We start from the raw sequence: 124,653 nt of genomic DNA on the forward strand, positions 1-124,653 counted from the left end.
GTGGGCCCAGGCAACAACATTCCAGTCCTATGGGATTAAGATCTGGAAGCTGTACCTGGTTCTGTCAATTCACCCATCTGGGCACCTTGAAGTCAGGATCAGGTTATTTGAAGCCACCCCAACAACATAAGTTTAGATATGAACCTTGCTACTCCTAACAGACGCCCAGGGCCCCTGAGGAGAGAGTGGGTAAGCAGCAGCCAGAAGTAGAGAGGTTTCTGTTCTTTCCCATTCTCAAGCCTTCATGCAGGGGTTTTCCCCAGTCATTTTTTCCAAGCCTCCTTCTCCTTTCCAACAGCCCCTTTTTCTTCCACAAAATGCTAATCCAGCATTCCCTGCCCAGATGCAGGTCTTCACTTTCCTATTCCCTTTCCAGGTTGGGCAAACCCAATCCCTGTTTCCACCTGGGGAAGACAGTTTTTGGGTTATTTGTTAAGTGTTTACTATGTGCTAGGCACTCTTCTACACACTTGGGTAGATAGAAAATAATCAGGTTGGACAGAGTCCATGTCCCAAATGGGACTCACATTATTAGTCTCCGTTTTACAGATGAGGTAACTGAGGCACAGAGAAGTGGACTTGACCAAGTTCACACAAGCAGACAAGGGGCAGAGGTGGAGTTAGAACTCAGGTCCTCTGACTTCTGGAGTCTGGAGTCTTTCGACTTGGCCACACTTCTCTGCTTTTCAAAACCCGTCTCCTGGGTGGCACTCAAGAGTCAAGGAGACCACCCTGCTTTCCTCCCGGGCAGGGGAGCACTGTTGGCAAAAGGGGCTTGTGTCTGCTTAGCAAATTCCAGGGAGGGTGCCAGGGTAGAGACAGAGGAGAGGAAACCTGAGAAAGGTGAGAGGGAGGAATTCCTACCCTGTGCACAGGTTTGGAGAGGAATCCAGGCAGCAGAGGTGGTAATAAGGAGAGGGAGCGAATAATTTTTACTGGGTTTTTTTCCTCACTCACAATAAAAGCAAGTCAGAGTGTTTTTACCTAAATAAAATCACATGGCAGCCTAGGGAAGAGTTCAGCAATGTGAACCATCATATCCAAGATTCTTTTGTTCTGAAATGTGATTCTGTGATGCAAAAGCTGAGATGCAGCATGGGCCTAGGAATCAGAATGACCTGAGTTCTAATACTGCCTCTGCCACTTGTCTGCTTTGTGACCTTGGGTAAGTTACTTAATTTTTCTGTGACTCAGTTCTCTCCTGTGCCTAATGGAGATTAAGACTGTGAGCCCCATGTGGACAGTCCAAATGATTTACCCCAGGACTTAGTACAGTGCCTGGCACATAGTAATTGCTTAACAAATACCATAAAATATTTGTTAGGATGAGAGTGTCTGGATTCACTGGAATTATTCTCTAGGTCTAATGGTTCCTAAAGCTTCCACCTGTTAATGAATACCAGATAACAGATCAGGAAATGTTTCAACCTTGCCAGATCAGACTCCCTAAAATGTCAATTTTACTATGTAGGCAATAGTGTTTTGGCTTACAAAACTTAATGAATAACATTATTTTAACTGTATATATCTTTGACTTAGGATCAGTTCAGAATGTTCAACTTTTCACAAAACTTTGTGTAATGCATATAAATCTACCCAGACTATCTGAATTTATTTTTTTTATATCCAGTTTCTTGCATTTCATTGAAATAATTTGGGTTTTTTTAATCATCATCTAAACAAAGGCCATTATTGTTCAAATAAGAAATGTACTTATATTAGGTACTCATATTAAACTGAGTTGATAGTGAGCTTGAACCATAACAGGGGAAGCAGCGTGACCTAGTGGAGAGAGCACAAGCTTGGGAGTGGGAAGGAACTGGGTTCTAATGTCGGCTCTACCTCTTGTCTGCTGTGTGACCTTGGGGAAGTCACCTAACTTATCTGTGTCTCAGTTACTTCATCTGTAAAATGGGGATTAAGACTATGAGCTCCATGTGGGATATGCATTTTTCCAACTTGATTAGCTTGTATCTACCCCAACGTGTAGAACTGTGCGTGGCACATAGTAAACACTTAACAAATACCATTTAACAAAACAACAAAAACAGAAACTTAGATCTAGCTGTTATGTGAACTACATTTTCATTGACATAATTAATGCAGCTTTGTTTCTAAAGATCCTGAAAACTCCAGTGAATGTTAAAATCTATTAATTACTGTTGAGCTTCCAAAATTTTTGACTGGTAAATAAGATTTGATTTCCCTTTTGCTTGAAGAAATCATAACAGATCCAAGGAAAGGAATAATGCAATGTTTGTATGAAAAATGATGGAATTCAATAACTATTGGATACATTTCTAGTTGTGAACTTTCAGGAATGTTTATACCCCATGGTAGTTTTCTGGGTGTGGGAATGAATTCTATTAAACCTACAAAGAGTTAACAAATGATCACTTCTTGAGAAAATATTCATTTCCTTTATAATGGGAGGTTCCCCACACCAACAGAAATGAGTCTAAAATTTAACATCAAAACCTCATTTGGTGGCAACGTGAATAATTGATTAACTTTTATTTTTCAAAACGGCTACTGCTGAAATAAAGGCATTAATAATCCATAGCAGAAATTAAAATACATGAACTCGAAAATAGTATTCAAACCCAATTAAACCTACCCTCTTTACATAACCGCATACACTATTTGTGCACAAATTACCCCACTGTGCACCAGGCAGACTTCCATATGCAAATCAAGTACTTAAATGTCCTTCTCCCAATTGGCATTTGCTATCTTTATTGACTGGTGAAACAAAAGGAAATAAATCTTTGGGTGCTCAGCTATTCATAAACATTTGGGGCTGCCCATTAATGTCAGTAGGCCAGTATTCACCGAGCCTGCCTCCTCCTCGACTGGGATCAGGAAAAAAAGTTTTGTTTCTCTTGGCTGCTCCAGAGCTATAAAAGGGCCATTGTCATTCATAGGCTGGAGCATTCATCAGCTAAACCATTAGCTAGAGATCAGTCATTCAGTATAATAGAAAGAATGTGAGTGAAAGTGGAACTTTGTCACAGGCTTGAAGTCTCCTACTCTTGAGCCCTGAACCTTGAAAAGTGTCCCTGAGAGCAGCTGTCCCGCTGGAGTTGGGAGGGCTGAGGAGGGGAAAAGGTAGGGGGCAGAGGGGAGGGTGGGGAAGATGCCTGCTTGGGCCAGAGATATTCCTCATTCCCAGCGTTTCAAAGGAGTGGGGACATTCAGAATCTCAGATCTGGAGCCAGAGGGAAAAGGGATAAGAAATTCATATTTAGGTGGCAAGGGAATGAGAATGCTATCGATCTCTCTTATTGTTTATCCATTACAGAGCTAGGTGTGTAAAAATGGCCCTGGAAGGGCACACCAGAGACTCAGAGCCAACCCCTAGCACCAGCCTATAAATTGGAAGGGGCTCCCTTGAAGGTGAAAGTAAGTGAAGCGTTGGCCGGGTCCCAAGAAAATACTTCTCCCTCATTTACTGATGGCATCATGCTAATTCTGGCGTGACTAAGTGGCATTTGGAGTGGGCAGTAAGGCTCATTGACACCCAAGTTGCAGCTGAATGTTGCCATGGCCTCTTCAGCAGTTAGTCTCCAAAAAGCCACTGCATAAATCAAGTGGAGTCATATTCTGAAGGAGTCCTGCTTATTCTCATTTGTGATGGGGAAATGGATTGCAAATTAATTTTTTTCAGACTCTCATTTCCCTGGGGAAATTCATTGTCTGCAATAACCCTTTCTTGAATTGCCCTATTCTAGTAGCGGTGATCAGTTGTCAGAGCCATCCACCCCTCACCCGCAAGTCCCCCCTGACTGAAGGTACAGGCGGGGACCACAGAGTTTCTCTAGATATCTTCTACACTCGCTCCTTGTCAACCTGCTGTACTCTCATCAGCTTTATTCACCAGTGTTGGATGGGGCATTTACATCCGCTTCCGCACTATTGGGGTGTCTCTACTGTTCCCAGTAATTAATATATTTTGTTCATATTGAAGGGAGAACTTTCTGAGGGCTTAGTACAGTGCTTTGCTCACAGTAAGTGCTCAGTAAATATAATTAGATTTTCCTGAAATCCACCTCATAGTTCAAGTTGATTTGTTCTGAATAAAGTCATGCTCATTCATATCACAATGGGGAAATGGATTGCAGATTAATATGAGGCAGGATCTCATTTTCCTGGGATTTTAAAAATCTTTTACCAGTGTATTTCTGTTTGAATTATGAATTTTATTTTGGGATGAACAAAGTCAACTTGCATTTGTAAGTGGTCAAAGGAATCAGATCAGAGTGAATGAAATCTCTCACCTTGTTTCTGTTAATAAATACCTTTTTTCAAAGAAGTAGTCCATTAAGAGTTGGCTGGGGGAAGGATGAAGATTGGTGAGGTGAAAGTAGTTGATAAAATCAGATATGCTATTTTTTAGATGCACCACGAGTATATATATACTTTTAGCTATGAAGTGGAGCACACCCAGAGAAAGATGTCAGAGTGCTTTGCATTCACAAATTTGGCACTGTGTTCCTGCAGGACCCTATTCAGTCAATCAATCAGTGATATTTATTGCACACTTACTGTGCGCAGAGCACTGTAGAAGCACTTGAGATAGTGGCCTAGTGGATAGAGCACAGTTCTGGGTTCTAATCCCGGCTCCGCCACTTGCCTGCAGTGTGACCTTGGACAAGTCACTTCACTTCTCTGTGCCTCAGTTCCCTCATCTGTAAAATCAGGATTAAGACTATGAGCCCCATGTGGGACAGGGACTGTGTCCAACCTGATTAGCTTGTATCTACTCCAGCGATTCCTAGCCACAAGGAGCTTACAGTCTAGAGGGGGAAACAGACATTAAAAGAAATTACAGATAGGGGAAACAGCAGAGCATAAGGATATGGGCATAAGCGCTGCAGTGCTGGGAATGGAATAAGTATCAAAGTGCTCAAGAGTTACAGACCCAAGTACATAAGACGACACAGAAGAGAAGGCAAATAGGGTAGGGAAACGAGGCATCTAGTCACTTTTCACTTGCCATGATTTGAGCTTGGGGGTGTGAAGGAGACAGTCCATGATAGGTAGACACCCAGGGTTGGGGACTCCCAGTGGATAGGAAGTGGGATGAGGCCCCCTTTCCATTCCAATCTAAAGATAATCCAGTTTATGAGTTTCACCATGTAAGTGTAGGATAAGGAGACCTGAATGGAAACACACCTTAATTCATTTATTGCTCTTACTCTTACTGTGACGAGTAATTATTAAACACTTGCAACGTGCAGAGTACAGATGTGAACGCGGTGGGATTCAGCGGGCATCAATTCAGCCATGTTCCTTGGCCCACAAGGGACTCTCCATCCAGTGATACAATGAATCAATCGATGGTATTTACTGAGCACTTACTGTGTGCAGAGCCCTGTACTAAGAGCTTGGGAAAATACAGTACAATGAAGTCGGTAGACTCAATCCCTGCCCATAAGGAGCTTTTAGACTAGAGGGGGAGATGGACATTAAAGAAATTACAGGTAGGGGAATTGAGAGAGCATAAGGATATAGACATGGAGGCTGGGGGACTGAAGGTGGGGTGAATATCCAAAGGGGGACACACAGGACAATGAGAATACAGTTCAGTCAACAAGAAAAGCTGGTCAAAATTCAACAATTCCCATTTAAAATATGTAAATTAATTACTACCATAGAGGCAGGCCTCAGTCACCTCACCATTGCAGGAAAAAGCACCCTGAGGGAGAACCCATCACAGCTTTCTCAGCTTTCTAGATGCATAATAGCTTTTTCCTCTTGTCCTGCACACCTGCTAGTGGGGGGGGGGGGTGAGAGGGTGAGGGGAGAATTTGGGCTTCCATCCAAGAATGGTTGGTCGGGGGATGGGGGTCTCCCCTGCTCTCAGCCCACCACCTGCACCCTGGAGCCTTAATTGTGGGATGCTCCTGGCTGCAGTTACCACAAACATGCAGACATCTGTAAGTGTCTCTTCAAAGGTCTGGGAGCATCTATTCTTGGAATGGTTTTGCATCTGCTAACTTGTTTGGTTTAATCAGAAAAGTCTTCTAATTTGTAGCTTGGACATTTGGGCGGAAATTTACTGTAGTGGTTATCTTTCCATTTAATAATAATTAATAAGAATAAAAAAGCTTGTTTCCATGACAACCCCAATACAACAGTATACACTTGCTCTTCAGCGTCTCTGAAATATGCAGCCCCTTCTTAAGGGAGCATCTTCAATTGGGAAGGCATTTTTTCCCTTGAATACCTGATTCTGAATGTAATAAAAGTCTGTTGATGGAGGATTGCTGGGGAAGAGATTCAGGAAATGAGAAACCTGGGGCCAGCCTTCACAGCTGCCATGGGACAGCAGTGTAGCGGTATATAAGTGATCTCTAGGAGCCTATGCCCAATCCCACAGTAGTTAGCTCTCAACGAAGCACAGCCTGTTTATTCCCTTTGAAGGTTGCTATGCAGAGATACAGGAAATGTTTTGCTGCTCATGAAAATCAAGCTCACGGGAAGCATAATGCAGAAGTTTCATGGAGGAAATCTAGAATTTTTCGGAGGACTGACTAAATGCTGAAGGCAATAAATTTGTGCATTCGGTGGATGGATGTGACCACCAGGATAGTCTAGATACCATCGGTCCAGGGATCTTCCAGCGTGCCATGTCTGAGGGTAGGAGGGCCCTGGTCAGGACCTGGGAAAAACTCTTTGATTCGTTGGAGTGCTTATCCCCCATTTTGTGCTACTTCCAGACCCCCAGTGAATTCTGTTTTGAGGGCCTGGGGACCCAGATAGAGAGAGTGCTCAAAAAATCAAGGTTCTTCATGAATTTTAAAAGGCCTAAACAAGTAATAATAATGTTGGCATTTGTTAAGCACTTACTGTGTGCAAAGCACTGTTCTAAGCACTGGGGTACTTGAGCACACACACAAGCAAATATGTGTCTGTCCTTTTTCAAGCCCAAATTTTCCCCTCCCCCTCTCACCCTCACGCCATCCACAGCTGTGTAGGACAAGAGGAAAAACCTTTTATGCATCTAGAAACCTGAGAAAGCTGTGATCGTTTTTCCCACAGGGTGTTTTTCCTACAATGGTGAGTTGCCTGAAGCCTGCCTCTCAATTAGTAGTAATTTTTTTTTGAGTCCTAACTCTGTACAGAGCTTTTTTGACCGGGGGAGAGGAGGGTAGTAAATGATATTTGTTAAGCCCTTACTTTGTGCCAGGTTCTAAGTACTGGGGTAGATACAAGCTAATTAGTTTGGACCCAGTCCACGTCCCACATGGGGCTCATATTCTTAATCCCCATTTTATAGTCGAAGTAACTAAGACACAGAGAAATGAAGCGACTTGCCCAAGGTCACACAGCAGACAAGTGCCGGAGCCGGGATTGGAATCCAGGTCCTTATTCCTAGGACCATAAGATGAGGGTTTACCAAGTGCCATCCACTGATGAACCTGGTTGGAGTTTGGAAAGAATGTTTAGGACACTTTTTCTAGCACTGGTCTCATTTGGGGTGAATAGAATATTTCTAAATAGGACTGCTCAAACACCCGGGTTACTGTGTACTGCTACTTGCCTTCATCATCAGTCATCATTGCTATTTATTGAGCGCTTACTCTGTGCAGAACACTCTTGGGAGCGCTTGGGGGAGTACAGTATAACAATGATCAAATGACCAATTAGCCTCCTACTTGCGTTGGACTCTTTTTAGGGACGGGGAAAGAGGTAATGAAACATCAGTAAGACATACCTCTAGGTTGTTTCTCCAAAAGCTATGATGGTTTGAGCAGAGTCATCCATACTCTGTCTCCTGGTCCCCTTGTGATCAGCAGCAGGCATGCAGACCCCTAGATTTCCACATCTCCTAATGCCTAAATTCCTACACAGGCAGCAGGAGGCTCCTAGCAACTCAAGCTGTCACTCTTTCTTCTCCCTGTCGTCTTCTAAACCCAGGCACCGTATAAGAAGGAATGGGAGAGGCAGGACTACCTGGTTTTTGTTGTTGTTTACTTAAAAAAAATAGTATTCGTCAAGTGCTTACTATGTGTCGGAACTTTTCCAAGAGCTGGGGTAGATTCAGGGTAATGAGGTTGGACGTAGCCCGTGTCTTTGATGGGGCTCACAGTCTTAAACCCCATTTTACAGGTGAGGTAACTGAGGCCCAGAGAAGTGAAGTGACTTGCCCAGAGTCATGCAGTGGACAAGTGGTGGAGCTGGGTTTAGAACCCAGGCCCTTTCGACTCCCACGTACGTGCTCTTTCCACTAGGCCATGCTGCTTCCTTAGAATTGGTAAACACCTTCCCGGCCCAAAAGGAGTTAGTCTAGAGGTGGAGACGGACTTGCCCAAGTTCACACAGCAGAGAGTGGCAGACGCTCTGACTGTTATTTTCCTTCTAACAGGTCAGATTTCAACGTAATTGCCTTTCTTTTTCATGTTTTTCCTCTGTCGTCGTCCACTCCCCTCCTTTAATTTAATTTTTTAGGCGTTTTGCCGCTCACATTCAGGATAGAACCTTTTTTTCCAAGACTTCTGTCCTGAGGTCATTCAAAGGCCAGACTCTCTCTGGCCTGAGGATTTCCCTCTCTTCATACCAATTCTTTCAGCTTGCAAGGCAGCCAAATGTTTCCAAGCCTTTAATTTTCCACCTCGTACAGTGCTTCCGGAGTGGGAAAGGCTGGCCCAGTGCAAAGATGTCAGGACAAAGGGCAGGGGAAGGTGGGGCAAGGCAGCAAGTTGGAGGCTCTGGGTAGGGAGTTTCCCACATGCTTTTATTCCCAAGTCACATTGACAGAACGTCTTCAGGGCTGGAGCGTGTTCAGACCAGGTGAACCCGTCAAAGGGCAGGGACTGTATCTGTTACCGATTTGTACATTCCAAGCACTTAATACCGTGCTCTGCACATAGTAAGCGCTCAATAAATACTATTGAATGAATGAACCCCCGACCTGAGCCCTGAATAGAAAGATTCTTGGAGCTGGCCTAAGGAATTGATTTACATTCTTAAAATTGGGCATCAAAATTTGGTCACTTAATCCCTAGTATTTAGTCAGTAAGTTAATTGTATTTATTAAGCGCTTACTGTATGCAGAGCCCTGTACTAAATGCTTGGGAGAGTATAATGCAACAATAAAAAGACACATTCCCTGCCCACAACGAGTTTAAAGTCTAGAGGGGGAGACAGACATTAATATAAATAAAAATAAATTAAATTACAGATATGTACATAAGGACTGTGGGGCTGCAAGGGAGGATGGATGCCTACTCTATGTAGAGCTCAGTATTAGGTGTGGTGAGCAGAACCCTACACTGAGAAGCAGCATGGCATAGTGGATAGAGCATGAGCCTGGGAGTCAGAAGGACATGGATTCTAATCCAGGCTCCACTACTTGTCTGCTCTGTGACCTTGGGCAAGTCACTTCACTTCTCTGTGCCTCGGTTACCTCATCTGTAAAACGGGGATCGAGATGGCCCCACATGGGATAGGGACTGTGTCCAAGCCGATTTGCTTGTATCCACCATAGCACTTAGTATAGTGCCTGGCACATAGTAAATGTCTAAAAAATACCATAATTACTGTAATTACACTAACCACTTGGGAGAGAACAGTAAAAGTGGAAGATGCATTCTGAGTCATCAAGAAGCCTACAATATTTTACATTGTGTGTCAGATAGGTGTCAGATAGGCATACATTATTTACAAAGAGTGAGAGCAGGAGGAAAGCAACAAAATAACTATTGATAGGAGTGTGGCAGATAAAGATCATTAAGTGTTAATGAATGAAAGTTGAGATATGCCCAAGTGCTAGGGCTAGGTGTATGAACACTGCCCTCCTCATAATTTGCAAAGTAGAGGGTCTTAGAGGCAAATGACTCCTTTCCCTGGATTGACCAAAACAAGATGGAAGCAGACAGAATCTGCTTCTTCATGTACCTTTGGAATTTTCCTCCCTGTGCTTCCATGTCCTATCATTACACGTGTATTTGATATTGACCCCACTCTCAACCCCACAGCTCTAATGTACATATCTGTAATTTATTTATTTAGATAAATAGCTCATTGTGGTCAGGGAACGCGTCTGCTAACTCTTCTGTAGTGTACTCCCTCAAGTACTTAGTACAGTGCTCTCCACTAAATACAGTTGATTGATGATTGATCAATGTCTTCTCCCCCTCTAGAGTGTAATCCCCTTATATACAGGTAACATGTTTTACAACTCGGTTGTATTGTACTCTCCCACCTGCTCAGTACAGTGCTCTGCACACAGAAAGAGTTCAGTAAATAGCATTGACTGATTGTATATTGGTGTGCTTACCAATCGTCGTGGGCTGGGAATGTGTCTGTTGTATTATACTCTCCAGAGCACTTAGTACAGTGTTCTACACAAAGTCAGTGCTCAATAAATATGATTGACTGACCGACCAACTGATGATTCAGAGAGATATTGATGTTACCAAGGTGTAAGCCCTGTACAACTCAGATGGCTTGAATCACATAATTCTAGGAACATCCTGATTAGGCATCACTAGGGAGGGGTATGTAAACATCCCACCCTTCTTTCATAGAATTAGGCCAAACAAGAAATCAATCAGTGGTATTTAGTGAACTATATTAAGCATCTGTGAAAGCACAATCAAAGCAGATGTGTAGTGTAGCAGATGCTCCCACCGTTCTCATGTGGCAAAAGGGGAGCAAAGAATGGACAGGATTTGGGACAGCATTTCAACCTATTTTGCCACCAAATCTTTTCCTAGAAGTAGTAAAAGTACAAGCGGTAAAATTGACTTTCGCCATCTCTCCTGTCCTTGTCCCCGCTCTCATGGAGCAATGAAATGGCCAAAAGTTAGGGAGGAAGAAAAGAAAGGTGTCTGGAGAGTTCACAAACTGGATACCCAGATCCTGAATAATCAATTGAAGCTGATTATCTGGGGGCCCCTGAAAGGCATTCTTGAAACAACAGATCATCTAACAACAGCAGGGAGGTTCGTTGACCATACATAATAAGGGGCTTGGTGTCATTTGGATTAAAAATCCAGACTGCCCAGCCTTTGGTGTGAAGAACAGGACTGCCACCGAGGGAGTAACAGACCCTTATTATGTTGGCAAGCATTTCACATTCTTAAACTATCTGTGATTCACATACTTAGAAAAGTTCGCAATTGCTCAGTGTATTTTGGAAAGAACCAAAAAATCCAAGCTAGCAACGAAACTTCTGTGCAATGTCTCCAACAGCTAAGTTCAAATAACGTGCAGAGCGGGTCGAATTGCATATCTCAAGCATCCCTGAATATAACTTAAAAATAATTTAAAGGCTGAATTTTGAATGAGTAGGAGCAGTGTGACCTAGTGAAAAGAGCTGGGGCCTGGGTTCTAATCCCAACTCTGCCAGTTGCCTGCTGTGTGACCCTGGGTAAGTCACTTCATTCTCTGTACCACAGTCTCCTCATTTGTAAGCCTGTAATGGGCGGGGAACATGTCTACCAACTCTGTTATAATGTTATATTGTACTCTCCCAAGTGCTCAGTACAGCACTTTGCACACAGTGTGTACTCAATAAGTATGATAGATTAAAATAGGGATTCAGTGACTGTTCTCCTCACTACTTAAACTGAGTCCCATGTGAGACAGGGCCTATGTCTTACCTGTCTAATTTATATCTACCTCAGTACTTAGAACAGTTCTTGACAGTTAGTAGTTGCTTAACAGATATAATAATAGTAATGATAATAAAAATAATGATATTTATTAAGCGCTTACTACATCAAACACTGTTCTAAACGCTGGGAATAGATCAAGGGTAAGCAGCTCGGACATTTTCCGTCCCCCAGAGGGCTCACAGTCTAGGTGTTTCTATGTGGTGCTTTCATTACCAAAGTGCCTAACATCAGTTATTTACTCCTTGCACCACTCCTGCGAGGTAGGGTTCAGGTATTATTATCCCCAATTTACAGCTGGGGAAACTGAGGCATGGGGAGGTTAAGTGGCATGCCCAAGGCCACACAGGGAATGGGTGTGCGGCAGCTCTCCCAGCACGCCACACTGATGAGAATCGTAGTAACCATTTTAAAAATGGCGATTCAGGACCATGGAATACCAAACTTGGAATGATCAGTCAACAAATATCCATTATGAGGTCATGTGCTCTGGAATACTGAACTAAGAGTTTGAGGTTCCAAGCACTTGGTATAGTGCTCTGCACACAGTAAGTGCTCATAAATGCCATTGATTGATTGACATTAAAGAACAATTGTAATGCCTTCCTGACTTCCAATCTAATGGCACAGAATGCTCAGTACTAAACACACTTACTGTGGCTCAGACCTACCAAAATTTGACTTTTACGGAACCGGATTTCACTAGTTCGAAGTTTAAATTCCTTTAGTAGAACTGTAATAACGTTTGATAGATTTTCAAAAAAATCACAGGAAAGATACTGCGCTAGTAAGGTTGTCTGTCGCGTGAGGCAGTGTGGTCTAGTGGCTCGAGCATAGGACTGGCAGTCAGGAGATAGGGGTTCAAGTGCTCAGCAGATGCCATTTTTTAATGGTATTTGTTAAGGGCTTACTATGTTCCATTTGAAAAATGTCATTTGAAAAAACCAAAAAAAAACTCCACTGAAAACACCCAGCTCTTCATTTCTTTCCTCTAAAACCTTGGGCAGGTAAGGACTGCATAGGTGCTAGAGGAGAACTCCACTGTGCTTCCGAGGAAGATCCAGAAATACAAGCAGTATCGCAGCAATTAGAACCTAAAGCCTCATTAAAGTCACATCTCCTCCAGAGGCCTTCCCCTATTAAGTCCTCTTTTCCCTGGTTTCCTCCTAAATAATAATAGTAATAATAATAATAATAATGTTGGTATTTGTTAAGCGCTTACTATGTGCCAAGCACTGTTCTAAGCGCTGGGGTAGACATAGGGGAATCAGGTTGTCCCACGTGAGGCTCACAGTCTTAATCCCCATTTTACAGATGAGGGAACTGAGGCACAGAGAAGTGAAGTGACTTGCCCACAGTCACACAGCCGACAAGTGGCAGAGCTAGGATTCGAACTCATGAGCCCTGACTCCAAAGCCCGTGCTCTTTCCACTGAGCCACGCTGCTTCTCTAATAATTATATTACTTGTTAAATACTTACTATGTGCCAAGCACTGCTCTAAGCCCTGGGGTAGATACAGGGTAATCATCTCCTCCAGAAGCCTTCCCCGATTAAGTCCTCTTTAACCTGGTTCCCTTTTAATAATAATAATAATAATGTTACTCGTTAAGTGCTTACTATGTGCCAAGCACTGTTCTAAGCCCTGGGATAGATACAGAGTGTAATCAGGTTGTCCCACGTGCTCCCACTTTTAAACCCCATTTTACAGATGAGGCAACTAAGGCACAGAGAAGGTAAGTGACTTGCCCATGGTCACAGAGCAGACAAGTGGCAGAGATGGGATTAGAACCCACAGCCTCTGACTCCCAAGCCCATGCTCTTTCCACTGAGACACGCTGCTTCTCTAGGAATAGTCACACCTGTTTAGGTATGCAGGGGAACCTGTGAGGTCATCCTATAAAGCAGACCCAAACTTCTAGATAGTCCCGAGGCCAAAACCAGCCCAGAGATGAGTGAAGCTGGCCCAGATCCCCCCGGGGGGGGGGGGCAGCTTCTCAGTCCAGACCCAAACCCTCCGGTTCGGATCCAGACCGAGCCGGCTGCCGTGACAGGGAATGCTTTTTTAGATCCCCAGACGTCATCCTTAAGCATAATAGGTTTCGTCCTTAATCTGGAGGGAACACAGTTTCAGATGAGAGAATAATTCAATCCCCATGCCTTTGAATTCTTGATCTCCCTACTACGACTGTCAATTAAGGAGGCCTTTTTCTGCAGCGAACCCCTTTATGGAAGGAATTTCAGCACTGCCTGCAGTGTCAATTAATTTTGCATGAACTGCTGCCACACCATTAGGTTCTAATCTTTTCATTCATAAATGCATTGTATCACGCTGGGGTCACACATGACTTCTGCATCCCACCCTGAGGATTTATTTAGTACTCCCTCCCCCCTCCCCATCCCACTTGCCCCCCTCCCCAGTTCCTGCAGCTGTGTCCTTTCAATGACTGCTTTATACTGGCCAAGAGAGTCCAGTACTGCTGCCAGGGCCTGGGCTCCGGAGGAGCGTACAGCACCACTGCCCTCATCCGCCTCAACTACCCACTCAAGTACTGATCCAGTCAGAGGGGGACAGTGGAATCAAGTTTTCGCCCCGGCCCAGAGCCGGTGTCCATCCCCCACCAAGGGTGGGGAACGTTCGGTCACGTCTGAAGCATTTGCACGATTCCAGAGATCGCCTCTAAAGCTTGTGCTTGACAGCCTTAGGTAAATTGGCGGTGAAACGGTAATCTTTCAAGTTTTGATTCTGAACAAGGCCCGCCGACTTGACTTGTCTAACTGGGAGCCAGCTGGACAACACAGCGGAGCCATTATTGTCTCCAGCTCCCTATTTGATCCCGTGCGAATCGAAGAAGGGGCCAGGAAGGGGGAGATGCTATGCTAATTGCATACCAATTAGGACTTTTGCATATTCTGGGTCATTTGTTCTCTATGAGACAGATCTATTGAAATAGAGAGACCTGGAGCCTACATATCTAGAAGATTTCTTACTACTTTTCGGTACCTGTTCTTCTTCCTATTGAAAAACTGTGAGCTTAGTACAGTGCTTGATGCATAGTAAGTGCCTAAGAAATATCTCAATACCATAATTAATTGTGCTTTCATTTATGTAATGTCTATAAGTGCTTTGCTCTGAACGATGCAAAGTTATCATCATCATTGATATTATTATTTTGGGGTTTTGGTCTACGTGGAGTTTATCCAGAGCTTAACTGGGGACTTTATGACCAACCATGTGGAGTTACCAAGATTCATCAGTCAATCAGTGGTATTCGTTGAGCACTTACTGTGTGCAGAGCACTGTATTAGCGCTTAGAAGAGTACAAGAGAATTGGCAGGCAAGTTCCCTGCCCACAACAAGTTTACAGTCTAGTTGGAGAGCTAGACAGATGGATATGTACATAAATGCTGTGGGGCTGATATCAAGTGCCTAAAGGGTACAGATCCAAGCGTGTTGAAAATCCATTAGTGGATTTCAGGAGCTTTCAGGTGGGAAATTGTAGGGTCTATTTGATAGTGATTTTAAAGACTAATTAAAATATGTTCCTTGCTTTAATTGTGGCGTTACCAAGTTTTCTATATGAATTGAATTCTGATATCTCTACATAAGGAAGCTTTCCCCGTAGCAGATCTCAACTGCTCAAATGCTTTCAAGAATGAACAAGACCATTAATTAAAAAAATAAATAAAATTGGTGGGTACTGTTGAACAATACTTCAGCTGAAAGTCTTGAGTGATTTGTGTTTCTGGATTTTGCAGTGTTCCTATCTGCTCTCTTTTTGTTGTATTAATATGACTTTGTGAAGAAGTATTATCTAAAATTTACCTCTCCGCACAATATTTACTGTTCTCCCTTGCTGCCAACAGAGGTACACAGGTAATAAAATGAACAAAACCATTCTTTTCACAAACTACTTCTCACCCTTGTCAAATAGATAAATGCTATTTACAAGGTTGCCTCAATTTAGGTTCTCATTGCTTCCTGTTGCTATCTGACTTCATTCAATAAGAACTTTTGAGTTACATACTTAAAACACTGTCTTAATATTTTTTTAATGGTATTTAGGTGCATACTATGTGCCAAGCACTGTTCTAAGTGCAGGGGTAGTTACAGGTTAATCAGGTTGGACACAGTCCATATCATACAAGGGCTCATAGTCCTAATCCCCATTTTACAGATGGGGTTACTGAGATAATTTAAGTGACTTGGCCAAAGTCACATAGCAGACTAGTGGCAGAGGCTGGATTAGAACCCAGGTCCTTCTGACTCCCAAGCTCTATCTACTACGCCATGCTGCATCTCTGATTATATTGTATCTATCCCGGCATACAGCATAGTGTTTGGTGCATTGTAAATCCTTCATTATTATTAGGGCATTTGCTTATTTTTAAATTTTTAAATGATATTTGTTAAGTGCTATGTGTCAGGTGCTGTAATAATAATGGCATTTGTTAAGCACTTACTATGTGCAGAGCACTGGAGAGGATACAAGGTGATCAGGTTGTCCCATGTGGGGTGCAGTCTTCATCCCCATTTTGTAGATGAGGTAACTGAGGCACCGAGAAGTTAAGTGACTCGCCCCAAGCGGCAAGAGTCGGGATTTGAACCCAACGACCTCTGATTCCCAAGCCACTCTTTCCACTGAACCACACTGTACTGAGCGCCAGGGTAGTTATAATAATAATAGTAATGATGATGGTATTTGTTAAGCCCTTACTATATGCCAAGCACTGCTCTAAGCACTGGGGTAGATAGAAGGGAATCAGTTGGCCCCCCCGTGGGGCTCACTGTCTTCCTCCCCATTTTACAGAGGAGGGAACTGAGGCCCAGAGAAGTGAAGTGATTTGCCCGAGTTCACACAGCTGACAAGTGGAGGGGGCGGGATTAGAACCCACGACCTCGGACTCCCAAGACGGTGCTCTTTCCACTAAGCCACGGTGATTATCTTATAATCTATAAGCTAATAAGATAATCAGGTCGGGCCCAGTCCCTGTCCCACGTGGGACTGACAGTAGAGGGCCGTGTGCTTTTAGAGTGGCCCCTGACACTGGCTAAGAGCCTTCTTCAGCCGGCGACAAGAAGCATTAACATGACCAACGAAGCCGCGCTGCCCGGCCTGAGGACGAGGAAGGAAAGGACACTGAGTGAGGATGTCCGCCTTCCCCCCCACCCCGGGAGGAGAAACGCCAGGCCACCGCAGCCCGCCGGCCGAGGCGGAGGGACACCGTGCGACCGACAGGCGAGGCGGCCGGGGGGGGGGGGGGGGGGGCGGAGGGATCCGGCCGGGGGGCGGAGGGACACGAGAAGGGGCCGAGCCTGGGAGGAGGCATCGAAAGGCCCAGGGAAGGGGCGGAGGGATATGGAAAGGGAGCCAGGGAAGGGCGGAGGGATACGAGGAACACGAAAAGGAGAGGAAAGGAAGGCGGAGAATATGGAAAGGCGGAGGGTTTGAGGGAGAAGAGGCGGAGGCGAGGAACAGGAGGCGGGGTTGAGGATCATGAGGCGAGGCTGAGGATCATGAGGCGGGGCTGAGGGACATGAGGCGGGGCTGAGGGACATGAGGCGGGGCTGAGGGACATGAGGCGGGGCTGAGGATCATCAGGCGAGGTTGAGGGACACGAGGCGAGACTGTGGGACATGAAGCGGGGCTGAGGAGCATGAGGCGGGGCTGAGGAGCATGAGGCGGAGCTGAGGGACATGAGGCGGAGCTGAGGAACATGAGGCGAGGCTGAGGGACCCGAGGAGGGGCTAAGGGCAGCCCGTAAGGTCGGGAGGCCTGAAGAGTGAGGCCGAGGGGGTGGGCGACGTTGGCCATTTTCCTCCCGCAGCCCTCGCGTCCCTCCAGCCGCTCCCTCTTCCCGCCCGGGGGTGCGGGCTCGTGGTCCCTGCGGGGGGCGGGGGGCAGGGCCGCCCCCCATAGCAGCCGGACGCCTCCTCCTCCCCCCGCAGCCCCCGAGCCTCAGGGACCCGCGCCCATCGGCAGGACCGACCTCGCCTTCGGGGACCACACAGGGGCCTTCTTCCGCCGTCAGTCGTATCGGTGGAGCTCCTCCTCTGTGGAGAGCACTGTACTGAGCGTTTGGGAGAGTACACTACAGCAGGCACATTCCCTGCCCGCCAAGGATTTACAGTCTAGAGGGGGAGACAGGCATTCATATGACTAAATTACAGTCGTTCATTCAATAGTATTTATTGAGCGCTTACTAGGTGCAGAGCGCTGTACTAAGCGCTTGGAATGGACAAATCGGCAACAGAGAGAGATAGTCCCTGCCCATTGACGGGCTTACAGTCTAATCGGTGGAGACAGACAAAATCAATAGCAATAAAGAGAATCAAGGGGATGTACATCTCATTACAACAAGAGCAATAAATAGAATCAAGGGGATGTACATCTCATTAACAAAATAAATAGGGTAATAAAAATATATACAAATGGGACGAGCACAGTGCTGAGGGGAAGGGAGAGGGGAAGGAGCAGAGGGAAAGTGGGGGAAAGGGGCTCTTAGCTGAGGGGAGGTGAAGGGGGGGTGGAGGGGAAGCAGAGGGAAAAGGGGAAGCTCAGTTATGTACAAAAGTGCTGGGGGAGTTTGAATAAATTGGGCGAGTAAAGGCGAAGCTGAAGGGAGTGGAAGAAAAGGGAAGGCTTCTTGGAGGAGGTGTGCCTTCCACCAGGTTTTGAAGATGGGAAGAGTGATAATCCTACGGCTGTGAAGAGGGAAGGCATTCCAGGCCAGAGGCAGGACTTGGGTGAGAGGTAGGCTGTGAGATAAACGAGAGAGAGGTACAAGGAGTAGGTTGGCATTGGAGGAGCCCTTCCCTTCCCCTCACCCCCAGTTCTTCTCCTCAGGTCAGAAAGCAGGGCTTGGTTTGGGTGGTATTTGTTAAGCGCTTACTATGTGCCAGGTACTGTACTAAGCCCTGAGGTAATAATGTTGGTATTTAAGTGCTTACTATGTGCAGAGCACTGTTCTAAGCGCTGGGGTAGATACAGGGTAATCAGGTCGTGCCACGTGAGGCTCTCAAGTAGAAGATAATCAGGTTGGGCACAGTTCCTGTCCCACATGGGGCTCACAGTCTTAACCCCCATTTTACAGATGAAGTGGCTGAGGCACAGAGGAAGAGAAGTGACTTGACCAAGGCCTCACAGCGGACAAGTGGCGGAGCCAGAATTTCAACCCAGGCCCTTCTGACTCCCAGGCCCGTGCTCTATCCATTAGGCTAAGTTGCTAAGGTTGAGCAGTGGGAATCGCCCCTCCCTCTCCCCCAATCCCCAAAAAGACTAGAGTGATTTTTTTGGTGGTCATAGGAGCCTGGGGTCCACTAAGAACTGATAAGAATTGTTGGCAGGGGTGAGGAGGGGGAGGGCAGTTAGCAGAGCAGTTCCACATTCTGCAGAGATAACACCCGATATTCCTAGGGTTCATTCATTCAATTGTATTTATTGAGCGCCTACTGTGTGCAGAGCACTGTTCTATCCATTGGGGGGAAATTACAACTTTGGATAGTTTAAAATTTTCAGTCACTGGGGAAGGAATAGGGAGATATTAATCTAAAATTGAATTAACTGGACATAGATTGTGGTTACATTGCTGTTTCCTCATTTGGCATTGAGCACAGAGCGCTAATTGGGGCAGAAATAGGAGACATCTTCTTGTAGAAGTCTGATAATTGTACCTATCAATTAACCCCTTATACTGAAAAGATTTCTTTTTTTTTCAAGTCTGAGAAGGAAGTCTGGTAATTGGGAAGAATTGGAAAGGTGGTTACAAATTTTTTGAGTCTTGTTAGAATGTTACATATCCCATTTGTCATTCATTTACTGCATTCCTCTTTGAGCTATTCATTGTATGGCACATATCTTTGAGGTATGCAGTTCTATGCTTAAAGACCATAAAGCCTTTAGAGTACTATGCTAAGGAGACTGTTCAACCCCAGAATGATTATTTTTATTGAAGTGACTGTCATGCAACTGAAATTAAAAGAGTGAAAGAGGTAATTATTTATGAAGTTAAAAGCATAATACTGAAAAGACTCAGGACTAGCTATATATTAAAGAATTCCTCCTTTCAAATTAGATCCAAGTATAACTCAGGGGAATAATACTTAGCATATATTAGTGAGCATGTAGACTTGGAGAAATCTGGAGATGTTGATTGTCTGATGGATTTATTGTTCTGACTAAAACAGTTGTATGTTATAACTTGATTTCAAACACTGCTCTTTTCACATGTCAATCATTCGGTCGTATTTATTGAGTGCTTACTGTGTGCAGAGCACTGTATTAAGTGCTTGGGAGAGTACACATTCCCTGCCCACAACGAGCTCAAAGACTAGAAGTGAATGGATTTCTTCTTATAGTTTTTCTTTAAGACATTATTGTACTGTATTTGGAGCTTGCCACATCCTCCTCAGTCTCAGATTATTTTGTTTTGCCCCTAGAGTTTAGCAGAGTGTTTGGGACGTAGTAAGAAAATAATGTTGGTGAAGGAGAAGGTACTAAGTGCCATGGGATAAACTAGTGATTTGCTGCAAGGTAGTGCCAGAGAAAAAAACATTAAGCATTTATAAAAATATTTTGAAAAGAAAAACACGAAATTCTAATCTTTAATCCTAAACTGTTGAATGGAAGAAACATGAAGTTTAAACAAAGGGTTTTGTAAACGTTAACTTTAGGCTATGTTATTCCTCAGTGAACACTCATGAGAAGGGCTCTTTCAAAGGGCTACGATTCTATAGAATAATAATGTGGTATTTGGGTAGATACAAGATAATCAGATCAGACACAGTCCCTGTCCTGTGCAGGACTCACAGTCTCAGGGTGGAGGGAGAACAAGTATCTTATCCCCATTTTATGATGAGGCAATTGAGGTGCAGAACATTTGAATGACTTGCCCCAAGGCACATAGCTGCCAGAGCTGGAATTAGAATGCAGGTCTCCTGGCTTCCACTCCTGTGTTCTGTCATACTGCTTCTTTACCTCTCTGCCACCACAGTAGGTGTTTAGTTTTGACGTGGCGTGTCAAGAAGGGAAACATCCTCCCTCCAAAGTGAGGTTGTTGGGAGCAAGGGAGGGCACTGAGGGAGAAGAAAGAAAATATTTGATTTAATGTTGTGGTTTCTATGTTTGACTTTCCAACCAGGCATGGTCACGTGTTGGAAATGTGTGATGTGGTAGAGCCTCGTCCTAGAAAGCAAAACTTTAACAGATCACTATAAGGTCAAACTCAAAGAATAACGGCCAGGGTGGGGCAAGACATCCTTCCAGGAGGTGAGTTGAACAGAGTGCCGGTCCTGTTTTTTTTTATTTTTTATGGTACTTGTTAGGCGCTTACTATGTGTCAAGCACTGTTCTGAGTACTGGGGCAGATACAAGTTCATCTGGTTGGACACAGTTCCTGTCCCATGTGGGGCTTACAGCCTAAATGGGAGGGAGAACAGGTCTTGAATCCCCATTATCTAGTGGAAGAAACTGAGGCATAGAGAAATTAAGTGACTTGCCCAAGATCACACGCCAAGCACCTGGCAGAGCCGGGATCAGGACCTACGTCTTCTGACTCCCAGGCTTGTGCTCTTTCCACTAGGCCATTCTGCTTCTCAAAAGCTTCTCTCTATTTCATGGCCTGTTTTTCTCTTCTTCCATAACACATCCCTAGTCTGATCCATCTTAAGAATCCTGGTTGGAACAATGTACATTTTAAGGAGGGGAAAGATTTATTACTTACCAAATTACAGCAAATATACAATGTGGAATTAAACACAGGGAAATGCTGCATTTTAGATTGTTTTATAAGAAGAATAGCAACTATATCAGCATGCGATACGCTTGGCAGCCATTTCTGTAGTGCAGGCTATTGGCTCAATGTAAACTCAGCATGAATCAAGAACCTCCTGCTATTGTTAGGATGCCCCTTCCTTCCCTTCACCCCTGGCCCTAACATTCTCTCTAGGTAGATAGCTCTTTATTGGGCAAGGCACTAGAAAAGGTGTCCTAATCTCTGCAAACGTCTAGGGTGAACCAAGACTTTCACAGGGATGAATTCTCAAATCAGTTATATTGTCTTAAAACATGAAGGGTGGCTATATGTAGCTTTTTGGGGAGAAGAGATCTGTAACTCTTCCTTGGCTCAAGATAGGCTGTGAATAATAAAATTAGCTCTAGTGCTTCCCCCGTCCATCTCCCTCCCTCCGTCTCCCTCCATCTGTTAACTCTCCTCCTCTTCCCTCCCCAGCTCGGGGATCTAGTCACAGGTACTAATGCAGCCACAGGCAAAGAAGCACACATCTGCAGCTTCCTTGTACTTTGGAATTGAACTTCTATATACTACTGTATCATTTTAAATCTGTGACAGACTTCATTTAGTACACTGCTTGGTATAGTGCTCTGCTGCACATAGTAGGCTCTGCCTAAACACTACTGATTGATTTGTTCGAATCCACTCTTCAGCCTCACTCTATTTTATATCTCCAATCCCCAAAACCAAATTTTACAGACAGGGAATTCAAAAAGGACTGGATCGAAACTTTGTCATTTGTCATTTTTACGTGCTCTTCGCCTCTCTCCCTGCCCCAAAGCACTTATGCATATAGCTATAGTTCTGTTTATATGTCAGTTTTACTTGCATTGATTGTCTTTCTTCCCCCTGTGATTCCTTTTTGGACAGGGATTGTCTCTCTTTTATTGCTTTATTGCACTTTCCAAGCACTTAATACAGTGCTCTGCACATATTAAGTGCTCAATTAATGTGATTGAGTTAATTTTTACATTTCTACTAGTCAGAAACATGTCTAAAAGAGCTGGATCAATTTTTTAAGATTTAGCTGAAGAAATTTAGTCATGTAAATGATACCTTTTTTGAGTATTCTCACCAGGGGTTATCTTCAGAGATGTACATTCATAATATCAATAAATTGATAAACACTGACATTGTTATCCAAATTTTCATCAGATTGAAGACAGTGACAATGTCTTATTTTCTGTTTTGCAAGATGTCTAGGTAATTTGCCTAGGAGAGCTCTGCTCCGCACACAGACAGCAAAAGACACTTGAGCGAATGAATGAATGAATGAATGAATGAATGAAATATTTTAAAGTTTAAAGAATAGCTTCTTTTGTCAAAGTCTGTGTGAAATGTCATAGCCTTACTGAGGTTTGGAAATTAACCCATTACAAATAGTTCAGACCAAGTTCATTTCACTTGTAGATTGCAGATGAATTGCAGGCTATAGTTTAAATTTATTCACATGTGCAACAAAACTACACTGGAGATGTGTGCTTATAACGCATAGTACTAGCGTGGACAGGTAAGTGTGCTTTCTAGCATTTTGATTAATTTACTTAGGTACCCTGTCTCATTATTCTGGGTTTCAGCCCATTGGCAGGGAAATAAACTTGTATGTTACTTTATTGATGAACAAAAATAGTGTAGTAGAGTATGTCCATATAGTTGTGACAATTAAGGGACAAATCTAAAAATTGAACCATTAAAAATGTTATGGTAGTTTTTTAAACTTGTTGAAATGAAGTAATAAAAATCACTTTTATAAAATATATTTTTATAATTTTTAGTTAAACAAAGTCCCACTTATTGCCCAGGTAGGCCTTTTTATTAGATCTAGCCCCTAAAAAGGAGAATTATGTATTTTCCTACTTCCTACGTACCATGTTTTGGGAAACATAGAGAGAAAACAGATAGCAAGAAGTAAATGAGTGTAGACATTTATTTTTCTGATTTAAACTACTTATGTTTTTTCGGTCCTTTGTTTTATGTCTTTAGTTGCTCACGACAAGAATGTTCTACAGAGTTATCAATATGTTCTGATATGTTAAAAAGCTCAAAGATAATCAGCTTCAGTTCTGGAATCAGTGCTTATTTAGGATATTGTTCTTATGAGAAAATTGATTCAAGCAATTCAGGAACCAGTTGTGACATAAGTCCCAGGACTGCCTCTACAAGTGATCTAGTGTGAACGAGTGGACTGAAAACTGGGCCATTATCCAAGTCAGACTCTGCATAACTCGTTTCTCAACTGTAAAATGAGGAAAGTAGTAACTTAGCTTATTCAGTTAACTTTTTGGGGAGATTAATCTAGAAACAAAAATGAATACAACCTGGCCATGTCCCCATGCAGTGTACCTGCCTGAATTTATATACTCTTTTGGTTGAACGCAGAACACAACACTTGTGCATGGCAGTGAAAAGTTTTATCCCTCTGACCAACACAGTGCTCTTCCCACCACGTAAACACACTGCCGGCATAGATTTCTTATAAGCCTACCCTCGTCCCCCCAAATAATGGAGCTTGTAAAATCCTTATGGTTTATCATGATCTGAAACATTCACAAGACAAAGTGATTTTTATTATCATAATGGAAGGTTGTGCTTCATGCAACACACTGATATTAGAGAGCCTCTTGCTCAGTTTTTTTCCTTCTAATTTTTTTTCTACTAATTTTTATTTTAGGACTGAGTGGTTCTCAGTGTACTTTAAGGCGGTTTCAGTTTCTGCTCCGATCTCGTAGGATGCCTTCAAGAAAGATTTGTCTCCATGAAGGTAGATTGCATCAGGCTAAAGAGTTATCGGGTAAGTTAAAGAATGTTTCTTCCCAGTGATCGTGGTATTTCCCAAGTAAGGTCTTGTACGTCTTAGGAGCTTTAATTTTGTCAAATTTCATAAAATGATTACAGAATGGAAAACTTTTTTCTTCCAAAGATTATTTCAACTAATGTTGACAACCAAATGTGTTTCAGGAATGAAGTTCCTTTTCTTTTCCTGCCAAAAAAGCTCTGTAATTATTTCTGAGTGCCTGGTCACCCCATGGTGATGTAGAAGGGACAATGCTCCTCTGTATGGACCAGGGCAGGACATTCCAGGGTTGGTCAGAGGGTCACTATCTTCTAGCACTCCCCAGGAATCTACAGGACTCGGGCACTCAGCCCAGAGTTTCCCTATTTAGATGGGGCCCTTTACTAAATCCATTACCCTGCAGCATGGTTACAGGATCGGCTTTTGTGAAGATAATTGCTGTTTAGGGGAGAAGAGAGAGCAATTGCAGTCTTAGTGGCTGTTCATAGTTTCCAGTCACAAACGACAGTTGAGCTCTCGTCCAGCCAAGGCAATTCCAAGACCAAGAGCCTGGGCAAAGGAATGAATTTTAGTGCTTGTGGTTTGCACTGTGCTACTCACACTGTCTTGGCCCTGCCAGTTACTTTCCCTTAGGGTCAGTTGATAGGACAGATGAGTAGGTGGCTGGGGGTGCCACACTCACTGTGAAGCGCAAGCATTCATTTTATGTACAAACTCCGTTTACCACCCAAGTGACCATAGCATAGCGCTGCTCTTACACGGTAACACTATAGACCCTAAGGCAACCTGCCAGGGTAACTGCCCCATTAACCACTGTGGCCTTCACTGCTCAGGATGGCCAACTATTTTCAGGATTCCCGGTGAGCCTCTTCACCACACAAGTTGCTCCAGGTGGTTCTTTGGTCAGATACTTTCATCACCAGTGGCAGAATTCCAGCAACATTCTTTCACTTCTTTCGGTTTCACCACCCCCGACCATGTGGGGGTGGGGGTCAAATTGGTGGAGACGGGGTTGTTCACGGTATTATTACCGAGTCCATTGGGTATTTTTTTCTTTGCGCCAAGCACTGTACAAAGCATGAGGGTAAATACAGGATGAACAAATTAAGGCACAGTCCCTCTCCTACAGAGGACTCACTATAAGCAGAGAAAGACAAGTAGAACAGTAAGAGTAAATTTCAGATAACTAGAAAATTTTAAAGAGAAAATTTATCCAAATAAACAACACTAAAATAAATAAACTAAGCCTACTTGTTAAGGACACTTCTCGGGCTCTTCATCCCTCTAGGCAATGGTTATGTGGGGCCACAATCTTTTCAGTGCTGCGGAGGCTGGGAAAACAATTTCACTCGCACTGTGAGAGGCAGGAGGAGGAAAGGCAGACCTATCCATCAATCCACCCTGCCATGGACCCTGGAACTTCCAGCTTTGTGGGGACTCCAGGCCACGAGGGTCTCCTTGTTCCCCGCCCCCAAAGTCTTATTGAAGGCCCATCTCCTCCAAGAGGCCTTCCTGACTAAACCCTCCTTTCCTCTTCTCCCTCTCCCTTCTGCGTCATCCTGACTTGCTCCCTTTATTCATCCTTCCTCCCAGCCCTTCAAGCGCCTATAGACATATCTATAATTTATGTATTTATATTAATGCCTTTCTCTCCCTCTAGACTGTAAGCTAATTGTGGGCAGAGAATGTGTTGTAGTGTTATATTGAACTCTCCCCAGTGCTTAGTGCAGTGCTCTGCACCCAGTAATTGCTCAGTAAATACAATGGACTAATGCGGTTAGTGCCCATCCTCTCCTCCTGTGTAAGTACTAATAACATTTATTATTTCCCTGGTGCATTGCACTCTTCCAAGCATTTGGGAAATGTAAAATAAGGAAGCGACACATTCCTTGCCCACAAGGAGCTTACATTCTAATGGGGGAGATAGACATTAAAGGATTTACAATCAAAGCAATCAAAATGAATAATGCTGTTTATATCTGAAAAAATGTGTTCGCATAAATGCTGAGAATAGGTATAGGTTCATACCTGCTAAAGATGTCTGATGGGTTTGCATGATTAAGGAAGCTGGAAATTAATCAGGGAAGGCATGCTGGAGGAGGTTAGTTTCAGGAAGGCTTTGAACATGGGAAGCGGTGTGGCATGTCAGATTTGGGGGAAGAGAGAGCTCCAAGCTGGAGGAACAATATGAGTGAAAAATGTCGCTTTCAACATTTTTGTAACCACAGTAACCAAGCATGGCAGAAAGTTACCTTTCACATGTAGGAATTTATCTGTTTATCCATAGATATACTAGCCAATGATGCTTGCTAGGCAGTAGTGACCATCCCTAGCACTTGCCAGATGTCTCCTTTTAGTGTCTCCATGGCAACTGGAAGGTTCTTCCTCCTCCTCTGTGACTATGCTCGTGAATATCAGCTCCTCAGACAATGTATTCCATAATTTTAAAACCACCCTCAAAAGGTAGAATTGTTACCTCTAGGACTGTGCTTGACCCATATCATCATCATCATCAATGATATTTATTGAGCTCTTGCTATATGCAGAGCATTGTTCTAAGCGCTTGGGAGAGTACAACAGAGTTGGCAGAGTTACAATACAACCGTGTTAAGAAAAACATTCCCAGAAGTAGGTGGAAATTCCTGCCCAGTGCTTGTGGTGCGATAAGCACCAGTTTTGTGGTCTGTGGTCTGAAAACTGCCCCATGTGAGGTGAATTTCCTTTACAGGTTAGGCCTAGTGTTGCCTGGTACTGTTTGCTCAAATAAATTCCCTCCATCTCCCCCAGGGCATAGACTGATTTAAAAAGATGCATTAAACAAGCCACACCCATATGGACTCATCTATCTGCAACTGTGGTCGGGGTTGCCGCGTTCTTTCCTCTCAGATTTGTAGGGAGCAGTCTTTCTGAGAACATCTGGGGCAGAGTGCCAGTACATCACGAGTTCACGCAAAATAGATGCCCGTGAAGTTGCTGTGGTGATAAAGTTCTCAAAAAGCTGTTGTATGTTACCAAGAGCCTTATGCTGATTTTCCCCAGAGTTTTTTTTTTTTAATCGCCTTCCTTTCTTTCACCAAAATAGAGAAAAGCACAATTTATCTTGAGCTAGTAGCATACCCGGCCCCCTGGCATCCCACCAGCCTGCCCTAAGTGTACCACAAAGCTTTCCCTGCCCCAAGCCAAGGAAAGACTCGAAATTTGAACTCAGCAAACATGACCCTAGTTCTCTGCAGTTCAGGAACTCCACCAACCTTCCCGGTGGTGCTCAATCTTTAAGCCTTGAGTTTCTGGTTGTTGGGCCTCTCTTCAGAGGAGGAAGTGAATATTTTTTAAAAGTATCTGTTGGGCGCTTACTGTGTGCCAAACACTTTTCAAAGTGTCGGGCTAGATACCAGTCAGTTAGGTTGGACACAGTCCCTATTCCACATGGGGCTCACAGTCTAAATAGAAGGGAGAAAAAAAGAACTGAGTCACAGGGAAGTTAAGTGACTTGCCCAAGGTCACACAGCAAAGCATTTGGCAGAGCCGGGATTAGAACCCAGATCCTCTGACTCCTAGGCCTGTGCTCTTTCTAGTGGACCATGCTGCTTCATGTCACAGGAAATCCGTCTCCACCATTACACGGATAGGAACAGTGAATCGGAGTTCTTTCAGAAGGGGCTGAGTGTGTGGAGGAATAGTGAAATATTGCAGTTATGCTGCTCTTCATGGTAGAGTGACTTGGCAGTCGAGATTCATTTCTACATGGTCCAAATTTACTCAAGTGTTAGGTAAAACAAGTAGTCGTGATTCAAAGGCTTGATTTCCATCTCATTCTGCTAAGCCTATTTTTTCAGTGCTTTTTTTCTCATCAATGATGCTAAAAAGTATTTTTTCATTTTTTTTCAAAAGGCATTTATTAAGTGCTTGCTGTGCGCCAGGAACTGAGCTAAGCGCTGGGGTAGATAGATGCTAACCAGTTTGGACCAGTCCATGACCCACACGGGGCCCCCAGTCTTAATCTCCATTTTACAGATGAGATAACTGAGGCACCCCGAGAAGTGAAGTGACTTGTCTAAGAGCACCCAGCAGACAAGTGGCGGAACCGGGATTAGAACCCAGGTCCTTTGCCTCCCAAGCTCATGTTCTAGCCATTAAGGCATGATGCTGCTGCTGCTACTGCTTGGTCCTTCCATCTGTAGCAGTGGTTGGCAAGAACTGATGATTGTTCAGGAAAGTAAATCAAACCTTGTCTTGTCAGAGTTCAATTCAGCAGCTCTGTCTTGGGAGAGCGCAATGTGTCCTTGAGTCCCAGGGCCAGGCCCCAACCACCTTTCCTGTCTCCTTATCTGGCCCCCAAGGAAACTGGAATCAGCTCAGGCCTGGCCCACCCATCTAACCCTCCCTCCTCTCACCATCTTTCTGGGTTGGTTTAAGTGTAACCCTGCCACAAGCGTGGGTGGGGGATGTGTCTACAAACTCTTGTATAGTACTCTTTCAGATGCTTAGTACAATGCTCCACACACAGTAAGCACTCAATAAATAGCACTGATTGACTGATTAGACTGAGCTCCAGTCCTGTGATTCTGTTTTGGGTCAAGTACAGTATTGTCTTGGGTTTGGATCCCTCTCAAGCATGTAGGACTTTTTATGGCACTACAATTATAAGTTTTAAAAGCAAGTTGTTATTATTAGTTAGACATCTTTATAAATATGCAGCCCTCAGAATTCACCCATACTTGTGAAGAGCCCTTTAGCCAAAATAATTGCTTACTTGAGAGCTAAAGATAGAAAAGCGATTGAAATATTTTCTCTGTATCTTCGTTGTAAATGTCAGAGAAAAGTGCATGCTGCCATAAAATAATTCCATCAATCTTAGCTTCTAAAATGAAGTTGGAAGATTGTGGGGCAATCTTTTAGACATCCTATCGCAATGTATATGAACTTTGGTCTTTTTAAAGGTAATCACCTTTAGTATGGAAATGGAGTAATGAAATTGCAGTAATGTAGTCAGAAAGAAAACAACTGTTTTCCCCTCCCTCTACAGGCCACAGTTTTTAATTCACACCTTCATTCAAAGTAATGTGAGCGCTTTACTGACCAAAAAACATCAGATATTGGTTTAATGCCTTTGATAGGTGATGGTAAAATGGCAATTCCAGATGGTACTTGCGTAGTGATTTGGTTAGAGCCCATGGTCCAGAGGGCATGGTCAGAGGGCTTGGAAAATGCCCAAGTCTCCCCTCTCTGTCCCATTGCCCCCCTCCACCTACTGCTCCATCAAACTGCTCCCATTCCTACCCAAATTCTTAGGAAATCTCATTTATATTTGCTGCCTTCACTTCCTCCCCAACAACTCTCTCTTTACCCTCATCAGACAGGCTTTCAACCCCTTCATTCTTTTGAGAGATCACTCTGCAAGGCCACAGTGATGTCCCTCTGGCCAAATCTCTGTCCTAATCCTCTTTTAACTGTGGGCCACCTTTTATACTGTGGGCCACTCCCTCCTCCATGAAGGATTTTTAGGCCTTGGTTTTGCTGACATGATGTTAACCTGGTTCTCTTCTAACCTCTCTGACCACTCCTTCTCAGTTTCGTTGGCTAACTCCTCCTCTGCTTCACATCCTGTAACAGGGAGGATCTCTTTGGGGTCCCCTACTTTTCTCACTCTACATTCACACTCAGACACAGCTCATCCACTCCTGTAAGTTTTTTCTATGACACTCCACTCACTTTTTTGCCACAGTAACCTGTGTTGGGATAAAGGAGGGTAAAGTTGATGAAAAGGGAGATATTTAAATTGAAGAAGAAAGTTTTGGCCTAGTGCACTCTTGACCCATTGCCCCCAGGGATGGAGAGAAAGATACATTTTTATATTAGTTTTTCCTTTGGATTGGCTTAGCTGGATGCCAAGAAGGATTCAAAGCGCTACCTTTGCAGAGAAAGATACTTGCCATGCTGGAAACATAAACACTGTAGAGAAATTAGCCATGTTGTTAAAGAGGTAAATGATAGCTAAGTATTGGTATAACCATGCTTGTGAATGAATGGGGAAGTTACCTCGAAGTTAATAGGTCTAAAAGTCCTTTTTTTTTCTTCCTCACTAGCATCAGTGGTATTTATTGAGTGCTACTGAGTGTAAAAACTGTTCAAAGATCTTGGGAGAGTACAATGGGAGGAAAACACAGTCTAATGGAGTGGACAGATGAAGAAAAGTTATTTATAATTAGTGGGAACAGGAGGAAGAAAAATAGAGCAGGAAATAGAACAAATGCTCCAGAATTAAATGGCTAAATCCCCTTCCTAACTTCTTATCACAGTTTTGTGTAGTCTGGTATTTTCTGTAGTGTGGTATTTTCTGAGGCTACAGGTAATTTTATCCTTTTCCCCCCACATTGATGTTGAAGACATGTTTAGTCTACTTGAAAATATTTTCATAAACCTCAAAGGGAAATTTAGTAAGACTATGCCATGTCCAGGATTATGTGTGTTGAGCCATTCTACATAATGCTTTGAAATTATTCAGTTGTTTGCTGTGACGGGAACACAATCTGATTAAAGCAAATATGACAGTAATATTGAAATATAGAAACCATTATCTTCTGTGTCTGTATGTACAGCGCTTAGAACAGTGCTTGGCACATAGTAAGCGCTTAACAAATACCGTCATTATTATTATTACTGCTCCCGAGTGTGTTGAGATTTTTTGTTTTCTCTTTTTCTTTGTGTTCTTTAAGCATCTGTGCCACTGTTGCAAGTTTTGCAGGGAGGATGAGGAAATTTGGATTATCCAAATCACTAGTATAGCAAAAAGAAAAACCAAGATGTAGTCTCACTAATGGTCTGTTTATTTGGAGGGTTTATGATTCTGCGTCAGTCGTCAATCATCAGTCGTCAGCCGGAATTACTGGGAGCCTGGAAATGCGTTAATCTAATGCAATTCAAGGGTAGGACATAGTTTGCTCTCAGTTCCTTTTATATCTTAAAAATTATCAATTTTTTATTAATATCTTATTTTTTGTCATTTGAACTTGCAATTTTTGTGCATCTTTTTCAGATATTTTTATTGAACCATAAAGTTTAATCCACTTTGTGGGAAACATGTTGAAAGGAGCAGTAAAAACCTGGAACGTTGGTAGCGATGTTAAAGGGATTGCAAAATTATAGGCAGCTGAGTTGAGACATATCAGTGGTAAAAGTATAATAGAAAGAGTGATTTGGATGCCTCAGGGTTTCAATTATCTTTTATACACATGCGATTCCCATGAAACCTAGGAACTCTATGCACAGCCCATGTTTTATTAATTAGGCCTAAATGACTTCTAATTTTCCATGTTATCTTATTTAAAGGTCTGCAGGCAACAAAGTCTTTTTCTTCATTTAGTGATTATTTGTACAGTTTTTATCACCTTAATGTAGCCCCAGATTATAAAAACTAAGCACCAAAGTGTTTAATTGTGGTTGATGTCAATATAAAATTTACATATCTGCTCCATATGGACTACTAAAATACTTCTTCTCTGGCAACACAAGAAGGTACTTTGGGAGAGAAATATGCCGGTGCTTTCAGCTGGGGAAGAAATGCCCAAATAGAGTGGATGAGGAGAATCCTGGGAAAATATTTTCTTTTAATTCTTTGGTTTAGTTTCAGAACACCCAAGAAAGTCCAAGAAAACCTCGTTAGTTTATTGTGCTAAGATGATGATATTTATACGTGATTTAAATGTGTAGGCGAGAAATAAGCACATGTTCATGTGCCCAGGACCCAGAGGAAATCAGGCAGTGAATTTAATGACATCCAGACAGTGTGTCAACTCTGCCTTTTCTTTCTGTTCTTTTTTGTTTGGGTTTAATGTGAATCTGTGTTTGTTGTGGAACTTGTGAACTCAAATGCTGTAGGCAGATGTTCTTTTAACCTAAGGATGTGTGGCGAGGTTTTGGGAGCATGGGCTGACTAAGGATGGAGGTGACAATACTAGAGACAAAGCCCCTGCAAATTTGGTGAGTTGAATGACATTTTTGCAGACTGTAATGATTTTTGAAAACTATTTACAAGATCAAAGATCCGTTTCTGAGTATGTGCTTGGAAAACCCAATACTGAGGAAAACCCATGCTGTAGAGTTCCAATACTGCATACGGTCAATCGATCAATCAACCAGTGGCATTTATTGAGTGCTTACTGTTTGCAGAGTTCTGCCTGAAGTGCTTGGGAGTGTATAATTCATGAGAGTTGGTAGACATGATCCCTGACCTCAAAGAGGTTACTTTCTAGTCAGGGAACTAACAAATTTCTTTTGACACTGTGCCACGCTGTGTCAAAGGGGCATGTTACTGGATGAATGTCAGCAATAATAATAGTCTTGTCTTGTCTTATGCTGATGAGTCATTTCTGTCCTGTAGCGACTCCATGGACTCATCTTTCCCAGAAAGCCCCACTCTCCATCTGCAATCGTTCTGGGAAAGATGTAGTGTACCCGTAGAGTTTTCTTGGTAAAAAATTTGGAAGCGGTTTACCACTGCCTTCTTCTGCACAGTAAACTAGAGTCTCCACCCTCGACTCTCTCCCGTGCCGCTGCTGCCCAACATGGGTGAGTTTTGGCTTGTAGCAGATTGTCTTCCACTCACTAGCCACTGCTCAGGCTAGACATGGAATGGATAGGCCTCTGCTTGACTCTCCCTCCTGTAGCCGAGACTGGAAGAGTATTGGAAACTCTCCAGGAGCGATCCTGAGAAGGGGAATGATGATAGTAGTCTTTGTTAAATGCTTACTATGCGCCAAGCATTGTGATAAGTGTAGGGGTAGGTACGCGCTAATCAGTCCCTGTCCCACCCAGGGCTCACAGTCTAAGGAAAAGAGAGAAACAGCTATTTAATCCTCATTTTATAGTTGAAGAAATTGAGGGGCCAGAGAAGTCAAGTGATTTTGTTCAAGGTCACCCAGCGAACAATAATAATAATTGTGGTATTTATTAAGTACTTATTACATGCTCTGTACTATGTACTAAGAGTTGGGATAGATACAAGATACTCATGTCAGACACAGTCCATGCCCCATATGGGGTCTCAAAATCTAAGTAGGAAGGAGAACAGGTATTGAATCCCCATTTTACAGATGAAGAAACTGAGGCCCAGAGAAGTGCCCATAGTCACATAGCGGGGTTGGGACAGTTACCCCAGCACCACATTGAGCGATCACTGCAGGTCACCAAAACCACCTCGGGCAATATCGAGCGATGAGATGGGATCGCAACCAATGTGGTGCCAGGGTACAGAGCTGAGCGATACTTGCCACACCCCATTTTCCCTGGGTGGGGCAGAAGAGGACAGGAAATGGCAGAAGGGTACTCAAGCAGTGCTACACTGTGAGCTGAAATGGGGTAACCAGACTGTAAACTCGTCACGGCTGAGGAACGCGTCCGCCCTCTCCATCGTATCGTCCTCTCCCAAGTGCTTAGGACGATGCTCGGCACATAGTAAGCGCTCAAGAAATGCCACTGATGATGCTAGGGAAGAAATGCTTTGAGGCACCATAAAGTGAAACCCCGATGTGGAACAACGGTGGTCAGGCGATGACAGTAGCAGAATAAATAAAATTAATTGTGGTATTTGTTAAGTGCTTACTATGTGCAAAGCACTGTTCTAAGCGCTGGGGGATACAAGATGATCAGGTTGTCCCACGTGGGGCTCACAGTTTTAATCCCCATTTGACAGATGAGGTAACTGAGGCACAGAGAGGTTAAGTGACTTGCCCAAGGTCACACAGCTGACTAGCGGTGGAGCCGGGATTAGAACCCGTGACCTCTGACTCCCTAGCCCACGCTCTTTCCACTGAGCCACGCTGCTTCTCAAGCAGAAGATGGGTCAGTCTGGAGTGCAGAATTCAGAAAGAGGAACACGGGCTTGGAGGTTCCAAGAGGATCGTGACACTAAGGGGGGGAACGTAAACAGCATCAGGCCCTGTGGGAAATGATGCAACAGTGCCGCAAGGGTCACTGTCACTGATGTGGAAGGGGTTGCCAGACAAGCGTTGATCTCGGCGGCCCCACCTCCACCCTCTGATAAAGTATTCTGATCAGGACTCTCTCTGTGCACCTCAAGGACAGCTAGCCCATGCGTTCTCTGTGTGCCTCTCTTTTTTTCCTTCTGTAATATAAAGGTGGTGTATTTTTGGTGAAACTGCATCTACCAAAGTAGCAACTCCACAAAGAGCAGTGACAACTTGGCAAGCTCCAAAAAAGATTGTAAACACCTTGAAGGACTGAACTTTTTTGTACTCTCCCAAGCTCTTAGTATAATGTTCTGCACACACTAAGAACACAATAAATACCATTGATTGATTGACCTGGGGGCTCCGGGTTCCGGTTGCTACGTTTTAGTCACCAGGAAAAGCCCACTATAGCATTTAATTTTCTGTGGAACTCTTTTAGTTTAGAGTTCTTAGCCACCTCCTCATCTACTGACCCTAAAGCCTCCCAATAGTTGTTAGGAAAGAATGGAGGAAGTGCTAAGTGTTTAAGGTTTTTCTAAATACCCACATGGCAAATTGTACCTTCAAGCAATAAATCTATTTATTACAATTGTCCCTGCGCTGTTTTGCATTATGGTAGACTTAATTTAACAGTCTGAAATGCATGTAATTAAACATTTAGAAAGTTTAATTTAGGAACATTTTGAAGTTTCTCATGTTAACAGTCTACCCACTCTTACTCTGAAAAGAGAGTTTGCACTTTAGTTGACATTTTTGGGCTTTGCCAGAACAGCAGAGGAATTTGAAAAGGCATGTTAACTATATTATTTGGAATGCAGTATGATTGAGCAAATGGGTTATTACATTCTTTATTCTCTCCTTTCCAGTAGAAGTGCGTAATGTATATTTCATTTCCATTATCTTTAAACTCCTGAATGATTTTGTTAGATCCCAGAATTTACCGACTGACACAAATTCACCCTTATGAAACTCCCAATTTAAATCTGTTTCATAGTCCTTATGGCAAACTCAAATACCCGAGTGAAGAGATTTAGGGACTACTCACAAAGTCTGCTTATGAAATAAAAATGATAATAATTATGGTATTTGTTTAGCGCTTACTATGTGCCAGGCACTTAGAACAGTGGGATAGATACAAGCACTTAGTAATAATAATGTTGGTATTTGTTAAGCGCTTACTATGTGCAGAGCACTGTTCTAAGCGCTGGGGTAGATACAGGGTAATCAGGTCGTCCCACGTGAGGCTCACAGTTAATCCCCATTTTACAGATGAGGTAACTGAGAGACAGAGAAGTTAAGTGACTTGCCCACAGTCACACAGCTGACTAGTGGCAGAGCCGGGAGTCGAACCCATGACCTCCGACTCCGAAGCCCAGGCTCTTTCCACTGAGCCACGCTGCTTCCCCAATTTAGAACAGCACTGGGGTAGATACAAGGTAATCAGGTTGTCCCTCGTGGGGCTCACATCCCCCGTTTTACAGATGAGGTAACTGAGGCACAGAGAAGTTAAGTGGCTTGCCCAAGGTCACACAGCAGACAAGTGGGGGAGCCGGGATTAGAACCCACGTCCTCTGACTCCCAAGCCCGCTCGCTTTCCACTAAGCCATGCTGCTTCACCAACCCTTCAGAATTGACTGTATTATTGCAGCAAGGATGTTGATTGACTTTTCAGAAATGACAATCTTTACGACCAATTAGCATCCTTCCTCTTCCCAAGGGGGAGACAACTGACACAGGGAAGCTCTAGGAATGTTGGGAGGGGCTCCCACTTGGGCCTGCTCTTTCACTGGTCCTCCAGAATTTGCCCAACGTCACAGAGCAGTCTCAGGTGGAGCTGGGATTAGAACCCAGTTCTTCTGACTCCCAGGCCACACTCCTTCTCCTACTTAGACTGTTAGCCCTATTTGGACAGGAACGGAGTCCAACCTGATTATCTTCCCCAGTGCTTAGTACATTCTTTCACATTTGTTATTATTATTATTGGTATTATTAGCATTTTATTGGGAGGGAAACCGTGGAGGGACCATGGGGAATGATGTAAAGAGAAGTCAGGCAAGTCCAAGAAGTTGTTTTATGTGTGAAGAAGCTCTGATTCGGTTTGCAGATTTTTATTTTTTATTTTTGGGAGAAAGAGGATGTGTTTCTGTGATCCAAATAAGAGACTGCTTTGAAAAGGGAATATTTTTGCACTATTAATAACTGAGGTGGAAGCAGCTGTTTGGATTGATGTGGTAGCACAGTGAACAAGACCACCTGCCTCTGTCAACCTCCTGGGAGAGGGATTGTTTTGCAAGGAAGACCTGAAAAGGGGTATGTCAGCTAGACAAGCCTGAGGGCCCTGGTTTTCTGGTTGTATTCAATGGCAAGTTTTGCTGACTTCTGTTAATCCCTTCTACTTAAAGCAGATCATAGCATGTGTAATGCTCAAGTACTGCCTCGCCCTAAGAGTGCTGAAGGCAGAACAGAACCCCGTCGCTACCTAAGAAGTCATTACTGTTAAGAAGTGTTTGAGCTTGATTGTCTTATTTGTGTCCTTCTCCTGAGCATTAAATATCCTGAAGATTAACTTTGCTGGCTGAGTTCTCATTGGTTCACATGGTATAAAGGACGTAGCATATGCATGGGAAATGATTTTGGATCTAGAAGCGCATTATGACTTTCTATTTTTACTTCAACAAAAACCCAAACGGACTGTTTTTCCACTAGAAATATTCACTTTCCCAATTGAGTGGATTTTTTTTTTTTAAATTCTATTACTAGGGACTGTGGCTTAAAATGATGTTGATTTACAGTTTTAATAAAATTCCTTGTTAGCATGGTTACAACGATAGGGTTTGACTAATTGGAATATAGCATTTGAGAGTATAAAGAGCTTCCCTCAAGGGCTACATAGTGCAGTGTTAGTTTGGACTTTGATTCAGATTTGTAGATCACATCACCATTTCACTAGTACAGAATTAATGCACTAGATCTTCACATAAATCAATACTGTCTCTAAAAGTCAAAATAAAATCCCACCAGCTACTGAATTCAAACAGTAATAATTATGAAAATCTGCCACATTAAGAGCTGAATCCAACTGAGAAATAATGATGCATCTTGAACACAGAATACTCTGTGGGCTACTTGAGCTCTTCTTTACATAAATTCTAATCCCTATTTAAATGTTAATATCCTTTATACTACCACCGAAAAATCACCTTTCCCTGTTTGGAGGCTCATAGCCAAACTCTGGCCACACTAGAGAAGTTGACTTGAACTAGTTATTGGTTAAGTAGTAATAATAATTGTTGTTATTAGCAGAGAATAAGGTTGGATTATCGGCAACTCCCCTGATTTCAACCTACCCGTCCACCCAGACATTATTCAGAAAGTATGTCCTGTTGGTTATTGTTATCTTTATGAGTGGGATAGTAAATTCTATCATAGTTGTTCAGAACTGTTTGTTAATTCTTTCAAAGAGAAGTAGAAAAAAAATTATGTGGTATGAACAAAACTGAAGGACAGAGAAGTTACGTGACTTTCCCCAGGTCACACAGCCCCCCAGCTGTTCTCTTCCAGAGTTGTCTCCCAGGATTCCATCCACAGGAACGCTTTCTTCTTCTGTAGCATAAGGAGGCCATTTCTAGAAGTCCAGTGGCCCAAAAGAGGTCTCCAGAATCAGTATTTCTCACACTTACCTCAGAACAATGAGGATTCTCCAGCTGAAGACATGGAGTACTTGGGCTGTCATTGTTCATATTTTGGTTTCCTCTTTTAGGGCCATGGAGATGTGTATTTATTTTCTGGGAGACACAGGGATAGCTAGAGTATTTATGAGCCAAAACAGAGACAGAAACCGGGGTCAGGTTCTAAGCTGAATCTGAGCACCCTGTTCTCCCACCTTTTCTGATGATAATAATAATAACAATTGTATTTGTTAAGCACTTACTATATGCCAAGCACTGTAGTAGGTACAGTATAAGTGGATCATACACAGTCCCTGTCCCAAACGGGGCTCGCTGCCTAAGGGCGGAAGAGAACAGGTGTTTTAATCCCCATTTGCAGATGAGGTTACTGAGGCACAGAGAAGTGAAGTGACTTGCTCAAGGTCACACAACAGGACAGTGGCAGAATCAAAGTTAGAATCCAAGGCCTCTGTGTCCCAGGCCCAAACTCTTTCCTCTAGGCCACGCTGCTTCACACTACTTTTAAAAGGGATTGTTTTATGAGCGTCAGAGATGATAGATTCCAGGTCAACATGTGACGTATGCTCTCAAGAGCAGTCAGGTAATTTTCAGGTGTTTTAACCAACACCTAAGGAGAAATGGATAAAAAGCAGGAACTTGGTAAATTGTGGAGGTTTGCATATGGCCTGAATTTATTTATTTTTTTATGCTTTTTGTTAAGCCCTTACTGTGTGCCGGGCACTGTAGTAAGTGCTGGGGTAGGTACAAGCTAATCAGGTTAGACACAGTCCAGGACCCATTTTGGACTCACAGTCTTAATCCCCATATTGCAGATTAAGCCCAGAGAAATAAAGTGACTCATCCAAGATCACACAGCAGGCCCGAGCTCTTTCCCTAGGCTGTGCTACCTCCAAAATTTTCCAAAATTAACTCCTTTGTTCCAGGCATGAAATTGGGATCATCCACTCAATACATGTGCAGTCAGAGGCAGAAGCAGCTAGTGGGCCTAGGAGTCACTGTGGGCCTAGGAGTCAGAAGGACCTGGGTTCTAATCCCAGCTCCACCACATATCTGCTGTGTGACCTTGGGCAAGTCACTTCAATTCTCTGGACCTCATTTATCTCCTCTGTAATAGGAGGATTGAGTGTGTGACCCCCATGTGGGACAAGGATTGTGTGTAACCTGATTAGCTTGAATCTATTCCCGTGCTTAGGACAGTGCTTGAAACACAGTAAGAACTTAACAAGTACCCAATGTTGCCAAATCACAGTGACCTGTTCCAGCTATAATCAGGCCTGTTTTTGAGTGCCAGGTTCTGCCTACCTGCTGAAGGGCCGCTCCAGCGAAGGTTTAGAGCAGGAAACATTTTGAGCTTCTGAGGGTCACAGGGTCAGGGCTGGTTATTGGTATCCTAGCTGTTCCTGTATGGGACTCTTAGGACTTTAGCAGTCCCAGCTCCCACATTTTCAATGAGGAGAGATTTGGGAGCAAAGGGTGGGCAGGCAGGAGATTTGTGGAACATTCTGAATTGAGTGCCAAAGTGATCTGGCAATCTCTCAGTTTTTGATAGAAAGGTACATCTTTCTGTCATTCAGAAAAGATTAAGTTGGTGCTTTCTATTGGAATAATGATTTCCACTTTGTCTATTAATGGATATTGCTTCAAAGATGGAAAAATAACTAGAGGAGTATATTATGGGAATTGATTATGTAGTTGTTTTATTTTCCTGCTTCTATTAAGTAGAGCATTTACTGGCATTAATAAAGATATATCTCCATGGTATGGTTTTAATGGTATTTAGTGAAACTTCATTATAAATGGCCCCATTCAGCTTTCATTTTTAAAGTCTTGGACAAAGGCCCAGAAAGCAATGTAGCCTTATGTAAAATTTTCCCACATCTAATGTTCAAAACACTTGGTCCATGGAAAACACTATAAAGGAGTTTCACTGTACTGCATAAACTATGAGGGCAAAGGTCATGGAATTTGTCACAATAGTTCTAGAATGGAATTTCCTTTTATGACATTGTTGCCTATTCACGTTAGAAATTAGATTACTTCTACTTAATATTTTTATTCTTGTTTTGTATTCAGAAAATTATTATGATAATTATTTTCTTTGCTTTTTAAGGTTTTTTAGCTAGGGTTGGGGGTGAGGGGCTCCCCTTTGAGCTCAGTGGAGGAGGGGGCAAAGCAAGGCTCCAGAGTGATGCTTCATCTACCTTTCCCCATTCCCCAAGTCTGGCTTCCTCTTCCCAGTTTTCCCAGCCTCTTTCCAAGATACTGAGGAAGCAGAAGGGAAGAGGGCATAGACTCCAGTCCCCTGCTCCAGGCTCAAAAAAGCAGGACGAGGTGAGTCTCTGGTGATTTAATTTAATTATGGAATTTATTAAGCACTTACTGTGTATGAGGCACTGTACTAAGACCTGGGTAGGATACAAGCAAATTGGGGTGGACACAGGCCCTGTCCCATGTGGGGATCACAATTTCCATTTTACACATGAGATAACTGAGGCATAGAGAAGTGAAGCCATGTACCCAAGGTCACACAGCTGATAAGTAGTGGAGCAGGGATTAGAGCCCATGACCTCTGATTCCCAAGCCTGGGCTATTTCCACTAAGCCATGCTTCTCCTGTGTTATCACTGTGTGATCATTGATTTGGGAGTATGTGAGTTTTTGAGATGTGTATAAGGTTGTATGTGTGGCCATTAGCATGTCTGTGAATAAACATTTCTCTGTGAGGGCCTAGCCAAGCATGTGTGCATGGGCATGTGCTTGTATATTACATAACCCAAATTAGGGCATGCACTAATGTAATAATAATAATGTTGGTATTTGTTAAGCGCTTACTATGTGCAGAGCACTGTTCTAAGCGCTGGGGTAGACACAGGGGAATCAGGTTGTCCCACGGGGGGCTCACAGTCTTCATCCTCATTTTACAGATGAGGTAACTGAGGCACAGAGAAGTTAAGTGACTTGCCCACAGTCACACAGCTGACAGGTGGCAGAGCTGGGATTCGAACTCATGAGCTCTGACTCCAAAGCCCAGGCTCTTTCCACTGAGCCACGTTGCTTCTCATGTGGCTTCTCATGTGTATCCCAGGTAAAGACTGGAAATCTGTCTTACAGAGCCCTAAGGCAGAAGCTTTGTGGTTGGTTAAAAAAAAAAAAAATCAGGCCATTCTACTTTATAAATACAGCTCCGTGAAAATCCCATGGTTCAAAGCTCAGAGCTGTGCTGCTAGTGACCTTGCTGTCTGATAATCCTGATCATCCTTTTTTTCATTCATGTAATTAAATTTTGAAGAATAGTCTTCATCTCTTGCAGTTGAGCTTCAATCAAATTGATCTTTCCTCTCTCCCCCCCCCCCAATTCCTTCCTTATCAGTGGTGATACAGTGATACTATTGGCAGCACACTAGTGAATTAAACTTGAAGAGAAATTTCTCACTAATATTGGTGTATGTCATGCAAGTCAAAAATACAGCAAGGCAGGTGAATAGAAAGCCCTGTGAACATTCTGCAAATTTAAAGGCAGTTTATTTTTTTAAAAAAAACAACCCTGAACTCACTGTGGCCGGGAGGAAAGAGCACGAGGCCAAGAGTCAGAAAACCTGGGCTCTAATTCTGGCTCTGTCACTTGCCTGTGGTATGACTTTGGGCAAGTCACTTAACTTCCCTGGGCTTTAATTTCCTCCTCTGTTAAATGGGGATTAAATTCCAATTTTACCTTCCCCTTACTGTGAGCCCCAATATGGTAAGAGCTGTGTCCAGCTTGATTAGCTCTTATCTACCCCAGCACTTAGTAAATAGTAAGTGCTAAACAAATACCACAGTTATTATTATTGACCAAATCTTTTTTGATTTCAGATTTTGTTTACCTAAGAGACTGAATTTTCTTAGGTCAGGATTATATATGTTATATATTATACCTATACCATATATATATATATACACACACACCTATACCTATACGCTATATAATAACGTATATATAGGGCTTGTCTTAAAGTTATTTTTATCTGTTATTTGCTATGTAGACATGTATTTATCTTTTGTATTCAAAGATGACAACACTGATAATGAGTTTCTATCCATGGAGTGGGAGTGGCTGTAAAGATTTGTGGGCAATTTCCAACCCATTCCACATTGTGTACAAAAACAAAAGCTTCTGCTGTATTGGTCCATTGACCACTGCAGCAGGTATTTCTGTTTCCGTCTCTTCTTCTTAGTAGCCCAGTCTTCCTGAAGCCTCCATTCAAGGAGCACAGTCCCTCTCTTAGTTGCCAAATGCCAGACTGATGTGCCTGCTTTCAGTTACCTGTTGAGTTCACTCGTCTACCCCATTATAGAGACTGGCTACACTGTCTTGAAAATGTTTGTTTTGCCATCCTGCTTTGCATGTGACCATTTAAGTTCATCATTCATCATTCCCTCAGGGTGCCGCTTGGAAAGAAAACGGAGCTTCAGAGGATCCTGGTGGTCCCTGGGATTGGCAGAAAGGAGGTGTGTCTTCTGAAAGCTTGTTAAAGCCTGCAGTAGCTTTCCAGATACAGTTTGGTTGGTCGTGAGGGAGAGGGTCCTAACTGTCATTACCTATACTAACAAATGGCTAAAGTTCCTTGGGACCTGATGATTTAAATAGGGTTTGGATGCTACATTCCATATGGATAATTCTTTGACCACTCGAGGCGTACAGATCAGGAAACTGAGGCACAGAGAGGTTACATGACTTGCCATGTATCACACAGCGGATACATGGTGGAGTCAGGATTAGAACCCAGGTCCTCTAACTTCCAGGCCGTAGAAGTAGTAATAGTAGTAAAATGGCATGGTCTAATGGATATAGCACAGATTTGGAAGTCAGAAAGTCATGGATTCTAATCCCAGCTCCGCCTGTTATCTCCTCTGTGACCTTGGGCAAGTCACTTAATGTTAATTTGGTATTTGTTAAGCGCTTACTATGTGCAAAGCACTGTTCTAAGCGCTGGGGTAGACACAGGGAAATCAGGTTGTCCCACGTGGGGCTCACAGTCTTCATCCCCATTTTACAGATGAGGAACTGAGGCACAGAGAAGTTAAGTGACTTGCCCACAGTCACACAGCTGACAAGTGGCAGAGTTGGGATTTGAACTCATGACCTCTGACTTCAAAGCCCGTGCTCTTTCCACTGAGCCACGCTGTTCACTTCTCTGGGCCTCAATTGCCTCATCTGTAAAATGGGGATTAAAAATGTGAGCCCCACGTGGGACGACCTGATCACCTTGTATCCCCCCAGTGTTTAGAACAGTGCTATGCACATAGTAAGTGCTTAACAAATACCACCATTATTATTCTCTGCCTCAGTTACCTGATCTGCAAAGTGGGAATTAAGACTGTGAGCCCCATGTGGGACAGGGACTGTGTCCAACTTGATTTGCTTGCGTTCCCCCCAGTGCTTAGTAGAGTGTCTGGCACATAGTAAGCGCTTAACAATTACCATTATTATTATTAGTTTTTATTTAGCACTCACTATGTACAATCACTGTACTAGTAAGCAGTTGGGAAATCATAACAGAAGCACATGATATATTCCTTGCCCACCGAGAGCTTGCACTCTCAGGCAAGACAGACTTAAAAAATATTTACAAGTAGATAAATCAGAGTAAATAATGAACTGTTCAGTTGATTCTGCATAGACACCCACACTTATAAGTGCAGAGAAGGGCAGAAATCAATATGATTTGGCTCTGAGCGTCAGAGGACCTGGGTTTTAATCCTGCCTCTGCCACTGGCCTGCTGTGTGATCAAGGGCCACATAATTTCTCTGGGCCACAGTTTTCTAGTCTATAAAGTAGGGATTAAATTCCTGTTATACGTCTTTCTTAAACTGTGAGCCCTCTTGTTTGTACCCCTGCATTCAATAGAGTGCTTAGCACATAGTAAATGCTCAGCAAGTGCCACAGTTATTATTTCAAGATTTAAATAAGTTTTTGTGAGTTACCACAGCCCTGTTTCTGAATTTTAATGTGCCTATTTTGCATGTATTCTGTATTCACACTATAGTAGTATTCATTCATTTGCTGATGTAATTCCCAATTGAGGGTGAAATGCTGTGCTACAGTCTTCGCTACTGTGTTGGGCTGATAGAAACTGTCCTCAGCAGACAAGGTAGAGTGTCCTCCAATTATCTGTTCTGCAGCGAGCAGGCAATTATTTTGGGTGGAGGGCACATTCATATCTTTGAGGTGGGAGGAATGCTGCACACGGAGTCCTCTGAGCCTTCAGGGTGAGACCTGGGAAAGGGAGGGTGTTGTTTAAATGAGGGAAGTGCAGCTGTTTTTACCCGTGGTGGCTTCTAGCCTGGCCCTGAGCCAGCCGTGATAAAGCCAGTCATCCCCACGTGCTGCTGTTCTCCGAGTCAGTCAGTCTTTTTATTGAGCACTTACTGTGCAAATCACTATACTAGGTGCTTGGGAGAGAGTACGATATAGCAATAAACAGCTCAGTCCTTGCCCACAAGAAGCTTACGTCACATGCCTGGGTGCCCCAACTAGCTCGGAGGAGCCAGTTTCCAACCAGCCCATGGGCCATATTTGACCGCCCTCTTTCTCCCTCATTCCCATCCAGCACCAAGGGAGTTTTCCCAAGATTTTTCACAATGACTCTGCCTAAGCACTTAGTACTGTGCTCTGCACTCAATAAGTGCTCAATAAATATCGTTGATTGATTGCTATGCATTCCCTTAGGATCCAGTGCTCTTACAGATATTAAATGTGCTTCAGAATCACAGTTCCAGGGTAAATCATACATTCCTCAGGTGCTTAAAGAAGAAGCAACCTCCATACCAAATTAACCAAATACCAAGTCCATAATTCTTACAACCATTTCATAATGACATCTTGCCAATAGATATCTTTCTAGAGACAGGCACAGGAAAAAAGGACTTCCTGTTTAAATTCAGCTTTTAAACAAATTTAATTTACATAAAATATCTATCCCGAGGCTTTGTAAACAACACTTACTCTAATTATTTGTTTTTTGAAGCTCTAAAAATAAACATTAAAATGTCAGCAACTTAAATCTAAATTAACTAGCCTGAAAAATGTTACACAGGCATGTTTCCCTAATTTATTCAGTTCAGAGGAAGAATGGAAAATAATATCCACCCAAGAGATTATTTTTGTATTACCTATCTTTGATACTTTTGTAATTATCACATGGACGCACAAACACAAGTGTTCTATCTCTCTGACTTTGCCTCTTCCCCCTACCTATTTCCCTCCAGCGTTGCAGGTTAGGATTCGGAGAAATGATTGAGGTTTTGATTTTCTGTGGTCTTGCCAGAGCAACAGGCTAGGTCTATGCTTAGAGTTCTTTACTGATTTATGCTATCCCCCAAATGGAAATAATTGTGTACCCTTACACCAGTGCCTCAGAGAGCAAGTTTACAATGGATTTGAAAGACTCTGCCCCCACATTTTCATTCTGGTTTGTTTTTATGGCAGTTTACTTGTGTTTATCTGCTCCAGGTAAAGACGGGGGTCCTCTTACTGAAGTGATATGGGGAGTAGTAGAAGGAAGTGGGCTGGGATAGAAGAGAAAGCTGTGACCTGTGAGAGTTGGATGGACACAGTGCAGGTTTGGTAAACTGAAAAAAAAGTCTGGGTGATTGAAGCCTCTGAACCAATGTCTCTGTCCCCATTTAGATTGGAAGCTCCTTGTAGGCAGGGATCATGGCTAGCAACTCTATTATACTGTACCCTCCAAAGCTCTCAGTGTGGTGTTCTGTACACAGTAAGCACTCATTAAATAACATTGATTGATTGTTCCTTTTCTGTTGTTTTCCTCGCCATAAAAGCCTATGGGCCAGTCCTTCCACAGAGACACGGATGCTACTCCTAGCGAGGCACCCCAGCCCATGGTGTCTGCACCTAAGAAAGGCAAGAAAGCTGGCAGCATTGAGCACCTCATAGAACCAGAGTTCAAGTTAATGGTTATTACTGAGTACCTACTGTGTGCAGTGGACTTTATTAAGCACTTGATTTAGGGTTATTATCATTGTTGTGGAAGTTGTTAAGCGCTTCCTATATGTCAAAAACTGTTCTAAGTGCTGGGGTAGATATAAGTTAATTAGGTTGGACCCAGGCCCTGTCCCAACATGGGGTAGCTCACAGTCTAAGGGGGAATCAGGCACAGAACCCCCATTTTGCAGATAAGGAAACTGAGGGCCAGAGAAGCTATGTGACTTGCTGAAGGTCACACAGCAGACAACTGGAGGACTGGGATTAGAACTCAGGTCCTCTGACTCCCAGACCTGTGCTCTTTCCGCTAGGCCACACTTTTCTTCAACTCAATCACTGGTTTTTATTGAGTACTTTTTCTCTGCAGAGCACTGAACTAAGTGCTTGGGAGAGTACAATATAACAGAGTTGGTAGACACATTCCTTGCAAACAACAAGCTAAAAGTCTCAGTTACTACTCTAACGCGGTAAGGAACAGCAGTATCCCACCCTGTGTGATGAAAAACCGGTTCAGAGCCCTCCACTGTGATAGAATTTGCTTTTTGCCCTTTCCATAGCATAAGCTCATAGCAGTGGAACATGGACCTAAATGTGGGCAACCTGCCCTTTTATAAACAGGTCAGTTACATATGAAATCAGAATCAATCTCAGTTAAATTCCATAAGTAAATGAACCATCTCCCCTTCATCCACCAATGACTACTTCCTGCTACTCTGTAACAGGATCAGGGACTTTACTTTGTGGTGATACATTTGAAAGATAGTAACATTTGGTTTGTCTCTGTCATATGTTACTGTTTTGCACGGAGGTTTCTGATCTTTGAAAGGGGGTTTTGCTTGTTTATTTTTTCAAACTGAAATACATGTGTTAAGTGTGGCATCTAGCTGGTAGCCTGTTGTAATGACTAGTTCAGTGAATAGACTTTAGAGTGCTAGAAAACAGTGTGGTTTCGGAATGTTTCATTAGATTGCTACACAATAGATAAATTACAGTTTCCCATAACACGAGTTTGCCCTCACTCCCTCAAAACTGACAGTTTTATGAAAGCTTTGAAGCTGCTTGCCAGTGGTAGTAGCCAATTCAGCCTGAATCCTCTGAAAGAATGGGTCTAAGGGCAGCCATGACCAGCTCTTAGTAGTAAACTCTTATTCTGTACATTTCATCTCAAAGCCCTTTTGCTCTCACGGGCTCTATAGGGATCACTTTACCCATGATGGAATGAAACAGGGTAGCTGTTTAATCTTCCACCATTTAACCAGCTCCAAATAGCCCAGACGGAAAGAGGAGGGAATACTTAATCCCGCTCACACTGGAAGAATTTAGGGAACAATTATGAGCAATTAGACCTTGGATTTTATAGCTCATTCCAAAGAACAGTTCCAACAGTCTGCTTGCCCCATATCCATCAGTGCCCAGGCTCAACTTAGTTAATAAACTAGTAATGAGCAACTGGTTTATTAGTGACTCAGAATATTGAAATATCATTACCCTTTCCTGAGGTAACTGAATGTTTCTTGTTAACTCTCTCAGCCAGATTCTGAGTAACCACAGGCTTCCCGGGGCTAAAAATGAAACTAGGAACAATCTTTCACATATCAGAAGCTTTGGGTTTTAAAAAAAATGATTAAAATCTTAAAAAAGGTGCTGGAACACTGAAAGCTACAATAGGCAGAATCCTTCCCTGACCAGCGAACAGATGAGATCTCAATGTTCATTTTCTATGGATTTATAACACTTTGCCCCATTTTTATCCTCTAGAGAAGTTGGAATCATATTATTCCTTTCTGTGTTATATCACCCATCTTATAAGAAGTTCAAAATGGTTGGCCTTAGTTAATTTACACTCAACGTATTCTGTAACTATGGACTAAGTAAGCCAGCTGGATTGGAAATAGTTTTCCATCTTCTTCTTTACATGGGGCAATTACTGTGACCTTTTCTTCCTATTCATTTACCGACTGGTAACTAGTGTCTGGGTGAAGGAGTTGTTAGCATTGTTGGGATGCTTGGGTGGATACTATGGGAATTCTGGTAAAGGAGCTCAATAAGGAGAAGCACTGGGGTCCTAAAGAGAGGAAAATCCAGGGAAGGAGCCTTCAATTCTGGGATACTGCCTTCTCACAAAAATTTGTCTAATATTTAAACGCTTTCCCAATGAAGGGGAGGACGTGGCAGAAGCAGAAATTGGATGCTCCAAAGGCCACCACACCACAGAGAAAAATAACTGTTTTGTTGTCGAGCGAAATTGTATGTTGGCTGTGCCATTGGAATGGTCGTGGTTTGGTTGGCCATCAAGATTTAACACTCAGGGAGCTAGAGAAGAGATTGAGTTTAAATAGGTGGTGTCTACAATGCCTTCTATTGTTTGTAATGCTTATGTGCTGACTATTCTTTTCCTATTCCAAATTGGTGAAGTAACTCTGGTCTCAGAAAGCGATTTTTAGTGCCGTTAATTCTGAATTAGCAGGTAAGCATTCACTCACTGATAAGCTTTTTTATTCGTTTCTACTTATTCTGTTGTAAGTCCTCCAAGCACTTAGGACTGGGCTGTGCATAGGGTAAGTACTCAGGAAATATAGATTGATTATTCACCGCTTTTTTTTCCAATTATCTCTCTCTCCAAGGAGAAACTGGAAAATCTTGAAGGAAACTTCACATCAATAAGTCCCGTTTTATAGTTCTTTTTTAAGGTATTGCCTCCTTCATTTTTAATGGGTCTCAACAAATGTTAGCCCAGTTTATCAGTTCAATCCAAATCCTGGAAAAGCAGCTTGGCATAGTGGATAGAACACGGGCCTGGGAGTCAGAAGGTCATGGGTTCTAATCCCAGCTCTGCCACTTGTCTGCTGTGTGTCTCTGGAAAGTCACTTCACTTCTCTGGGCCTCAGTTAATTCATCTATAAAATGGGGATTAAGAACATGAGCCCCATGCGGGACAAGGACTGTGTCTAACCCTATTTGCTTGTATCCACTCCAGGCTTAGTATAGTGCCTGGCATAAAGTAAGCACTTAACAGATACCATAATTATTAAATAGTCTTGTCCAATGATCACTGACACTGTGTGAATAAGCTGTTTTTGTCTTAACAGCTTGGTTGTTTGTTTAAATTTGTTCAATGAGTATCGCAAAACTCTCTGCCTCTTGCTATGTTTGCAAATAATACATAGGAATATTTGATTGTCATTGGTGAATAGACAAGCGTGTTTATTGAAGTGTATTGATTGAGTCCTGGTTGCTAACCGGGATTATTCTTCCTTACTCTTCGCATTTTGTTCATAAACTATGAGGCCCTTGAGGGACAGGGACCTGGCCTAATTCTCAGTGTTTTGCAAACAGGAGGTGCTTAAAAATTCTATTACTACTACTATGACATTCATCCAATTGGGCTTGATTTTTATAATTTACCTCGTCTTAATTTAATAATCATCCACTGGTTATTCTTCGTCATAATTTGTAATCATCTAGAAGCAGTGTGGCCTAGAGGAAAGAGCAAGGGCATGGGAGTAAGAAGACCCGGGTTCTGATCCCACCTCAGCCACATATCTGATGTGTGACTTTGGGCAAGGCACTTCACTTCTGTGTGTCTCAGTTTCCTCATCCGTAAAATGGGGATTAAATCCTACTTCCTCCTGCTTAGACTCTGAGCCCCAAGTGGGACAGGAATTGTGTCCAACCTGATTTATTTGTATATTCTCTAGTGCTTAGTAGTAAGAGTTCAACAAGTACCGCAAGTATTATAATTATCTAGATTGGGGGTCTATAACCTTTTCATGCAGAAGAGCCTTATTAAATGAAAGCTTTCAATATCTGATGTGCAAAGAGCCAATCCTAAAATGTAAACAGAAGAGGTAAGGAGAGGATAAGAGGAGAGAAAAAGGGGAGGGGAGGGAAAAGTGAGAGAGAAAGAGGGGAGGGGAGAGGGAGAAACTGAGAGAGAGCAAACTTGCTCCAGAGAAGGGAGGAAGGTGAGTGCCAGAGTGGTAAAGCACTTAATTTAGGATTTTTATTATTATTATTGTAGAACTTGAGAAGTGTTTACTGTGTGTCAAGCACTGTTCTAAGTGCTGGGTAGATACAATTTAATTAGGTTGGATACAGTTCCTGTCCCACATTTGGGGGCTCACAGTCCAAGAGGGGAGAACAGGCATTGAATCCCCATTTTACAAATAAGGAAACTGAGGCCCAGAGAAGCTAAGCAACTTGCCCAAGGTCACACAGCAGGCAACTGGAGGGCCTGGGATTAGAACTCAGGTCCTCTGACTTCCAGGCCTATGCTCTTTCCACTAGGCCACACTTTTCCTCCACTCAATCACTGGTTTTTATTGAGTGCTGTCTGTGTGCAGAGCACTATATTAAGCACTTGGGAGAATATAATACAACAGAATTGGTAGATATAGTCCGTGCCCATAAAGAGGCTAAAAACCAGTCAATCAATCCATGGTATTTATTGAACACTTATCCTGTGCAGAGCACTCTACTACGCACTTTTGAGAGTACTGCTACTGAAGGAGCAGTATTTGGGTGTCCAGATGGGACCTGGCAGCTGTAGCTCTTCACCCTGCCCATCCACCCAACATGTCACTGTACGCTCGGTGCCACGTAATAATAATAATAATAATGTTGGTATTTGTTAAGCACTTACTACATGCCGACCACTGTTCTAAGCACTGGGGTAGATACAGGGTAATCAGGTTGTCCCACGTGAGGCTCACAGTTAATCCCCATTTTACAGATGAGGTAATTGAGGCACAGAGAAGTTAAGTGACTTGCCCACAGTCACACAGCTGACAAGTAGCAGAGCTGGGAATCGAACCCATGACCTCTGACTCCGAAGCCCAGGCTCTTTCCACTGAGCCACGCTGCCCTGTTTGGTTCGGAGTCTGCAGAAATAGCAGGATCAGCACTGTGGCCCTTCCCACTCTGAATGTTTCTATGTTTCGAGAAGCAGTGTGGCATAGTGGATAACTGTGCTGAGTTACCTCATCTGTTAAAAAATGGGGGTTAAGAGTATGAGCCCAACGTGGGACGGGCACTGTGTCCAATCTGATTAACTCGAATCTATCCCAGTGCTCAGAACAGTGCTTGGCACATAGTAAACACTTAAGTACCATAATTATTATTTTTACCCCAGGCAGCTCCAAACCTATCAGTAGGGGTGGAGCTGCAGCCCCTCCAAGATATCTCTGAAGGGTATGTTCTGCAGATGATGACAAGATTAGGAAAGGAAGAGTAAACAGAGCTATCAGAAAATCTCTAGAAAATTCAAATACCATGTCGTTCAAACTTAGGGTGCAAACCCACAGTGAGATATGTTTCTTAGTTTGGAAGCTTGCCTCCTAGATCCATTTCTTCCAGAAGTTCAGGGGAGCTTTCTTTTTTCAATCTATAACTGCTGTAACATTTTTCAAACTGCTTATGTTTTACCACAGTTTGATGTTGCATGGCACGTTTCAACACCAATTAGGGTTGGTTCAACTTTCCTTTTAGATAACAGTTCATGGACAGGATTTTAGTAAAATTGAACATGCTTTTGTATCAACACAGTTACTGTTAAAACAATTGACTGCTTGCTATAAATGGTATATTTGAACATGAGTAATGTCCTTAATGTACACTCTTGCCAGATGGTATCAGAAAAATGTGCTGTTTAGTGTTTAATGCTCCAGAAATAGTGAATAGTGCAGTGGTATCAGAAATCTCACTTATATGGCAAGGAATATTGCTTTTAGCCCTATATTCCCCACCAAAATATGCATAGGCTTTATGTTTATAGGCTGGAAAATGTAGTCACCCAAGAGCTGTTCATCTCTAGGAGTCTTATCCTATGTTGTTAAGAGATATAAGAGTTTTCTGAACCACCATGATCTAATCGACTGCAAAAAACCCCCACTGTTTTCCCATAGGTAATCTAAAGGTAATTGGAATGAGTAAGCAATTTATTTGGGTAATAGTGGAAAAATAACCCATGGTCAGATAGGTTAAGGTGATGTGTGAGAGAAACTCGTGTTGGTGAGTGGAGAAAAGGAGCAAAAGGTATGAGCCATTTAATCCTATCCATTGGTAAACTAGAAAATCATAGCTGAAAGACATTTAGTGGAGGAATTAGATGGATCATGAGGATACGTGGTAGTGTGTAGAGAAGTCCACACATTTTCAAAAGGGAGCTTTTTTTTTTTTTTAACTTTTCACGTTTCTAGAAATATCAAGTCAACACTTGAACTAGCCAGCAAAACCCTTTTTGGGGTAGAGTAGCATCATTTGAGCTCCCAGAGTAAGTAGCCTCAATTTTCTATCACTGGGCAGCAGCTGTACAATTTTTATACTCCAGCAAAAAAAAAAAGGTACTCTCATAAATGCAGTGAAGATAGCATTGTCTTCTGCATAGTTATTGTGGAAGGGCCAGATCTGGGGTATCGTTAGTTTCGAAGCAGTGAGGTTGCTGATGTAGTGTTTCATAAATACCTAAGAACCAAATGAAAACAATCTAGCACATTACTTCTGCCCCAACCAGTGATATGTACACAAAGTTGGGCTCTCTAACAGTGGCATAGGTTGATACTCTGATCCCATAATGCACAGTAGGCAGGGTGTACGCTGTTAGGTCTAGTCACGTGACCCTATTTTGTAGTGAACTGGAACTTCACATTCTGTCTACCCATTATGATATACAGGGCCTCAACACCATCCTTGACTTTCACTAAGGCAAATCAACCCTACCGCTAATAGTGTGGGAATTTTCTTAAGCATTATAATAACTTGCAAATCAACCCTAGTTCCCCGAATAAGTTATATGCGCCTTGATAATAATAATAACTGTGGTATTTGTTAAGCACTTACTATGTGCCAGGTACTGTACTAAGCGCTGGGGATTGGTTTGGACATTGTCCCTGTCTCACATGGGGATCACAGTCTTAATCTCCATTTTACAGATGAGGGAACCAAGGCACAGAGAAGTAAAGTGACTTGCCCAAGGTCACACAGCAGACAAGTGGTGGCGCTGGGATTAGAACCTAGATCCTCTGACTGCCAGACCCGGGCTCTATCCAGTAGGCCACAGAGAAAGCCTGCTTCCTTGCCTTTCCTTGAATGTCTACCAACTCTTTTTTATTGTACTCTCCCAAGTGCTTAGTTCAATGCTCTACATGCAGGAAGTGCTCAATAAATACCAATGAATCAATTGCATTTATTGAGCGCTTACTGTGTGCAGAGAACTGCAGTAAGCACTTGGGGCCATACAATATGAGTGCTGTTTTTATGGTATTTGTTAAGTGCTTACTATGTGCCGGGCGCTTTCTATCAGGGACATGGCCCTCACAGTCTTAATCCCCATTTTACAGATGAGGTAACTGAAGCGCAGAGAAGTGAAGTGATTTGCCCAAGGTCATACAGCAGACAAGTGGCAGAGCCAGGATTAGAACCCACTGCTCTTTCCACTTGGCCGTGCTGCTTCCCTAGAGTTGGTAGACATGTTCCCTCTGCACAAGGAACTTACAGTTTAAAGGAGGAGACAGACATTAAGTGAAATAAATAAATTATGGATATATTCATAAGCAATGGGGGGCTGAGGGTGGGGTGCATAAAGGGGAGCAAATCCAAGTAGGGAAGTAGAAACGAGGGATTAGTCAGGGAAGGCCTCTTGGAGGAGATGGGATTAATATTATAATTCTTGGCTTCCCTCTCCAACTACCTCTACGAGGTCCAGACAGCTTCATCAGCCATCTTAACGATATAGCTTGATGACATATTAATGTCTGTCTCCCCCTCTACACCGGAAGCTCGATAGGGGCAGAGAATATGTCTGCTAATTCTGTTGCACTTTACTCTCCCAAGCACTTCTTACAGTGCTCTGCACATAGTAAGTGCTCAGTAAATACGATTGATTGATCAATCACAGGTACAAATCATCTCCCACGGGACTTGGAGTATTCTGATGAGGAATAGCAAATGCACAGGAACCAGGAAATACATGATGCCAATTGGCCTTTCGCAGGATTGTGCTATATTTTCACTGGCAAACAAGAATGAGTTGGGACTTGTGCAATTCCACAGTGTTAAACAGCATGAGAGAAGAACCTGGCCTTTGCTGGAGAGTTCAGTCTCACCCTGCCCACAATTTATGACAGGAGAGCATTCTTTGATCCAAAATAAAAGGCCTTCACACAAATCCTCAGGGTCCAAATCACAAAAACCTTTCCTTTGGCACCTCAGTAAGAAATTTCAGGGTCAGAGAGGAGGGTCAAGAAAGCCCAGAGTCAGCTTATTATAATTGGGTTGAAGCAAAAACAACCCTGAAAGGATTTTAAAGTCCTATTGCCCAGTTTCTTCCTAATAAGTTGGTAAAGGAGGGATCAATCAATCAATCATATTTATTGAGCACTTACTATGCGCAAAGCACTGCTATCATTACGAACATTTCATTATTTCACAATGTCAAGTGCTTAGTACAGAGGTCTACACCCAGTGAGTGCTTGATAAATGCCACTGATTGTTTCATTGAATGTGAAAGAAGAAAGCACGGCCCGCTGACTTAAGCAGCGAACTGACCTACCTCCATCCTTTCCCTTCCTCTTCCCCTCCTTTCCTTATTACTGAAGGCTCTCATTTCCCCCGGTGTGCTGAAACTTCCTTTTTGTCACGATTAAAGAATCATTTATTAAGGAATAATTTGTTCCTCAAGCACAATACTAATGGACACCAGATTCTGTTTGTTTAATACAAGCAGACAGATGTGCAATGTTTTGTGCTACTTTTAGATGAGCAATGCTGTTTACAAGACATTTTCCTAAGACCACCCAACTCATTTCACATGTAGTTTTCAGCTGCATCCAATCCTTAGCCTCCCGAGAAGAAGAGAAGATTTAATAACTTAGGGCCCCACCCAGTTCAAAAGACATGACTTAATATTGAAAGAATTTGCAAGCCTCTACTGCCAATCAACATGTTTACATCAAATAAACCTATCTTCCTCATTCTGAAAAATAAAAGGGACTATAGAAACATTCTGAGGTTTGGTTTCCTTAAGAACTACTACGGTCTCAAGGCGTATGTCGAAGGACTTCAGGTAGAATTGGAAAATAATTCAGCAGGTGGCATACATTTAGAGCAGACATTAGCCCTGGTTTGCTTCTCACTTTCTCCCTGGCTTTTGACGTGAATTTTTTTGTTTTACAACAATGCCTCTTATGAAATAATTCATTTTCCTAAGAAACCTAATTATACATCAGTATTACATTTTCTTTTTGTTGGACCCCTTTACATCATCATTTATTTCTATTACTATAGCACTTCTAATGTTTATAGAAGAGAACTGGAAAATGATTTCTGGGTTTGGTCAAGGAAAATGTTATTATTCTAGTTATCTGTCAATTTCTTTGGAACCTAGTGCTTGAGCCACAGTTCTTGAAGCAGCTGTAATTCACTCAGTGACTGATACGATCAGAACTCTGGAAGAGCCCCAAGAGAAATCTGAGACTTTGGCTTTTGTGGTGTAATAATATCGTATGGCTTAAACAGCCCAGTTTAAAAAAAAACTACTGAGATGTGTAGTGGTTAATTCTAAACAAGGTTCAAAGAAGCAGGATCTTCAAGATATACACTGGCCAAGAGTTTAGATTCTCAGCCCCCACGGTGGAACTGCATCTAGCACGTCTCTCTCCTCCTCAAAAGCCTGCAGTGGCTCCAAATGGCCACTGATTTAATTTCTAGATCACTAGTTTCAAGATTCCTTCACACCTGCCTGAATTCTCTGGATGAGGATGATGATATTTGATAAGCCCGTACTGTGTGCCAAGCCCTGTTCTAATATTATTATTAAAAAGAAGAATAGCATTTGTTAAGCGCTTACTATGTGCCAAATACTGTTCTAAGCACTGGGGTACCTACAGGATAATCAGGTTGGACACAGTCCCTGTCCCACATGGCACTCACAGTCTTAATCCCCATTTTACAGATGAGGTAAATGAGGCACAGAAAAGCAAAGCGACTTGCCCAAGGTCACACAGCGGGAAGTGGCAGGGCTGGGATTAGAACCCAGGTCCTTCTGATTCCCAGGCCCGTGCTCTGTCCACCAGGCCAGGCAGCTTCTCCACTGCACTCCAGTTCATGCAGCAGCTGACCTGCTCACTGCTCCTGCAGTTGACTTTCCCACGACCCAAGCATAGCTGAACTGAACTTCAAGCCCAGAATAACCCCACCTGGAATGCCTTCTCCACTCCACATGGCCAAATCATATCTCTCCCCTCTTTCAGAGCCCTCCTATAAATCTACTTGAAATGAAGTTTCCTGTGACTAACATACCTATTGTTCTAATCATACCATTCACCTCTGGATTTCCCTATATATCTGTAATGTATATGTTTGTTATTCTTATCCATGTCCTATTTTTGAACGACAGTATTTTATGTTTGCTATAAGGTCCTCGCGGGCTGAAGCCATGTCCTTTTCATTTCTCTCTTATCATTCACCCCACTGGCTAGTACAGTGTGTTGTACGAAGTAGGTGGTACTGATTCTGGGCAAAGGGGGACAGCTAGAGAAGCAGTGTGACCTAATGGCTAGTGCATGAAAGTCAAAAGAACCTGGGTTCTAATCCCCGCTCCTCCACTTGTCCGCTGTGTGACTTTGAGCAATTCACTTAAACTCCCTGTGCCTCAGTTACCTCATCTGTTAAATGGGGATTAAGACTGTGAGCCCTACCTGGGACAGGGACTGTGTCTAACTTGATTAGTTTGTATCTTCCTCAGTGCTTAGAACAGTGCTGGGCACATAGTAAGCACTTAACAAATACCCTAAAACCCCCCAAAAGACTAATTGCTCCTACTGACTTTTGGTGCCTCTATGTAATTCCTTTTAATTCCTTTCTTTAAAAATTGTCATTGTGTTTGGAACTCTGCTAACAATGCCGCTATGAAGATTTGATAAGTCACCCAAATCTGATGACTTCCTATGGTGGTTCAAGGGGGAAAGTGTTTGATTTGTTCATTTGATGCTCAGTCTACACTAGGATGAAGAACCCTATGCTCTAAAGTAGGCTCGTACTGAAGCCATTTTGGGTTGTTGAGATTTATCCAAGTTGTTTGTACTTAGGCTCCCAAGCTTCTAAACACAACTCAAATCAAAACAACAATCCCATACTAGGGTTTAAAGATTCCAAACAGAAGGATATCCTGCCTTGAGGTTTCAAACAAAGTTCAAGTATAGCAAAATTCCTTTATCTGTTTTCAAACGGAGTTTCCTCTTCCCTCGTATCTCTACAACTAAACCAGAGAGAATGTATATTTTTTTTCTGGCTGACCCTTCAGTATTGCCAGTGGCCTAGAACCGAACTAGCCCCGCTTTGGCACAAGTAGTTTCTGAGCCTGACCTCACTTCCTGCATTTCTTCTAGGGAAAATAGGACCCAATCAGTGTCCCCCAATTAGGGCTGGGGCGGGGTGGTTCGCCCCTCACAATGGCTTCATAAATCAGTTCTCAGAACAGAAAACCATTTTGTTCTATACCGAAGTCATTTCAAGGTTGCATAGTTGGACCCAGAAAAATCAGGAAATGCAATGTGCCCTACCAGTGACCTCACAGTACGTACATGTATAGACTGTCACCCTAATTACCCACCGAAAATACTGATTTCCCAGCACTAGGTCTCCTTTGCTTTATATAGTAGGACATCCGACCTGATTACCCAGCATTCACCCCAGGGCTTAGAACAATGCTTGACACATAGTAGGTGCTTAACATAGAAGCAGTATGGCCTGATGGAGAAAGTAGGGGCCTGGGCGTCAGAAGGACCTGGGTTCTAATCCCAGCTCTGCCAATTGCTTGCTCTGTGACCTTGGGCAAGTCTTTTAATAATAATAATAATAATAATAATAATGTTGGTATTTGTTAAGGGCTTACTTTGTGCAGAGCACTGTTCTAAGCGCTGGGGTAGACACAGGGGAATCAGGTTGTCCCACGTGGGGCTCCCAGTCTTAATCCCCATTTTACAGATGAGGGAACTGAGGCACAGAGAAGTTAAGTGACTTGCCCACAGTCACACAGCTGACAAGTGGCAGAGCCAGAATTCGAACCCATGACCTCTGACTCCAAAGCCCATGCTCTTTCCACTGAGCCACGCTGCTTCTCTACATGTCTGTGCTTCAGTTTCCTCAAATGTAAAATGTGGATTCAATATCTACTTTGACTGTGAGCTCCTTACAGGACAGGGACTGTGTCTGACCTAATTAACTTGTACCTACCCCAATACATAGAAGCGTTGGACACATAGTAAGCACTTAACAAATAACTCTTAAAAGAACCCCAAAGCAAATAACAGTAAGGAAACCCTCATGTACTCTGAGAGTATCAAGACTGGGAAGATAGATGGTGTCATATTTACATTTACACCATTCACAAGGTGCTCTTATGGGTCTTTACGTTGAATTTGTCACTCCTCACAAAATCCAATCTATACTGCTGCTTTTACCTCTGAACAGTATACGTTTTAACACCCCAAATGTGTAAATCCCAAGGAGCTGCATGAAAATCATTTTGCCAGGCAAGAGTCAAATGAGGATAATTTTAACAGAAATACCAGTCAATCAATCAGTGGTATTTATTGAGCACTTCCTATGTGCAGAGCACTGAATTAAGCATTTGAGAGAGTACAATATAATTGATTTGGTAAGCATGTTCCCTACCCATAAGGAGGTCACAGTCTAGAGGGGGAGACAGGTGTAAAATTATGGTTATGTACTGGGGGCTGAGTAAAGGGTACAAATACAAGAGCAGAGTGTTATTGTGTGCAGAGCATTGGGGAAGACAACTTGGATACACCCCAGATCCAAGCATTGGAAACTCACTGATTAATCTTTTCACTGTGTGAAAGTGAGACCTGAGTGAGCGTGGCCTAGTGGAAAGAACAGGAGGCTGAGAGTCAGAAGACCTGGGTTCTGATCCTGGCTCTGCCATTTACCTGCTCTATGACCCTGGGCAAGTCACTTAACTTCTTTATGCCTCAGTTTCCTCATCTGTTAAGTAAGGATTCGATGCCTCCTACGACTTAGACTTTGAGATCCATATAGGAGAGGGACTGTGCCTGATCTGATTATCTTGAATCTAGCCCAGCACTCAGTAAAGTGCTTGTTATATAGGAAGTGCTTAACGGTTACCCCAATTTTTTTGATCAGTGGACCTGCCTTCCTGACACCTGTTTAAAAAGAATTTTCTGCACTGAAAATTTTAGCGAGAATTGAAAACTACCATTTTATCGGAGGCTCTTGCAAAATTGGAAGAGGGTTGTCAGATCTTTCCCCCCATCATCAAAGAAGTAAAGTGGGGCCGTTTAATATGCTGAGACCATTTCAACCTAATGTACCCAGCCGAGAATAAGGATGTGGAGGCTGGTGTCAGGATATGATATGATTACAGTATTCTTTCAACCCAATAGGGTAAGAGCATCATCAAAAGACCTTAAATCACTAATTCAGAAAATCTTAAAATGCTGAGGATTAAGCTCTGGAGGCACACACAAGACGACATCTAGATGATCCCAAATCGCTTCTCAATCAGCAAGTGTTATGGATTGACAGTTAATCTGACAAAATCTGAGGTTGTGGACCAGGTCTGTATCTGGCAAACTTTACACATAACCAAAGGTCAACATCAACAGCATAGAGTTGGTTGCTGTGACTGAATGGGGAGTTCATTGTCCGGTAGAAAACGGGACCGCAGAAGAGTGGTGTCCCCCTTCCGAGTTATGGTGTGGTGCCAACGTGGCCTCGCGATTCAAATGAAACTGAACGGATGCTCGGTAACCGTTGGAGCCGACCTTCTTTTTGGGTAAGAGACCTGGACCAACCAGAGATGTTAAATTTACCTTCTAGATCAATTCCATCAGTTCCACCTCTGTGTAATTGGCAAGGCATGATCTTATACGGTGAGGTTCTGGAGCACATCTACACTATCAGCATTGGTGCGGTACTCATCAGATCACACTTTCGCCGGGTGGGACATGATGAGAATGGACCCCAGCCAGATACCCAAACCGTGCGGCCTAGTGGGTAGAGCAAGGGCCTGGGAGTCAGAAGAATCTGGGTTCTAATTCTGGCTCCACCACTTGTCTGTGTAACCTTGGGCAATTCACTTCACTTCTTTATGCCTCAGATGCCTCATCCGCAAAATGGGGATTAAGAGCATGAGCCCCATGTAGGATATGGATTAGGTCCATTTGACTAACTTGCATCTACCCCCAGCATTTGGTATGGTGCCTGGCACATAGTAAGCACTTTAAAAAATGCCATAAAAAAACAAACAAACTGGGAGTCAGCTGCAGAAAACCAGCCAGCCTGGAGCGTTATCGGAAACAGAGTAACTGTTTTAGAATAGAGGTTTGGGGAAGATCGAAAACAGGGACAGTAGCAGGCACTGTGGTTAACAGGTACAACAGTGTGGCATGGCACATTTTTTGAACACAAATGATGCAGAAGGGATTATCACCATCCCTGCACACCCTGATAAAATTTCACCATCAGGAGCATCATCTTTGAACTCAGTGGACAGATCCATCAGTTGATCGATGGTATTTATTGAGTGCTTACTATCTGCAGAGCATTGTACTAAGCCCTTGGGAGAGAACAATAAAGCAGAAGTAGCAGGCATATTCCCTGCCCATAGTGAACTAACAGTCTAGACATGAAAGGGTTCAGCAGCAGTGTCATTAGTATTAGAATTAGTTTGCTGATTCCAACAATGCCCCTATTGCCTAGGAAATCCAACTTGACTTATATGCGGGAAGCATGAACCCTGTGGTATTTGTCACGTATATGGGTTTCACACAAAAAAAATTGGCTTTCAAGTCCTGTATTTTGGCAGTCAGCATTCAATCGTATTTATTGAGCGCTTACTATGTGCAGAGCACTGTACTAAGTGCTTGGAGTGTACACTTCAGCAACAGATAGAGACAATCCCTGCCCAACAACTGGCTCAGAGTTTTGGGGGCGTGGGGGAGAGACAGACATCAATACAATTTAAAAAGACATCAATATAAATAAAATTATGAATATAATATACGTGTATATATTTATGTATATATATACACACAGATTTAGCACCCCCAAAAGAAGGAGTAAGCACATTTCTGAGGGTGAAAAGGAGTTTGGTGGAGAAGGTTGGAACACTTCCCCCCTTTTCCCATTGAAATAATAGTTGCAAATGGTGATTTCACAAATAGTGAGCTGTAGGGAACACATCTGTACATATTAGAAAGGGACTACTGTGCTTAAAATTAGTCTCTGTGGGAGGGTGTTGCTTTTATAAAGTGAGAGAAAAAAATTGGCCGACAGCCACAATCATACTGCTAGTTTTGGTATTTTGATCACCTTGGAGAGTGGGAATGGCCACTTCTTACCATTTCAATGGTAAATTCTGGTCTAGTGAAGTGGCAAGTGCCGTGTAGCTCTGCTCATGGGTACCCAGAGTCTGGGGAGGACAGGGGACCACGTATAGGACAGCTTGGAATTGAGAAAGCAGGCAGTGCGATCCCGCCTCCTCTGGAGGGTGAGAACTACAGGCATTTTTCCTGTGATTGGCTTTGGCTAAAGTAAGCCACTCTCCCTTTGAAAATGAACCCCGGATCTGAAAGAGGCTACTGTTGTTTTATTTGCTTTTCCCTTAATGGGATTGGCTATCTAGTATTGGTTGTTGGTGTTTTTTCCGAAACCTCATCTTAGTGTGTCAAAGTCATTATGTGAGTTATCACTATTCCCTTTGGCCTGCTCTGGAGTCATTAACCAAATAGTGGGTATGGCCTACCTGTAGGGGTCTTAAATATTCAGCGATGATGCCACAGTGATTGTGAAGTTTACCCATGAGTACAGTGTGGCTGAAAAGACTAACGCAGGACTGATCGTCCCAACCACACACCAAAATCGTATCGTCCCTCGTTTTGCCGTTTGCGGTGCCTTGCCCTGTTTTCCTTCTTTGCGTTTTAGTCATGTGATCTCCTCAAAGCATCTGCTTAAAAAGAGCCACTCCTTTCCTGTCGGCGTTGGCCTCGATCAAGCAATCAATAGCATTTTTTGAGCGTTTACTGTGTGCAGAGCACTGTACTAAGTGCTTGGGAGAGTATAATACAACCCATTAGTCTGTGAGATAGCTAATTAGGGGGACAGGGACTGTGTCCGACCTGATAAACTGGTATCTACCCCAGTGCTAAACACATAGTAAGCACTTAACAGATACCATTAAAGAAATACAGCAGAGTGAGTAGTCACATTCCCTGCCCACAGCAAGTTCACAGGATGGGGGGAGGCAGGCATGAATATAAATAAATTACGGACATGGATATAAGTGTTGTGGGACTGAGGGTGGGGCGAATAAGAGATGGAAATTCAAGTGCATTATAACAGTTGCTCAGTTTGAGCCATGAGCCAGTCCAAGGATTCACAAACCTTTTTCTTCCATGGATCTCATTTTGGAATCCGACTAAATGTCAGGGATTTCCTTTGACGTTGATTAGCTTTATGCTTAGCCATCTAAATTTTCGTACTGAAGTTTTCCCTGGCTTCTTGCCCTCAGCCAGTTACTTTTCTTTGACCGTAACTCCAAACCCCATCGTTTTCCCCAAGTTCCCCTTCACAATCTTTCCCCAGCCCCAGATCTTTCTTCTGACCACTCTTTCCAGGCCCTATCCCCAGTATTTTTCAGCTGCTTCTTTCGCTCCTGAAAACCCCTCACGAAACCACTGCGAATCCCCATGAAAGCCAAGAGTGCAAGCAGGGAGATGCTTATTCAGTGAACTGTGCTCACGTAGAGGTATCTTTCGATTTCGAAGATGCCAGTGACCATCAGTCTATGACATCATATTACATTGGGCTTTGATACAAATATTTACCTTTTAAATTTAATTGAACTATGTAGGAACTGAAATGTCTCTGGCAATTCTAAAAGCAGATTCCCAGGCCTCCAAGATAATAGGATACAGTGTTGTGGCTGACATCCTTTGTCAGTGATCCAATCTCTTTTGCACCCCACCCATCCATGATTGCTTTTCTTCGCGGTTACAGTCCAGCAGTGGCTGGGCTAGGGATTTGCATTCCTTTTCCTCCTCCTCTCCGTCCTTCTCCTCCACCTCCCCCCTCCTCCCCTGGCTCCTCCTACTCTTTTTCCTTCTTCCTCCGGGAGAGGACTGTGTCCAGAAAACCAAATTTAGATAGTGTTTCCAGAAGAAAAGAGTGATACACGGTGTCAAAAGCAGCCAAAAGGGGGAGAAAAGGATTGGTGACTTTGGAGAGAAGGGGGAGAAGAAAGCCCGTTTGTAGGGGGTTGAGGAGGGTAAGTGGAGACATACCCTCCCTCCCCTCAACCAGGGATCACCTACAAAGATCGTTCCTCTTGTCACAAAGTTGGCCCAATCTTGAGGGCATAAGTCAAAAGTTTTCCCATTTTGCCTGAGGATGAATAGTGGCACGCCATGAAATTGTTGATTTAGTGACTTTATGATTCAGTAATAACCTTTCCAGCTCACTGAAGTTTTTTATTAGTAGTAATAACTATAACATATTTACATGTAGTTCCATCTGAACCAAAATGCTACATCACCATCAGGCCTCATGTGAGATTTCCCTTTCAGAAATCTTGACAAATTCTGACTTCGCCAGCTTGGCTGTTATGAATCTTCTGTTCTGTTTTGCTGGAGAGAATCAGACATAGATGATTAGATTCTGTATCTCATTTGAATTCCTCCTTTAAGCAGTCAAGCTCTATGATAAGAAAATTGTTCACTTTGTGGAATTTAGGCGTTCGTTGTTTTTTTTTTTTTTCTGGAAGAACTCTTGGCTGAGTCAGAGTCTGGTCTTCTGTTTTTGCTTTAATATGCTTTTTTTTCTTTCCATGCTATGCAAATGTGAATGTTTTACCAAGAGGCCTTAAAAGCAATTTCATACTTTTTTTGAGCATAAAGGTGGAAAGTTAGGAAAGTTGACTTTGACCCATTTTTTTGTTTTATGTAGTTAGTAAAAGTCAGTTATCCAGTTGAGTTGTAAGAAAAGTAGTCCAGAAACAAAACATGTTTCCTGTTTTATTTAATCATCTATACTCACGTTTGTTTATTTAACGAGTTCGATACAGCGTTGTTATTTTCGTGGATTCTCATTGGAATTCAAGGATAATTATTTCACAGGATCATGTTTTTATTCCATGTAGACTTCAATTCTTGCTTGTTTTTGTGTATGGGTATGTTTAGCTATGTGGAATTGCATGGGGCCAAGAAGTTACAAGCATTCGAAAACCACTGCTGCATTCTCATTTATGACATGGTTTCCCTGCACAGCCTCATGCACCTGAGTTTACCCACCTTCCAAAATGGGGGGAAATCCAGTTCATCAAGTATCTGTCTCTGAATTTGTCCTAGCTCTACCTGAGTCATCAGGGAGGAAGCAGCTTGGCCTAGTGGAATCGGAGGACCTGGGTTCTAATCCCAGCTCCGCCACTTGTCTTCTGTGTGACCTTATACAAGTCCATTAACTTCTCTGGGCCTCAGCTTCCTCATGTGTAAAGTGGGGATTGAAACTGTGAGCCCCACATGGGTCAGGGACTGTGTCCAACCCGACTACCTTGTATCTACCCCAGCACTTAGTGCAGTGCCTGGCACATAATAAGTGCTTAACAAATACCACAGTTTTCATCATTATTATTAGTAACAGTAATAATAATAACGATAACAGTAGTTGAAAGGTTGACATGATCTACTAGGATCAGAGCTCCTGGACTCCGTTTTGGGCTGTGGAACTAAGATTTTTGGCTTCTGTCTCTTAATTCACTTAAGTTCACCTGCCACTCATAAGTGCTTTGAGGTTTAATTCTCTCTTTTTTTTAATTTGCTGTTTCCTCATGTAACTATACTAAACAAGAGCCTGTGAAATCTCTGACCTATTCTTTTATTATTGTGCACACAGCAGGGATCCCTCTTCCTCCAAGGTCACCAGGACCCCAGAGTCATAATAATTGTGGAATTTAATAAGTGTTTAAGATGTGCCAAGCACTGTGCTAAGCACTGAGTTAGCTATAGTACTATCAGATCAGACAAAGACCCTGTTCCCCCTGGTGCTCACAGACTAAGGAAGAGGGAGAACAGGCGTCTAATCCCCATTTTACAGATGAGGGAACTGAGGCACCCAGAAGTTAAGTGAGTTGCCTGAAGTAATAATAATAATTATAGTATTTGTTAAGTACTTTGTGCCAGACACTGTACTAAGCACTGGGGTGGCTACAGGCAAATTGGGTTGGACACAGTCCCGGTCCCGCATGGGGCTCACGGTTTTAATCCCCATTTTACAGATGAGGTAACTGAGGCACAGGGAAGTTAAGTGGCTTGCCCAAGTCCACACAGCAGACAAGTGGCAGAGCTGAGATTAGAACCTTCTGACTCCCAAGCCCGTGCTCTTTCCAGTAGGCCCCACTGCTTCTTCAACTCCATTTTAGAGGATGGAGGCCCCCGAGAGCCCCCTTGAGAACTAGTGCTTGGCACAGGCTCAAATCCTGGGACCCAATCTGAGCCATGCCTGGGATTCTGAGGCTATAAGCGTTCAAACCCAGCTAAATTCAGTGAGGCCCAATCTGACTTTGGGAGAGGTTGGGCAAGGCAGTGCATGCACAGTTGTCCCCATGGGAGGCTGAGTTCTGACTGAACTAGGTGAAAGACCCAGGCTCATGTCCCCAGCTTTCTGGATGACCTTGGGCAGGTCACTTAATCTCTCTGAGCCTCAGTTTCTTTATCTCTGAAATGAAGATGAGGTGGATTGTGATCCCGGAGTGGGATAGGGACGGTGTAGCCTTGTAAGTACTCCAGGGCTTGCCACATAGTAAGCGCTTAACTATTGCTGTTATTCTTACTATGAAAGGACTGGGTCATATGCACACAGAGAGATTCAACCACCTCTTTTAGAAGCAGCCATCGTCGTCCTCTCCACCTCTCCTTCCTTCCTTTTCCTCTTCTTTCTCCTTTACCATCACCCCATTTCTCCTCCTCTCTGCCTCTTTCCAATCCCAGGGGAAGGGGGAGGAGGCCCGATCTATCATTTTGCAAGCTAACCCACTTATGTAGATCTGTGTGAAGATTCCTCATCTCCTTGGGGTGCTGCAAGTTGTTCGGAGACAGTGAAATGAACAGTAATGTGGAAATGAGCAGTAATGTGGATGTGTAGTGACCACATAAAGTACTTGAAGTGAAAGAGTATGGAATTTCCCCCTCTTTGGATCAAGTATTTCCATTGTATTTACATTAATAAACCCTTAACTGGCTAGCAAAGAATTAAACTTCAGACTTTTCTAGGACAGCTCGATACCATTTTAAAATATTGCTTTTCTTCTTTTAGAATGATCAATCTATGGGAGAGAGGCAAATAGTAGGAAGATATGATCTTTCAACGCTAGCTGGAAAGGTATGTGAAATTGATTTTTTTAATTCACTGACTGCAAGTGGATATTATTAATGTCATTCTCAGAAAGTGACTTTATTTCATCATAGCACTCATTAAATTTCAGGCTGCAGCCGCTAATTTTTGACAGCAAACTCTTAGAAACAGATGTCAATCAACTTGAAGTTCTCTTTCTAAAGCATGGAGTTTAAGAATAAGGAGCATCATTATGAATCAAAAGTTAAAATTATCCTAAGTTACTCCAGTGTTGCTTTTCCTTCCAGTCAGAGCACCGGGGCAGTGATGAGATGAGAGTTCCTCTTGTTTACTCTCCCATTGCTGCTTTAACCCTTAGGTCCTTAAACGATAGGCCTTGTAGAAATTTTGAGACACTGGAAAGTCTTTATGTCCTTCAAGGATTTCTTTGGAAAATCAAAAGTACTAAGTCTTTCTTCTCAATCATGCCAATTGAGAACATACTTCCCATCCTTTGTCCGTTTCTTTCCAAAAACGGTACCAGATATGAGATCAAAGTAAATCAGTGGTGCTCATTGAGCACATACTATGTAAAGAGCACTGTACTAAGCACTTGAGAAGGTAAACTACAACAGAGTCGGTCAACACGATTCCTGCCCACAAGGCGCTTACAGTTTATAGAGGGTTTTCCAAAGAGATCACGATTTTACATCTTGAACTTGCATGTGATCAACAATAAAGTGAAGAGACTGTTTGGATTTTGCCTTAGATTCTCAAAACAGAAAGGAGGAATCGTTTCGCAAAATCAATGGCCTTTGGTGAAGGTCATGTGAAAAGTAGGTTTTGCTTTGAGAGCAGTCCAGCACCGTACTTGTTTTGGGGAGGCCGTGCTGTCATATGACATATCTTGTATCGTGATCCATAAATGACTTCAGTTTTCTAAGTAGGAGGGATCAGACAATTCTGCAAGCTTAAATTCTGTTGTTGTTGGGCAGTGTCCTGGTAAAAGGAAGGAGTAATGCACATTTTTAATGAAAATGCAAAATGATATCAGAGCAACTGTGGTGCAACACAGACATGGATTGCAAAATAGTTTAAATCCTCTGTGAAACCAGAAATGACAGCCATGCCACATCTTCCTCAAGTTACTCAAAGGGAAACTCAAAAGTGTAAGTTACTCAAAGAGAAGTTTGTTTTCCCCTCAGTTAGTATTGCTTCCAGGAAGCCAGGCACCACTGGAATCTGCACTCCTTATTCAAGCCACCAGTGAGCTAATGAGTGTGTTACCAGTTTGGTATTGATTGTCAGCCATACATTGGCTTTATCAGCAACACCTGGACTTATCAGGAGGGTCATCTTCCAATCCAAGGGATAGCTATATGCCTTGCAGTAATATTAAAGAAGATACTAGTGGCCTAAAACATTCCTGTTAGGGAGAAACCTTGGGTTTCTGGTTTATCTGTCTCGATTTTTTTCCAGTGGTGCCTATGTTTAGGACTTGGATGTGTGATGATCCTTAGAGCTCAGATATTAATCCTCATCCTGTGTATCTTTAGACGAGCCACTTCATTTCCCCATGCCTCAGTTTTCCTATCTGTACAGTGGAATGTTGTGCAGCTAACAACAAGGTAATTAATGTGAAAATATTTTGAGTCCTTAAAAAGAAAGATACTATGTAAATCCAAGGTGAGATTATCAGCTTTTTAAAGGGTGCTCTGAAACTGAGGTAGGCTTTGGTTCCTTCTGGGCCGCTCAGAACAGTTAATAATGTTGGTATTTGCTAAGCGCTTACTATGTGCCGAGCACTGTTCTAAGCGCTGGGGTAGACACAGGGGAATCAGGACGTCCCACGTGGGGCTCACAGTCTTAATCCCCATTTTACAGATGAGGGAACTGAGGCACAGAGAAGTTAAGTGACTTGCCCACAGTCACACAGCCGACAAGTGGCAGAGCTGGGATTCGAATTCATGAGCCCTGACTCCAAAGCCCATGCTCTTTCCACTGAGCCACGCTGCTTCTCAACACATGGGGTATCGTAAAGCTGAGTTTTTGAGAAGTGACCCAACCCGCATCATGAATCAGTTACCACCCTTGTGCTGGCTGCCATTCACTTCTCTAGATCCCTTCCTCGCTTCAAGACTCCCTGAGGCTAAAATGTTTAAGCCTGCTCTGGAGATTCATTTCTTGTTTCATTTTAGCAATGTGCTAAAGAGACTTAGCAAACAAAGTGATGGCAAAGCTTCTGAACAAGGATAGGCCAAGAAGGTTAGGACTCCAGTCTGGAGAGATAAAGGCTTAAGAGGGTACTTGAATAAAGTGCAAAATCTTGAAAGCTACAGACAAAGTGCACATGTCATTATTGTTCACCATATCTAACAGAGGACAAGGGGACACCTATTGAAGTTTAAAGGTGGCAGGTTCAAAGCAAACAAAAAGAAACATATCTTCATACTTAGTGGTAAGCACATGTAGTTTACTACTACCTGAAATTGTGCAGGCCAAAATCTAGGCAGTTTTAAGAGGGGTTTCGGGAAATTCATGGAGGATTGAATGGCCAGAGGGAAATTAGGAATGTAGAGGGAAAGGTTAGATTGGTCAGTCTCTGACCATCAAGGAGGTCATCTATCACAGTGTTCCTTCAAACATAATAATAATGATAATGGTGGTATTTGTTAAGCGCTTACTATGTGCAAAACACTGTTCTACGCACTGGAGGGATACAAGGAGATCAGATTGTCCCATATGGGGCTCACAGTTTTAATCCCCATTTTACAGATGAGGTAACTGAGGCCCAGAGAAGTTAAGTGCCTTGGCCAAAGTCACCCAAGCCTGGGCTCTTTCCACTGAGCCACGCTGCCTCTCTATGGTATAATTGGTTCCTGAAAAGACAAAGCATGTCAAGGCCACTTTTCTTATGCAAACAATGCTATAAATGCGGAACTGGTTCCTGAACTAAGGTCAGATTCCCTATTTTTTTACCAAGATTACCAACAATCCTGAATTCATTTGATTACTAGAGAGGTCCCTCAATAGAGTACCCCAACTTTTATCTCATCAGAAGTAAAATGAATTTCTCAGTTCACCCTAGTGATTTTTGGACTTTTTCATGGTATTTGTTAGATGCCTACTATGTGCTAGGGTGCTGTACTAAGCCCTGGTGTAGATACGAATTAATCAGGTTGGACACCATCTGTGTCCCACAGTGGTCTCAATCTTAATCCGCTTTCACAAAATGAGGAAACTGAGGCACAGAGAAGTTAAATCACTTGCCCAAGATCACACATCAGACAAGTGGCAGAGCCGGAATTAGAACCCAGATCCTCTGACTCCCAGGCCTGTGCTCTTTCCACTAGGCCACACTGCCTCTGCCTGCCACTACCTGTAGCACTTTCATACACACTCTATTATTGAAGCCCTACTCGTTTACTTACATACCTACTTTCCTTCTCCCTTATACTGCAAATTATGTCTGTAGTTGGTATGCTCCTCGAGAGCAGGGATTGTATCTACTAACACTCTTGTATTCTCCCAAATGCTTAGTACAGTGCTCTGCATCCAGCAGGCACTAAATGAATCCTATTGATTGATTGAACAGAGAAAACTTTCTGAGTCAACAGTTCACTACTGTTAAATAAAAAGAACCCCTAACAATCTAGATAAAGGGTTGCTTTTGTTCTTGACAGTATAAGCATTTTTCCACTAAAAGTTTCAGCTGCTGTAAATTCAGGCTCTGAAAATTATTTTAAGAACTTTAAAGAATTCATTTAATTCTGGAATGCTCATGGCCTAGTGGCAAGAGCATGGGCTTGGGAGTCAGAGGTCATGGGTTCTAATCCCGGTTTCGCCACTTGTCTGCTGGGTGACTTTGGGCAAGTCACTTAACTTCTCTGCGCCTCAGTGACCTCATCTGTAAAATGGGGATTGAGACTGTGAGCCCCACAGGGGACAATCTGATTACCTTATATCTCCCCCAGCACTTAGAATAGTGCTTAGCACACAGTAGGCGCTTAACAAATACCATTATTATTATTGTTCTATCCCCCCAAAGCAAGAAAATATTAATTTTTAAGGAAAAGTTTTTGCAAGTGTGGAATGAAAACTGTAGGTCTAGAAGCAGCACCCAAATCATGCAGTGAGAAAACATGTAAACACAAATGTATAGATTAAGGACAAGATTCCCAATCAAGCTCCTAGTCAAATCATAAATTGAACATCTGAGCCAGCCAAATGTCTTCCCCCTGCAGGCCCTTTAGCTATTCAAATAATTCTTTTTTCATTTGGTTGCACAATATTAGAAATGCCCAATTTCTGCAAATGGTCCTTGCAGGGCACTGAACTCCATTTCTTTTTTCCATAATGATCACAACATGTTTTGGATTTATTAGTGAGTTTAAAAATATATCAGTGATGAAAATAAATCCTTGGTGAAGAATCACAGTGCACTTAAAATAGCCCCCAAAATGGAGATAAGATGAAATTGAAGCACAAATGAGGCTAGAGATCCTGTAAGCAAAGACATCTTCTTAGAGTAAAAATCTAACAGGATCTAATGTGATAAATTAATGTTCATAAGATCATATAGTTTGGGTTTAAGAAAGGTGGTCTCGGTCTTCCACTCAGTCTCTCTGTAAAAAAGAGAACTATAGTGTGATTTATAACTTAATGGTCATAAGATCAGATAGTTTAGGTTTAAGAAAGGTGGACTCGGTCTTCCACCCAGTCTCTCTCTAAAAAAGAGAAATAGAGTGTGATTTATCCCAACTTAGTTCTGAAATATGAACTGAAGGCATCAAAATTATCTCCAACCAGGAATGGATTTCATTGCCTAATTCATTTTGGGTCCAGTGTGGATTTTGTAAATTGCAAGAATACCACCTGCTGCAATTCCCATTCTTGTTTTCTGCTCAGATTTCTGAACTGCATTCATTTTTTAAAAATATTTTCTGCTTGCATTGTCTGCCTCGTAAAAATGATCATGTAGGTGAGGTTTTACTGTGTTGCCTTTGATCAAAGTCAGCTATCCTAGTCACTTTTTATTGTATAGATAGTAAAGATCTTTCATTTCTTGATGTTAAGTCCCTATTGGCTCATTCCCTCAGGTAAATATTTTATTGTCTTTCATTTACCTATTCAGCTTTCTCTCTTTTTCAAAGCCTCCCTGTTTCTTCTCGCCATTCAGTCCTCCAAGATCAAACTGTACAACAGTTGAAACAGAATTTACGGCTTCAGTGATATTTCCTTTACAAGATATCTCTGTATTCCTACCCTTTACCTTCTCTAGACCTCTAGCACTACCTCAAGTACTGCAGCATATGCACATTGCCTGTTGTAGGATACCGTGGTGTTTAGAATGGCAGAAGATCAAAATCTCGACTGCAAAAAGCTATACAGAAGTAACTGGACTCTTAGGAACACTTTAGAGTCACTTGGGGAAGAGAGTTAGAATGAGGCATATTTGGGTGTGTAAAATTAAGTTATCATACTCAGCTTAGATCAGAATCAGGGAACAGGAGGAAAAGAAAAGTGCACACTCGAGAAAATACTTTTTATCTGTCAACTCATAGAATTTTGCTAGTGGTCTTACTGGTTTGTTGGTTTTTTTTTGAGGAAATGAGCTAGGTGTGATGAGATGAGTGAGATAGAAACTGGCAAACATCTTAGGTTGAGGGATCGCAGTATTATCAGATTGGAAGCGCTTGAGAAGGCACAGTGTGTTTTGAAAAGAATTTCAAAATCCAGCCCACTCAAGGAGTGTAGATCTTAGAAGCATGCTGAGCAAGCTGCAGAAAATCCTTGGAAGTGGATCGTATTTCAGGTAGAAAAAGTTGCTAAGGAAAAGTGGGAGATAAGAAAGGGAATTACAACAAACTGTGCTAGGGGATGAGACAGTGACGGTGAAAATGAAAACCATAGTAAATTTTTTATTTCATTCTAGTTTCCTTTTTTCTTCATGAGGTCCTTGGATAGAAATATAAGAACATCTTTAAAGGTGGTCTTGTGATATCACCACAGTTGTAAAACACTAACTTCCTATCAAGCACAAAGTGTTTTGCCCCTCTCTTCCTCTTCCTTTCTCATTGCCTCCTGGCCCTCACTCTGGTGCCACAGGGCAGTGGCATGATAAAAACAGACCATGTCAACACTGGAACGGTGCCCATAGCTCCCTGGATGTGGGTGGCCTCCATGTGTACCAGGGCTATTAAAACCCACCCGTTGGGCTAAGTGTGCGGTCCACCTGCCTTCAGATAGACCACACTGACCTGGGCCATGATATATTTCACAATTGCTTATACTAACTTGTACAATCAGCGAAGCAGCGTGGCTCAGTGGAAAGAGCATGGGCTTTGGAGACGTGGCTCAGTGGAAAGAGCATGGGCTTTGGAGTCAGGGCTCATGAGTTCGAATCCCAGCTCTGCCACTTGTCGGCTGTGTGACTGTGGGCAAGTCACTTCACTTCTCTGTGCCTCAGTTCCCTCATCTGTAAAATGGGGATTAAGACTGGGAGCCCCACGGGGGACGACCTGATTCCCCTATGTCTACCCCAGCGCTTAGAACAGTGCTCGGCACATAGTAAGCGCTTAACAAATACCAACATTATTATTATTACAATGCCCTAAAATATTTTGCGCTTGGATTGATATTCTCAACTCTAGTTAAAGTCACTTTGAAAATCTGGGATGGAGAGTATGCCACAGCAGCATGCATTAGGATGAAGAATTCAAAGGATACCCAAACTCCATAAAGCTGTCTGACATAATTGATGTGAAAAGCTGTAAACCTGAACTTTTTTCAGTGAGTCAATGTAGTGTGCGGGCTATCTTTTCCTAGCAGAAAATTTCTGGGATTATAACATTCCACACCTTTGGAAACAATTTGTGCGCCAATTATTTTGCTCATTTTTGAGTCAAAGAATTATTTCTGCTTCTACAAGAAATCTTACAGTTTACCTGCCTTCCCACTCTCCTTCCAAATAGCCCCACCATCCTAGAGAGTACACACCCCCATCAGCAGGAAGGTCAAACTGGGTCAAGCATCCAATTTATTCCCTGACCATGAAGTGGACATTCTGAAAACAATAGCACCTGGGGTTCAACAGATTCCTCAAATGAAAGAAACTATTACATAGATTTTTTAGTGAACAGGCTGGATGGGCTTATCGTTCTTTCAGTAAGGGTGGAAAGGGATACTCAAGTCAGATTTTTTAAAAGGGAAATATCAAGGTAAATAAAGAGTACTCTTCCTGCAACTTCAAACTTTAAGAAATTGTGCACGTGATCGAGACCGAATGAAAAATGACATATGAAATTTTGATTCATAAAATTGTAACACACTGCAGTTTGAATTTCTAGAATTTGACTTACCTTTTGTGATCTATTTTGGTCTGATTTTGCAGTAATAATGATGGTATTTGTTGAGTGTTTAATATGTGCCAAGCACTGTTCTAAGCAGCATGGCCTACTAGATAGAGCACAGACTTGGGAGTCAAAAGGACGTGGGCTCTAGTCCAGGCTCCTCCATGTGCCTGCTCTGTGTCCTTGATCAGGCCATTTAACTTCTCTGTGCCTCAGTTACCTCATCTGTAAAATGGGGATAAAGATTGTGACTCCCATGAGGGACATAGACTGTGACCAACCTGATCTGCTTTTATCTATTCCTGCACCTAGTACAGTGTCTGGCACGTAGTAAGCACTTAACAAATGCCATAAAAAAGTATCGAACACATTTTCCAAATGTGTTGCGTAATTTACTAAATGATGTACATTATTCAGATGCTAAATTCCTCCAAAGAAATTGTTTTTGCTGAATGAAGGTGGTCTGGTGGAAAGAGCGTGGGTCTGGATGTCAGAGCACCTTGGGTTCTAATCTCCACTCAGCCACTTCATCATCAATGGCATTTATTGAGCGCTTACTATATGCAGAACACTGTACTAAGCCCTAGGGAGAGTACAGTGCAGTTGAGTTGGCAGTCACGTTCCCTACACACAACAGGCTTACTGTCTGCTCTGCAACTTTGGACAAGCTACTTAACTCCTTGTACTTCAATTTCCTTGTCTGTAAAATGGGGGTTAAATACCTGTTTTCCCTCCTGCTTAGACTGTGAGCCTCATGTCAGGTAAAAAATATCCAAAACGATTAACTTGTATCTACTCCTGTAGTTAGTAAAGTTAAGTGCTTAACAAATAGCATGGTAATAATAATTATTATTGTTATGTGTGCACCTAAAGAGTTGCTCAAGTTTCAAACACTGCTTGGAAAGAACATGACATGAAATAACAGAAAGAGAATCCATTCGAGAATGAGTTTTTTTAATCAGTTCTTAGGTGGGCAAAAATAATACAGTATCTGAAATTAGTTTCTTTTTGGCAACTCCAAAAGTGAAATATCTTTTGAGCTTTATGTTCCTCCGTTTTGAAAAGTGTGTCAGTGCAATTCTATGGAATTAAACGCAAGCACATAAAGGACCACCAGCTCCTGGTTTACAACACTGTTTCTCCCTATAACTCCTTATAACTAAATTTATAGACCGCTCAAATCCGGGAGATCAAGTTCACTGGCTCTGTAACATTCAGTTTACCTCTGTTAAACTAGAAGGTTTTGAAGATACTGCCATCTTTCACTTAATGAAATTGCCCCCCACAGAGGATTATTCTACCTGATTTTGGAACAAAGAATGCTTTAGATTTGAATATTGGATTGAATATCCGTGACTAAGAGAAAATTGCTGAAATAGGATCACCCATTTCAGAAATGTCTTCCCACCTTCTCCTGGCAATAATAATAATAGTAGTTGTGGTGTTGGTTAAGTCCTTACTATGTGCCAGGCACTGTACTAAGCTCTGGAGGAGATACAAGGTAATTGGGTTGGACACAGTCTCTGTCCCACATAGGACTCAGAGTCTTAATCCCCATTTTATAGATAAGGTAACCGAGGGCCAGAGAAGTGAAGTGACTTGTCCAAGGTCATACAGCAGACAAGTGGCAGATCTGGGATTAGAACCCAGGACCTATTAGAATCCACCTCCTTTTGCCGCCCAGGCCCATGCTCTCTATCTATTTGGCCACACTGCCCTGCCTGTCCCTTTACTTATTTTAAGTATCGGCAAGAACAGAGGCTTACTCTCCAAGTAAGAGTGGGCAGCCGGAGCCAGGGGAGGAACCCCAGGGCAGCCAGCTTGTGCGACTCTGGAAACTGCATCCTTGCCAAACCTGAGAGACATATTCTTGCTGGACCACACTAGCTCTCAGCTGGTTGCTGAAGCTGCTAGCCCAAAATGAATTAAGTTGCACCCCACTGGAATGGCTTGCTTGGGGCCAGGGAGGGCTTAGCTATTTTAAGAAACACTTCTTCAGCCAACAGCTGGGTTCTCCCACCCAGCAGTTCACCCAGTTGCCCAGGCCCTATTTTGGGGTGATCAAGACAACTAGGCAGCCTGTAATTTTCATGTCCATGTTGTGATTTCCATTCAGAACGCAGTGAGCAAATGGAATTCGTGACCACAGGTGGTTATGCAGGCAGAAACTGTGGGGTCAACTTAGCACAGTGCTTTGCACAAAGTAAATCCTTAATAAATACTACTGCTAGTACTAGTCAAGAAGAGTTTAGGTAACGTTACCATCTCACCATCACCAGCATCATAACCCGAAACAGAGGATAACGTTAAAAAGTTGAAATTCTAGAAGATAATATCAGAATGGATTATTAAAGGATGTTATTTATGTGGGTGACCATTCAGGAAGACAAGGAAGGCCACTCTCACACTCTTGTTGCCCTGTTAGAGAAAAATTTCTGGACTGGATGGACTACTAGTGCATTTTTTGTTTTCTCATGTTCTGATGATATTCCATTAATTTAATTAGTGTATCTATTAAGCGCTTGCTCTGTGCCAAGCACTGGACTAAGCTCACTGTGGGCATGGAGCATTTCTATTGTATTGTTATATTGTGTTCTCCCAAGCACTTAGTACAGTGCTCTGCACACAGTAAGCACTTAATAAGTCTGACGGACTGACCAACTAAGCTCTGGGATAGAGTCAAGATGTTCCCATTTTACTAATCAGAAATTTTCAAGGAACCACTGGTGTGGGTCCAACCCAGCCATGCTACCTCAGAGGTGCAGTTCTCTGGTCAACAAGCTGGTAGCTGTCCAGGGGCAAGAATTTCATGCCTGAATTTCTGATCCAGTCAGGGGCCTCAGAGAAGCTGCAAAGATAAAAATGGCCCTGGCTTGGTTTCCTGGTACCTGAGACCCGCACCCAAAAAGAAAGCAGTTGACACGGTCCTCACGGGTGTCTGGAGGAGAACTGTATAGTGACAGGCATCCTCTGGGCAAGTGGGCAGATGAGACAACCTAGTTCCTGTCTTGACTGAATGCACTCAGGCCTCTAAAATCCCTGCAGAGATCCAGAGTGAGGCTGTGGAACAAGTTTGGAGTACACTCTTGAGTTTGTGCCCGGTAGACACAGCCTAAGGGAGCTGGGCCATCTGAATCAAAATTAAAATGTGTATTGCTTTAGAAACCTTATCTTGCGATGTCTGCATTATCTTACGAATCACCACATTTCTTTGTTTATTTCAGGATGTGCTCACTGAAGAGGTAAGCTGGCTTTCCCTTCTCCACTTTGGTAGAGGGCAGTGGGGATTTGCTGTTTGGTTTTACCAGTAGTCCTCAAATGCTGTCATCACCAAATATTTATTGACCTCCAAGTGAGCATGTGGCATTTCAGAGTAGGCACTGCAGGCATTTCACAGAATGTGGAACAGTACCACCTTGGCCTCAAGAAATTTGAGGGTCTAAGGAAGATCAGCGGGGCCTAGTGGAAGTTACACAGGCCTGGGAGTCAGGGGACCTGGGTTAGAAGCGCTGACCTGCTCTGTGACACTGGAGGAGTCACTTAACTTCTCTGTGCCTCAGTTCCCTCATCTGCAAAATGGGGATTCAATGCCTGTTCCCTTTCCTACTTAGAATGTGAGCCCCAGGTGGGACCTGATTATCTTATATCTACTTAGTAGAGTGCTTGGCACATAATAAGCATATGACAAATATCAGAATCAGCCTTATTATCAATTATCATCATCAGTATCTCCTTTTCACCCTGCAATGAGGGAGAAAACAGTAAAGACAGTTAACAAGGGAGGATGGTCAAGAGGAAAGAAATGATAGTGAGTTGTTGTTCATCAGTAAGAAGGAGGGAAAATATCAGACGGTCTAAGAAAGGCAGGGGCGGATGAGACTCCTGGGCCAAAGCCAGCTCACACATGATCCTGTTTGGCCAACCCCGGGAATCCCCAGGGGCAATTTGAAGTTGTTATTGTGCAATCGCTTCGATATGTAATATGAATGTATAGCCGGATTTCTCAAGAGAACTTGTGAGAAGCCCTCCAGCCAAAATAATTGCCCGCCCTGGCCCGGCCATGACCCGTTCATTTTGATAAACTTCATCGGGCAGCTGATTTCTGTGGAAAAAAAGCAAGAAATTTCTGCAGCCAATTTTGCTTTAATTGTGTAGCAGCTCATCAGCAGGGATGAGAGACAGGCAACTGCAGTGGTACTCCCTCAGAGTTCACTCTCTTTCACCAGCTGCTTCCCAGGCACCTCTCACTCCCACAGGCAGAACCCTCCCTAGCTGGGGCCAGGGGCGGGGGGGTGGTAGGAGAAGGGGAACATATTTATTCATTCAAAGCTCTCAGATGGACTGCGTCTGTCCATGAAAATTCATGGGCATTGTATTGTGAGACATAACCTTAGGGCCAGATCCTATCCTCGCATGTGCACTCGCAGCGCCAATCGAAATCAATGGGGAGTCGCACATTCTTATCCAAAGGCAGGATTCAGCCCTTTGCATTAGCAGCTGAAAGCTTGGAGGAGCAGATTCATTAATACTCCCGGGGTGGGGGGGGGGGGAAGGGGCCTGCTGCCTCCGACAGACCTCTCAACAGTATTCCTGATTGTAATGTTACTAAGAAAGGTTACACAACTGCTTCAGAATGGAGTCTATTAAAAAAAAAAACCCAGCTCTTGCTGCCCCAATGTTTTATGAGTGACTTTGCTTTTATTCCCCCATATTCTTTGCAAAGAATGTCGTTGGCACTGGAAAGACCCTGAAGGCTCTGCTCAGTAACCTTGAGAAATCCAACCCCAACATGATTGAGGTAGCGAGGTGAGTAGGAAATGCACATCTTCAGTTCCTAAGAGAAAAGCAAGGGAAGGGGAGAGAAGGGTGAAGGCTGGTGGGAGCACCGCAGCGTGCTTTCCCGAGAGGAATCTCAGTTCCGGATTTCCCTGGGCGAGATCCTTTTGTGCCTGGTGTCAGGGGGATGAAGTGCTGCGGAAGCAGCCTGCCCTGCTGCTGGACTGAGGGGAAGGGAAGGGAACAGGAAATGTTTCGTTGTGCTTTTCGCTGACTGCATTTAGCTGATACTGGGAGCAACAAGGACGGGGGCCTGGGGGGAAAAAGGGCCCTCCACCCCTCTTTGGGAAGGATTGCGGTCTTGGGGCGTCAGGGAGAAGGAGCGGCAGAAATCGGAACTCAGCCAGTACGGCTCCAAGAGGAATTTGGGAGATGCGCTCTGGCCTGAAAAAATACATTTTACAACAGTTTCTGGGCCTGTAGCAAGACAGAGAGATTTTTGTGGTATGCTGAGGTATCTTTCCTCTTTCTCACGATAGTTTGCTGGTGAAATGAATATCTAGAAGCGATGGGTTCAAACCTGACTCTGAGTCTCTTTCAGGAATCTCTGGAGGAATTAAGAGTGGCATGTGGGGTTCAAATGAAGCTTCAGGGGACTCTTGGGTTCACAGCTGTCAGTGGACTAAGGTGCCCTGTCAGTCAGGATGACTCTTGCTACCGCCTGACATGATGGATTCCTTTAGAATAGGGCATTCTGACTTACAGAAAATTAATTTCTTGGTTGTGGTGTTCCCTTTCTGTCTTCCATTCTGTCCCAGGCTAATTTATTTTTACAGTGTTGTTCCATTTAGGAGCTCATATCGTACCATATTTATAAAAAAGTTCTTTTGGGTTTTTAATCCTCAATTTGGAAATAGGAAAAAAAAAGATTGCAATTCATGTTTTTAAAAAATCAAGGTACCCACCCCAGGATCAGAAAGGACACCCAGAGTGGATTGCCAAAATGTATTGTTAGTGTATGCTGGACTTAAAGTTAAGGAGGATGATCATCTCTTGTCTTCATTTAATAAATCAACTTCATATGCTTATTTCAGGTGAACTTTCCTTTCACAAACACATGCAATCTATCTATCCATCTATCCATAGAGAGAGATTTCCCTGACTGTTAAAAAGGATTATTACTCATGGCGAACCAAGTCCGTGACATGGATACGATTGAAATCAGCGTCACTGGGGCATTTGTAAATTGCTTACTATGTGCCAAGCACTATACTAGGTGTTGGAGTACAAGTTAATCAGATAACCAAAGTTCCTGTACCACATGGGGCTCACAGTCTGGGTAGGAGGGAGAACAGATATTGAATCCCCATTTTACAGATGACTAAAACTGAGGCCTAGGGAAGTTTAAGTGACTGGCCCCAGGTCACCCAGCAGGGAAGTGGTAGGACTGGGATTAGGACCCAGATCCCCTGACGCCCTGGCCCGTGCTCTTTCCACTGGGCCACACTAATTCTGATCTACAACCCACACTGCCTTTCTTATGGCACACACAACCAGATGATGCCTTGGGCCAAGCTAGTACATTTGTTATCGTTTGTTATTTGCAGTACCTGGCCTTTTTCAATTCTGCCTCTTACTATCATCATCTTCCTAAAACCTCAGCTCAGCAAGAACCACCTTTCTCCTGACTACTTTCATCATAATACAAACAGGTCTGAAGCCTGAGATGATAAATAGGAACAACCCCATCAGTTACTGCACGAACAAGCAGCTTTTTTTTTTTCACTTGCATGGCTTCTGGAATGCTGTGTAAAGCAGAAAGAATATAAGTTCTGATGTTACATTGGCTCCAAAGTCCCCCAAATAATTTGGCTCCAGTTATGGTCAGCAAGCTGAACAAACAGAGCAAGGGAAGCGCAGTATGGACGGGTAATATGCCAGTGAGGTTCATCGAACGACTCTCTGAATTAAAAACAATTTTTTTCTAAGTCAAAATGTCTTATTCGTGTACTGATGGAAGCCACTGACTGGATCCGAAGCAGGCGTTCAAACCAATAAAACCAATTTGCAACTTCATTAATGTTTGTCCTCAGGCTTGGCGTTCCTTGCTTCAGCTCTAGAACAGAATGGTGGGCATATGGATTGATAGGTCCTTTAAAGGTCATCTAATCCTGTTTTCATGAAAGATCATGTTAAACCCTTTAAGAACTTGATATTTACCTCACCCTCAGCCCCAGAGCACTTATATACATATCCCTTATATACATATCCTATACCCCTAATTAAGTCATTTGTCTCTCCCGTTAGAATGTAAGTGCTTCGTGAGCTTGTTGTATTGTACTCCCTCAAGCCTTAGTACCATACTCTGCACACAGCACGCACTCAATAAATAACACCAAGTGATTCATAGAAAGAGATTCCACACTTCCCTTGATATTCCATCCTACTGCTTGTCGCCACTGATAAATTCATCTGTAACTCTAACCAGAATCTTTCATGCTGTAACTTAAGTTAATGTCTTCTTGTTCTATCCGTAGTGGATTTGGAGAAGAATTGGTTATAATCCTCTGTTTTTATTCCTATTAATAATGATGAAAAGGACATTTAAGTGCTTAGGATGTGCCTACCATCACATAGGGCAGATATAAGGTGACCAGATTAAGCTCAGCCCTCTGTCCCACACAGAGCGTACTCTCTAAGACTATCCCCATTTTACAGATGAGAAAATCAAAGCACAGGGAAGTTAAATGACTTGCCCACAGTCACACAGCCGGCAAATGTAAGAACCAAGGCTAGAACCCAGGTCTCTTGACTCCCAGTCCCATGCTCTTTCCTCTGAGCCCCACCTTGGTACATTCTTCATCCTCCTCTTTTCCAGTTTGTAGGCCATCCCAGTTACTGTAACAGTCAGTTTCTTGCCCCTTTCACAACTCTCACTCAGAATCTTCTTTAGACCATCCAGATTTGCCTTTAGTTGTGGAGGTCAAAACTGGACATAGTAATCTGCTTGTGACCAGAGCTGGATATAATAAAAGAATGTCTTTGAGGTTTCTATACACTATATTTATATATTCCAGTTCGTACTTGGCTCATACTTGGTTTTTCATTCAGAGGCCTAGATATTTTTTTCCTCAGATTCACACATAGCCAGTCATAACCCATTCTGCATTTTGTTTTTGTTTTTTTTCAAATTATACCACCACTGCCCTTGATCCTATTGAACAACATATTTCTGACCACTTCTCCAATTCACTATTGATAAAATAAATATGTCAATAAGACAGAATGGATACCTTAAGTAACATTGTTTAGGGAGTTTTATGTTTTTCGTTTACCTTTATTTTGATGATGTTAGTTTTTTCCCTAGTTAGTGGATGGGTTTGAGATTCCCAGTGTATTTGTGGTGGGTTATGCCTTTGACTACGATGAACACTTCAGAGATCTGAATGTAAGTCTTTCGGGCTGGAACCATCACGGTACTCTGCTCCTTTTGCTTCATTTTTGCATGGAGCTCAGAGCCCTTGGCAGATCTATTTTGATTTAATTCTAAAGTTGGTGGCAAAGGTAAGTATTATCTCTATTTTACAGATGGAGAATTAGGCTCCAGGGCCTCAGTTAGATCCCAGTTCTGCTGACCCCTTGTCCCGGTTGGTGACCGTAGATTAGATGGTTAGTCATGCTTCTCTGTCCCTCTTCCTCACCCCACCGAGGTTGAAATCTGATCTCCACGCCATTTTCCTCCATCCTTAAGGCACTAGTTTAGAGTCATGTTTCTGACCGAGATGTGTTAGGATCCTTCCGACTGAGATGGGTTAGTATGACAACTAACTACTCATTACATGCCTTCCTCAGCCAGAGGTGGTGGTTTTGACAGTACAAAGTATTCCACCTCCACAAAGGCTGAACTTAATGCTGCTTTATTCATTCATTCACTCATTCATTCATTCCATTGTATTTACTGAGTGCTTACTGTGTGCGGAGCACTGTGCTAAGTGCTTGGAAAGGACAGTTCAGCAACAGAGACAATCCCTGCCCACAATGGGCTCACTCTCTAGAAGGGGGGAGCCAGACATCAATAGCATCAATATAAAGAAATAGAATTATAGATATATACACATCATTAATATAAATATTAATATTATAAATACGTATATAGACATGCGGTGAGGGAAGAGGGGTAGAGCAAAGGGAGCAAATCGGGGAGATGAAGGGGGGGAGCAGAGGAAAAGGGGGTTTAGTCTGGGAAGGCCTCCTGGAGGAGGTGAGCCTTCAGTAAGACTCTGAAGAGGGGAGGTATGATTGTTTGGCGGATTTGAGAAGGGGAGAGCATTCCAGGCCAGAGGTAGGACGTGGGCTAGGGGTCAACGGCGGGACACTTGAGCACTTCTGGCTCCTTTTGATCTGGAGAGAAAGAAACAAATCAGCATTCAAAGCTGAAACAGTGGAGAGCACTACTCTCCACGCAGTGGAAAGGTTCTCAGACAGATTTGTGCACGTGCACTTTAAAATGACTGATATTCATTATTATGGGATTTTTCCTCTTATTTTGAATGCGTTTGATATTTTTCATGAATTATACTTCAATAATATTTAATATTTTTTAAATCCCATTTCCTTTCAGCACATAGCTGTGAGCAACGAAAAAGGCAAAGCAAAACACCGAGTCTAAAGAAGTATTTTCTCACCCCCGAAGCTTTGTGAAACAATTCAACTGTACATTTGATTGCCCTCAAGCCACCCGCATATGAAGACTGCCATAGCAGACATCTTTATTCATCAGAGCGGAGAAATGGTTTGCTTTGAAAATGTTGTTTTCTGAGATCATTAGACTCGAGATGCATGTGTTATGGGTGAAATGGAAAACATGATTTTCATTTAATCAGTTTCAACTTTGGGAGGAAACAAAAGTACATCCCTCTCCTTATGACTCAGGACTACTGTCTGGCATCCCATTCTGAAATTATGCCTTCTCTGATTTGAAGTAGTCACTTTCCTTGGCTATTAGGCCCATCTAATTGCTCATGTATCTTATTGTAATTTTTTTCTAACACTTTTTATAATGTTTTACAGCCTTACAGAGCAGACAGTGAATCGTCTTAGTTGAAATCTCAACCCACTGAGCTGGAATACTAATGTGTTTATTTGTCATAAAATTGGAGAAAGGACCGTTTAATGTAAGTTTCCAATCAATTTATGTGTTTGCGCATTTCTGACGAGCTATTATTATCTGAACCACAGGGAACAGCGAATCTTAATGATGTTATGAAACGAACCTTTACATGGCTCTCTTGACTTAAACTTTCAAGACATGGAAGTGGTATGTCCTGTATGTGTGGATGGGCCTGACTGTGTTTAATACACTAAGTGTTAATTAGAAAAAAACAATAGAGGAAAGCTGTAGTTTCCAGGCTGTATCTCTGAATCTATGCAGGGCTTAGATATAATAATAATAATGATGGCATTTGTTAAGTGCTTACTATGTGCCAAGCACTGTTCTAAGCGCTGGGGGGGTACAAGGTAATCAGGTTGTCCACATGGGGCTCACAGTCTTAATCCCCATTTTAATAATAATGTTAATAATGTTGGTATTTGTTAAGCGCTTACTATGTGCCGAGCACTGTTCTAAGCGCTGGGGTAGACATAGGGGAATCAGGTTGTCCCACGTGGGGCTCACAGTCTTAATCCCCATTTTACAGATAAGGGAACTGAGGCACGGAGAAGTGAAGTGACTTGCCCACAGTCACACAGCCGACAAGTGGCAGAGCTGGGATTCGAACTCATGAGCCCTGACTCCAAAGCCCGTGCTCTTTCCACTGACTGAGCCACGCTGCTTCTCCAGATGAGGTAACTGAGGCACAGAGAAGTGAAGTGACTTGCCCAAAGCCACACAGCTGACAAGCGGCAGACCCTAGTTTAGAACCCATGACCTCTGACTCCCAAGCCCGGGCTCTTTCCACTGAGCCACGCTGCTTCTCACATGACAGAGCTGGGAAGGGAGGGGGAAAATCAACCCTTCTCAAATACACATTTCCAAGGTTAAAACTTGAGTGCAAATGCTAATTTTTAGGTAAAGGTATTTCACCTCAAATGTTGATTTGTCTGTCATTCATATCAGTTATACATTTCTCCCTTGTATCTTGTCCTAACTAGGCAGAGGTGAGTGTTTTCAAAGAGGTTTTAAAAAAGTGATAACACAAAATACAAGCTAACATCGGAAATCTCACAGAACAACATTTTCCTGCCGCCACTAGTACCAGTTCTGTACGATATTTGCTCATTCACCATTGGCTTTCATTGAAAATAAACTTTAGATTGCCAGTATGTCAGAAACTGTTCCCAACTTCCTGAATGAAGCAAATGTAAAACAAATAACTCTGGCAGCCTTTGCTTTGTTCAGAACTGTATGTGGCATATTGTTATTAGGCTCCGGTTTCTTTTAAACTAATAAAGAAACAGTAAGAAAACTTGTTACATTTCATAATTGTTTATGATTTTTTTTTCCGCTTCACTGTTCTAATATACCTTCAACTCTTAAAAAAATGTGTGTTTGGGCCAGTAGCCTAAATATACTATGGCATATACCCTGTGGCTTTATTTTTTTTAACCTGGATAAAATCCAACATATGCAACAGAATAAGCATACAGAATAGGTATTTTTTTTCCCTTTTCAGCTTGTTTATGTTTTTTTGTTGTATATTTGAGTTCTTATCACAAAAAACAAGCTCAGTTCAGGGATTGCAAGGGAAAATCTTGCAAGGGAAAATCATCCAAGGGAATTGTTTCTAGTTGTGTTCCAAGAAGGAGTCTGTGGACTTTTTAAGATATGTGTGTGGATGGTTCATTGCTAGGAATATAGCAATATATTTGAAATTTTTGCAGTACAAAATAAAATTGACTGAGGTGATTCTCTTGGGAACACAAAAGGCTTTAGAAATAAAACTTGGGTAAAAGTACAGTTAGTTATATTGTCAAATTCAGGCCTGGAAGTCACAAGGACCTGGGTTCTAATCCTGACTCTGCCACTTGTCTGCTGTGTGACCTTGTCAAGTCACTTAACTTCTCTGTGCCTCAATTACCTTATCTATAAAATGGAGATTAAAAGTGTGAGCCCCACATGGGACACGGACTATGTCCAACCTGATTAACTGGAATCTACCCCCGTGCTTAGTGGAGTGCCTGGCACATTGTAAGCACTTAACAAATACCATTAAAAAAAAGTAGCATGGGAAACACATAGTCTAGTGGAAAGAATGTGGTGGCCTAGGGGAAGGGGCATGGGCCTGGGAGTCAGAGGATCTGGGTTCTAATCCCAGTTCTAGTGCTTGCTGGCTGTGTGACCTTGGTCAAGTCAGTTACCTTCTCTGTGCCTCAGTTCCCTCATTTGCAAAATGGGGATTCACTATCTCCCTGCTACTTAGACTCTGAGCCTCTTGAAGGACCTGATTACCTTGTACCTACCTCAGTGCTTAGTAGAGTGCTTCGCACATAGTAAGTGCTTAACAAATATATTATCACTATTAAGTAGCCCTGGGTGTTAAGCTTCATTTTCTGTGGTATTGATTTTTAAATCGATGTTAGAAACATCTAGGAGAATGATATATTCCTTAAAAGTGCAACTAAAAGTTTGATAAAAAAAATTGTAGTTGTTTTCGGACAAAACGCTCTGCCCTTTGTCTAAGAAGAGGAAAAAGGATTACTGATGAGCTCTACCCTGGGTTGTTAAGAGTCCCTGTTGACACTTTAGGCAAGCCTGGAACCTGAGAGAGGTCCAAGAAGCCATAAAGAACAGAACCAAGAAGGAGCTAGAAATCATCAGGACAGTGATGAGTCATTCGGCTCTGGAAAGATTTTACTGAGAGCCCCTCCCCCGAAAACTAAGACCCAGGACTGTCTATCCAGGGTGGCCACTGATGGCCCTTGCTGACACTGGACAGGGAGATGCATGTGACATCACAATCAGTGTCAGGGTGTCGTAGGTGCCATTTTCCAGAAAAATATAAGCTCCTAACAGTCCAAAAGCATTTCTTTTGGAGCTGGTAGGGAGGCAGCCCTCTAAATCTCCCACTTGCTCCAGAGTCTGCATTCCTCTCCCAGGTGAAAAATTAGGGTGCAATAGCTATATTGGAAAATTTTTGGCAGGAGTCACTGAAGAAGAAAGCTTGACCCTGAAAGAAAAAAAAAAAAAAGCCAGAGAAGCAGTTTTGTTTCAGTACCAGACAAGGGATGGGCCAGCTGAAAACTGGACGGTCTGGTATAATCCTGAACGCATAGCCACTCTATGTCTCCCTCCAGGAATGTAGATACAGGATGTAAAAGAAGGGTTGTAGTGGCCATCTGGGGCTTAACATGAAACAAGAAAGTGCTGGACCCATAGGAAAAAAGCCCAAACCATCTACATTGGGCAAAAGTACAAGGTTCTAATGCTGGGTGTTTGTATGACAAGGGACTGACTGGGGAAATGCAGGAAGTTGTGTGTTTGTGGCTGACTTTGGAGGGGGGTTGGGGGTGGTGGGCTTTTGCTGGGCTGGCTGCCTCTTTTGAAAAGGAGCTGCCAGGATGAAAATGTTTAGAGTCCTCTTGTTCAAGGTTCTGCTCGTAAGCATGTGGTTTCCTACCTACAAAGACTACCAAGTGGCAAATAGACCATACTCAAACCCAAACGTGACAACTGCCTGCCAAATTCAGGCTTGGAGGATCACCACTGGTTGGAGAGACTTTCATTTATCAGAGTGGAGAGGCGGGAGACAGCCACATCACAAGTCCCAGAATGTTGAGGGAACTAAATTGAGCATTAACTGAGCATGCTCCAGCCCAGATGTGGAAGTTCGAGCATTTAAAGAAAGCAAAAGCAGTTGGGGATTGATGCACGGAATGCAGGCAGTTTTGCCAGGACAGTCCCAATCCCAAGATATTTGTATATTTTTTCTAAAATGACCCAGCACTGCCTCAAAAATCTGAGGCTCACGGTTAAATTGGGATATATGGTCGGCCTTCATGTAACTGGGTTTGACCTTATTCACACCCCTAAAGATGTGAAAATGTAGTGAATCAGGAAGATGATTTTTATTAATCAATCCAAGCCTGCAAAATTAATATTTTAATGCTAATCAAATGTTACTAAATTGAGGGGGAAGAGAAAAGGAGATTGCATTCACTTTCAGTGAGATCTGACATTTTGTTTCAAAAACTCCTGAGATGCCAAACAATGTATCCTTTCAGCAATACAGTCAGGGGGCCCTTTGCACATAGTAAGCGCTCAGTAAATATGATTGATTAATTAATTGATTGATTTAAGGTAATCTTTTAAGGTAATCTGTCTGCACTCTCTCTCCAGTTTATCCACTGTCTTCTCACACTATTTGCAATCTTCATTCCGCTCCAGCTTACCTCTTCACTATGGCTCAGTCTCACTATGTCTCTTGTTCATCTCTGCCCCCTGCTTGGAGATCCCCCCACCCTGGGGGGGCACAGGTTAAGAGGGATGTGAAGAACTTGGAGGAGATTTAGCAGAAAGCTTCAGTGGTGATTAAGAGCTGAAACCTAAGTCCAGAAGATCTGGGATTACTCAATTTAGAGAAGAGGTTGAGGGGAGATTGAAGAAATCTCTCAAGTACAATGCCCAGCTCTTCATCTCTGCTGAGGACAGTCCAACATCGGGCTTAAACTGCAGCCTGGGGGATTTAGGTTAGCTCTAAGAAAGAAGTTCTTAACTGTGAGGATTTGGGAGGCCTCCAAGGGAGTAGTAGAATTCCTCCACTGGAGGTCTTTAGGAACAGGAGAGAGCTCATCTGTGTGTGGGAGGGTGGAAGGGCGGTCCTGCCTGGAGGCTGGGGGATGGACTTGGTGACTTTCGAAAAGGACTTCCAGCCTTGGGAGTTTATAATTGGGCCTGGGTAGACCTGGCTCCGGGGAGCTTAATGGGAGTGTAAAATTTATTTTGGTTATAACCAATCAATCAGTACTGTACTGTACTGCCTTGTACTAAGTGCTTGGGAGAATACAGTACAACATAATTAGCAGACACGTTCCCTGTCCATGGCTTACATGCGTGAACTTCCCCTGCATGTTTGTACATAGAGGAGAAACAAGTTCCCTTTTAGTGTGCAAAGAGGATTGCCTCAAAGCAGTGGAGAGCCTACTACAATGCTGTGCACAGTGTAGTCACTCACTAAATACTTGCTGACTGTCGGGAAGAATTTTCAACATCTAAAATGAACTGGCCTTAATACAGTTTTGTTCTGTATATAGTTTAGAGCCTGAGGTGACTGTTGTTCACTCAAAGGATACCGATTTTCTCACTCAGGATCATTTAGAGCCATTTAAAATGGGTAAAGATAAGCCTTAGAGTTTGAAACAGAACTAGCATTTCAGTTTGTAACTGTTTATTTCCACATACCACAACATGCTTTAATTAAGAGAGCCAGTAAACATTTTTTTCAACTGTGGTTGCACCCTATGACTCATAAACTTGTCCTTTTTTTTTTCTAAATCAGTTCAACAACATCTGGTAGATTATATAAGAAGAGGATGTTCTTTACAATCGGTGATTTTTTTCTGGACAACATGTTTCTGCTTTTGGCGGATTTCCACTTTCCTCCAAGTTGTTCTACTCATGCACTCTAACACTGGTATCCTTTTTTCCTGAAGATTAACACATGCAGGAATTTGGTCTAATATTATAGACTTTGTCAATGACTGGTTTCTCAACTCCACTCAGTTCATTTGGGGTTCAATAGTCCGACATCTAAGTATTACTGTGACTTAACCCAGATAAAGCAAAATGTCAGCCACATACTAACAGCTACTGTATTTCTTATTAATGATTTCTTATTATGAAATTCACAGTAACCTAAATGTCCTCTAGAATCCACGTACTAAGTGAATACAAATGTTTAGAAATTGCAAAATGTATGCACCCAGTATTTTTTCTTCACAGATGTTTTTTGCTTCCTCTGACGCATGACTGTTCAGAGTGAACATAAAATATACGTGATATTCACACTGTGCAAGGTTCTTAAAACATGACCACTTTTCCGAGTATCTATGGGCTAGGAGAGTGTTCGTATTCAACTTTGAAGTCATTTGAAAAAAAATGTCAGGCCCATTTTTAGTCTGCAACTGGAATTACATTCATTTGAATCTGATTCTTATGATTTTTGCCATTGTTTCTTTAGACTGAAAAGGAGAATTAATCCAAGCTTCTGAGTCTGCATCTGTTCGCATTTTCATTTTCTCTGGATGAGCTACCCTGAGAGTGAAAACCCATATTGTAATCAAAGTTGGCAGGCACAAGAGACTGTAATTGAGTCCAGATACATAGAGTACCTAATGTAGTTTTCAGTTAGGAATAAGACAATACCAAAATTCAATATACAGTTTAATATGATGTAGATAAGTCTTTGTTCAGCAAACTCCAGCCTGTCATTATATTTGTACAAGGATCCTTACTTGTTAAATGCTAACCTGGAAGTTGCTTCTATTTTTTTCCATTTTTTTCTCTTGGGGCTGTTGGCCATTTCTCAAGCTCACTTGAGACTGTATCCACTCTTGTTCCAGGGATTGGCCTACAAAATCTTCAGAGGAATAATCATTTCATTTGAAAGGATTTACTCTTCAAGTTAAAGTAGCCCATGCATGCAGGGCGGCTCATCAAAACACCTTGAAGTCTTAATAGCTTTAGAAATGTCGTCGATTTTATTATTATTATTATTGTTATTTTTACAAAGCAGCAGTTTTATTCAGCAGTTTTCCTGCCTAGTCTGAGATATTTATGTTTCCTTGTTTGGTCTGGTCTTTACCAGGCTTTTTGGATAGATTATTTAATTCAAAGAGAGTCTTTAAAGCACTTATTTTTCCTTAAGAGTTTGCCGTCCTAGCTGAGATGTGACATTCCACCAGGGTATCTCCCTGTTCAAATCACCACAAAATACTTCATTCATCTTCAGCACCTCTGAAAGGTACCACTTGACTAAGCCCGATTGATCCAGGAGTTTTATTGCATCCCGGAAGTGTGGATTCCTCTCAGCCAGGTAAGCTTTCAGAACTGTAATTTAGACGAGAATCACTCTTGTTTATACTTGAAGGGAGAAGGTGAGTGGGTTTCAATTGAGAGGAATACCATAGCCTGCCTACCCCTGAACACTGAGAGTGGTGATACAGTTGGGCAAGTCTACCGTTGCTATTACAAAGGAAAAGAGATGAATGGGCCAGACTGGAAGGCTTGGTTAAAGATGATCTCTCCTTGCCCAGTCCCTTCCAATCAATGCTCCGCTGTGTGGGTATCCTCAGGAGGGGCACAGAAAGCAAACACGGCAGAATTCTTCCAAGATATAAAACCCCATTACGTTCACATCTGGAATACCTCAGACAGTAGCTGCATCTTTGACAGGGCATTTATGTGCTGGTGAAGGTGCAGAGAAGAACAGCCCAAATAATCAGGAGGATGGAGGAGCTTCACATCAAGGATAGATGGGAAATATTAGGATTCTCCACTCAGGGAAGACTAATATCAACAGGGACTCTGAGCTCTTTTGTGTTGTACTCCGCAAAAGTAAGTACTGACTCAGTACCACTGATTGATTGGTTGGTTGATCCCCAAATTAAAGGGTGTAAATGGGGCCAACACAGAATTGTTGTTCAAGTCCCAAAGGGTTCCACTGAAGCTGGGAGGTGATAAATTCAAGCCAAACAAAATGAAACACACCTTCAGGCAGCAGGTGGCATGTAGATGGACTATTTCACACAGAAAGGGTAAAATATTGTTCAAAAAGGGTTGAACAGATTCCTGGGTAATAAGTCCATGGAGTGTTAGGAGAGAAAAATGAGAACTGCTAGGTGGTCCATCCTTATTCACCAAATTGTTTCTCCCAGGATCCCATTAGAAACAAAATACAAGGCTAGGATGGTACTGCTCATGGATGTTCTCTCCAATTTTTATTAGTAATGGTAATAATAATGAGAATAATGTCTAAAATATAATAATTGTCAAGGCCTTGCTCTGAAGCACTGAATTAAGCACTGGGGTAGATAGGATTGGACAGAGACCCTGTCCTACATGGGGCTCACAGTCTAAGGGGAGAGAGAAAGCAGGTATTTAATCCCCAATTTACAGATGAAATTGAGGTCCAGAGAAGCTGAATGACTTCCCCAGGTTCATACAACAGGGAAATAGTGGAGCCAGGATTAAAACCCAGGTCTCCTGAGTTCCAGGCCAGTATTCTGTCCAATAGGTCATGCTGTTATTTCCTTAACCCTCTCCCCTAGTTGATGCTTTGTGGCCCAGGTCTGTGGGCATGTGCCACAGAGAGAAAGTGACTCTAATCCCTATCTCTGTTGCACCCACGTGCAGGATTTGGGAATCTGGCATTTTCGTCATTCCTCAATTTCCTGCATGTGCACACTGAATCACAACAGCTGAATCCCTTCCTGTCTGTGTGGGACTGTTGAGTAGCTGGTTCTCCTGAAGCCCTTGAATTATAGGCGACAGAAACACCTAAAGGTCTTCCCACACGTTTTACTTTTTTTAGTGTAAAATCTCTAATTTCCTTAAAAATAAGGTTATTCTTTAGGATGGTAAAGATACTACAGCCTATTCAAAGCAAACTACTGGAGTTTTCTCTGCCTCTGTAGTTTAGGTGCCACAATAGCAACAAGAAATATGTATTTCTGAATGGGATTACAAGATAATAATGCTAGAACCTAACCTTGAATTTTTGAAAGTAGAAGTTGGCAAGATAAAGGCTGTGGTCCAAACCCGGACCACTAGGGGTTAGGGAAGAACTGCTGTGGTTTCACCAAGGGCAGCTTCTAGCCAGCAAACAGTTTGTCATGGATCCCATCAACCACCTTGGCATAATGAAGTCTTGCACTAATAGGTTGCTGACGTCAGCCATAGCAGGCTCTGTGCCAGTTAGGAACCCCCCAGAGGGGGGAAATACAGCCACTTCTACCACTGTAAACTGTTTAGACTGTAAGCTTCTTATTGACAGGAACCATGTTTCCTACATTGCCATGAGCTCTGCATTCAATCGATCCATGGTATTTGTTGAGTGCTTACTATGTGCAGAGCACTGTACTAAGCACTTGGACGAGTACAGTACAACAGAATGAGCAGAGACGTTCCCCACCTATAACGAACTTCCAGTCTAGAGGACTGCACATAGAAGGTATGCATTAATAACTGTTGACTGATTTTTCTCCCTGCCTCCTCTCCCCTCCACCACTCTTCGCTGTGGAAACTGGAGACGTTTACATGCAGCCCACCCAAGGTTTGGAAAATTCAGTTAAGTGCCTAGCAGCACAAATGATTATCCATCCCATCTCTAAAGATTGCCTTCCTTAACCTTGGTGAGGCTGGTTATTCCGAAAGATATAACTAGTCTTATGTCACCATTAGTGTTTCCTAGTTTATGGAGTGCGTCTCACTACCAACCCCAAACTCTCATCTCCTTTATTAGAGCCTAAGTCCATTGAGAAAGGACTGTGTCTTTTTTAAAAAAAACCTGGCTCCCAGATATCTTGCACAATGCCAAGCTCTTCTGGTGCTTGCCCCATAAATATTTGTTGATCGATTGACAACTGATGTCAGTTCACCAGACCAACTAAAATGCTACTGTCAGATACCCTCTGACTTCGCCTGTGTGTGCTCTCTTCAGCTCAACTGTTTGTTTTAATTTGTTTTTGGCCTTATCTCCAAACCTCTCTGATCCCTAATTACACATGGAATTACTCTACTGATTTTTCACTCTTCACTAACAGGTAGAGGGAGAGTATTCCTTAAGCCCTGGGAATTTTGCCTGATTCGTACAGTACAAATGAACAATTTTTGAAGACCATTTTTGGATTTTTTTAAAACACTTCCCAGAAGCTGTTGGTCTTGTGTTCACCAGAGTGTTAGTTTAGGTTCTTGGATCTCAGAAGACAATAGGGAAAAACAAATAGAGAATTTAACATAACTCTGAAAGCACAAGGAGAACCTGGAAAGAACAGAGGGGCTGGGACTCTGGGAACACAAATCTGGAAGTGTGAGTAGCTCCTGAGCCCTGGCATTTTACCCTCTGAACAGAAATCATGATTTGACAGATCATTCTTCCACCATAGGGGAAGAACAACATACACTTCCTATGATGCATTTCCAGCCTTCTTCCATGCCAGGGAACCCCACTTACTCTTCCCTTCGGCGTCTCCAAATGCTGACCGAGATTGAAGGGTGCTCGATTCTCTAAGTTATAAGGAATCATGGAGATGTCCTACTTTGAGCAGATGGTTAAAAAAAGTTGGCAGCCATTTTTGAAAGGATGATTAGTTACAGAACTCCCCAAGAATCTCCAACTTTTAATCAGAGGGAGTCGGAATAACTCAATAAATCATTTCAGCACTGGTGGGGTTATGGGGCGGGGGGGATATGGAGGGTGGGGAACGCTGCCCCTGCACATTCTGCTGCTCCGGCAATTCTGTTTCACGAGCTCATAAATACTCTTACGGCAGCTCTTTTTGCACGAGTGCCAACTTTTTGCATTCTGAACGCAGAGTCAGGGGGAATGAGGAGCAGGAGCTATGACCGGAATTTGTTTGGGAAGCATCAGTGCTTATATACCCAGAGCAGAGCTGTGGCCGGGAGTTGACGGTTGAAAGCCCGGGTTGGGAACATTTGGAAAGAGTTAACAAGAACAAGAGTGAACTGTAAAGGACCACCACACTTGACACTTATACAGATCCTAAGTAGCCTGCACACTCTATCTCAGGAAGGTGGGATGAGGGTGAGATTGGGGCAGATATAGAGTTGTTCATCATGCCTCACCCCTCTGGGGGAAGAGGGCTTGGAAGAAATAGGTGTCAGCCAACAGTTCCCCTTTCTGTCCTCCTCAGACTCCGCTAGGTGTGCTCTGAGCCGTTTGACCAAGTAGCCAATTGTGCTGTGATGGAGGAGTCCTGTTTGAGGGAAAGGCTTTCCTTTTCCCTCTCCCCATCTTGCCATAAAATAAACACATCGGTTTTAAGGGAGTTCCAAGCCAAGAGAAGTGCTAGGAACTGGGCTGTAGGTGGGGGTCTGACTTAATTGGATTGCCCTCTCTGGTTGGGAGTATTAGCACCTCATTGACAGCGCACAGCAATAAAGGGCTAGAACCCAGTGGATAGCCAGCTCCCAGGTATGATTCCTCAGTGATTAGGTGGATTTGATTAGGCAATTAGGTGATGAATGCTTACTCTTTAAAGGTTTCAGTTAGGGACTAGGAATCAGTGCTTGTAAAAGGGGTTGCCATCACCCCTGTGTCTAAATCACGGAAGCTGGAAGTACCATTGACCTTTCAGAGCAAAAGATCAGGGATTTCTTCCTGCTTCGTTTGCTTTAGCCCTAGAGGGGGCTACTTCAAGGCCTGACCAAGGTGGCCCCCCCTTCCCTTGGGCTTTTCCTTCTTGTCTTAAAGAATAGAGGCAGTCAGAGGGCTTCTAGGAAAATTTAAGTTTGGGTATCAAGAACCAAGCAGGAAGGTGTATTGAAGCCCTGTTGCCGGGGCAAAGGGTGAGGAGAGCATAAAGACAGACCCAGATAATCAGACAGACAGCACTGAAGGCTGGTCTGTCGGGTGGAGAGCAGGAGAAATAGGAATTGGCAACACAAGACTTTAGCTCTGGGTTTTGAAGTTTTTAGAGAAGCAGCGTGGCTCAGTGGAAAGAGCACGGGCTTTGGAGTCAGAGGTCATGGGTTCGAATCCCTGCTCGGCCACTTGTCAGCTGTGTGACTGTGGGCAAGTCACTTAACTTCTCGGTGCCTCAGTTACCTCATCTGTAAAATGGGGAATAAGACTGTGAGCCCCACGTGGGACAACCTGATTCCCCTGTGTCTACCCCAGCGCTTAGAACAGTACTCGGCACATAGTAAGCGCTTAACAAATACCAACATTATTATTATTAAGTTTTTTCTTTTTTTTTTTCCCCAAAGCAGGGATAGGGGAATGTAGCAGAACATATTCTAAAAAAAGCAGTTCAGCCCCTATTATTGACATCTCTTTGGAAATAACAGTATTACCCCTAACATTCTCCCACTGCCCTTATCTATAATAATAATAATAATTATGGTATTTGTTAAGTGCTATGTGCCAAGGACTGTTCTAAGTGCTTGGTTAGGTACAAGGTTATCAGGTTGTCCCACGTGGGGCTCACAGTCATAATCTCCATTTTACAGATGAAGTAATTGAGGGTACAGAGAAGTTAGTGACTTGCCCAAAGTCACACAGCTGACAAGCGGTGGAGCCGAGATTAAAACCCATGACCTCTGACTCTCAAGCCTGTGCTCTTTCCACTAAACCAGGCTGCTTCTCATGTTCTCATGTTCTAATCTATGCTCTAATCTCCCCCTACTTTCCCATAAAATATTAATACAAAAATTTCTCTTTGCAGTTGACGGTTCCTGATTTTAAGATAGTCTTTACAAATTAAAACCCCTCATCTTCGTAACTCCCGACTTTCCCACATTATCCAAAAGTCTTTTGCCATTCAGTGTGATAATGCCTAAGTTAAGCATTCTTCGGTTTCCTCCTTTCCATGCCCTTTTCCAAATTGTATATTCTCTTTAACTCAGTTTCCCCATGTCAAACCGGGCAACATCTTTATCCTTTCTTCCTGAGGTCCACTTAATTATGTCTTTTTGCTTCCTCTTCTGTATGTTCTTTCTTTCCGTCGACTCTAGATTAGTTTGAGATCAGTCCTCACTACAATCCTTTCCACGTTGTACATTCGTTAGCTTCTTGCCCCACCTGCCCGGGCTTCCTCCTATCCCCATTCTCTTCAGCAACAGAGAGCCCCACTCTGCTTTTCCAACAGCAGGACTGAGTGAAAAGTTCACAGTTCTCCCTTGGCCACTTTTTAGAGTTCTTTAAATTCATAATAATAATAATAATAACAGTAATAAATCAGCCCACTTTCTTCCACATCCAACTAAATTCTCATAATATCAATTCATGTTCCCTCAGGGCATAAAAGCAGCCTTGTTAAAAGGTTCAGGCACAACCAAGAAAATATACCCCCAAAAATCAGGTTTTAAAGCTGCCTCATCTGTGATCATGTCCAGTTTCCGTAGCTTTCTTTGTGGCTCCTCCAGTTTTGTGCCCCTCCCGCCCATTCTCTTTCGTATCATCTTGTCCCCCCAGAGAGTACAAAAACTTAAAGGGTTCTTTTGTTTTTAACCCACTGACCACCCTCAGGCTGATTAGCCTGCATTTTCCCCCTGTCCATCTTTGCTTCCGCAACTCCTCACCCCCATTCCCTCTTGGATTGTCTTATGCTTTCTTTGGTCTCCAATCCAGTTTCTTGTACTAGACATCCCTCTCGCCCCTCCCTCGTTGCCCCGTAGGCCACATCTCTTGCATTCCTAGACCTTACTGTTCACATTTATATTTCAAATCTTTAACCTCTTAACCATGCCCTTCCCCTCTTCTCATCCCACTTGCTGAACCACTGCCAGCATCTGTTCTTGCTTTTCCCCTTCCCCCCTTCCTTCCTTTCTCCCACTGCTCCAGCTTCTGGAGAATACCCGGGGCCATCGTCAGTCACCTACACCTTGCAGCAGCGGTTCTTATGGCCGCTGCGTGGCCTAATGGAAAGAGTCAATTTTACCCCAGGTCAGCTTCTTGCCTGCTGTGTAACCTTGGGCAAGTCGATTAATTAATCAATCAATCATATTTATTGAGCACTTATTGTGTGCAAAGCACTGTTCCAAGCACTTGGGGAGAGCACAATATAACAGTAAAACAGTTAATGATAATAATAATCATTGTGGTATTTGTTAAGCACTTACTATGTGCCAGGGATTGTCCTAAGCGCTGGGGTGGATACAAGCAAATCGGGTTGGACACAGTCCAAGTCCCATGTGGGGCTCACAGTCTCAATCCCCATTTTACAGATGAGGTAACTGAGGCCCAGAGAAGTAAAGTGACTTGCACAAGGTCACAGAGCACACATTCCCTAGAAGCAGCGTGGCTCAGTGGAAAGAGCCCGGGCTTGGGAGTCAGAGATCATGGGTTTGAATCCCGGCTCTGCAACTTGGCAGCTGTGTGACTGTGGGCAAGTCACTTCACTTCTCTGTACCTCAGTTCCCTCATCTGGAAAATAGGGATTAAAACTCTGAGCTTCACGTGGGACAACCTGATTACCCTGTATCTACTCCAGCGCTTGGAACAGTGCTCTGTACATAGTAAGTGCTTAACAAGTACCAACATTATTATTCCCTGCCCTGAACAAGTTTACAGCTTACAGTCTAGAGGGGAAGACAGATATTAGTATAAAAAAAAATACGGCTATGTACTTAAGTGATGTGGGGCCGAGGGAAGTGTGAATAAAGAGAGCAAATCCAAGTGCAAGGGTGAAGCAGAAGAGAGTGGGAGAAGTGGAAATGAGGGCTTAGTCAGGGAATGCCTCTTGGAGGAGATGTGCCTTCTATAGGGCTTTGAAGGTAGGGAGAGTAATTGTCTTAACTGTTATGTGTCCTTTTCACAACCTGAAAAATAGGGATTAAATACTTGTTCTCCCTTCCCTTTACTGTGAAGTCTTTTCTTCTACACTCCCATCTAAGCACAGACAACTCAGAAGAAAACCTATGGAGGCAGCGTGGCACTGTGGATAGAGCATGGGCCTGAGAGTCAGAGGGACCTGGGTCTAATCCTGGCTCTGCCCCTTGTCTGCTGTGTGACCTTGGGTAAGTCACTTAACTTCTCTATGCCTCAGTTACCTCATCTGTAAAATGGGGATTAAGGCTATGATCCCCATGTGCAACAGGGACTATGTCCAACCCAATTTGCTTGTCTCTACCCCAGCGCTCAGTACAGTGTCTGGCACAAAGTAAGTGCTTAAGGAATACTGCAGTTATTACTATTATTTGAATCTTCTTCAGTTCTTGGTCTCGGGGCGAGGTGTGAGGATTCGAATCTGGGGCTGCCAGATAATCCTTGGCGAGGGTACCAGGTCCGGGTCCTGGGTGGAATCTGTCTCCCCTGAGGGTGTCCTCAAAGCATCCTTGGAGCCAGACGGTGGAGGTTTATCAGAAATAGAAATGTTGGAGAGGGAAATTCCAGTGAGCTCCCACCAACGCATGCACAACCTCATCAGTAGTCCATCTTTGCCAGAGAATGAGAACACCTCTTCCAGAGGAAGCACAGAGAGGGGACTCCAACCCTAGTGACCCTACAAAGCATTCAGGAGGGCATTTGCTTGTTCCCATGATGAATTTAGGATTAGCTCTATCAGAACCTCTCCAGGCACATAGGTCTGCGTGTTCAATTGGTGCCGGGAAAAAAAGTCAGCTAACCATTGAGCTAAAGAGCCCCTATATGGGGCTGGATCTCCCCATGACTTCTCAGGTCAGGTAATTTGGATTTCTCAGAGGCTTGCAGACCTGCAGTGTACAGGTGGCTTGGGGTAGGGTGTGGGCTCTGTTCCCTGCTGAGTGTAAGCTGTATGGGGTGCCAGTTGCTTAGCAATGGGAGGTGGATAAGCAGTGGGTGATGGTGAGGTGGCTGATTAGCCAGCTAGGGTTCAATCTGTCGGTCTCCCGCCCGATCTAGAGTAGTGCCAGGAGCAGCCCAACGACAGCAGGAGGCACAGGTGCACTCAGGTGAGGACTGGTTCCTTGCCCAGGATACTGGAAAGCTCTGTGCTGGGCTTGTCTGGGTTCCTACTTGGAGAGTGAATAATGAGGGCTCAGTGTCGGGAAGATTTACTGATCAAATAGCTCCCGACATCCCTGAAATATTTTTAACCCCTTCTTTAATCTGCGTTTCAATATTACAATCGGTCTGGAGAAAAGCGGAGGCAAAAAAGCTTGAACATTTCCTTCCCTCTGAACTTTTCATTTTTATGGACTCCGGGGTCCAGGTGGTGATTGAATCAAAATGAGTCTCTTTGTCAGGCAGAACTGTTCACGCGGGTCTCATTCAGCTAAATATTATTTCAGGAAATGAATGCTGGGTATTGAGGTGTTGTTTATGTATTTTTGTTGTTGCATTGTTTCTCAGGCCCTATCCAGAGAGCTGCGAGGAACATGCCTGTGTGGGACTGTTTGTACTCTAGCAAACACAGCAGCCATTATGTCCTCTGCAACATCCTACATGCAGCTGTGAACATTTGTGTTCGAGCCAGTTGATCTGCAGCAGAATGAACTGAGAAAAGAATTGTCGAACAATACACCAAGTCAGTTCCCCTCTTTTCTCTGGGAACGTCACGGGTGCCATAGCATTCCTCTGAACAGCCAACACAAACAGGCCACTGGAGTCCCGCTTTGATCTACGGTACCTCTGGGCTGCGTCGGGGTGTGTCGATGGGATAATGACCTCTAACCTCAGGATGGAATCTCCATTCACAACTTTCTGATCCAGAGCAGAGAGTACGGTCCCCTGAAACAACTGACAGAGGCCAGCCTTCCGGTTGAACCACCCCGTGTTGGTAAAGATCCTGCCCCGGGAAGCCGGGCGGGAGGAGCCAGCACCACCCAGAGCAAAGGTAACGTCTAAGCTCCGCATTTCACTCCTTACTCACTGCAACTCCTTCCTTGAGGTGAACATTGGGATGGAGACGTCCAGTCACTAGGTTGTCCTTGACAACTGAAAATTCAGAACTGGCAAGTGGAAGGGAGCAGGTTGTGGACTCTTCCCTAGCGTGCCCAAATCCAGCTCTCTCCTGCTGCCGCCACTGCTGCTATCGGGCATGTGGATGCCATTTCGGATCGCGTGCTTAACAAACACAAAATTAGCCAAGAAGATAGAGCTCCCTTGCCCACTATGCTAGAGCGACAGGATGGTGTGAAAGCCAGCAAAGTTTAGCTAAAAGAAGAAATGAGAGGCTAAGGATCTTCGCTGGCAATGAACCGGCCCTGGTAATCGTCACGTTCTCCAGAATGATAAGTAAGTTAGGAAGGCAGATTTTTGGTAAGAGTGTTTCTACGGCTAAAAGCGTTAGGTGCTGTCGAAATGTTGAGCATTTTGCAAAGAGGGTGGGGTGGGAATCTCTAAGGACCCCTTTTGGGTCCATCGGGGAGGCGGGAAGCAGGGGAATCCAAGCTGCTAGAAACCATCTAAATCTATAAAAATCCAGATCTGGGCCTAAAATAACAGTCCCGATTAAAAATAGGTAGAAAGGCCCAAGTCACACAAACCAAAGAACTCTATGCTTCTGGCACTGGGTTCAAACTGTCTGCATCATTCCAGGAGCTGAGGACACAGCCCTGCTCTGAAAGAGCTCTGAGCTGGAGAGGGTTTCTGGTTTCTGACAGTCATTGTTGATTTTCAGAGCGCTCCAAGGGTCCCATCTCCTTATACCGGCACCTTGAGCCAGAGGGAGCTCAAGGCAGGGGCCCTGCTGGCAAAAGCACTACAACGTGACCTCAAACTTGCACACTTCAGAGTTGGGCATGTCCATCTCTATTGTGCGCTGCCCCCACAGACCTCTCTCAGTGAGGTTAGGGTTCTCATCAGGAGTCTCACTCAGGTGGTTTCCTTGGGTAGCCCAACCCATCCTTCCTTGGCACAGGGTCCCAGGAGATCAGGGACCCCTCTTGCTTTAGCACTGTTGGCGCGAACATCTTCCGCACGAGATTGGGTCTGAACCGAGTATGATTTGCAATTATTGAGACTTGTGCTGCTCTACACAAGTAGGGATCATCTGGGAGTAAAACAGGACTCTGTTAGACAGAGGACTAACAGACAAAGGACTCTCCAAAAAGAGAGCACTTCCCTCCCTCCCTTCCCCCCCAAGCCTAAAGTGAGCCTTTTCCCCTTCCCAAAAAGGCCCATCGGATAAGTGCTTTTGGGACAGGTAGATAGTGACGTGGGGAAACAAGTCAGGGAAATTAGCACAAGCCGATGAGCGCAGAACCAAAGAAAGTAGATGGGACTTAGATCATAAATCACAGATAGTAACTAGTTTGAATTTTGACACAACCCCAGTGCAGATAATACACCTCTTCAGGCATTCAGACATCACGGTCATTGGGAGGAGCATAGCTGGTGGGAAGCAGCATGGCTCAGTGGAAAGAGCCCGGGCTTGGGAGTCAGAGGTCCTGGTTCTAATCCCAGCTCTGCCACTTGTCAGCTGTGTGACTGTGGGCAAGTCACTTAACTTCTCTGTGCCTCAGTTCCCTCATCTGTAAAATGGGGATTAAGACTGTGAGCCCCATGTGGGACAACCTGATTATCTGTATCTACCCCAGCGCTTAAAACACTGCTCTGCACGTAGTAAGCGCTTAACAAATACCAATATTATTATTATTGTTGTCTTTCTTTTACTATATCTGCAAAACTCAGTTTCATTTCTCACACCTACTTACGTGATTAAGCCTTCCTAGCTGGGAAAGTTTGAACTTCTCCAGAAATCCCTGCCAGCCTCTTCCCCCAGGTTAGACCTCACCATACTTCCTACCTGTTGGCTCAGCCCTGCCAAAGCAACTGCCTGAAAGTCTGACATTTTCCTCAAAGTTCACCCACCCTAATACAGAGATAGTCTTTTCCTGAGTGTATAGCATTTATTTATGGAAAAGAAATCATGTAGAAGGTTACATTTCCTGAACAGAAGGAAAAGAGGAAATCTAGGTACGTCATGGGGTGCTTCAGGCGGAGGGTTCCTGACTAGATCCATTCACAGTTGGAGTGTTGGGCTGGGCTTGGGCAGGCTGCACACAAACTGGACTCTGTGCTGGGGCAGCGTTGGCTCCAGAGAAAACAGAAAAGGAAAACAAGTTACTTCAAAGAGGTGTCTCTCAAGAGCCACCTCTTACCCCACGCCTCCAGACAGCGCTGCCTGGTAGAAGCAGAGGGGAGTGGACACCCCAACAGAGTAGCCTGCCCCACATTTTCAAGGAAAAAGCCATGGTAAACCAGGACACGGTTTTACTTTTGGTGCCTTATACAGTCCGTTGGCATTCTTCCCACAGAATTCTAGGAAGTCATTAAAAATTGGTTTCTAATGTCTTTCTTATGTTTGATGTTAGGTACTGTACAAGTCAGAGGCAGATGTGCACCCTGAAAACTGAAGTCTCAAAGAGCAACAGAAAGGACACCAAAGAAGACAGAACCAACCCAAAATCCCTCAGCCAAAAGCTCGACAGTGAACTCTCTAATGGGCTAGGGGTCACAGACTGGGGAAGACAAATCCACATGGTGGCTTTGGCTAAGAAAACATTGTTGAAGTTGGGCACCTGAACTTCCTCCAGCCCCAAGATTCTTCTCCAAGGTTTGTTCTCTCTCTCTCTCAAGCAGGTAAAGGCAAATATGTTTTTATGGTATCTGTTAAGCACTTACTATGTAGAAGGTACTGTACTAAGTAGATACAAACTAATCAGGTTGGACACAGTCCATGTCCCACATGGGACTCACAGTTTTCTTCCCCGTTTTACAGTTGAGGTAACTGAGACACAGAGAAGTTAAGTGACTTCCTGAAGGTCCCACAACAGACATGTGGGGGAGATGGGATTAGAACCCAGGTCCTCTGACTCCCAGGCCCATGCTCTTTCCACTAGTCCAGACTGCCTCTCAACTTTTTTGCCCACGGGTTACATCTGGACCGTGGAGGCAGGGATTCAAGCTGCTCTTCTCCTCTTCATCTGACCTCCAGTCCTCTAGGAGCTGGAGCCTGTGTGGTGCTGAAGTAAGGAGGGAGGTCTAAGGCCTTGGCAGGCTGGATCAAGACCACTGATGGGTTGGATGGGGCTCACAGGCTGAACTAGATTAGAAAGGATGGGGAGGAGCAGGGGGTGAGGGAGCAGAGGGAAAGGGGGGGCTCAGTCTGGAAAGGCCTCCTGGAGGAGGTGAGCTCTCAGTAGGGCTTTGAAGAGGGGAAGAGAGTTAGTTTGGCAGACGTGAGGAGGGAGGGCGTTCCAGGACAGCGGTAGGAGGTGGGCCAGGGGTCGACGGCGGGATAGGCGTGAACAGGGGACAGTGAGGAGGTGAGCGGCAGAAGAGCGGAGTGTACGGGGTGGGCAGTAGAAAGAGAGAAGGGAGGTGAGGTAGGAGGGGGCAAGGTGATGAAAAGCTACCATTCCCTACCCTCAAAGGAACTTATACTCTAAAGAGGAGTGGGTGGGTGATGGCATTTGTTAAGCACTTACTATGTGCAAAGCACTGTTCTAAGCACTGGGGAGGATACAAGGTGATCAGATTGTCCCACGTGGGGCTCACAGTCTTAATCTCTATTTTACAGTTGAGGGCACTGAGGTACAGAAGAGTTAAGTGACTTGCCCAAAGTCACACAGCTGACAGGCGGTGGAGCTGGGACTTGAACCCACGACCTCTGACTCCTCAGCCTCTTTCCACTGAGCCAGGCTGTTTGGAGGTCAAAAATAAATAAAAAAGTAGCCACATACACATAAGGGTGAAACTAAATTCATAAGTTCTAGTGATGACTGAAAGGATGATGTGGCTCTGGGTCCTGGAAAATTATTTGGGGAAAATCCTGTTGGAGGAGGTGGAATTCAAGGAGGGATTTGAATATGGGAGAGCTGTGGTCTGTACAGTGTGAGTGAGGGGACAAAGGCAGAAGAGCTGAGAGCTAGAAGACTGGTGTGGGCGGAACAAAGCTGGTTGGGGAATAGTGGGAGAAGAGAAAAGATAGGTAAGGTGGGGTCAGATGGTTGAAGAAAGACCTCCAGAATTAATTCCTTCATTCCCAGGCGAGAACCTCACTAATTTAATAATAATGGCATTTGTTAAGTGCTTACTATGTGCAAAGCACTGTTCTAAGCACTGGGAGGGATACAAAGTGATCAGGTTGTCCCATGTGAGGCTCATAGTCTTAATCTCCATTTTACAGATGAGGTTGGTGTAACAACGACGAGGCTTGAACAACAGAGTTTTCAGGTTAGTGAAAAAGCCAACAGACATGAAGAAATCAAAGCCAACATGCCATAAAAGACATTCTTCTCATTTATTTCCTCAAGAGCAGTTTAATTTGAATTCTTTATGCTGCTTTATGGTTTTCTTGAGAAGGCCCATTGCATAATAATTATGGTATTTGTTAAATGCTTTATGTGCCAGGCACTGAAAGCAATACTGCTTAGAGACCTTGCTCTACCTCTCGGTGATTTTGTCTTTCCAGAGAGATGGAGTGACTCTTTTTCAGGTTGGGATGACAGTAGAGTTTGTGTATTAATGAAGTGGAAATTCATGAGGTTGGTGGTTGATAGAGGTAATACCCTGTCAGAAGAATCCTGCGAAGCCTTTAGTTCCTGTCCATTAGAAGGTCTTTCCGATTCAGAATCACATCAGTCACTCAGTCAGTCAGTGGTATTTATTAAGCACTTTGAGTGTATGCAAACCACTATACTAAGCCTTTGGTAGAGTCAATAAAACAGAGTTGGTAGGCATATTCCCTGCCCACAAGGAGCTTACAATCTAGAGGGGGAGACAGACAGTAAAATAAATTACAGTTATGAACATAGGTGCTGTGGGGTTGAGGGTGGAGTGAATATCAAGTGCTTAAAGGGTAAAGATCCAAGTGAATAGGTAATTCAGAAAGGAGAGCCACTAGAGGAAATGAGGGCTTAGTTGGGGAAGGCCCCTTGGAGGAGATGTGATTTTAATAAGGCTTTGAAGGTGGGGAGAGCGCTGGTCTGTCTCATATAAAGGGGGTGGAAGTTCCAGACCTGAAGGAAGATACGGGCAAGGGGTCAGTGGTGAGATCAAGGTTCAGCGGATAGGCTGGCGTTAGAGGAGCAAAGTCTGTGGGCCGGATTGTAGTAGGAAATCAGTAAGTTACGATAGGAGGGGAAGAGATGGTTGAGTCACATCTAGGATCCTTCTTCTATACCCCGCAACATCTCATCTCTCTTCATGGTGTACCGCTCCCATTCATTCCAAGGGGCCTTGAGAGGCAGGATGTGGAGGGGATGAGATTCTACCCAGTAGTAATCAGGAAATAACTGGAAGAGTAAACAGTTCATAAATCTCCCGAGCAACATGGTGTCCTTTGGGAAAGAAACAGGGTGACAGAGATCACATGTTACTGTTCACCAAGCTATCATCCTTCGAGGAAACATATTTGTTCTTACTCACACTTCCTCCTTATAGACTCCTCTAACTTTAGACCAGCTACATAGGACCTTATTATGCAGGCTGTACCACAAGACAGAAGAATCTCCAGATACCACTGTACCACTTTAATAAGCATTTCACTCCCTCATGGTAGCGACTCCATAAAATAAATCACGTAGTAATTTTAAACTAACTTGAAACTCCCCCATATGCTTGATGTCATTTTCAACCTTAAATCCTAATTGTCATCATGATCAACAGTATTTATTGGGACATTATTTATTTTAATGTCTATCTCCCCCTTCTAGATGAAGTTCCTTGGGGGCAGGAAACATGTCTACCAACTCTGCTATATTGTATTCTCCCAAGCTCTTGTTACAGTGCCCTGCACACAGTATGTGCTTAATCAATACCATTGATTGATTGATTGGAGAGCAATGAAATTCACTGGTGGTTACTGCAGTCACGTCTCTTTCCTTTCTTCTTGATGATGATTTGGTGGTGTCTTTGACATTTTGTATCATTTTTGTAGAGTGTTTGTATGTTGAGGAAAAGCCTGAGCAGGCGTCGAAACGCTGTCTCGTCTTGAAGGTTCAGATATGCCTTCCGTAGATTTATTTTAGATGGGATTGAACAGGTGCAATTACTGCCACTTTCAGGTCCTGCAAACAGCTTTTCTTATTTCTAAAGCAGTCTTGGTCTTTAGCAGTTTGATGAAGGTGAAGGAAGAAAGAAGAGCGGCCCTTTGCCATTTCCCAACAGAATCCCTATTTTCTTGGGCTGGCATTGAGGGTATGCTGTTTTCACCAAGAGTTGTTTTAGCTTCCAGACCCACTGGATGGATGATTCCACCTTCTAGGAGGAAGAGTAAAGGAGCCCAAAGTGACGAGGAGGACGTCAGAAAGAAACCAAGGCCAAGACTTCTGAGGGAAGCCTGAATTATTCAGCGTGTGGTTTTTTTTTTACCAATCTGTGGATGCAAGGTTAGCAGACTGACTCTTGTTACTTTAATTCATTCACAGTCTAAAGGGGCAGGCCTGAAACAACCCATCTCACTTAAGCTTATTCCAGGGACCAGGATACAGGTCTTATTCGTCCATCAATCAATCAGTCAATAGTATTGATTAAGTGCATACAGTGTGCAGATCACTGTACTAAGTGCTTGAGGAAGTTCAGTATAGTAGAATTGGTAGACACAATCCCAATGCGCAGGAAATTTACAGTCTACAGAGGTATAGAGACATTAAAATATATCATAGATAAGGGAAATAGAGCATAAGGATACATACATAAGTGCTGTGGGGCTGCGGTGAGTTTCAGCACCGGCAAGTGACTAATAATAATAATAATGTTGGAATAGGTGACACAGAGGGAAGGGCTGGTAGGGAAATGAGGGTTTAGTCAGGGAAGACCTGTAGAAGAAGCTGTGATTTTAGAAGGGTTTTGAAGGTGTTTTCACTGTTCTTTCTCCCATTTTCTTCCCTCATGGCAGGACAATTCTGACAAGCTTGGGAACACCGAAATAGTTAATCTTGGTAAGGAGGGTTGTCAACTGGATACAGCCTGGCCCAGAGGCTAGCACCTCAGCGTCTCTCCCCTCCTGGAACACTGACTCACCGCTGAGCTTTGGGTAGGCTGCCGTTTAATCTCTCCGGGCCTTAGTTTCTCTTCCTCTGGATGGGGCTTGGTATGTGCCTTCCAACCCAGGGTGGAGGAAGGAGGGATGAGGTCATACGCATTCCTCTTTCCAAGTTCCTTGGTCTATGCTGGAAAAAGGCCTTGAGTTTCCTGCCATTTTCTAGCTTCTTGAAAACCGCTTGACTCTGCCACTTTACGGTCATTATGCCGGCGGCCAAATTTTGCAACAAGACCAAAAAAAAAAAAAAAAAATGGGAGGATTGTATGAACGCCCCTCTCAAACCAAGTCTCTGCTAGCAATGGGAAGAATTATGGCAAATATTTCCCTAATTTGAGATGAAGCCAGTTTGGCCCTGGTTATTGGATAATTGCCTCAAATCTTCAAATCACATTGGCAATGGACGCCTAGTATTACTCTCTTAGGGGACAAAAGCCAGCCTTTGTGGGCGGGGTTTTTTCATCACATTTATCCTTGCAATTTACCTGTGAAAATTGAAAAAAAATCCAAAAATCGGATGGAGAGTTCTGATAAAAGACTTTCCCATATCCATAGGTCTAACTAATGGCAGAATCAAGAGAAGAAGATGCATCTCCTAGCAATCAGCCCTTTCCTCTTTTCATTAGACAGGGTTGTTTGTGGACACTGGATCTTTTCTTTGACAGGCTCTGAATATAGAGAAATATTTTATGTAAAAAATCTGATATTAAAATTTTCCCAGGAAGTTCATGATCATTCATGGGCATCAGACCATTTTCTGCTTGCTTAATTCAGAAGGCATTATTTTTTTGACAGTTTCACTTGCAAAATCTGAGGCTCCTGATTCAAAGCCAATTGGAATCTTTTCTCCCATACCATCTTGCAACTGCAATTGTCTGTTCAGGATGAAAACTTTCATTATTCCCCCCATTACTTTGAATTTTTTCCCATCTCTTTTTTTCCCATTATGTGCATTCTGTGTTTTCACTTGTCTTTCTTTACGTTTCTATAGTGATAAATCTCTTGATTCTTCTTCTGTCGACTTTCTCACATCCTGTCCACAGAGCTCTAATATTTCTCCGTTCTGATTTTCCAGTTTACAGTTTTGGGGTATGAAATATTCACATTGAAGGAATCTTTCTTGAATAAATATCAATAGTGTGTTAGCTGGAAGTCATACTTATTTCATTGTATTTGGCAAAAAAGTTCAGTTTTTTATAGGACCTCCACCCTTCAGCTGCAACTCATTACTGTCTACCTAAATTCACTAATCTAGCCAGAAGGCAAATGTTTCCCATTACAAGTGACATTTATCAGCTAGTCTTAAGAATAGCTCTCCTTCAAAACAGATATGATTTGTAGGTAATACGAAAAATGTATGTTCCGAGTCACAGCTAGGCCTCTGAAGGTTTTCAATGTAAAATCCTGTAGATTTAGACAACATGGAAAGTTTGACCTAAGCTTATGCTCTTCAAAACAAAATCAATCTTCAAAAAAAATCCATTTTTTAAACATGAAATATCATTAGTAGACTGTCAGACCACCTGGCTGAAGGTCTGATAGTTTTCCACATTCGAAAGTCTTGATATTCTTCCATTATATTGGCATTGACAAGTTTTTATTCACGCAATCATTTTCATTAGATTTCATGTCAAATACCTACTGATGGACACTAGGAAGCAGAGAGGTGTGCCATTAAATTGCAAAGATTTGAACATGCAATATTTAAAGGCTGCATGTGATTGATATCCATGTCATAAATCTGCTTAATAAGCAAATACCGTAAACCTGAATCTCATCTCAGGAACAAAATTAACAGTAAAAGAAGCAGTGTGGGCTAGTAGAAAGAATATGGGCCTGGGTTCTAATCCTGGCTCCACCAGTTGTCTGCTTTGTGACCTTAGGCAAGTCACTTCACTTTTCTGTGCCTCAATTCCCTCATCTGCAAAATGGAGATTTGATTTCCATCCTCCCTCTTACTTAGACTGTGAGTCCCATGTGGCACTCAATCATCTTGTATCTACCCTAGTGCTTAGTACAGTGCTTGGCACATAGAAAATGCTAGACTATAAACTCATTATGGGCAGGGGTCTGCCAGTTTTCTTATATTGTGCTTTCCCAAGCACTTAGAACAGTGCTCTGCACACAGAAAGTTCTCAATTAATACCTTTGATTGATTGAGTGATTGAATAACAAATGACACAGTTAGTATTATTGCAAGGTGGGAGGAACCCTGGATTAGACTTCCCTGAGATGAAGATACCCTAACAAGGGGTGGGATATTCATTCAATAGTATTTTTTGAGCACTTACTATGTGCACAGCACTGTACTAAGCACTTGGAATGTACAATTCGGCAACAGATAGAGACAATCCTTGCCCAGTGACGGGCTCCCAGTCTAAACGGGGAAGACAGACAGCAAAGCAAAACAGAACAAAACAAAAACAAGACAATGTCATCAAGATAAATAGAATTTATTAGTCGTATTTACTGAGCACTTACTTGTGCAGAGCACTGTACTAAGCACTTGGAAAGTACAATTCAGCAATAGACAATCCCTGCCCACACTGGGCTTAGAGTCTAGAAGCAGATGCAGGAATGGAGTCTTCGGCAGGAATTGACCGCAGTCTACTCAGACAGTGAAACTTGGCCAGCCTTGGTGGCCATCAGAAAGGAGACAAACAGGAAAATCTGGTTAGGCAGTCATGAAGAGTTCACACTCAAATCCTCCTTTCACTCTACTAAAGGGCAAGTAATGGCTCAGGTTTTGTATTCCACTATTCCTCTGCCAAGGGAAAAATGGGGGAATTAGAGGAAAGGAGGAAAACATATTTGTTAAGGAAAAGCCTGGGGAAAACTAAAATTCAGCATAATCCTTCTGTGGGTGGTTTTGAATGCAAGTGGCTTCATCTTCAAGGCCAGGGAGTCAGCCTGACTTTCACGAGAACACTTGCTGTTGGAACTTTCTAGAAATATTGATGCATTGAGTCCCACATAAGCTTTGTGAGAAAGGAAGGTGTTTTTCCATTGCTGTGTCTTGGAGGAAAACACCATTCTCTACTGTCAAGAAATGGCATGTTTTCTGACAGACTGACAAAGAATGAGGAAACGATATCAACCTTCAGAGCAAACCAAAGGGCTACAGAGGTGAAGCGGGGTGTAGGCTGGGCCTCAATGCAAGCAACATTCAGTTTTGAGTCAGCTTAATCAGCAGCACCTACAAGCCATGTTCTCTGTCAAAGGGAACAGGAGATCAGCAGGTCCAATCAGTCCAATCAGGTCTGATTCTGATGATCTGATGAGGTCCAATCAGTTGGCCAGATGCAAAGCCAGACTTGTCTCATCACACCTCTGCTAGGTGGGACATGGGAGGAGAATAGATGACTGCAGGACACCCAAAGTGGCAGTTTTATGTTGTGTTTTATGGTGTATTGGACTCTCCCAAGTGCTTAGTACAGTGCTCTGCACACAATAAGTGCTCAACAGATACCATCGATCGAGTGATTGCTTGAGCTGAAAGGAGGCAACAGTTGCACTCTGTTCTCCTGTAACAAGGGAGAGATGTTCTTGACAGACTCCTCGTTGAGGGTAAACGTGTCTTAATCGGCACATCTCAACCCCGCACAACCATTTCTTCAGCCATCGTGTCACGAACTGCCCAGTTAGACCCGTGTTATTGAAAAAAGCAAACCTAATACTGTTAATTCCCCAAAATGCACAGTGAAAACACACAAATGGAAGAATTGAGTAATAGTGATGATAATTTTGGTATTTGTTAAGCACTTATTATGTGCTAAGCAGTTTACTAAACACTGATAATCATTTTGACACCCTCCTTATCCCACATGAGGCTGACAGACTTGGAGGAGGGAGAGCAAGTACTGAATCCCCACTTTACAGATGAGAAGACTGAAGCCCAGAGAAGTTAAATGACTTGTCCAAGGTCACCCAGCAGAAGGGTAGAACACAACTTTAAAGAAGTTAAAGTTCTTCTTTAAAGAACTTTTTCTCACATTTTCTGGTACAGCAGCTGACTGTGGGGGGATGATAGGGGCAGACAGACCAACCTGGAATGGGGCTCTCAAGAGAGGAGTGGTTCTCCTGGATTGGCATTAGGGAGATGGAAGGACCAAGAGAAAGAATCTCAAACAGCTCCAGGGGCTCCAAATAGCAGATACAACTGGCCAGCCAAAGACACTCTTTACGTGACAGTGTGTGGCAGGGATTGGGATTGGTCTCAACCACACCCACAACAGGGGTAAAGTTCATTAGTAGTTTCATGTTCAAACATGAAAAACATCCCTCTCTCTCTCTCCATATATATATATGGTGTGTGTGTGTGTGTGTGTAGAAAGAACTGTGAGGGGCAGATTTACTATTTATCAATCTGACTGGGACACATGTCGCTTTCTATAAATAGGGCGACCATATGTCTCGGGGCTAGCCCAAAAAATCTTTGTCAGGACATTCCCTCAAAATGTTTGACTACATTCCCCGCCCCCCAAAACACATTGTCGAGGTATAAACCCTTTCACCTTCTTCCCCATTCTCCTCAACCCCTCCTCCTGGGTCACTCTGCCTCTCTCTCACGCGAGTCTGTATAAACAGAATAAAACAATCTCTGAGCTGTATAGGTGATTACGAGCTGCATAGCCAGTCAGTGGAAAAATCTTTAAAACTCAGTGGAGAAAGAAGAATTCAATCTGTCTACAGGCATGTTAAATATAGATGCACATTTCTTCATTTGTCAATCCTTCTACACTCTGTCTAATGCCATCTAAATAAAGGTGAACTTCAGCAGATGTCACAGTTAAGACCACCAACATTCCTATCGCTGGGGGTCACTTATGGCTTCTATCCTAGTGCCTCAGTTACTTCATCTGTAAAATGGGGATAAAAACTGTGGGCCCCGTGCGGGACATGGATTGTGTCCAACCTGATTAGCTTGTATCTGTCCCAGCGTTTAGTTCAGTGCCTGGCACAAGAAAACACTTAAAAAAAATCATTAAAAAAAGGAATGGTCAACTCAGTCATGTTAAGCATGGCTGTTACACAGTGAATGAACAATTGCTAGAAACATTTTTACCCGTGTCAAACCACGGTACTCTCTGAATCACGGATCACACTTAAAATGGCTTGCATTTTTCCTGTACAGGAGAGACCCTGCCATGAGATGCCCTGCATGTCCTCTGCAGCCACAAGGGAGTCAGGTTCAGAGAGGTTCTGTCTGCAGTAGAGAACCGAAAGTCCAGATTGATGGGACCTATTCCTCCTGGGATGGCTGTATCGCTGGGTAAGTCACATGATCTCATCCACTTAACCTTCTGTGCTGCAGCTTACATTTCTGATCTGTATAATGCAGATATGTACAATAGCTACCTCACTGGGGTGTTTGGAGGCTTAATTAGTGTTTTCTTAAGCTGTTTGACTCAATCAAGTTGAAAGGTGCTAGTTAAGTGAACGGGATTATGATTATTGAGTTTCACTTCAAGGTGGCTAAAGCTGTAGTGACATCTGACAAATTGATTTCTTTTCCTTCTGGCTTTCCTGCATTGCCTCTGCTGTGGACCCATGAAATGATCTCGATCATTTCCAGTGATGATGGTTTTTGAATATGCATTGTATTCAGCAAAAACTCCTGAATCTCTCCAAGTCCACATGTGCAGACTCTACACTTTTGTTTAAGCTTGGGAAAAAAAAGAGAAGTCAGGCAGGTCAGCACAGTGTTTCTCCAAACAAACAGCTACATGGCAACTGGCTTCAGGGACCACTCATTTATTTATTTTCTCTTTTTCTTTCCCAAAGTCAGAGCTGCTACCAAACCCTTAGAAAGGCACAGTACCGACTCCAGTTTACTGGTCCTCTTCATCTGAACTGTCCTAAGAGAAAGGCAGCCCAAGATTTAGGACATAAACCTCTTTTCTTTCTGGTTGACAAAAACATTGCATAGCCTAGTGAAATTGCATAAGACTGAAAGTTAGGAGAACTGTGTTTTAGTCCTGGCTCTGCCACTTGCCACCTATGTGATCTTGTCACTGTGCTTCAGTTTCTTCATTTGTAAAATGGAGATAAACTATCTGTTTTCCCTCCCTAGATGGTGAGCCCCATGTGGGATAGAGACTTTGTCCAACCTGACTGCCGTGCATCTACCCCAGCTCTTAGCTTGCTGCTTGGCACATAGTAAATGCTTAATAAATACTATTATTATTAAATAATAATTGTTGCTAGTGGGGTCACCTCATGATTTTGTTGATTTAGGAAGAGAAAGTGATGGCTCATGGAAACACTCTAAGAAGGGTATTTTCCTTTTGATAGAGTGTTCATTTTAAATTAAATTTAAGTGTTCTGGAAGGCATCACGTTGATAGTTTTTTAAGTCCCTGAGTTTAAGGCCAAAATGGACAGGCAATGCTGACTCATCCTGCTCTGGAAAGCTTTCCTTGATGGACAGCTGCTGCTTGAGGGTTGGGAATTGCTCTCCCTCACTTTGTTGTCTACCTGCCTGGGCTCCTGGAGCAACTGGAAGGTGGAGGGTGGAAGGGCTGGACAGGTCATTCATTATTGCCTCAGTTCTCCCTGCCATCCAGGTGCCCAGAGTGCGTTCTGAAGGGAAGCTAGTTGTACTGTGATTCCAAAAAATATTAGTCTTGTCAATCCTTACCAACACCGGCTTGGCACTAATAGCTCAATCATTATACAGTTGTGTGACCTTGGACATTACTAACTTCTCTGGGCCTCAGTTTTCTCATCTGTATAAAGGGCATTAAGACTATGAGCCCCTTGTGGGACATGGACTGTGTCCAGCCTCATTCCCTAGTATCTACCCCAGAGCTTATTACAGTGCCTGGCATATAGTAAGTGCTTAACACATACTTAAAAAAAAACCGTAAAACAAAATAGGGAGAATAGGCACCTTGCCCCTTCTTTTTTGAATTTAAGTTTAGCCTATCCCAGTGGTTGAACCCCTCTTAGTTTCCTGTCACTACAAGCCACTCCTCTTCCTCCCACATGGTTCCAATCTCCCAGATGATATGGAGAAATCTAGTCCTTTGGAATCTTGGGAAATGCAGTTCGCAAAAAGGAAAGGGTTACAGGAATAACTTCTCTACTGCCTTCAGTCCCCTTTGGGTACAATTCTGCCTCTAATGAGAGCCTTGATGTTTACCCAACCAGGGGCACCAAAGACTGGGCTCACTTAAATCCAGACTGGGCCAACCGGTCCTGGTTCATGCCGGTTCAAGCGGCCGCCCTTGAACTCTCTCTTAGAGCCACAAGCAACAAATCGGCAGAAGGAAAAATTACTTAAATACGCAAATTTTCACTCCATTAAAGAGTTAATCTACATTTTATAGTAGTTAGACTACTAGTTCCTAACATACATTAGCCCCCCTGACTTAATTCAACCAGAACCCAATGTTAAAGAGAATTACATTTCTATGATCTAATTTAATGATCATTCTGCACATACACAGTTACGATAATGTTCTGGCGATGTTTTTCTGTGTATCTGTTTTAGTGCCAAAGTGAAGAAAAATCAGTGAAAAAAGTGCTTTAAAGATTATTAAGTCCCTCCTCCATTTGTTGCTGGACTAATCATTCTGAGCCTTTGACTAGAATACCATGCTGAATGCCTGAAGAATAATGCTAGTTTTAGTAAAACATTACGTGACTTTTGGCAGTTTCACCTATCCTATATAGTCTATTTAAGGTATGCTACTCTGTCCAAGGGCCTAATGAAGAAAAAGAAACTTTCTGGAGTTCTTTCACAGAATTTGAAGAACTTCTTTCTTCCAAAGTTTTTTTTTTCCGCTTCCATGTTAGTTGTAGCAGCTGCACTTGTACGCAGGAAAGCTGCTCGATCTTGTCTTAGTTCCCTTCATTTCCAGAAGAGCCAGCATTTCTTTCCAGCACTGAGAGATGAAAATATTTTATCACCTACAAGTGCCACTTCACCCTTATTTTCAAATGTGTTTTGACAGTGAAGACACTCTAATCTATTTGTTTTCCTCTTATTGAATTCTTGTTGCTTTCCTGAGGAATTTGACAGCTCAAAGGCAACATCCCCAAGTAGTAATAAACTGTTTCCGTTTGTGGTGTGGGCCATGTTTTATCTATGATTTCCTCCACAAGAAAAGGCAATAAATAAAAAGAAAATTGGATAAACATGAAAACTTCCAACCCAGTAAAGCACCTGCTGAATAACACCAAAATCAGTTGGCAAGTAAGGATTCACACAGATTTTTTTTTTTCCTGTTGTTCGCTTTGTGGCTCTCAGCGAGATTTTCCTGACAGGGAACGGCCTTGTGCCGAAGAGGTCCTGACTCCTGAAGAACTGTAGGGGAAATGAAATACTGCAGCTCCTGCAGATGGCAGAATGGATATAGGGAATGGTTCCTGGAAAGGGAGCAGGATTTGAAGCCAGATTATGACCTATTACACACTTCTTTGGGATTTGTCTTCGATTAATTGACACCTCATCATGTGGACTAATGAAATTAATAAAAACTTGCATCATGCTTTTGGCCCCTGCTTCAACTCTTTCTCAGCTCTCGTAACCTAAAGGTCTGTGTAAATATCATCCGAAGCAAAAGGACACTGCTGTCAGTTGACATAAGTGCCATATTGGTACTCAGCCAGGTTTGCCACTTCAGCTGGGGCCGGGGCACTGAACCATCCTCAGCAGAGGACTGCTGTAGTGACTGGAGGGCCTAAGATCTAAGCCCTTCCCTGTTGAGTCTACACAACACTATTGCAAGTACTGAAATAAAATGGGTGGCTTTTCTGTCTTTATTAGGGAGTCGTAGGTAAGAGAAAATTCCTTGAGGACACGGCTGCCTGGATCTTTACAATTGCAACTCAAAAAGCTGAATTAGCCAGGTAATTGAAGAAAAAGGTGGCTTGGGACATGAAGTATCCAGATTGCCTGGTTACACTTCTTGAATTCCTCAAGGGACTGCTTAATCCTCTTGATTTTCTGCTTTCTACGTGGTACATGAGTTTGTTTTCCAAAACCCAACTTCTCTTCTCCAGTAAAAAGTATCATCTGCCTTAAAATCAGGCATTTTCTTAACTCAAGATATGAACACTAATCCACCAATGCAGTAAGACCAAAGCTTTTACCTCTGCTTCAATTCAGGAAAATGAACTGAAATACAGAGGGTACCAGGACAGCTGGGCGTCTTTCATTTGCTCTTACCGGCAAGCCAGATGTACTGCAACGTGACAATCTGTTCTCTCTCCCCTTTAGACAGCGAGCCCCAAGTGGGACACTGTGTCCAATCTGCTTATAGTGCTTCTGCCTCAGTGCTTAGTTCAGTGTGTGGCACATCCTGATACTGAATAAGTACCACCGTAATACCACTTGTCTGCTGTGTGACCTTAAGCGAATCACTTCACTTCCCTGTGCCGCTGTTACCTCATCTGTAAAATGGGGATGGGGACTGTGAGCCCTTTGAGGGACAGGGACTGTGTCCAACCCAGTCTTTACCCCAGCAGTTAGTGCAGTGTCTGGCACATAGTAAGTGCTTAATAAATATGACTATTATTATTATTGTGAAAATGACACCTAAGCAATTTATTGAATTCTTCCTGTGTGCAGAACACTGTACTAAACACTTGGGAGAGATCAATGCAGTTGGAAGACATGATCCCTGCCCTAAGGGCTAAACAGTCATTGTTCAGTTGAGCTTTATTTTTTATTTAAAGCAGCCAATCACAAATGAAGGCTTTATCTGGAACAGTAACTGGCAATTTCTCCTGAATTTCCAGGTTTAAACTTTCCTTTCCCCCCAGTTTCCCATCCCCCTCTTCTCTCCATCCAGTCTTTCAGAGGTCAAACCAGCTTTTTTTTTTTGTCCACCAAGGTGGAAAGTACTCCAACATATCTGTCAGAGTTTAATCCCCTTCTTAAGGACCACTCCCTTCCTGTGACTTTTCTTTTTCTCATTTTCTGTTGTTCCAATTATTTTTCCCTGTAGGCACAGACATTGCTATCCTGTGAGTACACACATTGGAATTTATTCTGAAATGATTGTAATTTATCGGAATTAAATTATTGTAAAATGTTGGCTTGTAAAATAATTTCTAATTTTCATGCAGCATTTGCTAAAAGAAGACATTGCTATCCTTGGAGTACACACATTGGAATTTATTCTGATACCTGGAGGCAGACAAGTGGGTCAGCTCTACTATTTTATGATCTAGGATTTACTCTCCACATAGAGATTAAATTCCACTTTCCCATAATGTAAATGCTTCTTTCTTTCAGCAAATGCTGCATAAAAATTAGAAATTATTTTACAAGCCAACATTTTACAATAATTTAATTCTGATGAATTACAATAATTTCAGAATAAATTATTCAGAAGAAGTTATCAGTAGGCTATTTATGATAAATGTGTGTCTCTTCTTTTCTTAAAGATCTGTGTGGATAAAAGTCTACCCAGTCTCTCTTGGTAGCAATCTCCCTTCATAGCCAGCTAATCTCAGTGCTTTATCAACTCTACTGTCAGACAGTTCTTCCTTATGTCCAACTGAAATATCTCCTGCTTTAATTTAAGTCCATTTCCGCTAGTTCATTCTCGGTGGACATGGAGAACAACTAGACGGCTCTTTCCCATGAAGACCCTTCAGAGACTTAAACTTAGTAAGAAAGCTCCCCTTTGCCTTCTCCTCTCTAGGTTAAACACCTAGGTGCCTTTAACCTTCCACCAGGGATCTATTTTCCACACCTATGGCTCTCCTTTTCACTCTCTAAGGTTAATCTATATCACTACTATTATTACTAATAACATTACCGATAACCAACAATTATAATAATGTCATTTAAGCACTTACTATGCATCAAGTACTACGGAACTAAGCACTAAAGTAGAAACAAGATAATCAGTTCAGATATAATTCTTCCCCATCATAGGGCTCGTGGCCTAAAGGGGGAGGCAGAACATGTATTGAATTTCCATTTTAAAGATGAGGAAACTGAGGTGCAGAGAAGTTATGTGACTTGCTCAAGGGCACACAGCCGGCAAGTGGCAAAGCCAGGATTAGAACCTAGCTCTTCTAATTCCCAGGCCAGTGCTCCTTTCACTAGGCCATGCTGCTTCCCTACACCCTTTTAATGTGTGGTGGCCCAAACCAGACACAGTACTAGAATAGGGGTTTAAATCAGTCAGAGGATAGAGGAAGGATGATTTCCTGGCTGTTGCATCCCATAGTCCTGTGGATATATCCCAGTGCCATACTGGCCTTTTTAATAACAAGGCAGTTGCATTGATGACTCATATTCGGCTTTCTGGTCAACTATGACCACAGGTCTTCTTTTGAAGGGTTTGTGCCTAGTCAGTATTTCCTCATCCTGTATTTGTACATTTGTTTTTGTCTCTAAATGTATTATTTTGCATTTTTCTCTCTTGAGTTTCATCCTGGTTTTTAGGGCTCTTTTTGTAATCTGTCTGAGTCACTTCAGATTCTATTTCTACCTTGCAAAGGATCATCGAGCCCATCCAACTTAGAATTAGATTGGATTAGGTTGTTCTCATATCAGAAAAGATGTCTACTAGTTCTGGGACCCAGGCTTGCTCCCTTTGGGAAACAGCATGGCATGGGGAAACAGCATGGCCTAGTGGATAAAGCATGGGCCTGGGAGTCAGAAGATCATGGGTTCTAATACTGCCTCTTCCACTTGTCTTCTGAGTGGCCTCGGGCAAGTCACTTCACTTCTCTGAGCCTCAGTTTACCTCAACTGACTGGTGTCTCACCCCTGCCACAGCCATTTCTTCTGACATTGCATCACATTCCCTCCAGATAAATACAGATTAGATTACACAGTTTAAGACTGTGATCCCCATCGAGGACAGAGACTATGTCCAACCTGATTTGCTTGTATCCACCCCAGGGCTTAGTAAAGTGTCTGGCACATAGTAAGCGCTTAACAAATAGCACAATTATTATTATTACTACTTGACACAATACTCTAACTTGTCCCAAGGCCTTGATGTGATCTTTGGGTGTGATCCTCAAACCAGTTACACACCCACCTAGCAAAGACTCTAGTTTCCAGGCTCTAATTTGAGATTTTAGTTTCCAGCCGGGTCCTTGAGGATGAACTGGAGATGGAACCAAATCATTATTGAAGTCTACATAGACTTCTTCTATAGCTTCCTTTTGTTTATATATTCCATCACCTATGATTAAATTTGCTTGGTACAAATGTGCTCTCCACAAATCTACATGGGGTGCTTCTCAAGCCTTTTCTCTTTTTTAGGTAGTTGTAAACAGATTGTTTGACAGTGAATTCTGTTATCTCATCCAACCTGTCATAACAATAATACTTATTAAGTGCATACTATATGCCAATCACTGTACTGAGCACTGTGGTAGATACATGATATTCAAGTCAGACATTATCCCTGTCCCACATGGAGCTCAGGGTGTGAGGGAGGTAGACTAGGTATTAAATCCCCATTTTACAGATGAGGAAATTGAGGCACAAAAAAGTAAGTGACTGGCATGGGGATCGTGTCCAACCTGATTATCTTGTATTTACCCCAGTAGTTAGTACAGTGCTTGGCACAGAGTAAGCACTGAACGAATACCACAATTTTTATTTCACTGCATGTTTTGGCTAGAGCACAAAGGCCGAATTAAGGAAGGTCTTCCTGACGATACATATCAGTCAGGATACAAAGTGATTGGGTGTTGGAGGAAACAGTTGTATGCATCTGCACAGGGTCAGACCTGGCCAGTAGCACATCACGCTTTTCCCTAGAAGGATTCGGCATGAACACAATCCCCAACATTATGGGAGGTGACATAGCAGGCTCATTATACAGTTGTCCAGGTTTGTCAGTGTTTGATTGATGTGTGATGCTTGATGTCCTCAGAGCCTCACTCTCCTTGCTCCCCTGCCCCAACACATTGTTGGCATACCTGAAATAGTCGTTCATTCATCCATCCATTCTCCCATTCCTTCCATCCATCAGTATTTCCTGAGAGCCCACTGTGTGTAGGGTGTTGCACTGAGCATTGGGGAAGAGTACAAGGATGATCATTCCAATATGGTCCTGGCGCTCATGAGGGCTCACAGTTTAAAAATGGGGGAGAGGGGTTTGGCTGCGGACCCACGAGGAAAGATTGAAATTATAAAAAACTACAGACGAAAACAAGGACGGAATCAGAAATAATAAAGCATGAGCAAGCACCAACAAGCCCAAACTGGTAGCCATCTCCATCTGTAATAACTAGAGTGAAAGCTCCTCTCTAGACTTTGAGCTCGATGTGGGCAGGGTTCTGCTCACTCTACTCAGAGTGTCTACTCACTCTGTTGTATTGTACTCTCCCAAGTACTTAGCACAATGCTCTGCGCAGGGTAAATGCTCAATAAATCCCATCGACTGATTAATTTAAAAAAAGATCCTCTATCAGACAGTAGTGATGGTAATGTCTTAGTTTGGAGAGTGCATTTGACTTAACCTAGGCATAATTGTTGAAAAAAGGAAAAATGTCCACTTCTGTAAACCTTCTTGTGGCCCTAACTTTTTGTCCAGTGGGTAAGCAATTCTTAAGTCTTTTTATCCCTTTGAGTCAGATAGCTGCCCTAGAATAGGATGTGCTTTATTGCTTTTCACATATTGTAACTAACCTGTAGACTGTTAATTCACATCTATTTTCTAAATGTTATTATTTCTGTCTTTAAAAGGCTATATTTTTCCATGTGCCCAAATTTGAAGTTTATGCAATCCCACAGTCATTTTTGATGAAAGGACAAACCAAAGTGCACATTATGCAGCATTTGCATGTAATCATTTCTTTCACACCAAGCATCACATTTTTATTGCAATAATAAAGGGAACCCATCAAAGGCTGATTGGATACGTTCTACACTGCTTGCTATATTATCAGCTACTGTCAGCTTTTACTTCAACAAATGTACGAGTGTTCTAGATTGCCAGAATGTAAGAAAATCAAGTAAATCCTGTCAAAAACAAGTAGGGAATGCTGGTTCACAGACATAATTACATTTGATGTGCAATTGGGCAGTCTGGCATGCCATTTGGGGGAGTATTAAATATTCAGTTGAATAGCAAAAAAGTTGGATAAACAAGTCAGCGCTTGTGCATGCCCATCTAACTAGCCTCCAGGCTCTATGGAGGGAGTTACTCCATCAGAATACAGTAAGCCTTTATCTGCAAGCTCTAATGAGTTTGGGCTGAGTTCTACCATGGCCTTATGCATGGCTAAAATAAACCGTGAATGTTTTCATCGCTTTGGGACCTCCCAAATTCTCCTGAATGTATCATCAACCATTTTGCTTGTGGCATTATTTAATCAGTCAGTCAGTTGTATTTATTGGGAACTTAATGTGTGCAGATCACCATACTGAGCGCTTAGGAGAATACAATGTTCCCTGCCCACAAGGAGCTTACAGTCCCGAGGGGGAGAATCCCACAACTTCTGTTCAGCAGACTCAAGCTCTGGAGAAGGGGAAATGAGGGCAGGTCCTCTGTCATAATAGGACTGCCCTGCCAGCCCAGATTCCGTATTGTTATTGTACCCATGCCTATTGCCATCTCTTATGCCAAGGTCATTGATCAGAGCTACAGATTCCCTGTCTTCAGCCTGATACGATTAGTATTCTAGACAAAAACTGTATCTTTTTTTTTAAATGCTATTTGTTCAGTGCTTACTATGTTCCAGGCACCGTAATCAGGTTGGACAACACACATTTCCCACATAGAGCTCACATTCTTAATCCCCATTTTATAGATGAGATAACTGGGGGACAGTGAAGTTCAGTATCTTACCCAAGGTCACGCAGCAGACAAGTGGCATAGTCGGAATTAGAACCCAGGTCCTCTGACGCCCAGGCTCTTTATATATCCTATAAATATCCCAGGCCAAATTACTTTTGCAGCTTCTAAATCATAACTCCCTTGATTTCAATATGACCTAGTAGTCTTAAAGTTCTCCAATGCACCCCCTTCATAGTATTGAATAAAGAGGGATTTCATCAGAGTTTCTGAAATAACCAAAAGTGTAATGGTGCTGAAATACTCTGAAAGGATATTTTGTGATTTATCCAAAATCTGCAAAGATACTGTTTAAATGATAATTAGCTTGCCATTGTTTTGGTTGTTTTACCAACTGTGCCTCATGTAATTTGTAAGCAGTTAGTCTTCTGAACTATGCTTTTTAGAGGTTTAATATATTGAAGTCTTAAAAACTCAAAGTCTTTGGTGATATGGTGAATCTTAGAATCTGGAGAAATACACACATCCGGCTCCATTGCTACATAAAGCAGAACCATGCTCAGGCTAACTTGTCATGGATTGCTCTGAAAAATATAGGTCCGTACATTACAATGACCAGATGCAAAAACCTCAGACACTGTTGACTACTGATAATGTCCTAGTGCCAGAAATCTGAAAGTGTGTGATGCCCATTCCGAGTCTCTGGTAAAGAAATAGAATTGCCTGTGGGAGCCCGGTAGGCTTATTGTTCTTTTGAAAATCAGTATCAGGCTTTAACTAGACTCTCTCGCTTCTCTGTCCACCCTTTCCCCCCTCCCCCATTCGGCCCCTTACTCACTTGCTACAGACTGCTCCACACTGGAGCCGGCTACATTGTTCCCAGCTCCTCCTTAAGCCTCCCCTGTGAGAATTCCCTCTGCCTTTGTGTCTCATTTATCTGTCTATATTTTGCCTGTCTGCCTAATTTACATTGTAAGACTGCAGGGGAGCAGCCTCGTCTGTCTATAACGTTTGTCCAACACTTACAGCATTTGGGGTCCAGAGTTAAAATAAGCCTAGGAGTCACACGCTGTCTTTTCAAGGTTATTTTTATTTTCTGAACATTCTGGACTTAAAATAAGCACCAAGATGTTTGAAAAACAGCAACCAAATGGTGATCTTTTCCCAACATGTACCATTTCATTCAAGCAATCTATCTGCAAAATCAAGGATCCATGTACTAACAAATGCAAGAAACAGCATGCAACTAACTGACTTACAATTAAGCTCCAGAGCAGACCTTCTGTGTAACCACGAACATATCAGCTTTGTCTTTAAAATCAGGCTCAATCAAAAAAAATCTGGACTAAATTTCCAAAGAATTCTATCTGGGTTTATTTTTATAGCTGCCACTTAGGCTCTTTTCTTTAAATGTGCCCCACTCCTCATCCTTTCTTCCGTAGTTTAAAATGTCTTGTTCATAATTGAATATAGCAAGATTTTCCTATATATATATATATTTATTACAATGTGAGTATTTTATTTCTTTCAGTTCTTCAGGCTATTTCATGGGTTTTAGCTTTGGGTTCCTTGTTTTCCGTGGGCATTTTCCCCCTATTATTTTTGTGCACCATCTGACCTAAACAGTGACTTCTCAGTCCCTTTGTTCAGGAGCTCCTTAACTAAGTATCACTACCTCACATAATAGTTCTTTTTCTCGGCTCTTTTTTCACTGCTGGTTGATACCTCTCAAGGACTGCCCTGAGTCCAAGAGACTGCACAAGCCCCACAAATGCACAGGGTATTGTATTGGTTGTGATAAAGTCTTTGTTCCCCCTCTAGCAGCATGTCTGCTTGATTCTGCTTATTTAAATTGGAAAGTAAAACTATAAATCGTGCTTGGGAAAGGACTTTTCCCTCAGATCACTGATTTCCTAGGAAAATTTAATTTTGAATTTGAAATGGTCACTACTAATGCATTGGTATAGAAGCAATAGAGAGGGGACAGCTGCAGAGTGTTAAAGAAGCTAAACGCTTAGTAAAGATGAAGAGAGGTAGGTAAATATATGAGCATAAATAGAAGCTGACTGGAGGGAGAAAAAAAAATATCAAGAACCAGCAGTATGGAGAGGAAAAAATTGTTTGGGGCCAAACATTACAGTCTAGCTGGAAGAGCTTGCCTTGGGCAGGCGAAGCTGGAATTTTCTATGTGTTGTTGCTGTGATAGGACATAAATAAGGCCAATTCTACCTGAGGCTCCAGGTAAAAATGAACTGCATCACAGGAGAATGACTCAGATGCCTCCACGTGATTTTAATGAGACCGAATTAGGATGCTGGACTCAACTTGGGGTTTCTAAGTGCCAGAAAGATGAACATTAGACTGCATTCATGGAAGAAAGGAAACATGAACTAGGGGATGCAAGAACAGATTGGTAAAGAAATATTTAAGGAAGATAAGGCTAGTCTAAATGGCAACTCAAGGATGAAGGTTCTTGAGAAAAACCCAACATGTGAAAATACCAAGGAAGGAGAAATGCAAGAAGAATGGGAATAAAATTAGGGCAAAAATATATTCTAACATCAAAAGACATCCTTCCTGAGAGTGAGGACCAATGGGGTGATGGTCTCTTAGCCATTGGTGGAACAATGTTCATGGCACTGAAAGCCTGGTGGCAGGTATGAACGAATGTGACGACCTGTTGGATATTTTTAAAACTTCTACTTCCATCTAACTAAAACTTTGATATCTGTTTGCTATTTGTTAGACACTTACTATGTGCCAGGCACTCTACTAAGCACTAGGATAGATACAAAGCAAATCGGTTTTGACACAGTCACTGTCCCACATGGGCCTCACAGTCTCAATTCCCGTTTTACAGATGAGGAGACTGAGGCCCCGAGAAGTGAAGTGGCATATTCAAGGTCACACCGCAGACAACTGGTGGAGCTGGGATTGGAA

General features: G+C 42.9%; 1 protein-coding gene and 1 non-coding gene across 2 annotated transcripts; one reads left to right on the top strand and one right to left on the bottom strand.

The window, feature by feature from the left end:
* Nucleotides 1–14,065: 14,065 nt before the first annotated feature.
* Nucleotides 14,066–115,482, top strand: PRTFDC1 (phosphoribosyl transferase domain containing 1). The gene is given in 20 exon segments (XM_007667881.3): nucleotides 14,066–14,328; nucleotides 17,469–17,650; nucleotides 24,093–24,205; nucleotides 66,196–66,261; nucleotides 76,790–76,807; nucleotides 78,289–78,371; nucleotides 78,881–78,926; nucleotides 81,712–81,789; nucleotides 82,963–83,133; nucleotides 83,412–83,515; nucleotides 88,835–88,969; nucleotides 90,218–90,370; nucleotides 97,886–98,034; nucleotides 99,350–99,833; nucleotides 102,316–102,557; nucleotides 104,133–104,179; nucleotides 106,212–106,335; nucleotides 106,845–106,982; nucleotides 112,123–112,260; nucleotides 115,242–115,482. Coding segments are annotated over 9 exon segments (897 nt in total). The 3' UTR covers nucleotides 83,011–83,133; nucleotides 83,412–83,515; nucleotides 88,835–88,969; nucleotides 90,218–90,370; nucleotides 97,886–98,034; nucleotides 99,350–99,833; nucleotides 102,316–102,557; nucleotides 104,133–104,179; nucleotides 106,212–106,335; nucleotides 106,845–106,982; nucleotides 112,123–112,260; nucleotides 115,242–115,482.
* LOC114816304 lies at nucleotides 32,787–32,924 on the bottom strand. The gene has a single exon (XR_003764067.1). It is a non-coding gene; the product is annotated as a small nucleolar RNA SNORA7 (small nucleolar RNA).
* Nucleotides 115,483–124,653: the final 9,171 nt, after the last annotated feature.

Source organism: Ornithorhynchus anatinus, chromosome 13 (genome assembly GCF_004115215.2).
Source record: "Ornithorhynchus anatinus isolate Pmale09 chromosome 13, mOrnAna1.pri.v4, whole genome shotgun sequence".
In the NCBI taxonomy this organism is placed as follows: Eukaryota; Metazoa; Chordata; class Mammalia; order Monotremata; family Ornithorhynchidae; genus Ornithorhynchus; species Ornithorhynchus anatinus.